The sequence below is a fragment of the Falco cherrug genome, chromosome 1 (genome assembly GCF_023634085.1).
Source record: "Falco cherrug isolate bFalChe1 chromosome 1, bFalChe1.pri, whole genome shotgun sequence".
NCBI lineage: Eukaryota > Metazoa > Chordata > Aves > Falconiformes > Falconidae > Falco > Falco cherrug.
In genome coordinates, this window is record NC_073697.1 from 116,422,598 (window position 1) to 116,547,257 (window position 124,660).

At 42.9% G+C, this 124,660-nt stretch overlaps 1 protein-coding gene across 1 annotated transcript; it reads left to right on the forward strand.

The window, feature by feature from the left end:
* The first annotated feature begins 9,115 nt into the window (after positions 1-9,115).
* On the forward strand, positions 9,116-115,480 carry LOC102050069 (protoheme IX farnesyltransferase, mitochondrial). Its single transcript, XM_055722882.1, has 7 exons — positions 9,116-9,237; positions 9,767-9,891; positions 11,520-11,844; positions 20,961-21,085; positions 80,964-81,034; positions 99,383-99,615; positions 112,308-115,480. Exons 1-7 carry the CDS (start codon positions 9,195-9,197, stop codon positions 112,748-112,750), a joined length of 1,365 nt encoding a protein of 454 aa, XP_055578857.1. The 5' UTR covers positions 9,116-9,194; the 3' UTR covers positions 112,751-115,480.
* The last annotated feature ends 9,180 nt before the right edge of the window (positions 115,481-124,660 follow it).

Sequence of the window (124,660 nt, forward strand, 5' to 3'; positions counted from 1 at the left end):
AATAAATATTGTTCCCAGCTCAGCTTCTGGCTCATGCCCAACATGCCACAAATTCATCAAAAAATAAATGGGTTAGTGTGTTAACAAGTGCCTGACAGGCTACGAAACTGCCCGGAGGGTGCACACGCTTTACTTGACCAACTACCCTTGCTTGCCAAAATTAACCCTTAGGAAATGGCAGCACTAAGCAGAGCCAGCCCACGGAAAATAAGGCTGAATTTGATGTGGGCTCAGGCTTGTCGCTTCGGCAGCGTACAGGAGATGGAAGGTGGGTGTGAGTTGCATACAGTTTTTTTCAATATCTATGTGATAGCTGCCAGAGTGAAATAAAGAGCCCTAGGTGGAAGAGAGCTCTCACCCTGATCAGAACAGCCTACCTTGTTATCTGCAGAGCAGCAGGGACAGATCTGTGATAGCTAAAACTTGACTTCTAAAAACAGTGATCTGAATTACTGAGGATCTCAAAATGGCTTATCTGTAGGCTGCCTCTTTCATCTCTTGCTATTTTTAATAGCCCATTATGAATCTTTTTGATATGTTCATAAATGTTATCCTTTCTGCAAGTTCTTTGCTATGGTTGTCAACTGCTGAGGCTAATATGAACACACTTAGTTGGTCTGGGATGTAAGAGCTTCAAAAAATGACTGCTTGGCTGCATGATTTATAACAACTAACTGCCCTAAACGTCCATAAATAAGAAGAATGTGTAGTCTGCTTTTCTATAATCAAGACATCCTCGGTCTCCTTTGTTTAAGTTGAGGAAGTTGCACTGGACCTGGTTTGTCTTTCAGGATAACGTTCACCACAGGCTAAACATCGCTCCAGCTGAAATCAACAGCACTGCGACACACATTTTGGAGGGACAAGGACCCACTGCAGCAGCCAGGAACCCAAACAGGCAGCCTCTGAGTAACAAAAGTTGTCTGGCACATAAGCCGCCTCCCTGGTCGAGGGGTTTCTTTCTGCACAGCCTGCCAACATCTCCATGAGGAGCTATTCCATGGAGGCTCAAAGCCGATGGTGAAGGTGTCCAGCATCACTCTGCTCCACAGAGCAGGGATGCTCAACCTGCACTCCTACAGCCTTCCCCCATGGGCCATTCTGACCACGGGCTCTTACCCTCCTGAGGTCCTAGTGGGAACAGTCTGCAGGCAGATGAATCATCCTGACCATGACAGCCTTCTCCTGGTATCAGCTTTCTTAGGGCCTTGGATCTGCAGCCTGCAGGCCACAGACAACTTGTGGAGTTTGCATTTAACAGGACACATACAGTATTTCTCTAAGAAAGAGACTTGCTGTGTCTTGGATATATTTTGTGATGTAAATATTGACTGGGAACACAAGCAAGGCATTCATTTATTTTGGCCATCTAGCATCCCAGGCTGCAAGATGCTGGGGAAGGACATAGATTACTGCTAAGAGTGGTAGGGTTGAGGGGTCTCTCCTGCACCTTCTGTTGCCAACTCTGGTGTGCTTCTCTTACGTGACATTTTTTCCTCAGAAGCTAAATTGATTCATGCACAAATTAGAAAAACATAAAACATTCCACCCTTCACATTGAGGGAGAAAACTGGAGTTTCTCACACTTCTCCCACAAGGAACTCATCTAGTTTAACACCCAGGAGAAGGAGGGAAACCAGACAGCCCTCCCATCTCCTGGCCGGGGCAGGCTGTGCTCACTGGTAAAGTAGGTGCAGAGCCTACTTTTTTTTGTCATTAATTCCATTAATTGCCATTAACTCCAGTGGGAGCATGGTTATTGCAAGGAAGTGCTGCGTCCCAGGGGATCCAGAGCTTAACGAGGCAGCACCTACCCAGCAAGGACGGGAAAGCATAAGGGGGATAAAATGACGAGTGGTTACAACCTTAATTATGTTCCACACCTGAAATTATGTTCCTGCCACACCGTGCCCCTGTACCATGCTCGGGCACCGGCTCAGGGCTGACTCAGAAGGAAAAGTGCCAGTGTGAGTCACCAGGACCACTTCTTGCCATGCTACGGGTTTTCCTTAGGTATCAATCCAAGTAATAATATGACTAAATTCCGCTTAAGTGGTGCAATGTGAGAAGATGGCAGCCCCAGGCGGTAGGACGAGCTTGGCCGCCTGCCATGTACTGCAGGTCAAGGCAGTAAGTGCCCAGGCGAAGCGGTGGGGTTAAAGCCCAAGCAACCCTTGCCCGCAGCATGCCCTGGCTTGCTGGTGCCACCATCCTCTCGTTTCCCGAGCTGTTCAGTCTCATGCTGTTGAGAAGTTGCCAAGGGGTACGTTATTTATACCAGGATGTGCTATCGTGGCACTTGTTCTTCTTTGAGGTGAGGATGAGGCAGGCAGAGGGGCAGGCAGAAGTCCCACCATTCAGCCAGCACGGCCATCAGGCAGCTGGGCACGCTGCTTCCAATGCCACCAGCTCACAGCACAAACCAATGTCCTTTCGGCAAGGAAAGTGGGCATTAAAGCTCTCCCTAATCTGACTTCGGGTGTTCTCAGAACTATAAAAAGAATAATTTATTAAATCCCCAGATCAATTATATAATAGCATCACTGTGCATAATTGCAAAGCTCAGAAGTGTTGTTACCCTTGCAAGTCAGTCATTTGCACTTACGTGTTTGGTGCTGCTATGACAGCAGAAGGCATTTTTTGCTGAACCCAAGATATTCTGTTGCAGAACAACTGTCCAAACAACCTAGCATTAAGGGGCTTGTGGTGCTTCTTACATAAAGGCTTGAAATAGTCCAGGGCAGGAGGAAGTAACAGGGAACGGGAAATTTGCTGGAAAGCTGTGAAGTCTGTGAGACAATTAACACAAGGTGCTGAGCAAGTTCTGCTGATGCTGCAGGCACCAGAGTTATGCTTGCCGTGGGAGAGGACACATCTTGCACAAACCCAGGTGTGAGCAAGCACAAGGTTGCCAGTGGGGCTTCAGTCACAGTTCTCACCGAGACAGTTGAGGAGCTACCTCCCCTCACCTCAGTGATGCAGCGGACAGTTAATTAGGGATGTGCAAGCATTAGCAGCAGATCTGATTCAACTTCCATTTAAGTCAATGGAAGGATTTATTGATTGATTCCAGTAAGAGCTGGTTCAGGCCTTAAGTTTCAAGATGTGCAGACGTGTAGAAATACAACCACTTCTCTGAAGTTCAGCTGAAATACCCACAATCCAGAATATCCAGAATCCACAAATGACATATAATTATAAAGCATAATCTGCAAATACCCAGCCATGGTTGTGCTGCTTTCTCACATTGGGTTGGGCAGTAATTCTGACAGTGCCAGTTGTCCTCTCCTGACTTGGGGCAGATGCCTGCAGGACCTACACTGGTGGGAAGGATTAGTGTGCTGGCAAAGGTGCCTTAGGACAACCACAGTCTTCCACCGCTGCGTGAGGAGGAGGAACAGGCCATGCAGGCTCCACTGAGCGTAGGGACAGGGTCCACAGCCACTGTCATGTTGCAGGTCATTTCTCAAAACCGTGCTCCTCTTGTGGTGGCTGTCTCCATTGCCAGCCCTTCAAGCCCACAACATCCCTGCATGCCTGGTTGGAGTGGCCACAAACATGGAGGAAAACTGCATCCAAGAAGCAGTACGGGATAGGGTCTGCACTGAGGTACAGGGGAAAAAAAAATCTATTTGCTCCCTCTTCATTTCATTGTGGGGAAAGAGTAGGAAAAATACCCAGAAGAAGCTATGAAGATTTGTGAGAGGTCTTCTATGACAGAAACCATTAAGAAATGGTAAGTAAAGTGTGGAAGCTATGTCAGTGGAAGCAGAAGTGAAAGAGCACTGCCATGCTTGGACTCAGCAAGGGAGAAGCAGGAAGATGCCTGGTGAAGGTTAATGGGGGCTGGTGGAGCTACTCAGTCCAAAATCTGCATTTGATGAACACAGACAAAGGCACCCAAATGAGGACAGTAAAGAGTGAGAATCGCTTCCAGGAGCTGGAGCCCACAGCGACTGGATTAGGACTGTTTGGGCACCGTTTGAAATGAGGAGGAAGCTGAAGCTGTTTCCTGGAGCTTGGCACAGGGGGCTTCATCACGCTCAGCCAGCCCCCGCAGAGGGATGGGAGACAGGGACTGAGCAGATGGGTGCTGCCTTGCCTGTCATGTCTCTCGAGTGCTGCTGGGGCTGAGCGCTGCCTACCTGGGCGAAAATGCTGCTGAGGGAGAAAAGCGAGTCAGAAGAGGAGTCCTGCCAACATGCGTGCTGCAGGGTGGGGTTTAAAGCTAACCAAAGCAGGGAGCAGGATGGGGTGATGGGCTGATAGGCATGGCAAATCATGGCCTTAGGGCAAGCAGAAGAGAGTGATGAGGCAGAGGGAGGAGAGGTAGAAACAGCCATCCTATAGGTCTCACAGCATGCACGCATCCCTCCCACGGAGAGCTGGAGGTGGGCAGAGGCAGAGATACTGGCTGTGGTGGGTGATACTGGGCTGCAGAGCTTGGAGACTCTTGGTGCCTCAGGTCCCTCTGAGCCTCTGCCCCCCACTGAGCAGTAGGCAAAGTGAGTTAACAGCGGGTTAGCCAAACACAGCTTCGCATCTGGCACTGAGGAGCAGCGACCATGAGCACTGGCGTGCTTTGTGCAACTAATGGCCATATCTGCGGAGAAGACACACTTTGCAGCCTGCCGCCTGCCTTCGCTGGCTGAGCAGCACTTCCACAAAACAGTTAACGTGTGTGTACCAAGCACTTCCTGAGCAGTTGCTGAGTACAGGAGATCAGTTATGCAAGCTGTTTCTTCAGTTTTAATCTGATTTCCTCCCTCTGCTCTTAATAAATCTTATTTTTATTAGATCTTTTGAGTCCTAGGCAGCTTGGGAATTTCACATAGATTTTCCAGGAAAAGAAAGACCTCTGAAAGGAGGTATGAAAAAAAAAGAGAAAAAAATAGAAAGGGGCTCTGGAGAAATTCAGGCAGCAATTCTCAGCTGAAAGAGCACAGGACACAGGTCCTTTTCTTGAGAATGTCATTTTCAGGGCAAAGGGCTGCTGGCAATAGCTATTGTTGACTCTGGCTGAGAACTTTAAGGTAGAAGAGGTATCACTGCTTGTCAGAAACAGCAAAGTCAGGGTGAGTTAAAAACAGATCGCTGATGTGATGGTGGGTTGCAGTGGCTATGCAGCTCCTTTGTGAATCTGCGTGGCTTGCTGCTGTTGCCTTAAGGCAGGTCTTGCCATTTGTTAGGGGTGATTCCCCTCATGCTGCCTTTGGTAGGGTTCGTCTCCAGTCATCTTGCTGTTTACTCCCCGTCACCTGCATGTCCGCACCAGATTTGACGTCAACTTCAAATCTGATTGCAGCTGAATTTACACCAGGCTCTCGGCAAAGATCTGCCTAAGGAAATGTTGGAAGATTTTGGCTCAAAGTAAGCTATTCTAGCTCGTAGTCCATCACAGGTGGTGAGTAAGCAACACAAGGCTTGCCAAAAAACGGCATACCACAGGGTCAGCACAAGGCCACCTTTGACAGCTGGGAAGAGGCAGCAGTTTCTAGCTTCTGCTGATTTCCTATGGTATATTTGAACTCTACTTTGGGAAGGAAATCAGTCTGGCATACCACTTCAAAAAGGCTACTGAGTCCTGATCTACCAGGACTACTATTTCACTCGTTCTTGGAAGCTTTCACTCCTCTGTAACACTGGAATCGACATGGTGGAAGAGTTTGGGGGTTTTCATGTTGTTTCTTTTTACCTGCTACTTTCCACTTGGAGCTATTTGCTAGAAGGCAAATCTTTAATAGCATAGAATTTCCATGTTTCAGGCTCTTGGTACGAGTAGATTTTGCTCCTGGTTGTGGGGTTTCTTTAAGACCAAAATATATCTATGCTTTGGTCTTGCACTGACATGAAGCTTGTGCATCACAAATGCCAATTTGTAGAAAATCACAGACACAGACACACACCCCCCCCTTCCAAGTGCCTCAAGGAACTACTTAACTGGTCATCAGGATCACCAGGAGTTTCTCAGCCACTGAAGCTGCAACAAGCCCTGACTCAGGGAGATCTCAGCAGGGATGTAAGTTGTTGTTGATGTAAGTAGTGTTGAGCAGAGATCTTTTGCTCAGTCTAGATGCCTTAAGCAGTTAATCAACTTTCTACCATTACGATCTGGCTTGGCCTTTAATACTTTCTTAGTTCTTCTTATCTGTTATTTCTGGTATGTCCCAGTGCCCTTCACTTTGGACACCATTCCTTCTGTTACATACTGGGCCCCCAAAAAGCAAATACAGTTGGGCTTCAGCTGACCAGGGTAGAATTGCACTAAGCTCAGGCTTCCCCCATGGTGTATTACTCAGCTACACAACAGTCACAGTTCTGAAATGATCTGTAAAGGTTACCACAATAACAGCAGGATGCCATCTTATTTATTTTGCACTTGGCTTTTAGAGTTCCCTATCTGAAAGTACATCAAGTCTCTGTGGAGCTCTAACATCAATGCCACATTCTACGAAGCAAGGAAAATACAGTATTTTTACAGTTGGTCTTTAAATCATTTTCTGACAACAAATCAATCTTACAAGAAGTCTTGTTGGTGTTATGAGTAAGAGAAGGAGAGATTTTGAGATTAAAGTATAATAATAGTTTGCTGTTTCCACAAATTTGCCCTTTTGTGTATCAAACTATTGCATTCTCCTGCCGAGATCTAATTAAGCCCCACCAATGAGATTTATGATAGTGCTAATAGGAAAAAGGATCGTATAATGCTGTTAATATGTGCTCTATAATTAACATTAATGGGAGTCGCGTGGTTAAATGCCCCTTGCATCACCCTGAAAACAGACCTGTAGGTGCAGTGTTTACTTTGTGACTGTGGGGAAGTAGCCAGAGGTACTGAGCAATTGCCCATCTCAGCAAGCAGCAAAAAAGTTAGGGATGCTTCAGGAATCACTCTGCCTGCCAACGGCACTTGACCTTGGAGCCCTGTGAGAGGCGAGTCTCCTCCTGCAGCCCTGTGGTCCTGTGACATTGGCACCTGGGTTTTATGAACTAGGATGTGGGTGCTGAGCGGGGAAGGTACTGAGAGCTCCCTGGCAGGGCCATAATCCCTTTTCTGTAATCCCCTGCCCAGGCGCATTCTGGAGCTTTTAGTATTTCATGGATCCAGCTTTTGCAGAACCAGCACTCTGCAGACCTGAACCTCTGCTTCCAAGATCCAAAGGCTGTGGAGCCATTCTAGGCTGAAAAACAATTCTGACATTTGGATGCTTGTGTCCACTAAAAATCCTGAGGGTTTGGGTTTTTTTTCTCTCTAGGAGTAGCTTTAGTGGTTAAACCCAAACGGGTATGTGACATTCTATGTGCCCTAAATCATCATTATTGTTTCACAAGGAGGTATTGCTCTGTCTTGAGGCCCGTGGATAACATTCTCCTTAATTAGAAAAGTAGTGTTTTACCCCCTCTCTCCAGGGGTGCAATTTATTGCCCAAGTGAAAGGCAATGAAAATCATTAAACCTTAAATCTCAGCCCTGACACAGAACACTCAGCTACCTCAACCTTTTCCTCTCTGACCCAAACTGCCCTAAAACCAACCACCCCTTCCAGCCCTCTATGTAACCATTGTGTGCGTGTGTGCTGCATGATGTTTATTTTATTTTTGCAGGTGTAAATTTAAGTTGAGGCCAAATCTGTGGAAGTTACAAAAGCTAGAGATGCAAACAGGAACTGCAAAGTGATATATGCTCAGTGGTGAGAACTCAGAGTAAAACAGGATATTAACTGTAAGAAATGTGAAGTCCTAATTTCTCCCCAGCTCCCCAAATAGAAAGAGAGTGGATATAAATGCTTCGAAGTAGGATATTCTTGGTGAATTAGAGTGAGTGTTTTCATTTTATCTTCCTAATAATGATTTAAGATGACTTTTGCATGAATTTAAGCACTATAAAGAAATGAAAGCCTGGGAGGAAGATGGTTCTGAGGAAGATTTCCATGTTAAAATATTGAGAATGATCTTCAAAAGCATTTAAGTGACTTATAGCCTACATCTCCTGAACTTAAACTCTTTAAAGAAAACATTTTAAAGATGCCTGGGGGTGCAATTACGCTTTACGGCTTGAGCAGTCCTAACCATTCCCTTCCCTTTTAGTTCAGACTCCAGTCCAAGGCCCCTTCCTCTGTGACTTACACCAGTTTTCAACCTTACAGACCCTGTGCAGGCTGAGTTCAAACACTTAAACCAGCAAAATGACCAGTTCCTTCCCTTCAGGTTAGCAAGTTCGGTCAGCCTAGCAAAGGATCCGGCCACCCCCAGAACTTGTACGAAGGGAGGATGAGATGGCAGCTGGGTCAGCCCTTCAGTCAGACCTCCTGCCGCACATAAACTTCACCCAAGGAGTATAGAAATCAAACCTTCATTTTCAAAAATTACTTCAGGAACCAAATACAGATATTTTTTTTTTTTACCAAGCCTTTGACTATTTAAAGCTCAGGTCCTTTGGGGAATGAGACTCCATGTCCTCAAGAATGAATCTATTTTTTAGTAGACCATCTCTGGTTGTTTCACAAGTATTAAGTGAACTCCCCTGAAAGTTCAGGGCACCCTCTTGACCCCTCCCACGGACCCGCTGTTAACTGGAAAGCTGCCCAGGGATGCAAGGTGGGAAACGCAGCCAGTGCCCGCAGCAAGCTGCTGGGAGGACACCCCGGGCAGGGCCTGGGCTGCCTCTTCATGGCAAAGGTGCCCGAAGCCTCCAGCCCGGCCCCAGCACCCACCTGGCGCCTTAGGCAGTTATGGTACCCCAAAACCTGGGGCCCACCGAGCGGTTCTCCCCCGCGGGGGGTATTTGTGGGTGACTGGGGACGCTTGGGGCCCCGACTGCCGCCCCACGCACCCCCCCACGGCCCTGAGGCGCTTTGAGGCGCTTCGCGCCGGGGCGCAGGAGGCGGCGGGCTCGGCCCGGGAGCGGCGGGGCCAAAGGCGCCCCCCGCCAGCCTGGCTGGGCCAGAGCCCCCGGGCTGCGGCCCGTGAGGGGGCATGCAGCTGTCGGCGGGACGGGCCCGGCCTCCGTTGGTGGGGTCCCGCTGCCGGTACGACCGCCGCGGCCCACCCCCCGCTGCCGCCTCCCCCAGAGCCCACGGCCCCTCCCGCCCGCCCCGGGAAGCGCCGACCCGGAAGGCGTTTAGCGGTCATGCCGGGCAAGATGGCGGCGCCCAGGCGGTGAGGGGAGAGGGCGGCGGGAGCAGCGCTGCGGCCATGAGCGCTGCCCGCCGCTGCAGCCCGCCCCGGGCGCTGGCAGGTACCGCCGCCCGCGGGGCAGCGAGGCCTCGGCGGGGGCTGGGGGCGGGGGGGTGGCCGCGATCGGCGCTGTGCGAGGCCGGGGGGGCAGGCAGGGCCTGGCAGCGGCGGGGGCCGGGCCGGCCCTGGGGCCGTGAATGGGCCCTGGGGCCGCGCTGTGTCCCTCAGTGTGTCCCTCTGTCTCGGGTCACAGGTGTCGTGTCGCGCAGGGGTGTCCTCTTGACGCGTTTGACTTTGGTGCTGAGAGATTTGCAAGAAAACCCCCAAATCATTAGGGCAAGCCTGCGCTTTCAGCCCTGACACTTAGAGCCTGCAAACGGGTTTTTCCCCACCTGAGCAGGCCTGGCCCCGGTTTGCTGGGGGCCTTGTGTCACAGCTGGCAGTGGGCAGTGGTCCTAGTTAGAATCAAACTCAGAAAAGGAATAGGAATCTAATGTTCTTTCTTTCTCTTTTTTTTTTTTTTTTTGGTTGGTTTGTTTGGGGGTTTTTGGGTTGTTGGTTTTTTTTTTTTTGTATTGTACTTTAAATAGGGCTATTTGTCTGGCATCTGAAGAACACTGGAATACAGCAGATACCGTGCCAGTGTGTGCATCTTTGCCATGTAGCCAATGACAGACTAATTACATTTCAGTACTTCAACTTCCTTAAACGAATGGTAAGTCAGGGAGTGTATTTATCCTATTTTTCTCATTCTTTCAATTCATTTTGTCACATGTGATGAGTCAAAATGGAGATTAGTTGATAAAACCAATATTTTTTTATCAGGCAAGCTCAGGCAGTTCCAAGCATCTCTTTTTCTGCACTGCATCGGGGCTGAGCATTTGGCGTCTAAAGCATTTGAGGCTGGAGGAAACCTGCTGTAGCAGGGGCAATGCCTCGTGCTGCGGTGTGCCCCCTGCTTGACAGGGGGCTTTAATGTGCCTCTAAAGCGGGGCACTCTCCTGCTGTTGAGAAACATGAAGAGATTTCTAAAGTTACTGTTGATAAAAATGCTAATAAGAAAATCAAATCTTGGCTAGCAGTCAGACAAGTGGTAGATGGAACTCATTTGTGGAGGTAGTGTGCTCTGACTGAAGAGTTAATCAGTTAATTTGAATCAAAACTCCTGAGCCTGTTAACTTAATGGATTACCTTCTATAGTGTGCTGCTAGTTTTAGGTATTAGAAGAGCTGTAATTATCATTCAAACCCTCAAAATTCTATCTTCTTCTTTGAACAGTTGTATCGCTTGTAAGAGGATGGCAGTAAGAGACATCTTACTTTTCCCTGAGTTGTGTCCTGTCATGAAATGTGGATAAGACTGAGTGTTATAGCTAATGACTGCTTTGATCACAAGGAGCATGTACATCTGTTGGTATTTTTTGAGCTTCAGTCCTGTATGAAGCAAGAGCTCGGGGTCTCTTCTATGCTTCTGGGGATCACCAGAACTCATCAAATCTTTTTTTTTGCTATGAAACTGATCTGTATTCACATGACTCATTCAGGGTTTCTTATCTCTCTTCCACGTTATAATTATTGTGTACTTTAAACCATGATTAGTTGAAAGCTCAATCTTTTTATACCTGTCTCTTGTGCTTGAAATATATAGAATATTTTGGGAAAGAAAATATATAGGAGAAGTTAAATGCTCTTTTTCTTATTCTGTAAGAGTTCTAAAAAAGGAAACAACTCTCTCCTAACTTTCTGTTCAATGTATGTTCATTTTACTCCTGTTGAAGATTGTTGCGTAGTTAATTAGCTGAAAGTTTGGTATAAGTAGTAATACCCTAGTGTGGGAGGTGATTTTTTTTATCATAGGAAGTAGGTTGTATTTTCTTGGTATTTTTCTGATCTTTTTCGTAGCTTAAAGATGCAAAAAGTTTAATGCTTATATTTGGAAAGTGGACTTGTTATGGGCATGCGTGTGTACCTCTTTGTTTAAAGGTCACTTGGTCGGTATTATATTGAATGATTTTATCTGGTGGTTTTGAATAGAGTTTGCTGTTGAAGCTGTGGAGGAGGAAGTAGGTTTTTTTATCCAGAATCAATTATTCAGGCTTAAGTAAACTATTGATGCAGTTGTGAGTTGAAAAGCTGCTTTTTGTGAAATCTCATCCAACTTCAGAAAGTTTCTTGCATGTGAAAGAAGTGTTTGATATTCAGGCTAACTCAGTCATGTCATCATAGGAAGTAATTCTCCTAACAGAAAGAAATAATATAGCAATAATACTGATGTTGTTAATTAACTGAAATGGGCAGAAATACCTTCTTAACTGTTCATCTTAACATTTCTTATTCTATTTAGTATGTAACTCAGTACAACAAAGACCTCAGCCAACGAGCCAAACCCAAGTCAGATTCGGTTGCATCTCCTTTTCGTGAGCTTCAGCAATTGGATCAAGAAAAAAAGGTTATACACAAGATTAGATCAATTTCACCTGTTCATCAACCTTCGTCTGAGACATCAAGTGGGAATGAGTTGAGAGAAATGAAGTCAGCTGCAGAAACTGAAGACTCAGTCACACCAGTAAGAGCAGAATCCAAAGAAGACAGACAGTGGAAAGAAATGAAACTACGGCTGGATGATTTGCCAGGAATTTTGGCACGGTTGTCCAAAATTAAACTTACAGGTACTACTGGTCATTTTTTCACTTCTGTGTATCATGTTTTGATATCAGAGTTCTTTAGCATGTTATGGGCACTGTGTGGGGTTTTGTGTAATAATTGCCATTTTACTGACACAAAGTTCCTGGATCAATTTCATCAAACGTGTGCAGGGAAGAATTGTTATATGAAACATTTCATAGTTTTCCCATTACATTTGTTTAAAAACAGTGAGGAGGAGCTTGCATGGTATTGTCAGCTAGCTTTTTGGGAATCGCAAGTATACATTATTACAAAATAAGGTGAACCTGCGTTAGGAAGTGATTTTAGAAGCATTGTGTTAACTATTTAAAGTTGTCTTGCTTAAGTTTACCAATATTCTGTCTTAGTTACTTACCTTTGACTTTAGTACTGCTTATTGTGAAATTAATATTAAAAGTACCAGCAAAAGGCAGTAAGAATAATTTGCTACCTTATAGGAAAATGAAATTTTCTAAAATAAGGTATAATTTACTTTCCTAGTTAATGATAGTGTTGTACCTTCAAACCAGCAGTCTGTTAAGCAGTTGCCTTGTAGCCTAACTACATTTTCCTTTGTTCTAATAGTAATACTTAACAACTATAAATCACTACTTTGCCAATAGGTAGTGCTATATATACTTTTATGTCTAAGGAAACTCTAATGATCTGACCAAAGCCTTACATCTTGTTTGTATTGGGGCCAAATACAATTTCCTAAGCCCCTGCTGTGGTGCTTTCTCCAGTGGGTGAATTAAATTCTTGATAGTACAACTATTGTTCTCTGCCATAAGAATTTGTTATAATAAAAATCCTGAATTCAATTTACTTTTGGAAACTTTTTGTCTTGCAGTGTGGAAGTTTTCATTGTTTGTTTCTCCACGGAAAAATTGTACTGACGACATCCAGTGCACAAGGGTTGTTTAAATTCTTCTCTAATAAAAAACCTTATAGTTCTTAGTGTTGAGGAGGCATCTCATGTTTTGGACTTGGCAAAACTGATCTTGTCTGTATGTCCAAACGCTCTTCCTTACTATTCTTGAAAAACCTCAAGGTCTTCATTTTGTGCTGGTAAAGGCTTGAGTTAGTGGACTTGAGGGATGTATGATGTGTCTTTCGATACTTCACCACATCATTTCTACGTATTAGCTTTGGTAATTTTAAATGTAGGTATCGAAAACTCTTACTAGCACATTCAGCGGTTACAAGGATTATTGTACTTCGGATTTGCAACAGCTTTGTGACACATACAACCTCAACTACTGCCTCTTCTTTATTTCTGCATAATACAGGTCTTGCCTCTTCTCCATGCTGTTTGGTTTTAGTAATAATTTGTTTCTGTTGGGCTCACCATGGATAACTTATAAGTGCTATTTGAACAATTAGCTCTTTTGGTATATTTTCAGTGGGGTCATTTTATTTAAGTGGCTCTTTTATGTGAACTTGAAATCTGTGCTAGTTATTGAAGTAGAATTAAATTTAAGAAGTCTCAATAGATCCAGAAATTAAAAGTTAAAATTCCATGGTAAAGTGACCAGAGAGAGAGGGAGAAAATGAACTGTTGGTTTAAGCACTTGAAATGTATTTTCTTATGTTTGCTGATACTCTGTCTGGGTAAGCTCTGTGTTAGTACCACATCTGAGTATTACTGGGACTTCTCAAAATGGGAGTTTCAAGAACTGCAGCAAGATGGAAGAGAATTGTTTTTCTGGAGAAAATAATTTTATGTGGTACTTTTTTGTGTGGCCTTGGTGTTTCTGCAAAGCTTTTCAACAGCTTCTAGTAGGCTCTTTTAAATGCAAAAGGCAGTGTTAACAGGCAAGCAAGTACCACTCTGGTTTTAAAATAGGATGTTACTTGAAAACTGTAGAAGGCTAAGGTTGCAGAAATTGGTTCCCTTCAGGACTTGTTTTGTATGAGCCTTTGTTTTGAGATGTGTTGTTCTTGATCCAAGGTAACTGTAGTAAACTTTGTACCTGTTGAGAAGGTAGAGAGAGAGAGAAAAAAAAAAAACCCTTAACCTCTCTTCTTGTTGTGATCCTTTATGTATTTGGTGGGGTAAATGACCTGGGTGGCGAGATTTTCTTGGAAGTAGAAGGTGTAACAGGGCAAGCTGGATGAAGAGGCCTTTGTAGGAGGGGAGTTCCGTTGCTGGTCTTTATTGGCCATGGGATAGCATAGGGGATGAACAGGAAAAGTACTGGGTGTAGCGTGTGGAGCAAGGAAGCAGAATTAGCTTTTTTCCCGAACTTGTGTAATCATTTAGACAAAATGTATATTCTGTAAAGATTATGGTGGTGTAGTTCTTTGATTTATTTTTTTTTTTTAAAGAAAAATAAATTCTCCTGAGGTCAGTTTTTAAGTTACAAATGACACACAGCTCAATTCCTTTCACCCATGAAGTTCTGATAGATCTTGTATCCCGTGTGCTTTTTTTGGCAGACTGTTTATTTATACTTTTTAAGAGTATGAAATAACAAAACCCCAAACTTTGCATTATGCTAAAATGGGACTTCCTTATGCCCTTTTCTTTTCCCTCCGCTGAAGTAAAGAGACTGTTTGTTTGTATTCTGAACTGTAATTCACCTTTGAAAGGAAATGAGTTTAGCTATTACCATACCCTCCTGCTTCATGTAAACTGCAGCTCTTGTGACTCTGCCATTAGAAGCTCTGCCTTACCAACAGGAAAGGATTTTTGTTTATATTCTTTTGCCATAGAAAACAATTAGGGAACTTCTAATTACTTGTCGCATAATCTACCTTTTTGGGTTCAGTTTCCATTCTTTCCTTTCTCTGTGGTGTTCTGTGTTGGCTGCTGTCTGAACAGCTGTATCTTACCAACCAGGCACTTGGAAAGCTAATGCATCCGTCTTAGAAGTTTTTTTCAGAATTATAAATGTCATTGTTTGCAATTTAAATCTAAAGTTTATGTGTAACTGAAAATAGGAGAGACATGTGAAGATACAGTAAAAGGAGGAAATTCTAATAATTTATAATGCAAACATTAAGAATTCCAGGTTGTCTCATCTTCTTAAATTTAATTTCAAGTTTACACAAACAGTGTTTTCCCTGGTGATCACAGTTGCAAACTAAGATGAGCTATGTGCAAAAAGACTGGAAAATTGAACTTCAGTTTTTAATTTGGAGGAAGCGTGGTGAAGGCACAATATAAAAAATGCTGAGTATTCTCATTAGATATTTCTCTATGGTTTGTGAGCATTTTCTCATTGTTGCTGCTGTGAAAGCTGTCTCACATGTTGGTCTTTTGGTGAGCACAACCAGCTAGATGTATAGCACCTTACCTAGCACCTTTCTGAGTAGATGTATAACATGGGTCAGATGTAAACTTAACTGCTCATTTCTAAACAGGTGTTGAATTTTTAGTCTAACTTTAAGGTCTGTTGAGAAAGGGGCTGTGTCTTTAGTATATCTCTCTGTCTACTGCACCTGGAAGAGTTGAGTCCTGACTCCAGGCTACTGTAACATGGATTTCTTTCAGAAAGTTATACAAGAGCCTCTGTTTCAAATATTTATCTACCTTTTCTTTATCCTGTATTTTAATGTACTACAGCTACCATTGTTATTTGTCTTTGCAAATGTAGTAATACATGTTTAAGGATTCTTTTTCATTCACAATTGTGTATTAACTGTTTGGTTTATCCAGAGATCATGTGCAAAGTCACAGTCTCTCCCCTGACGTCTGTCTATTCTTTTATGGCATCTCATTGCAAAGCGCTTTTACCTTCCAACTCTTCAAAGGTGTTTTAGAGTTTTGGCAGTATTTTTTTCAAAGTACATTTTAATAGTCAATCCATTAAGGCATGTTGAACACTGCTTTTCTGTACTGGTTCCTGAAGGCTTGGTTCAGACCTCACCAGAGTGGCTTCTGCTCTTGGTACCTTGCTTTGGTTTGGTGTGTTCGGTATCCTTGCAGAGTAACGGGGACTTCAAAGGGACACTTCAGGAAGGCACCTAATCTGTTTTCCCCCAAGGCAGGATCACCTTTAGGTGTGGCATTCCTGACTTGATGTTGCTTTGTCTGTTCTTGAAACCAGTGGGGGGAATACACAGCTTCCCTGGGCAGTTTGCTGCAGTGTGTTACTGCTCCTACTGCTGAAAGGCCTCTTTGTGTCTCTAACAGAAACCCTCCTTTGCTTCGCTTTTAGTATGTTACTATTTCTCTAAACACTAAGAAATCTGGAAACTTCCTCAAAGTAAGCTTCTGTTTTGCTGGGTTTCTCATTGAGGGTGTAAGATGTTTGGTTATATCTAGCTCTCGGAGAGTTCAACCCAGTATCCAATTAACGTTATGTGGGAAGAGTTGAGAGTAAGTTATCTGGTTTTGTCATTATGTATACCTTAGAGCTAAAATAGGCCAGCCTGAGGTGTTTACGCCTCTGTAAGAATCTAGAGTAATTAGTCACCTTTAATAGAGTCATTCCAAGTTTACCATACTCAGATCAGAACCAAACCTATTGTGTTTTTTTCCTCATCAAAGTGTAAGGTGCATTTTATGAACAGAATCACAAGACTGGTATAATCAGTCTTCTCTGAGGAGGCCCATGAATTTATTTGATGTTTGTTTTAAGGTAATGATTTACATGTAGTTTTGATGCCATTTGATCACTAGTAGCTCCTTCCGCAGGAAGAGGATGTGGACATCCTCCAGTCAGGTGCCAGTATTCTTTTAAAGATCAATTTGGAAGCATCTATGCTTTAGGTTCAAATCTTTTTTAAAATATGTGAATCTTGGCACAGAGAAAATGTATTTTTTTTTTGTAAATTTACACGGGAGAGTCTGGCTTGATATAAGGGGGAAAAAAAAGTTTTGCCATGAAGACAGTCAAACTTTGGAGCCCGTTGCCCAGAGATGATGTGAAATTTCCATCCTTGGGAGATGACAGCCCTAAGGGACCTGGCCCGAGTTCAGCATTGACCTTGCTCTGAGCAGGAGGCTGGACTTGATGATCGCCTGAGAACCCGCCCAAGCTGAATGACTTGGTGGTGTTGCTGGCAATGTTAGACAAAAACGTAGGAGCTAACACTACCATCTACAAAATGATGCATGGTTTCTATGTCATGGCCTTACTGACCTACCTGTAAGTTTTGCAAAGTGGCCACATACAATGATTTATGAGCATTTTTACTTTTGGAGACTACAAACTAGAGCATTTTTTCATCCATCTCATTTTAAGAAAATATCCTATCTTTTTTTTTGCTGGAAAACAGCTGGAATTTATTTGATGTGTTGCTTACATACGAATTTGTGCATTAGCAATCCTCTAAAAAATGTTGAACTAGAAATCAGAAGCTTGAGACATTTGCTACTGACTTAGGATATGATCATGAACATCCTGCTTCATCTGTCTCTGTTGTGTATTTATAAAATAAAGATGATGGATGTCAGCCTTTGCATAATGACTCGAGCATTACCAAACTGCTACGTAATGGAGCAACAATGATTAAATAAGGTGCTTAAGTCGTGTTCATAGGCTAAATATCTGGTAACAGCAGCTCTAGCAAAAATATCCATTTGCTTTAGTGGGGTTCCAGTACTTTTCATTCTGGAATAATGACATTTATTATGACATTTATTCTTTAAATGGTAGCTTTAATATAGCCAAAAACTTTGACAAAGATTTATCAGTGTATATTGTTTAGATTATTATTAGTCTATGTTTTTTTCTCAGTTCCAGATGTATTTCATATGTCTGTCAAAGTAGTTCTTATTTTGTGATTATTAAAACAGTAACTATTATCCTATCAAAGAAACAAAGCTTAATAGCGGTAGCTTCCTGGCAATTTGTTTTCTGTGCTAGAAGGAAAACAAATGAAATAAAAATAAACTATTATTACAGTTTATTTTTTGCAAGGCATTTTAAAATTGTTTGATGGTAAAAAGAGATTATCTGCTCTGTTTGTAATTTTGCACTTGGATTTTTTATGAGATAATGCAGAGACTTGTTTCAAATTATTGGCCCAAATTTAAGTTTGCTTTGGGAGTTTGGCCTTCTTTAGTGTGCAGGTCATAATCTGCAACAAAACTTCAGATACACCTACACCCAAACAAATCTAAGCTTATAAAGGAAATACCGGTCAGTTCTATAGCATCAATACTGATGCTGTGTTTAACTTCCCAGAAACCTATGTGTGAAAACTCTGGAAGGAAAATTCCATCAGCTTTTCGAAAGCTATTTCCTTTAAAGATTATGCAAACATTTGTAGTAAAACAGTGAAATTGTTTCTTAAATTAAAATAGAAATGCATTTGCTTTTGTCCTTCCACATGTACTGATCTATCATCAGTACAGGAGCAGAATGGAAATCTAAAGCTGAATTGGTTTGCTTTGGCTTTCTACACTTTTATTTTAGCTTGGCTACTTTTTAATACGAGGTAAAGAAAATATGGCATAGTGATTGGCATACTATAAATACAAATACAAGGATTTATAAAGGCAGATCACATTACAATGAAGCTGGAGAGGAATGTGAAGAATATACTGTAGACTTTTAAAATGTTTTTTTATGCTAGAAACATTATAATTCACTCTTTGTCACCAATTTATTAGCATTTTCTTTTTCATTTACATTCAAATGGGGGGCAAATATCCCCTGTTAATTTTTGTTAAAGCTAAAATTGTTTAAAAGACTGAAAATTAGGTTTAGGCTGAGATCATGAGTTTGAATCCTGGCTTCTTTTTGAAGAGCATATATAATGCCAACTCTCATCAACAAATCTTGAAAGGATCAATTCCATCTATTATGCAATAAGGTGAAGTTAATTTGTCCCCTAAAGCACTAAACTAACAGGGATTAAAAAACAAACAGAGTCAATGACCTCATTCCCTTGATGTGATCTCAATTAAATATACTTTTCCTCCATGAGGGAAGTAGAAGAGTAAATTATTTCTTCCACAGTAAAAATAAACTTCCTAATCCAAAGGGAACATTTTCTTATTTACCCTTAACGTGTTGCATTTGATTTGCAGGGCGATGAGATGAGTCACGAATGCCTTGTGTTCAGAACACTGCCCAAACAACCGAAAATACCTGTTTCAGTGGGATAAGTGAGAGGATGTACTACAACCTTTTTTTAATGAGATCCTGATAAGTCACACTGAAATGACTGGCTGAAATTAATCTGGAGAAATCAATGGGGACTTTAATTAGTGCTGTAGCATATTAGAATTTCTTTGAGGTCAATGTAACGGTAATGTTACACTGACTGTTTGCCAATCTGCTCCACCTTTCTTCTTCAGTAAATGAGTTGGTGTTTTCCCATAATAAATTGGTGTAAAGTGCTCTCTAAGATAAGTTTTAATTAAATTCTTGTCTGGAAGTGGAAGTGTGATTTATTATGCAAAAAAAATGAATGTAATCACTCTTAGAAATGCAAACGCCACTGTTTCGTGGTCATCTCTTCAGTGTATTTTTGAACTCTCTCGGTCGTCAACCATTGCGTTTCAAGTTGTCTTTTGCACTCTACTGAGAAGGATCCACGAGTTCTGAAACTTAAGATCTGTTGTGTTTCTCTAAGTGGGGTCCAGTCTCTCAGAAATGATCAGTGCCTTCATGTCCTTCAGTCTTGTCTGGTGGAGTTAGAGAATCTGGGGTTATTTCGCAGCTTCTTAGAGGGGTACAGCTCAATCGTAGATCCACTGTATTTCAGAGGCAGCTGAAGGGGCTGCAGTGAGGGCTGGGTGCTGCCCTTGATGATGCTGTCGGAGGGAATCAAAGCCAAGGACTTACCTCTGTATCAGGCTGGTACCCTGAGACAGCCCTCGCAGCCAGCCCGTGTGACAGCCATCCGCACAACATCCTGTGAATCCATACCAAGGCTAAATAATTAATGTTTATAATAATATTAGATGTATTATTGTAATAATATTCAGCTGACAATGGATTTTAGTACTTGAGCAAAGTTTTGGTGAGCAGCAGGTTTCCTTCACTGTCTTTTTAGGATTAAAACTTAATGAGGGCACAGTTCTTAAAATTAGCACTTCGCATGTGCATCCTTGGTGGCAGGTCTCTGCCATGATAGTTTTTCATCTGAATTAACACTGCCTAATAGATAAGCCATGCATTTTCAGTCAACAAAGGTTATTTATTTGTCATTTAACTTCAGACAAACAGGAGACTTTGTAGGAATCGGGAAGATAAGAACATTCTGATGCTTTGATTTGAGCTAGCTGAGGTCTGGAACGTGTAATTACATGCAGAATATAATTTAAATACTTTCTGTTTAATAACTATTAATTTCAGATTGTAAGGTTTGAGGTCATGAGCAATATATTCAGTAAGTGTGCTGAATTTTATGGTGTAAGAAATCTTTCATGTCATGGCAATTCTTGCCAAAAGTGAGTTTGTAAGACATATTATTTGGGTAATTATAATATTAGGATTGAGGCTTAGGTAACTTTCATTTTAAGAATGTGATTTGCAGTACTAAAGTTACAATTTTAGATGACAAAACTGAAGCAGATTTTTATTAATCCACTCAATTTCTGAGGCTTTTAAGAGCTGCTGTGTCCATGTGATGATGTGATTGTACCTTCTGCCTGAAGTGGGCATGTCAAATGGGAACAGTGTGGGCAGATACTTGTACAGTGAGGTTACTGGCTTCACCAGCTGTAGCCTACATGCCCTGAGTCTCTTTTTGACTCTCTGCATTGCTTAAGTTCCTGCTATAATTTCATATAATGTGTATCTCTTAATTTGAGATTTTTCTTACTGTTTTTCTTCCATGTTAGACTTTGCAATGGTTTATAAGTTATGGGAACAAATATGCCTCCTGTACATGTTGCGTGAGGCAGTTTGATCCTGTAGCAAATCCATGAATTAGTTAACACAGACACATACATTTTATTCTCGCCTCTTCTACTAATGTGCTGATGCTTCTGGGTTTCTCATTTCATCCCTGACAGTTCTCCTTCTCATCTTTGACTTCTTTATGTAGAGTATTAGTATTGTACGCAGTTCCTGGAGCTACTTTGATCCATAAAAGTAGCAAAAAATTAATCTGCAGAATGGTTCTTACAGGCTTTAAAAACCTTAACTCTAGTGGTATGTACAAAGGAGGCTGTTTCTTATTGATCCTTCAAACTGTGCTGTCGCTTGCGTTGCAGCCCTGGTTGTAAGCACTGCATCTGCTGGCTTTGCCATGGCCCCAGTCCCCTTTGACCTGACCTGTTTCCTGCTCGCCTCCCTCGGAACTGGACTGGCATCCTGTGCTGCCAACTCCATCAATCAGGTCAGTCCATCTCATCATCTGTACCGCAAACCGGTGTCGTCCTGGCTTCTGAAATGCTGCCAAGGGTTGTTGATGGCTGGCTGGGAGCGGTGTGGTGGTGTGCCTTCAGCTGCCGCCTGAGCTCGGAGCCAAAGGAATATGTGTCTGAGAATTAAAGCAGGGTTGCTAGGCATAGTGTGTTTATTCAGAATGGAGCTGATGAGGTTTTAAACCTCCCAGTAATCATGTTTATCTTGATAATACCGACCATGGGTCACGGAAAATGATATGGGAAGGACTGTGTAATTGGAGTGTAAGAACAGCCAGCAGGGCTCCAGCTTTATGTGCCCAGTTCTTTGCTTGTGTTATTGTATGACCTTGTCGGATCTGCCTAAAGAATGGCTCAAGGCACCTTTCTAGATGTCCACAGTGGGACTCTGGTGGGGTTTGTGTGCCTCTGTTCAGGCTGGAATCAGGGTATCTCCTGCACATCTACAAAACATACTGATAATCTCCGTCATGTGGTAGCTGTTTCATGCTGGAGATGTTCCAGGTGCCTGGACTTGAGGCCTCATGGTGTGTGTGAACAGGCTTGGGGAGCTTGATGCTGATCTCCCAGTTCTCCTGCAATCTAGCTGTGAAGCAAAGTTGCTGTTAGGCTCTTCCTGCATCCCAGAGGAGAGCCTAACTATTGAACAGGTAACAAACACTTGTAGTGTTGAATGGAGTTACAATCATTGTAGCCGTGGTCACGTTCAGTTGTATATATGACCTGGAAAAAGAAGTGGCAGTAGCAGTGCCACCTTTGATAGCACTTCAAGGTTTCAGCAGTCACTTGTGGGATGGGGGAGGCTGAGTCTTGGGACCCCAGTAATGGAACAGGGCATGGAGGTTTCCTGTGATCTACATCCTGGTGTCACCTTGACTGAGTTGGGCTCTTTGATGTTTACACCATGTAACACCTCGGTTGTAGGCACCCGATGTGCTTTTTGAGGTTACACCCATAAGCACACGTCTTACTTGGGCTGAAGGAAGTACAGGTTTTACTGTTCATTTTCACAGACTGTAAAATTGGGGTAGGCAGCTAACTTTGTGTCTGTTTTCCTTGCAAAATATGAAGGATGCTGCATGAGTTTTAGTTGCTTGGAAATATTTAGGTAGCCAGCCTAACTTGAAAACACTTAGCTAGCCTTGAAAAATAATTTTAAGTCAGTCACGCTATTTTCTAAAGTATACAATTGGTTGTCATATATCTATTTTTCAAAAAAGTCTTGTAGAAAAGCTGTCATGACTAAGGTGAAGCTTTCTTGGGTTTGATACAATTGTAGAGGTACACTTTTTTCTCCCCTTTTTTCCTTTACTACAGTTGTTTTAATATTAAAAAATTCCTTTTGTGACTTATCAATCCTTTGAAACTTTTACTGTCCTGTTTACTTTCACCTTTGATGTGGATACTAGGGGACTAAGAGGAGAATTAATTATTACTTGTTTAGAGACTCCTGTGCAGCTTGACTTTCTTGGAATTTTGATAGATCTTCTGGAGATGATATTCACACACAAATAACTGGTTTTCTTTGTCTTCAGCTTCCATGTATTAATAGCTCAGTGTTGTATTTTATCTCAAAACTAGCCACTTCTTAAACTCTTAGAAGTCACTTTTTAAAATCTTGAGGTACTTTAGAGTATCAAAAATCCTATGGCATAATGTGGAGTTTGATACTTCTGAGGCTAGGATGGGGAAGGAAAGTTAGGAGTGCAGTGACTTTGTGCTTGGGCTCATAATTCACTGTTTACTCGCTGCTATCTCACCATAGGAACAGCTGTTAATATGCCTTTAAATAAAGAAGATTACTCCAGCCTCATGAAGTATAAAATTGTCTTTCACTATTTCAGCTGAAGGCTTTAAGTTCACACACTCGCTCATATTGAGCCAGTTGCCTGTGTAGACAGACCTTCAAGGCAACTACTTTTATTAAGGAATATAAAGAAACAGAGTTGGTAACAAAGCAAAAGATAAGAGCTGTGGTCTCTGACCTTGTTTATCAATGGATCCTTTTAGTCAACGAGTCTCTGGTGTTGCAGTTGGTGCTGTGTCTGAATTGGCTGGGAATTTAGTTTTCCAGAAATACTTTAAGCTTGGGTTTACGTCACGACCTTTGGGAAGGAGCACATTTGACTTGGAACTTCCTTTATTGCTACTTTGCTCTGTCCATTGCTCCCCATACGCATCCTCTCCTCTGGCAGCTCGTGACTCATGTTTCCCTTGTTGCTCCTTGCTGTCCCTTAAGGACCTTTTTATACAATAACTGTCTTTCCGTTTCCCATATTGCTATAAATCTGTACATCTTTAAGGGCAACTCATCTTTCCCACTCCTCGTTTCCCTGATAGATCTGTATTCACGATTTACAATCCTCAAATATGTCGTGGGAAGGTAAAGTGTTGATTGTGTAAGATTCTTCCCCATGATTTAGGACAGGATGTGAGGAGCCTGGTCCTGTGAAAATCTAATAGAGATTCTGTAATAGTCGTGGTATTATTGATACAAACGTCTAACTGTTCAAATTCTGTGGTTTGGGATTTTTTTTCCTTCTCTCAAACACTTCATTTTAGCAATCTGGTAGTAGCTGGGGCCAGTTTGCCCCCATTGAATTAAGCTGAATTAGCTATTTAGGTTGAATTAACTACTGGGGAGGGAGCCAGGACTATTCCAAGTAACATACAGAGACCAAGAAGTCATGTTTTGTTTCTTTATGAAGTTGGTCTAAAATAATCTTTTAATTATCACTTCTTCTCTTGATTTCAGATGGTTGTGTGTCACAGCAAAAAAAAAAATAATAAAAAAAATTTTGATGTAACTGCAAGAGCTATAAAGTTACAAACATTTCTCAGTGGAGGTTCTTGTCACTTTCACTGTCATTAACAAGAAGGTGATAATAAACAAATGTGAGTTGGCAACATTGTAGTTTTCCATTGTTTATAGAAGCACTGGATGTTTATCAACAAAAGGTGTATATTTAAAAACAAGCTTCACTTGTTTGTAAATCCATCAATTATAGCTGTACTTTCTGATAGAAGTAGAAACAATGTGCTTTTATGACAGACCTGTGAAACTGAATAACTTTTTAAGAAGCTGATACATTGTTGTTTGAAGATGGTGTTTGAAAATACCCTGGAAAATACAGACAAAAAGTACTTGAGCATGGGCTGGCGTTAGGGGGAAATGCGGTGCCCGTTCTACAGCAAGGTCATTCTAGAAACGTTAGTGTAGAAAATGCCAAGAGAAGTATCTTGGAATAATTTATGTTAGACAGTAGTTTGAGAGAAACGGAATCTCTCAGGCTGGTGGAAAATGTTATAAATTCTGGGGATCTGGATAAATATCGGAGGGTCCTTGGGTTTTCCTGTAGCCTGTGTTGGGTCTGTGGGCTATAAGGGAGTGAACTCCTGCTGGAAGGTGCCAAAGAAAAGATAGTGTTTTATTTCTGTTGTCCTCTACCAGCAGTTCTGCCTCTGCCTCACTCCTTCGTATCACAATACTTCAGAGTTATACTTCACACCTAATCTAGCATTTTAGTGGCGTGCTAAGCCAGTGGTCCCTGGTTCTCTTCCACATCACGCAACACTGCGTTATATCCTTTAGCCCTTCAGTATTGTACTACAACATGTCACCACTTTTCAGTCCCACCTGCTAAAACTGCTTTCCTCTTTTTTTATCTTTTTTCTTTCTTTTTCTTTCTTTTTTTTTTTTTCCCCTAATGGCGCTCTTTCTTTTTTCCATCATTGAAGTAACTTAAAGTTATTTTGGACAGGTGTTCTTTATTGGTGTTCCATCTTTTCAAAATACTCAGTATTTTACAGTAGGTTTTAATTAAAAAAAAATAAAATCACTTAATGCATTTACCAAGGAATAGACTGAGACACATTTTTACTGTAACATTACTAAGCTAGCTGAAACCACTGGAAAATCTCATTATAAGACATCACTCTTGTTAATAGTAGTTATGGTAAGGAAATGGAAATTTGTTCTGGGGTTTCATCTTGTAAACACTGTGTGTTAATCTTGAATAAAACAAATAATTAATCTTTGTGTATCACTTTTTTTATACCGTCCACTTTCCTGACTCTTTCACTGTTGTATATTGGTATGGGTACACAAGAAGGTATTTTACCTTAGTTATTTCTTACAAGTGACAAAAAGGGATAATTAAAACATTGGTTTTCTGCTTGGTGACGACCAGTTTTGTAACTGTTTTCCTATACTGTACTCGCACTGTCATAGAAATGGAGTAGAAGAAAATGATATTAAGTTAGTTGATACATCTTTTGCTTTTTTGTAGCTCTGGTTTTTGATGATTTTTGAAAGCTGACTCAAGTTTCAAGGAGTAGAGTCCTACATTTATATTATGGAGAAAACATGTCATTTTTGAGACTTCTAAGGTACTAGCCTCTGATTTATGGAGAAGGAGATAAAACATGAAGAGATGTTTACAACACAATACACGGCATTAAAATGTTAAAGGAATCACATGCACATTTTATATGTCAAGTACATTCTTCTGTAACTGCAGCACAGTTAAAGAGTGGGAGAGAGCTATAAAGATGAAAGCAGGATGTTTAAAATGGTTTGAATTTAGTAACAGAGAGGTAAAATGATGTGGTTGGATTTGACTGATGGTACCTTGCAAAGGAAGCAGACTGGGCTGAATATCTTAGCTGAAGTTAGAGAGCAGAAAATAAGAAATATAGTAGATATGTTAACCAGAATGAGAGAACAAATGTAAGCCCAGTTGACATCCCTGTCCCTTCAGGGTCTGATCTGATGGCTGGGTTTTGCTCTTAATGTCATCCTCTCTTGACAGTGATGATCCCTTAGAAGTGTAGCTGTAATGGGTGGAAAGGAGGGGTTTAGTGTTAAAATAATGGAGTGAAATTCCGGATCTGAGCTCAGTTGCCAGCCTGTGAACCCTGTGTATGATCTTTTGTATTAAGACAAGCTGTGATGGTCATTTGGATACTGCAGGGCACCAGGCTAAATAAAGTCAGAATAGAGCAGCCTCTCCTCCGATTCTGAATCCACTTACTACCTCTGCGCTGCCAGAAGGATAGCCGTAGTCTTCACCTTTTATGGTATTTTACTGTTCTGTAATGACTTGATTGACCAGTACTCACAAAACACCTTAAAAGTTGCTAAAAAATTAATAAGCCTGCTTAGATAAGCAAATATTGCCCCATCTTCTGGAGAAAGGTTAAGTGGAGCTTACAAATACAGTCACATTTTGTAATCTTCATCGTGCTGCCATTGCCTGTACATGAAGCTGTGGCTCGCTGTACTGATGGTCCGAGGTCAGCGTTTTTACAGTGTTTTTTTTGCAAATATGGGTTAATTAGCAATACTTGGATCCCAGGGAATAAAATGGGTGTGTTGATTCAGTTCAGATACACAGTTCATGCCACAATGGCCAAGCAACAACGTCATCAGTTGGAGTGATGCAAATGTGCTTGTATTTCTGCGCGCAGTTATAAGGAGTCGGTGTTTGTTGTGTTGTGTTTTTTGTAGTTTTCTGAATTACTTATGTTTAAGGTCATGTAACAGGATGAAAGGAATAGGAAGAAGTAAGTTTGTGGGTTTTTTTTTAATTTCTAAGTAAATGTTATGAAAGAATGTGTGTTGATGATTTTCAGAAGTCCAACACCTTGTTCCTCTCTCAAGATATATTGGCTGTAACTGTTTAAGCTTCCTGGGCCATTAAAAATTGTAATTCATTTTTTCAAGGAGGGAGGGGGGAAAACCCCATGAGGAATTAATTATTGTGAACACCTGTGTTGTTGGGAGGAGGAGGGTAACTGGGAGATGTGCCACCAGCTTCCATGGCGGAGCAGACTCAGAGTTGTTTCAGAGTTGTCAAGCAGTGACAGTAATGAGATGCAGCATAAAAAAAAAGAAAGGTATTAACCCTGCTTTCCCCTGTTGCCCCCTGCCCCACCAAACAACTTTCGTGAGTGAGAAGGGACCTGAGAGGTTTGTATGTGGCTGGGTCCCACTGATCTTGTGAACACAGAGGTTTTTTTCACTTGTATCTTCTTTTGTTTCTGCAAGTTTTACAAATGTTCTGGTTTAACATTGATCAGAGGCCCTGCAGTGCTACTTGTTTCTCAGTTTCCCCACTGAGAGATGTTTAATGCAGGGGTTTTGATCATAGAAGTAAAAGTGGTTCACATTGGACTATTACACCCACGTAAACTGTTTACATTGCTTTCTGTGTCTGTGAAAAAATAAAGTGATGTGACAGTAGTGGTTGTGTTCCTTTCAGAGAGTGCTGCTGTAGCTTCTGAGCAAATATATAGACTCATAGGATCGTTTGGGTTGGAAGGGACCTTTAAAGACCATCTAGTCCAACCCCCTGCCATGAGCAGGGGCATCTTCCACTAGACTAGGTTGCTCCGTGCCCTGTCCAACCAGTCCTTGAATATTTGCAGGGACTGGGGCATCCACCACTCCCCAGGCAACCTGTGCCAGTGCTTCACCACCCTCATTGTAAAGAATTTGTTCCTAATATCTAATCTAAATCTACCTTCTTCTAGTTTAAAACAGTTACCCCTTGTTCTATCACAACAGGCCCTGATAAAAAGTCTTATAAGCCCACTATGTATTGAAAGGCTGCTATAAGGTCTCGCTGGAGCCTTCTGTTCTCCAGAACGACCCCAACTCACAGCCTGCCCTGACAGGAGAGGTGTCCCATCCCTCTGATCATTTCTGTGGCCTCCTTTGGACCTGCCCCAGTGGGTCCATGTCTGTCCTGTGCTGAGGACCCCAGAGCTGGAGGCAGTACCACAGGTGGGGTCTCACCAGAGCAGAGGAGATGGGTAGAATCTCCTCCCTTGACCTGCTGGCCACGAAAAAAACCTGTTATAAGGAATCTGTTATAAGGATTGAATCAATAGGGGGAAAAAAAAAGCCCAAGGGTTAAACTAATGCACAGAAAGTGGTGGTTAATGATAAATGCTTGGATTATTGAAGAAGTGGAAAAGAAAACTAACAGGAGTTTGGCAGTCTCTCAGACCCCTTTCTTTTTATTTCCCAGTGAAGGAATTCAACAACAAAAGAGAGAACAGCAACAGTTCTTTTTATATTCCCCCAAATCCAATGTTGGTTTGATGTTATCTCACCATGCTTAAACTCTTCCTACCAAATAGGTGTTTTATTGAATAGCTGAAGGGATGTAGAGGGAATTTTTATTCTGATGCTAATGTTAATATGCTTTCATTCAGACACAAGTTGGAGGAGATGACCTGTCAGATCACCAGCCCATTGCCACTTGATGCCAGAGGTTTTTCTCCTCTAAGTTCTGTCTTGTCCACTTTTGAAAGCACTGAAATTTTATATTTTTTTGCTTCTTCCCCTAGCAGATGACTGCACTGCCATGTTTGAATGAAAGAACTTGATTTAAATGCCAACAAGATTCGCTCCCTACAGCGTATTTGAAAAATCAGATAGTTGAGTGATTACTTTAAAGTGATTCAGAAAGAGCCTAAAATGACTTTCCAAGTTCTTGGGTTTCCAAATCAAAATATTTCATGCCTAGCTAATAGCACCTTTCCCTTCCTGCGTGCATCCTGAATGAGCCCACTGGCAGGCACTTACTCTTTTCGGCTGGAAATGGAGAGTGAGTCAATCAGCCTGCACTCCTGCTTGTTCATTTGAGATTAACACCTGATGCATCTCTGTCTCTCTCTGAAGTCCCCTTTGTTTTGACTGAGCAGATTGCCTGAAGCAGGCGGCCTTGCCTTTCATCTGCCTCCCCTCACCCCCCCCACCCTGGCGATCAAAAGATTGTCAGGAGTGGTTATTAAAACCTGGTGTTTGACTCTGGAGTACAGGACTGTCAGCATTGGAGGCAGCCTGTGGTGTAATTTACAGTATATAATAAATATAAGAGAAGCGCAACACTGGAAGTCTATCTTGTGCTCTAAAGTGTGCTGATATATCCTGCTTTGATATTTTAACTGCTAGGCAACCTTCATTAGTGGTCATTGAAGATCGTAACTTATGGCTCTGTCAGATGATTCATAATTGCAACAGTTAGATCAAGTTAGTGTGTAGGAATCCTTGATATCGAGTAGGAATGGGTCAGTTTGTGAAGATGTATTTCTTGAGTGGTGAAAATGACGAGCAGTAATGAGAACCAACCTCTGAAGGACCGATAAATTTTAAACGCAGAGATGGTCTTTGCAAAGCATAAATTATTTGACCTACAACTGAAACTTGATAAAGGATCTTGGAAAATATTATGAATTAATGCACATCATTGTTGGAAGAAATTCTCTTTCCTCATATGCGTATTGTGTGAATATGGTACATGAAGGGGCTTCAAAAGAAAGTGGATAGCATCCCAGAGCCCTAGAGGGAGGGGCACTTGGGCCCCAGTCACCAAAGTGTGGTGTTCAACGAAGACAATGACAATAAATAAAACAGCACCCTTTTTTGCTACTTTGCCTCCCTCTGTGACATTCATTATTAGCATAAAGCATCAGATGTTAGAGGAGTTAAAGTCAAAATGGTTTGATTTGATTCCTTCTCTCATGTTACATTTCATATATATTAAAATTCAATGGAAAAACAGAAAGACTGAATAAAAAGCTATATTTAATGTTGTGCCCCTTCTTTATGGATCATTATGCTTCCTGATTTCATAAAGACTTTTTTTTTTTTTCTTTTTTTGGTAGATGCACAAAATAAGCATGTCTCCTTGTTTGTTATTTAGTTACCAGCACAGTCAGTGTAAGTATTGGGTGCACGCTTTCTCTCCCTGGTTGTATTTGTTGATGAGCAGCTTATGCCCTAAATGACCACCAGAAAGTGGTAGGGTGGGAGAGGGGATTTTCTGGAACAGATGTGACTGCGGGGACTGCAGCTCCACCGCCGCCAGGACAGCGCGAGGGAAGCAGCCCTGCTGTCCTGCGCTTGCTTTCTTCCTCGGCTGAAACTGTCTTTTCATCCACGTAGGCTTTGGCGATAGGTACGGTCTGAGAGTCAATGCAGAGAAAATTCCTGTTGTTATTGTGAAGTATCATTCTGATGGACAGGAGCTTTTGGGTGGTCGCTGCAGAAACCTCTTAACTTCTATGCGTGCATGAATCCTCAAGACGATGCGTTTTGATGCTACAGGAAGTTTTGTGTTATTAGCACTGCACTGAAAGGTTCTCTGGAAGTACTGGGGCAAGTGTGGTATGAGGAAAAGAAAGAAATAATTTACCAAATGATTAATAGTCAGGAATACTTTGGTGGTGTGGGGTTCCCTTTAGATCCAATGCCAGATTTCCCCTGGAAAGCCTGATCACAGGCAGAACAAAGGAATTTCAAAGGACTGAAATGATGGAATGTGGAGAGAGCACTAGACAAAAGGGAAAACCTAGTACTTAATAAGATTTATCTGGCCTTTTGATCCATAGGGTATTGCCTTTCTAAGCTTAGAAAAGGAAAAGTGAAAATAACTAGTCAATATTTTTTTGGTGTCAGTCTTTAAATACATGTTTTGACACTTCCTAAACTGGGATTTTCTTTAACAATGCAACTATTAAATTCTAACCTTATTAGATAATTAGTGATCTGTCATTTTCTTTTTGAAATTTAAATGGTGTTATGTTCATCCTGTTTATTGCTTTGAGTTGGACTCCTGGCAGTTTCAAAAACAGCAATCCAGTACCTTGTATACTGCGCAGTACGAAAAATAACGAGTATGCGGTGAAGTATGACTCACAAGGGTTAAGGAAAATTATTTCCTGGTTCCCTGACACAGCCTACCAATACCATCTCTTTAGGGAATAGCTCATTGAAACACAAACCCAGAGCATTCTAACAGTCCCTTTCCTTTTGAATTATTTTAGGGTTTTCTCTTCAAATTTCCATTGTTAAAAAAACCCTAACCCTACATGAATGCCATGAGTTCACATTCTACTTTGTCTTCATAATGTTGGATGGGATTTATGTGCAGTAAAATGGAGTAAAATCCCTCTTTCCTTAATTTTGCATGACTGTCGTTGCTGTTAATACAAAGTTTTTCTCTGCTTCCTCTTTGTTCCATGCTGCGATTATCAACAACTGTGGCCGTGAAGAGTGGACCCAGCTAGCAGAGCACTGCTTGGGCTTTGCAACTAGGCTTGGCAAAGGCAAACAGGACTTGAACAAGGACTTGTAACGTTTGTATGGGCTGCAATACCTTAATTTACCTTACATGGCTTTTGACTTATTTTTCCCAAAGCTGCAACATTTTACACTAAAGCTTACTGCTGACCTGATCTGCCAGAACCCAGTAGCAGGTGTTGGGCAGGCAGGTGTCCCAAGGGAATTGTCTCTTTTCTCTGTTGTAGTTGGAGTAGGAAGAAGGAAGAAGAGATACCTCTAGGTTATAAGGAAGGGGATGAGGAGGGTCTTGGCACACCTTTTCCTGAGGGAAGGAGCAATTGCTGTTTCCCACTGAAAGGGGAAAATATTGTTCTCATGCAGTTGCTAGGACTGCTGCAACTGTGAGGTTGAAGAGATGCACTATTTTGTTAACAGCGAAACTTTTTTTTCCTAGGACTTTTCACGTGAGGAAGCTCAGAGTAGCTATTTCAGATTTCTATAGGGGTCTGATGTAAACAGATGCATATGTAGTGCGTATTTGGGTGAATGTCTCTATAGCTCATGCAGTAACTAATACTGGGAAGTCTGATGACAGTGTACTACGAAGTGCTTAATTATTTCAGGTCTTTCCTTGGTCACATTGATCCTTTTTTGTTATTTTTGTGTAGAATTTAACTGTCCTGGTAGTTTGGCACAGATGTCGCAGTGACATAATTCTTTTGATTTTTCCTTCAAACTCCATCAGTAGTTGTGGGAAAAGCACTTTTAGGATTGTCAGGGTAGCAGGTCACTGAGAGCATGATAAAGTGCTCTCTGATGAAGTGATGCACCAATAGGTGGGTTTGGTTCCCTTTTTAAAAACTCCCCATCATATGTAACAGCAGTCAGCTGCTCTTGTGTCAGCGTTATGGCATTTAAACATTAAATTTTTGAAGGCACCATAACAGGTCTTTGAAGTAGAGTCTGCAGATCACAGCAGATAGAAGTTACAGGGGATCCTTCTCTTCATGTCTATGGTGGTAGCTCAGAATTTTATTATTTAATGTCTGTATTGCAATAGTGTCTTGAGAGCCCAGTGATTTTCCAGAGTAAGAAGGTAATGATGTGTGTCCTGCCGAGTTTGCAATCTGGGAAGTTACAGAGTGTGAAAGTATGTGGGTCTGCCTTTAAAAACCAAAGCACTTCTCTGAGTTACATACTTAGGTTTTTAAAAGGAGGATTGAAAAGCGAGTTGATTAGTCTGTAGAAATCAAAGGAGGTAGTTATTGTCATGAGAGATGTAGTCTTGAATGGAAACAAGCTGCGTTAAGCATGTAAAAACTCAAGGACCATCCATCTTTTTTCTGGATATAACTTAAAACCTTGGAAGTGCTGGAGGAAATAGTAAGACTTGTCAAAGCCTGTGTTTGTTGGTAAGGCTACTTACTAGTGTCAGCCTCGAGTTTACTAAAGGTCAACACATGACACATCCTAGAAGAAACAATTGAGTCACTGAGAGTTGATTGATGCTGATTAAAATCCTTACAAGTAAATGCTTCTTAATTTTTTGCTATATTTCTGCTCATGGATTGGGTTGGATGTTGCTCTAGGCACTGGCAAGGTATGTTGCTTGATTCTTGGAAGTGTGCCTACGCTATGCAAGAGGTTTCCAGTACGTGATCTGCCTAATTTATGGTAGGATGAACACATGTGGCATGTGCAATATCCATGTTGCCAATCCATGGGGCATTTATCAGTTGTCCTAAAAAGATCTTTTCTACCCAGAGTTGATGACGGTTGGATTTTTTGTTTTAAAATTTGTCATACTTAGGTAAATAGGCATCTGATACATTCCTTGGGAAGGTGTAAAATATATATATGTATTGCTCCGCAATTCCTTGGATTCTGGTGGGAAATGGCTGTCCAAATTGCACCAAAACTCAGCAGTATCCCCAGTGGGATTATAACACTGGTATGAATAGAAAGCTGTAGTAAATTCTTCTAAAAAAAATTTATTTGTAGTGTCAAATAGCCATTTACCACTAAGTGACTTTTTAAGAGGATTCTAAGCATAAGCTGTTTAATGAACGAGTAAACCACAGCTCTGGGCAGTAATCCATTTCTTCTGGGTTTTATGAGATCTGTATGGAAACTGAAGGAAGAGGTTAGTTTTCAATACCAAAATCATTAGGTGCATCATCCAGATGAAAAAGCACAAGGCATGTTGGAAGTATCTTTAAACTAGGACAAGAAATAAAACGGGACACGTGGATGGAAATGTAAGGGTTGTAGCAGCTTAATAACATAAGCTTTGACTTTAAACCAAATGTGTTTGCAAATCTATGAGGTTTGGTATTCTCAGGTCACTAAAAGGCTAACTCTGTCTGGATCTGTATAGATTATGTAAATTTTTTAAGTAAACCAGACTTCTAGAAGATGAAAATCTGTCCTTATAATCCTCCTTTTAAGACTTCTTTCTTATTACAGTCAAGATTTATGTTGATGCTTCTAACAGAGATGTGACAATCCGTTTTAACTTCGGAGAGTATCGTAAAGGTGATGGCATTTGAAAGCAGGCTGAATAGTTCAGCTTCAAACTCATTTTTATGTTCTGAAATTAGATACTTTTAAAAATAATAATCTTTTACAAGATGCATTAGGACTTAGAATGCCGTGTATTTATTTAAGGGCAATAAAAGCAAAATATTATCTTTGAAGGGCATCCTTTATAAAAATGTTTATCTGAAATGGCCCGAGACAGCAAAGGAACTGAATTGGAAATAGAAAACAAAGTTGCAGTGAAGCGCAGAACTCTGCTGCATTTAACTTGCTGCTTGTCCTGGTTACAGCTCGATGCAGAAGCCTTTCCACCGTCGTTTTCAGCAGCTTCCTGACAGCGGGAGCGTGCGGGGCAGAGACAGCCCCTGGTTCATCCAGGCGCCCTCTGCTCAGTTAAGTTTTTCTCGCTCCAAGGAAAGTTCCCATCAACTTGTGGATTAGTAGCCAGGCAGTGTCTGGAGGGGACGAACACAGAATGTCACCTGGCAAAGTTTCAGCCGTAGCAGGGAAATGTTAAACTACAATCTGTGTGTTGGTTCCCATTCTTCATCCTTGATTAAAGCCTTCAGAGTGAGGACCACTCCTGGTGGAAATCATTCATGCCTCCCGTGTAAAATGACGGTTGACTTTAACTCCCTCCTGATCTAGATGTTTCTACAGTTTCTTTTGAAGTGGGGCCAAGAGGTGATGCAGAGACTTATGAGCAGGACAGGTTTTGTAGGGAGAGTTGAAGTATTTTATTAGAAGTACCGCTAGAGTCGGAGAAAACGGATAACCTATAAAGTACAAACTTTCTTCAAGTCATCATGCAGATGTGGTTCCATAGCTCTAGTCATACCTAGAGACTAGTCATCTTGGACTCTTAAGAGCTGTTTTTATGCCAGGATTCTGTAAGAATAAATCAGTGGTATTAATACAATGCCATAATTATTTTCCGAATAACATGAAGTAGGTGACAGTGAGGTGGAGTGTGATGACGGTCTGTAAAAGTGCAACTGGCAGGGACATGATGTTTAGGAAATGGTTATTTACTGTCTCTTGAAAACAAGAGTGAGAACTTTTAACAAAAGGCAAGTTAAAAAATGAGCAAATGGAGTCTGTTCTTCACGCAGTGTGCAGTTACAGTGTGACTGCTTGCTACAAGAGGTTTGGATAATAAGGGGCTTGGTGATGGTGCTCATGTCACCTTTTACGTCTTTGGGATTTGCTTTGTTGTTTATTTTCCACTTTCATTTTAGTTACTAACAAACTGAGTGACATTGACACATACAACTGAACGTGAGATTTAAAAACAACAATCAAAAAACCCAGCAAGCCTGCTTCAACAAACTGCTACTGAACATTAAAGGAGCTGCACAGCAGATTGCTTTTCTATCGAAAAATCTACCCTTCGGTTTCACTTGAGCCCCAAAAGCTGCTTTGCTTCTGTTGCTGCTAACCTTTTGTGCTTGGAGAGCTGTAACCTTTCTTTTTAAGTCTGGATTTCACTGCAAGTGCTTGAATGGTTTTTTTGCTCTTCTTCTGCAGGTTGTGCAACCTCTGTGGCGTTGTTTTTTTTTTTGTTGAGTACAAAGGTAGGAAAGGCTGATTTTAAATATTTGTTCCAAAGAGAGAAATAAAAGAAACAGCCAAGTGCTTAACTGCTTTGGAATGAAACATATTTATCACAAGTGGCTCTTTGCATTGCTGGAGGACGTGAAGAAGTAGTGCTTGGGGGATGCTCTTGGAAGATCTGCCTTTTCCAGTGTGATCTGGAGCAGAACTATGAGTAGGAATGGTTGGTTACGTCTGAAAGTAGGCTTTCTCCCTGTTTTCTGTTTAATTCTGTTACTGATGAGAGTATCGGATTTAAATCGTGCTTTGGGCAGTCATGGTAGAAGTTTCTCCCTTGCTGCCTTCCCACTCTTTCCAAGAAGGTCTCTCCATAGGGGCCAAAATTGCAGAATATTTCCTTAAGCCACCCTCTCCACAGACCAGTGTCTGTTCTGGTGCTGCTTTGGCGATGATACATGTTTCCATGTGTAATTGTGGCTACCCGTAGCTTCCAAAGACACCCCTCAAATAAGTTATCCCATGACCTAGTCGCTGTGTACTGTTGCTGGCTTCAGATTTGCAGCCCCAATGCAGAAGACGTTTTCTTCTGTGTCTCCAGAGCTGCTTCATCGGGTGTGTTTTTTTAAAATGCCTGTGAGTTATGTGCGAGTGTACTTCTGTAGGCGACAGTGGTTGTATTTCAGAAAGTGGCATTGATTGTGATAATGTAGCATACAGCTCCTCTTTGTGAAATTCAAGTCTTTTTAACACCACCACCTTCAAAGACAATAAAAATTCCAGTCTGCATTTATCTATTCCCATGTGAGGAGTTACTGCAGTGTATATTGTATCATTCCATGTGAAATTCTTCTGCTTAATAGTCTCATTTATACACAGTTGTCTGAGGTCAGTTTTCCGTTTTGCAGTTGTCAAACAGCTGTCAAATTAAGAGACCAGATCCCAAAGTTCATTTACATTTTATGCCATTCTTTGGGTGCCTGTTTCATATCTTAATATAACTAATGATTTATCTACATAACTTAGTCTTCTTTCTGCACTTGTTTTTCACAGATGTTCACATCCTCTCGCTTTTCAAGAGCAAGTCTTAAAATAAAACTTCTACCTTTTTTTTTTTGTTGTTGTTGAGGCTTTTCATTAGACAGCCAAAGGAAGATAGTATTGTATTTTCAGTTCAGGCAGTATAAATGAAAATGCCTCATCAACTGTAATTTGAATTTTGAATTGGAGAACAATAGTAAAAAAGTTTTGCAATGTGTTGCTAGAAATTACAAAAGAGAAAATCTCATTTTCATTCATTTATCATTGGTTTTGGTTAATAATCAGCCTAGCTATTGATTTCCCCCTTTAACTTTTGATTTCTTGTTCTTCAATAGGAAAAAAAAAACTATAAAGGGCTTTGTTCACAAATCATCTTTGTAGTAAAATGTATTCGTTTTTCATCCTCAGGAATATCAAAGGCTATCATGTGAGCGAGAACACAGAGACTAAATTGAATGCTATTTGTGGTTTTGTAGTATGATAATTCTTACGTCGCTGAGTTCCAAACGTAAATTTATATGGTGAAGATTTAGGGATTGGCTTTTTATTTTTTTCCCAATGGTGTAATGATCAAAGGAATATCTCTATACATGCCATTGATGTCTTACTACAAAGTACTTAAATAGCCTGAGGTAGCCATCTACTTTATATAAATTCCTTAAAGACAGGTAGGGACCCTTGGTTGTTAAATGTATACTTTTGAGTTGGGTGTATTTTCAAGGGAGGAAGGCAAGAGAGATACTATTACAGGCCTCAGCAGTCCTCTGTAGCGCTGAGCTGTAAAAGGCTCTTTAAAAAGTAGCCTTAAATTATGGTCACTGGGGAAGTTTGTCTAGGGTATGCTGCGCCAGAAAACGTTTCTGTGCCATTTCAACGTCATTAACTAACTGGTTCAAGAAGTGTAACTTAATTAACCCTTTCCAGGTTTGGGAGGAGGGGGAATTCTGGGTTTTCTGTACATATTTGTAGCCTCTTTACGTTCTGGGAAGAGGCAGTTTAAAGACTATCAATACTCCTTTTTACCAGTTGCTTAAAGACCCTATGCTTTCCTAAGTAAAGGGAAATAATATCCTTGCTATTTGCTGCATTTCATAGGCATTTCATAGGCAATTATTAGTCTTTTCGGTTGATGGGATCCGCATTGGGATTGTAATAAAACACAAGTCAATGTGAAATTGGATGCAGACTAGGAGAGCAGATAAAACCAAGTGAAAATTAATGACAGATGTAAAAGTTATTGGTAATAACGTAGTCATCTTTTTACAATCTTTTTCCAAACTATATTTTTATTTCAGCAGATGTCACTTGAAATCTTCAGAGTAAATCATCTCTTTGATTTTGATTATCATCTTGAATACTGAAAGTAGCTTAATTGTAATGGGTTCTGACTTATTTATGAATACATTTTTACATTTGAGGGCTGGCACACAGATCCCAGGCTGCTGAGTTGTTCAAAATGGTTGGATGTAGAGTGCTCCAGTCGATGCCTTTAAGTCTATTTTTATGGCTTGAGATGTCACTGGAATTAACTCCAGGGTCTGCAGAGCATCCCTGAAGCTGAGGCTCTGTTGTTGCAGGTGGGACATGGGGGAGCGGTGGGGCTGGTTTGCTCAACATCCCCTAAGAAAAATGTGGTAAAGCACCAGCTTTCAGTGCTTGTTCAGCGCTGAGCATAAACAGCACTTCTACAAGCAAATGCAAAAAGCTTTCCCCACTCATTTGAAATTGTAAGCAAGCTTTACTTTCTTTGTTTCTCACACAAGAAAGACCATCCCAGGTCAGCCCAAAGGGCTCTTCAGCAGGATTCGTTGATGCCCTTCCTGCCTCAGACCCATCGGGTTGTGGGACCTCCTCATTCATCTCTTCCTGGCCCTATTGGCTATCAGCAGCACTGGGAGAAGGATGCCTGATGTGGGAAGTCCCAGGAGCTGAGACCTTCTTCTTGTTGTCCATGGAGCGTGACTGGGCAGCAGCCAGCAGCTCCCTGGGTGCTTGCAGCGATGGTGGGCACTCCTGGAGAAGGCTGGTTAGTGCCTCCAGCGCTTCTCCACTGTGGCACTGCTGAGTTTCCCTCTTGTTATCCCTTGAGCTCTCCCCTCCACACTGGTTTGGAGTGGAGATGGAAAAGATTATTTTGTTTCAGTAGGTGAAAATGAATAGCAAAGGTATATGGTAGAAGATACTTAAGGTTTACATGAGCTCAGGCATGAGGGCGTATGTCTGCAGAGGAGTCTCCAGCAAGTTTTGTGTCAGGGACTCCTTGAAAACGTGATGGTGTCTTTCTATCTGTGAAAAAACTCCTCCATGAATTTGTCCAGTTTCCCTTTTTAGCATGGGGAGAGGCAATGACCGCTCATCTCCCTGTTGGTTTTCCATGCTATTTATGGTTTTATAGACATCTTTCATATTCTGCCTTGCTTGCCCTTTTCCAGGCTGAAGAAACCTACTCCGTCTTGGTTCTCCCATATGGAAGCTGTTCTGTACCTGTGGTTGCTTTTGTCTTGTCTTTGGTAGGTTTGAGAGCTTCTCTTTGAGAAAGGGGTGCCCAAACTTCACCCCCTGAGGGCAGAGACAGGGATACAGAAGGGATTTATACAGCGGCCATGTGTGCGCAGGGCAGCATCCCTCCCCCAACAGGCACATGTGTGTGTACACACAGGCACAGACTTTGTTAGGGAGTAGAACTGAGAACAGCAAATTAGATTAATCAAGTCCTTAACGTAATTAAAATTAAATGAGACCTCTTGGGACAGTAATCAACCACAGCAATCAACTGTCTCTGGTACGGTGCCTCTAGCTTTTCTTTTTAAAATAATTTCTGAATAGTGACCGACGTTTTCATAGACCTATCTATTCCTACTTCATGGTGCCCTTTCTAAGGGAAAGTAGCTCAGAACTGATTGGGGTTTTTTTCCATGAGTAACATGAAATTTACATGTATCCATACATACTGGCCTCTGCCTCTCATTTGACAGTACTTCTGCAATTCATCACTCTCAGCTTCAACCCTTAAAGGTCTGAACAGCTTGCTAGGAAAGCCAAGTGCTCTGTCCACCTGAGCACGTTCTGTTCTTGGCTGAAAGAAGATCTTGAGATCTTACTGTTGTGAAGTACGTTAACCATCTTTCCGAGGTAGAATTACCCTGTTTTGAAGTGTTGAGCTGTTGTTACAAAGGGAGGGTCACTGCAACCACCACTGTCTCCTGTTCATGCTAAGAAAAAGAAGTCACATCTTTTGAAAGGGATGCCATAGACCTGTCATCCAGGACAGGATTGCTGACAGTGCCCGTCAGCCTGATGCAGGTGCTTGTGGTCCGTTGGGACCTTTCAGTCCATGACAGAAAGCTGATCTCAGGAAGACCCCTGTGCTTTAGCCGTTCCTGTTGGTTTGCTCATGCGAGTCCCAGCTAAACAGGCTGGGAACCCCATTTGGAGGGCCCTGAATTTCTTCTGCATCGCAGAGACATTTAGGAACATTGTTCAAACCTGTAGTTTTTGGGTTAGGAACTGTGTATTTTAAAGTTAGGTGTGTTACAAACTTAGGTACCCTACCTTCTCAGTGTGGGGATGTCAGTAAGGGGTCTGATGTGCAGCTTGTGCTGAGCTTAAGCAGAGCGGAGCTGCAAGCCCCGGCTGCTGCAGAAGACACAGATCACTTTGAGCAGCGTTACCCTAATGAGGGTGCTCCATGCTTTTGCTACTGAAGTGTTGGGTTTGACACATGGGAATACTGGTTTTTCTTTTTTTTTTTTTTTTTTAAACCACTGTCATGAAGTCAGAAGACGTTCAACTGCAATCTGGACAGAGAGAGGCTCTGAAGACTACAGCGTGGCAATTTCAAGGTTAACCCATCATCTAAGGGATCCAAAATTTGCTCCGTGTGTCTTGCTAGAAGGATGGCTTCTGCTGCTGAAATCAGACTTTCTCTCAAGTTGCTGCAGTCTTTTTCTTTGTCATTAGTGCCCATTCTGGGATGTTTTTTTAATTTGGTAGAGGAAATGCATTTATGCTTTAGCTGCCTTCCAGACTGCCACTGCGCTCTCCCTGTCTTTCTCGCCAGCATGCCGACTTTTCTCATTAGGCTCAAAAGAGAAAGTGCCTCCTCCCCTGCCCCAGCCCAGTTGAGCAGCTGCATCTGTTTCAGATCTGGAGGATCACTGGACTGCTCAGAAACTTGTCCCTTCCCCCCCCCCCCCCCCCCCCAACTATATCACTTGCTATAATAAAATGGGGGTGGGGGTGGGGGTGTCTGCTACTCTGTAGTAACTTAAAGGCAAAGAGAATTTTAGAAATGTTATAGCTACCTGTCTTCTGTACTGCTGTTCCCCCAACACATTGTTTATTGTGTTCATGTTCGCAATATCCTTTTCTCTATTTGTCCAAAATGGGCCCAAAACTGAAGCTAAAGCAGCGTCAGGCTAGTGTGTGAACCAACAGACCAACCATTTTCTAGGCAGAAAAAAAGAATATACATTAGTGACCAGCTGTCAGAGCAAAAATAGTTAATGCGTCAAAAAAGTTTATGCATGTTAGATAGACTGGCTTTATTTGTTCTGGTTAATTACTGAAATAAAGCTGTTAGAAGGGCAGGAAGATTTTTCTCTCAGGATTTGAATGGTTTGGCCCTGGAAAACCTGGAAATGCATAGTACAAACTGGATGCTGATAAATTATTTTTGCACAGATCATAAAATTAATAGTACAATTTCTATAAAAAGGCATAAATTAGAGTATTTAAATGTTATTTTTATGGTATATTTAGGTGGAATTATTTTAATGTAAATGGTTTATTTCAAGGAAACTGTGAAATTGATAAATAAATCTACTCTGTTCCAGTGCTAAACATGTGAAATGTAATCTTCTTGAGTTTTACATCCGCAGGCCAGTGTCCTTGTGTTTGCAGTAGGATGTAGGTGCTACTAATGTGTGTAACAGGTGCATGTAATTTAACTGTAGAACTAGTCAAAATACCTTTAATCAGTTAATGTTAAGTCAAACCATATGGGTCCACAGCTACTTTTCTCCTGCTATCCAATCGGCCACGCATGGTGCTTTTGTGGATCAGCGTCCTGTAGGACCCAGCAGTGGGATGTAGAAAAGACCTGGTTGCTGAAATTGTAATCTTTCCGCTCCAAAGTAACAGCTGCAGGTAGTGTAAGTGCACGATGGTCCGTTTCAACTTTTCTCCATTTATATATAGGTCAGTTTGGGAGATTGCAGGGTTACGTGTGACGCCCCGAGGAGCACAGACATGGAATTGTGTGTTTATGGGATCGAAGAGCCATTAAAGATGCGTCAGCCTGTGTTAGAAACGTAACGGAGGCTTGAATGCGGAGAGAATAGGGTGTTCGTCTGGTCAATAGCTTTCAGCACTGACTTCTGTGATATTTTAAAACAGATGCAGTGAAAACAAAGCATAAATATCGTGGAGAGATGGAAATGTTCACTGTACCGGGCTGATAAAAAAATATTTGGAAATGCCTAACAACCAGAGAACAACTTCACTGCTATCCAAGGCATGAAAATGTTTTTATGCATATAAATGCAAGTTCCTTTCTTGTTCTGGAATATTAGTTTTACCGAAGACTACTTGAACTAGGACAGAAACGGATTTGCTGGTGGACTGGAGTAGCGTGAGCATCCAACAACACTGGTACCATCTACTGAGTAGTAAGTGTTTTCAGTTTGTCGTCTTGTAATGTGTGGATTTCTGCTTTAAATTGTTGGCAAGTATTTCATTTTTCAGACACTGTATTCTGCATATATACACCCTGTTAGCTGACGCTGCTGGAGGACAGTTATTTCATGGGGTTCTCTTTCTGGGTGGTCCTCCCAAGGCCGTAATCAACGTACACACGGTGTATCTTGTCAGCGCAGGGCTCAGCGCCACAGATTTATCTTGTCAGATAGCACCGGCCAGAGTGTGCTGGCTAAGGATCTGTTCAAGGATCTTGTCTACAATTAATAAAACTAACTTTTGAAGCTATCTTTTTCTTTCATTGTATTAAAACAATTCAGAATGTCAAGTATTCCCTTTGAAGTTGAATTTCAAGTTCGTCGACTCTGCTATGGCCTACATTTCTGCAGATCACAGCTTCAACAATCAGATGATAAATTTATTCTGAGACATTTGTAGGATTTGATTTCTTGAAAGCTAGCCTTAATTAACATTTAGCTTCATCTTAAGATTTGGCTTCATCTTTAGAGTCTTTTCAGCAATTGATTGCAAGCAAATGCACACAAAGTTCCTTTGACAGATATTGAAAATAGCCATGGTAAGCATACCATTAAATACCAGAATACTGTCAAAATTATTTTCAAGGCAGATTTTGTACATTTTTTTTTAACCTTGTACTTAAAGTAAATATCTCCAAGTCATTAATTTAATGACTTACTCTTTCTTCTGCTAATACAGTATAAAAAACAAATGCTGACTACTGATATTAAACTATTTTTAAGAGAACTAACTTGGGAAGCTAGAAAAAATACACTAACACACACTTAGGAGCTAGGCAGAGTCTTAAGATACCCATAACCACAGAATATTTTTGATGAAAAAAATTACAGGAAAATAGTTTTTGTTGTTGCTTGTGATAGTAAAGAGGGGGAAAAAACAAACCAAAAAAACCCCAACAAAACCCCCCACCAGAGAACAAGGCAGAGCTGTACTAGTAGGGGGTATGTGTAAGTGTATTGGCATCTCTTTTATGCCACTGGTGAAAAGATTTCATCTTTATTCTCTGCCCTCAGAGAAGACTTCAGATCTAATGTTCTGGGTAGCAGAAGACATCCGCTCTACTTTCAGCTTTTAAAATACACGTCAGCACTTAAGTTGGGTAGACAGCAGCACTAATCATATTAAGCACAGTCTCCAAACTCCCAGCGAATGCATAATTAATACATTGTTTTAGAGGTGCGGGGACAGGGGCGAAGGGCAGGGGCTGCGTGCACAGCCCGCGCGCTCACGGGAGCCTGGAGCTCAGCGGCCCCGGACACTGCCGCTCCCTCTGCTCCCTAAATCTTGTTCGTTACACCTCGAGCAGGAGCCAAGCCATCAAACAGCCTCCATTCAAACGTTTGCCACGTAGAGCTCTCGCTGGGATAGTAAATGCTAATTCAGTGTCAATTAGAAAAATGCCTGTAACGGGGTGCTGCAGTTAATAAGAGGCGCTTCTGTTGATTCATTGCTGGGGTGTGGTTTTTTTTTTTCCCCTGCTCCCTGTATTTTGTGCATCTCGCACCACTTTTTTTTTGATTTTTATTTTATTTTAAGCAACTTGAGTATTTCATCTCCATTTCAGACATTACTCTGAAGTTCACTTTATGCCAGTATACCTTTCAATCACATAGTGCAGTAAATTGTTGAATGCCTTCTGTTTAACCATTAAATGCCTGTACAACTCTTGTGTTTGAGCATTTATGGTTGTTTTTTGAAATTAGAATTTCATATTACAGGACTGAGTGTTAGAAATGTGTGACAAACTATGGTACGTAAACATATGCATACTGTACTGATAAATCTGCTCCAATCAAAAGTGAATCCTGATTTAAACTTGCATTGCCACCTTAATTTTGAAAACATGTAAAATGTATATTGCAGATACGTGGTGTGGTCTGGCTTTTTGTTGTTTTTATTACAATTTTTTTTTAACATTCTTGCGAAAACATTGTTTCTCCAAGTTAGCCATGTGTTAACCTCAAAAATGTTAGTTTTATGGGTAGTGTTGCCCTCATAAAACAAAAATGAATGGATAACACTTTAAAGAAGTCTGCATAGGAAAAGGAGTTTGAAATAACATTCTGCTCTGACTTTCTTGACTAATTTAAACTACTGTTATATTTTTGGTTAAAGGTTAATGTTCCTTTAATTGGCCTTTTAATCGTACATCTGTGTTTGGTTGTTGGGGGGGGTGTGTGTATCACACTGAACAATATGCCCTTAGCGTTCACATTTTTTTCTAGTAATCTCGGGGGATTCTTTGTCTTTTTCTGAAGCGTGCTATCTGAACTAATTGCCTCGTGGCTTGAACAGCTTTCAGCCAAAACTCTGGTAATATTTTAGGAACAACATTAGGTAAATTCTAGCACTGACTCCTAAGTATTTTGAATGGCAGCATGTCTGAGCTTTCGGATGCTCTTTGGAGTGCGTTGGAGTACGGGGGAGTAAGAAACTGTTTAGCAAAATAAGATCTTAACAAAAAAGTTAGACTATCTGTTTAATTACACAATGTACAAGTTCTAAGGAAATGATTGATTTCTTGATACTTGATGTTTATTTATGCCTTGTGCAATACTAGCTCCATTCCTTGCGTGGGCTAGTCAGTTCATTATATTTGTATTTTCTTTAGCTGAAGTCTGCTTGGACGGAAATCAATGGTAGATTTTATGCTGTCTTTAACAGGAGTAGGATTAATCCTTCAGAGCTAAATATGAATATTGTTATATACTACTAGAAAACAGGAGGGCAGTGATCCTCAAAAGGAGACATCTCATAGTGAAAGCACATTTAATTCATCCACCCACTGGCATCACTGCTAACATGGGAAAGTCTTTGATTTTATAATTGGAGTAATCAAAAGTGCTAGGAGAGACAGTCAACTTAATTCGATTTTTTTCCCTTTTTTTTTTTTTAAGATCTCTGAATACTGATGTGCTTGGTGCGTAGCCAATTTCGGTTTCCCGTTGAGAAGCATGTAGCTGCATTTTCCATTTGATTGTGTAGGTCTTTCTTACATTAGTAAGGGACAGAGAAATGCTGGAAAAGAAAGGAACCATATTAGCAGGGAGTCTCAGTAACTTTGTAGTGCCTGAAATAACTTCTAACTGACTTAATGCTATTTATTTGTTACGGAATAGTAATTTCTCTGTAACATAATTAAAACATGAATTAAATCATTGTGTGTCCGAGAAGATGGAAAACTTGAGAAAACTGCGTGGTAATTGCCAGAAATAGGACTTTTAATTACAGAAGGGTATTTTGTGGTGCATGTATTTTTATGCCTAGTAAACACCAATACTTTCTTGTTTTGAAAACCTGAAGGGTTCTGCTTTATCTCAGAAATTTCCAGTTTGCTTTATGCATATGCTCTGCATTTGTTATCTGAATAATGATACATTTATTTTAGTAAATACGGGGTCCTGTAAAATAAACAGTTTTCTTTAGTGCAGTAAATAATAACAATAAGAAAGATGCAGATGAAAGACCCACTCAAAAGCTCTTACCATGTTTCTTCCCAGTAATGTGGACATTACATCTGTGTGTTTGTGCATGTATTTTATGCTCACAGATATGAAAAATTCGCATTGCACTCCGGAATGACACGGGACTGTGATTTCATTCTACATATGTTTTCTGTCCACGTCACCAAGTGCCTGACAGTGGCTGTAAGTCCTGCTATAGGTTAGTTTATTACCAATCCACTACTGTGTAGTGTCTGATTTTTCTGCAGTGCCAAAACAGCCTCCAGGAAGCCACATGAAAGTTTGGTTCCCCTTCCCACGAGTGTTCTTAATTTATTCCAAAGTTGCATTTCTAATAGTGGTCTAAGACTCCAGCGCTGTGTGTGGTTTTTAAATTATAGCACCAAACCACAAAGACAAAAAGCCCATAGCCCAGATTTTGCAGTTCCTGGATGTAAAGCTGACTGGTTTCCCCCGTTTTCTGCTATGGAGAACTTTAAAAGGATTCTGTCAAAATAACTTAGGATCACAATCTAGGTTGTGGAGTGTGGTGAACTGAGCAATGATTTCCTGAATAGTTTGGAAATCTTGGTTAAATAAATGTTGTAAGACACTAGGGATTCTTTTTTATTATTATTATTCCCTATAATGTAGTTCTAGCAAACGTTTGCAGAAGTGCATGTGCACCCTGGGCTGGGGGCTTGAGCTGCTCCTGTCACTGAGTGGTTTTGCCTGTGCAATGGGCGTTTGCCCCTTTGGAGCTGGGAGGGTGTGCAGGTTGCACTTGCAAAAACTGGATCTGTGCTGGTGCTTGTTTTCAACCCAGAAAACTGCCCTGGATCCAAAATCCAAAATGGGAAAAGCCAGTTTTTACAGCAGCGGGATCCAAAAACCCAAACACCCCCTATGCACACCACCAGAAATGGTCTGCTCAATATTTTATAGCTTTTTTTCTTTTTTTTCAATACATTTTTAAAACTAAAGGTGCATTTCAAGATGGCTTTTTTTGAAATTAGCAGTTGCTGTTTCAGGGAAAGCCTACCTTTATTGCTTAAACTTTGTCTTGTGGTGCTGGAAACCCTCCAAATGCTGAAACAAGTAGTGTGGCTTTATTGTTGCAGCAAAGAGAACAGGAGTTGTTACCTGAACAGAATTTGGCACATGGGGCATAGCAGATATTCAGAAAACTCATCTGAAGAGATATATATATATATATATTTATTATTAAAGTTATTTTTATTAGTAAATTAATTTAAAAACTGCTTTTTCCATGTATACAGTGACTTGTTAGGGCTGCTACTGTGGAAGCCGTTGCAGAGCTGCACTGACCAGATGAACTTCCTTGTTCTCTTGCCGTTGTTGCTGACGCTGCGGCCGGCAGGGACAAGCAGCACCCTGCAGCCCCCGGCCGCACCGACGGGTCTGCCCAAGGTGCACCTTCATGTTTTACATCTCTGAGCAAGCACCAGAGGATGAGGATCGTGAGCTGGCTGGGCTGTAATCCCAAAGGCTGTTGACTTGCGGGGGGCGATGCCTGCGTCCCACCTCCCGCACGGGGCAGCGCAGACGGGTGCGTGGCTGCAGCCCAGCTCTGCCCTACCTGGGGGTGGGACATCAGCCAGGCACGCTTCTGTGGGTAATAATTATCTTTGCTGTTGATTGGTGTCAACTTTTATTTCAAGTTCACAATATTACCGCATGACACTTGCAAAGTTATATTTAGACCACACTGGCATATGTTGTTTGCAAGCCTTTATTTTTCTCTTTTTAATTTATAGAAGTGCTCATCTTCACATATGGCAACATTTTCTCATTTTCCACTAACATAACATTTTTGACTGTTGTATAATACAGGATATTATGGATTACGTATTAGTCTGTACTTTTCACAAGAGCCAGCTATTCAGATAGGATTTCTGCACAGACTGTTTCTTTAATAGTTAATTTGAACAACCTTGGCATGTGTTTTTGAGTCTGCTGGGAGGGACAGAATAACAGCAAAATCTTAAATAAGAGGTAGCTACATTGTGAATGAAGTACGTGGCTGCAAATTAACAACATTAATTATCAACCTCAAAAGAGAAGGTTCCTTCATCTGTGCACTGACTGATTTGTAAAGTTAATTTCTTTATGGGAGAGATAGTATTGTAATACATAAAAGATGCACCTAAATATTTATCTTGTAGGCTGCTGTGGCTTTGCTCCTGCTGGATGCTCACCGGAATAGTACTGAATTTTGGATGAGAGCTCGGTACTCCCTCAGATTTCTTTACACCAGCCATGGTGTAGCGTTAAAGAAAGAACACCTTGTTTATATCCTTACTAAGCTCTTTTCTCTTACCAGTTCAGTTTATTAAATCCTCACGAGTTTTAATTTACAAATATTTAGGAATTCAGTTGTTTAATCACTGATGAGGAGAGGAGGAATTCTGAAAATGGTTTAAAGGGGGTTTTAAGTTTGGGGCGGGGTGTGCATGTGTAAATGCTTGTGTCTGTATCGTCAGAGTCCGTACGTTTGCCGTGTGAGAGCAGGTTCCCACTGCGGGCGGTGGCTGAACACCTTCAGCTTCCCCCCTGCAGGACAGTTCATCCGTCTTCCTTCATACCAGCTCTTCTAAAGTCAGGGTCTGGACTGGGAAGAGAAATCCCGTTTAGAAAATAAGTCCGCTGGCAGGACTGTACAGCTCTGCAGGCAGAGTGGGTCAGGTTGGCCAGGGCAGCGGTGGGCATGGGGACCCCTCCCCAGCTTGCCGCCTGGCCCTGGCCCTGCTGGCTGGCTTTGGAGCCTCTCCCAACTTCTCACGTGTGGTGACAACATGAACTCTACCCACCTGTTTTACAAAGTGAGAATATTAAATAGTTTTATTTTTATTTCAGACTTTTCAAAACAACCTTGACGTTTCATGAGCGTGGTTCACAACTGAAATCCAGAATGGCCAAGGATGGTTTTGAGACAAATCCTTTAGAAAACTTGGCAGTTTTAGCTAGCTATTACTATACTTTTAGGTTTTCCCTTCCTTTTTGCTTGCTTCCGCACCTTGGCTTGATGTCTCTGGGCTGTGGACAGTGGAACCTCTTTGTCTACTTTGGTGTAATTTCTAGTGAGAAAATCAAGCTGTTTATTGGAAAACTCTGCAGAGAGGGTGTGTAGGGAATGGTGAAGTTAATATTCATTTAGTTCACATTTTAATAATGACTTTAAGAATGAATTTGCTTCAAATTTTAAAGAACTTTATAAACTAAGTTCACACAGTCCTGGCAAGGTGGCAGTTACCTAGACAGTGTTGTTCATCATAGGGTGTTTTTTTCCCTTGGTGATTTTTTTTTCTTCTTTGAGAAGGATTATTTGTTATGGATGAACTCTCACTTAGGCTGACAAATCATCCTAAGAATTAACTTTAAAAAAAGTGAGAATGTAAGTTACTTCTTTGGAGAGGATGGCATTTTTAAGTAATGTATAAGATGTGTCTTATAACTTAGAATGCTGTATGAAGACTTTAGGTTTCAACATCTTTAAAATAAACAGAGATCGCATTTAACCAGCCTCAGCTATATTCCATATATGCGTGTATTTTGAGAACAGACTTTGTTCTTCTGTAGACATTGACTGGGAAGTGGAGCTTTTTCTGAGGTCTCATGCTAAAGGCTTATAGGAATTAAGATTTTAGCACAAGGTGTCCTTCTGCTTTGAACAGTCCTCCCGTGATAAACAAGCACAGGTCTTGTTTTTCTCCTTGATCAAGCAGGCGTGTCGTGATCAGTTAAGCGGAACTGCTGCTGAGCTGAGCTTTTACCTTGCTGACTTAATGTTGGCTGTCCATCTTCCATACCCCCACCCGCCGGGAGCCTTTGGAATACTCCGTCCGTGGTCCATTGAAAATTGGGGATGAAAATCCTGCTGGGCTTCAGGTGCCTCGGAGAGCATCTCCTTTGCCCTGCCCCATCCCGGAGGCATTGCTGTGTGCAGGAAAGCGTGAGCTGAGGTTTTCTGAGAAGGGTATTGAAGAAGTGTTTCGTGGCTCTCCAGCGATGGAGATGGGAAGCCAGTGCCTCTCTCAGATGCCGTTTTGGGGCACTGTGGGGAGCCCAGTGCTGCTGTGCCTGCGGCACAGGTGCTCTCACCTCCAGAAGAGGGATGCTGCTGCACCTAGGAGGAACCAGGCCAGCTTTTGTGGAACACATTAGTGCTGTACATAGGGGTGGGTTTAAAAAAAAACGACAAATTTAATGCGCTGAAAAGCAGTACTGAAAATAATAGCCTGCAACTTAGGCAGTGCAAAGTCTGTTCTTGGTGGTGGTTCAGTGGCTGAAGCTGTTTTGCGTTCCCAGGGTGTAAACTGGGTAGTGCTGAGGGACCTGCTCTGCTCTGCAGATGAGAAGAGGGGCTTTTTTATCATTCCAGAGGAAAAGTTGTGTCTAAAATCCAGGGAAGCATGCTCACCAGCAGCTAGCATCTGATAATTTGAAAGTTTAACCCTATACGTGGATAAAAGAGAAGAATTTGAATGACAGAGCTGCAGTGGTTTGTCAGCAAAAACATGCTCTTCACGGCTAGAGTAACACACGGCCACGCTGGAACCTCTGTGCAGGTTTAGGTACGAGTATTTTAATCACAGCTAATCTGCTGTTGTGCTTCAATTACTCTCCTTGGAGCTCCTGTTAGTGGTCTAACAAGGGGTTTTTTGTTATCTCCATTTTCAGAGTAATACATTGATGACATTAAGTGGAGGCATTTTGAGTAATTCCGCTATTCAACAATATTTTTTTAATCACTGAAATCTCACTTTTTGCAATCAATCCTCTTATCCTCGCTTTCCATTGGATTGATGTAGCTGTTACTTTGGGGACTGGAATTGGAGGAGTTATCTTTTGAGTAGACAAGTGATTGATTTTAGGCATTAGACATTCGCTGAGACGTTATAAACATTTGCCTTTTCCAGCTTCTGCTTTGAAGTGACCTAAAGCCTTTGCCAAACAGGTTAGTTGCCTCAAAAAGTTACCAAAAACATCTTTGTATTTTCTTTGGCATAATATTTTTAAAGGAGGATGCCTGGGCAGTTTGCTGTACGGAGTAACCTTTCCTCTTCCCCATATGTGCACAACTCTCATTATACTTGTAGGAGAACTACATGTGCATCAAGGAGAAAAATAGGTCCCGTGTGTCAGAGCTGTCAGGAATTTTTTCTTCCACTACATTGCTTTGCTTTCTTTCTACCTACAGGAACTTTTCAGTTTTTGCACCTTGTTATCCACTGCCTGTCAAATGTCTCATTTTCTGATTCCTTATTCTCAGAGCTGCCGCGATGCTGCGAAGGTTTCGGGAAGATTTCTCAGCAGTGTTGTGTGTTGCTCTGAAAAACCTGCGCCACAACACAGAGTTTCAGCTTTGATGGTAGGGAGAAGTCAGTAACATAAGCAAATATGGTGTTATTTTTGTAATTTGGTGTCTCTGTTTCTGAAATTATGCACCTTTTTGATGCCTGCCTGATGTCTAATGTGCGCAGCAGAGCTTCTCTTCCCCTCTCCCTTTGTTTAAAAATGTGACACACAAAAATCTAAGCTATAAATAAAAATCATCACTCCTAGAATGTTTTAAAAGCTACTTAAAACATTAATATAAATAAAAACCAAGCTGGTGTTTATTCAGCATCTTTTTCCTCATATGAACATTAGGAGTCTTTTCAGATATAATGTATTTATGTAGGCAAGCTAGAGATAACTTCCAAAAAAATATTTGGCTTAGTCAGGATCTAGATTTAGTAGGAAAAATGAAGCTTGACAGCAGAGGAGAAATAGTCCCTGTGAGCGGACGTTCAGTAAGTGTGTTTGGTAGTGCACAATGTTTTAAATATTGTTTAAAGTAAATGTGGATTAGTTTATGGCAAAGCTTTTCCTTTATTGTCATTTTTCTCCATTTTGCATGAAACTTTTATTAATCTGTCTGACAACTTTTCATATTTTTCTCTCTTGCTTTCTTTGCTCTTCTTTCTTTTCTTTCTCTTTTCTTTGGGAAAGATAAAATAGGATTGGTTAAAAAAAAATACAGTATTTAAAATTGTTGGTGTTGATCTAGTTAGTTCAATAACTTTGGTTGCTGGTACTCTTCCCACTCAGGTGGCCTTGGTAGGCAAAAATGCAGTGGCTACTTTTAAAATTTCTTTGTCTATTTTTGCTGATTTGACTTCAGATTTTTGGGAACCAGGCGATGGCCATGGAAGCTCCTTCTGTCTTTCAGCCGTAGGTATGATTGCCTATGGAGAAGTGTAACCACCATATTTTCAGTTAAATCTGCTGGGTGACTAGTAGAAGAATTGATCTCGGTTGGGATGGGAGATTATAATAGAGAAAAATCTGCCCTTAACGGTGTTACCCAGTGTTTGGACTCTAGATATTGGGGGATGTGGCATAAGCTATTGTTGATTAAATGCCTACTGTGTGACTGCATTAGTGTGACTTAATGCTGCTTTTTATGTCTGTTTTAGTAATAACCTTTTACACTTACTACTGAGCTTCAAAATTCTTTCAAAATGTGGCTGTAATTTTATTGGGGAGGGTAGTGGAGGTCCTGCTGTTGGTGGCCAGCTTGTAGCTGTGGTACCTAGACCTGCACATCTGCATGCTGTTGGCAGCGATGGTGCCCATTTTTATTAATAATTTGTTGCTGGATTAATGGAATAAATTAACTTCTGAATTTCTGTGAGTAATCAATGGTGGCACAGTCAGTATTCCTGGACAAGGTGATGTTCTTTCAGCAGTAAGCAGGGTGAGTAGCTGAATTCTAGACGGTGAGGTGGCTGAAGGAAATCAAGCTAACAGAAAAATCAATAAAATTTCTGGCCCTTAATCATTGCCTGCAGAGGTGAGGGGTCACCCTCTCTGTAATAGTGCTAATTGATACAGAGAGAGGCTGCATTAACATTTTGCAAGTAAGCTTTATTTAAAGTGAAGTAAATTTAACAGGAGATTTTATGGAAACGCAGCAGTTCCATACATACAAAAATCTTTTTTTCTATGATACATAGTGTTTGAAGACTCTGTCTTTTACATGTTGGGTACTTGTCAGGCAGCTAACAGCGGAGGGCAATCCTGCTGCCTACAACTCTGCTAGCTCATGCATGAGTGCTTACAGGATTGAGCCTCCATATATTTAATGGCTTTAAGCCACTGTTAGATTCCATCCATCTTTGGTGTTTTTTATCTAGAGGTTAAATATGTGTGTTACACTCACACACACATGCTCTTGTATATGAGATTTCCTTTAGCAAATGCTCATTTGAAAAAAAAAGAATCCTCTAATAAGTGTCACATCGCTGTGACATGTAGAGGAAGGTGTATGTTGGGATGATGATGGCAGTCTATCATTTACATCGTTGGCTTTAATTCGGTGGCCACATATGAGCATAGTGATAACCAGGCTGATGGGCGCGGAGCGTGACTGCAGGAACAGTTGTACCAATGATGTGTAGCTAATGAAGCATCGTGGCTTTTACATCTTCTTAACACAGTGACTTTTTTTCCAAGTGAGTTTTTACTACCTGTAGTTCAGTCTGAGATTTTATGAACACCTAGAAAACCTGAAGTTATTTTCTCAGGTCTGGTACCCAAAACTTGTGTAAGAAATTATATGATGAAAAAAATGGCTTAAACTACCTTCTCAGTACAGCTAGTATGAAATTAGTTTCATTTAACTAACATAAAACTTTAAAATTATGGTTTGCATGTCTCACAGAAAAAAGCTAGTGTTAACTTCAGCAATGCTTTTCCCTTCATCTGTTTTTCTATTTCTCCCTTTTCTATTGAGGCACAGCTTAAGAAATTCCAGGAGGAAAGCATGGATGTGAGGGTGTGCAAACATGTTTGCCCACCTCAGGGATATTTTTAAAATTTGTAATTTGGACTTGTGTCAACGAATCTTGACAATCAGTGCAATTCAACCCAGAAAAATCATCAGATTACAAGTAAATTTCTTTTACTGGGGGAAGAATTACCACAGCTGTCTCTTCTAAACAGTGGTTAAAAATTGGGAGGAGAGTTTAATTTTAAGACTTGGGTCCTTACGATATATAAAGCCCCTTGAGATCAAGGCTAGGGTTTTTGTTGCCTGCAGTTGAATTGTTCATCATAGCTTTAGGTGAGTTAAATTAATATCTGAAATCCTATGTTGCAGTGTAATTTAATTAGAATTTTAAATAATTTGGTCAAAAGTATAATTCATTGCCAGTGCATTAATGTATATGCATTTATGAAAAAATTCTTTAACTGAAGGTTCTTTAACTAAACCAAACCCTTTCTGTTCAGAAAGAGCTCTGCAAATTCAATTAGCTAACAGGATAATTTTGTTCTGTATCTTCTCTGTCAGCAACTTGCAACATTTCTCAAAAATTTGTGCAAATCTACTCTTCCTGTTAATATCTGCCACTTAACGTTTCACATGATCTGTTATGTTATAAATAATTTATTATATCTGTGTATTTTTATTTCACTGTAACGATTATATGCAGGGATTATACTGGGAAGGTGCTATGTGGAGCAGAAGCGGAGGGAGTTTTGTTTTCTAGGTTTTGTAATAGTGTTGTAGGACATAAATCCCAATCCAAAAGGACTCAGTAGTAATCTATTAATTAACTTTTGAAGTAATGTTTTAATTGACGCTTGTTACTTTTGAATTCTTTTCTAAAAGATCATATATTATTGTTACCTTTTTGTTCACATAGTTTCATTGGTGGTCTGTAACTGTTTCCCGGTTGGCTTAAAAAAAATAAAATTAAAAAAAAAAAAGCGTCTTAATGTTGAGGCTGCTGTGGTTTTCAGATATTATTTATTGCAATGATCAGTTTTTTTCTTTGGGGTGTTCCATGTTTAAGCTAATTGCTTTTTAGTTTGAAACCAAGGTTTAAAATTATTATGGTTCCTACAAATGAAAAATTTCATTCATCCTTTTCCCTTGCCTCATAAAACTATTTAAGAAACCACAACGAGTTGGCCAAGAACTCTGAAATGATAAAATTCATTGCAAGATTAAAGAATTTATCCAAATCTACATGCTGATTTTTAATATTACTAAATTAGATCCACCTTTTTGTATTTACAAAGAGAACTCTCCTTGCCCACCAGAGCCATTGCTGTAAATCACTTTCCGTCCGTCTGGCCAACACCTGATTGCACATGCTATCACCAAGAAGGTTTCAGCACTGTTCTTTATTATTTAATGATTGAAATACTTTTTTTTACCTGCTCCCAAAGGCCAAAAGATTTATAATCCTTTGGGGGCCGGTGGAGCTGCAATATTTCCTTTCACAGTCGCTCCTACTCCAATGTGAATGGTACTTGCAGGGTAACTAATATTATTTCCTCCTCCTACACTTTCCTTTTCCTGAAGCCATCAGATAAACGTTTGTTTGTTCTTACGTGCTCTTACAATGTGCTGTGCAACTACGGTTTCTGACTAACCAGATTCTTTTTCAGTTTTCACATGCTTCTTGTTTGGGGGGGAATGCCGGGGGGGATTTGCTTTAGAGATCGTGCTCCCTCTTTATCCTAAAATCTTTGTTTCCTGTGCCTTGCTCTTTTGCAAAGGGCATGTAGGAGAAAGCTGGCTGCAGTATCCTTACAAAACTTCATGGAATAAAAAAAATCGCTAGGAAATTGTCCTTACATATGAATTTTTTTTAGTATATCACATGTGATACTGGAAATTTGTGAGGCTTTCTTCACTGCAGTTTAAAATTGGTGTTCTGATAAGCACAATAGTAGTTGTATTTTACTATTGTATTTAATGATATACCTACAGAGCTTTGCATTAAGTAATCTTCAGCGTTTGAATCAAATAATAGTGCTTTTTGCTCGATACAGTTTCTGCAGATAATATGCTGGAAGTATTTACAGCAGTGGAATCCCTTACATTACTTAGCTTCTGGACACAATCATCAAATATTTTAGCAATCCTCTGAAGATTCATGTTGCTTAAGATCATGTGCTCTTTGCATTTTCTAAAGTCTTTCAAAATGAGAAAGAGAAAGGAAGGAAAATGGAAAAAATATGAAGAAAAGTAATATAAACTTTGATGTTCAACTTTGAGATTACCTCTGGGAATGAAGTGTCATCTCTTGAAAAACCTTGTGAGATCAATAAAATTATGCAGACTTGAACATCGTAGGTGAAGCATTTTAGGAAAATAAGTGCAAAAGAAATCTTTGCTTAGGCTGAATAATTGATGAGACTTTCCTTAAAATATCTTTAAATATAACACAAATGGTTGAACACAAAAATATATTATCCTTAAACTCAGATCACTTTGCATGCACATGAGTGCATGTAAGACTGTGTGTAGCACTTCATTTCAGAATATAGGAAATCTTTTGTCTGTAATAAGGAAAAAAATTTGACATCATATTACATGTTTTCATAAAGGAATGAGCTTTCACAAAAAGTAATGGTGAATTCGATCAGTTTTTCCCTTCTGCATCATTAAGAAACATTGTTATCAGAATCCAGAATCTCATATATTTGTCTGATACTGTTTTACCATTCTTTTTAGTTTAATTTTCAAACTCGTGAGCGGTAGTGCATATAATCCTCATTTACTTTTATTATTTTAACACTCTCAAAATCTGTTCTATTCTCCTGCTGTTCCACAAGCAACTCTCCTTCCTTGCATGTCATGACGCCGATCCAACCAAAACCTCTGTCTTGCAGCCTTTTTTAATTGATTTGGATTGGAAAAACTGGAGTTCTAAATATTGGGTTTTGTAATTGGATGACATAAAAAGCATAACTTATTAAAGAATTCCCTTCCTTATTTTGTTACACTAATATATAGAATTTAATGTGTTTTTTCCTGTGGATTTTTTTCCACCGCTTATAAATTTAAGCGTTAGTATGTGGTACGGACTCAATTTCCTCATAGCTTTTATGGATTTAATTACATTTGGGGGCTTAATTTGGTTTAAAAAATCCTGGTTTCCACACTTTTGGAAACTGAAGAAAATCAATTTTTCGCAGTTTCTGCTCCTTGTCCAAACTACCGTGCTGTACAACAAGACTTTGTAAAATCCTACTGAACCTTTACCCTGCTGCTTTTTGCTGTCTTTATTGTACAAGAGTGTATAACCAGATATACAACAGTGTATAACCAGCCCAGGAGACACGCATGTGTGAAAGCAGCTTAGCCAATTGTAACTAGTTTTGAAATATTGTTTGAATCAAATATCTGGACTCTTGGATGTGAAAACTGGTGCTTGAATTTTTTAGATCTGGATTCACTTTAATTCTGGAGTGGCAGGGAAAGGGCTGCTGCAGCTCACTTGAGGCTGTGGGGTGGTGAAGTGTCAATGCAAGCTGCCCCCTTGAAAAGCTGAATTAAGTTTTGTTTGTTTGGTTTGTTTTTTTAAAATATTATTTATTTTCCAATCCACTACGAGTACCAGAAAAGGTTTATGTTGATGTACTGGCATTGCTAAGATCCTGAACGAGCGGTCAAGGAATTTTAAAGTTGTTTTGGATTTTGGTTTTCCAGTAGTAAATGGTTTTCTGCTGCTGGTAATTCTGTTGGTGGTTTTAGCCAGTCTTTGTATTTTAATTCTTATACGTGGTATTAAATAAAAAGTACATGCACCTTATTTTCAAGCACTAAAAAGCTCAGCCTGTGGCCCCGGTGCCTGGGTGGCAGCAGGACCGGCCGCATCCTGCATCCCACTGCTTCAGGCAGGTACTGCTGCCAGCGCCCCAGCCTTCCCCTGCCCTCCGCTGCTACTTTTGCATCATTCTGGAAGGTGGCGACGCACAAACAGCTCTTTCAAAACACAGAAGCTCTTCTGATACCATGTTGCAGAATTTCACAGGGATTTTTTTTTTCTTTTCCTTCCCCCCCCCCCCCCCCCCCCCCCTTCTTGAGAAGCAGGCAGCAAGTGGTACACAGGCCAACTGGGATACTGGGAAAATACACAGCATCCTATCCATTATGCATGGCAAGTGTCCTTCATGCTGTGGGACACATCAGCAATTTCAGACCTTTCAGCAGCTCCTCCTGTGGTCCCACTCCTGCCCGTCTATCACGCAGGCTGCCAAGGTTGCCCCATCTCTCTTTCATTTGATATGGGCTGAGAATGACAGGCAGGGGAGCGCGGGCGAGCGCAGCCGTCGGCGGAGCGGCAGGCGGGCGGTTGGGGCTCTGAGTACAGCTGCTGAAAGCTGTCAGGATCTTGCCAGGTCATCCCCTAAATGAAGATCTTCCATCATGGTCTTTCTCCATGGCTGGAGACTTTTCCAAATCCACCACTTGCTTTTCCAGAAGCCCTGAACAGAAGTCACTGTTCATAGGGATGAAAAGCATGGCAGAGATTTTCCCTTCTGTGCCTTCGGCATTCAAAGGCATCTCTGTTTAGTCTCCTCCCCTCGTGCCCTACTATTGTTCACAGCCGCCTTCGTGTGTCCTTTTACATCGTGCTCTCACGTTTTGCTTTTATATTATTTATTACCTGTTTTCTCAACATTCTGGAAAGTTTCCCTGGTCCCGTTGAACAGCCACGCTCCTCCTCTTTCCCCCCGTCTTGTCCCGATCCCCCCAAACTCCCTTTTCTCAAAGCACAACTCCAAGTGAGCTGTGAGGTTTCTCCCGCATCCTGGTCCCGTCTGTGTGCCGTTTGTTTCCCCGTTAGGGCAAAGCCGTCACCACCTCCCTTTTAATAACAAGGAGAGTGATGGCAATAGCAAACCTTTCCATGTTGCCAAGAGCCATGGCATTAGCTTATAAACCACTCTGTCAAAAAATAAAAATAATAAAAAAAGCAATTTGTGCTAATGTAGTGTTAGGGATAGATATGATATTTTATGTTGTGATCCAAGGCAGTAGTAGCTGGCTACCAGAGCGCCGTTTCCTTCTAAAGTTATGATATAGCCACAGGACTTTTAATTGCATTTGAAAAAAGCAAAACAAGAAAAGCCTCCCCAAAATCCCCCAGCTCCGTGGTGTGCTGGGCATGTGTGCCGGGGGTCTGTTACCAGCGCAGCCCAAGGGCACGGAGCAGAGCGCGGTGTTTTCAGTCTGGCGGGGTGAACCCCAACTCGCCGCACCCATAAAAAGAGATGTCTTGTCACAAGACGTTTATTCATTAAACTGCATTTATCCTGCCTCCCCTATTCACCCTGGAAAGTAAGCTACTGTGCAAGTAGTCCTATTTTTAATAGGAACATTCATAAATAAATTAGCCTCAGGGGAGGCCAGGGAAGAGGTTACATCTGCGGTTAAAGATGAAACAGAGTTTCATGAGGGCAGGATTATATTAGTTGCTGCTTGGTTATGTATTTCTGCACGTTGCTTTGAAAGGCACAAAAGTCCCGACTACTCCAGCATTGAGGGAGGTTTGTTTTGCAGCGGGAAATCCCAATTTTAAATACTCGCAGTACACAATCATGCACTTTTGCTGGAAAATGGGCACTTTATAGAGAATTTTCCTTCCCTCTGTGCCCCAAGGAGGTAATGCATTTGCTGATGATAAACCCAACAGGTGCCAGGGCTGGTGGGTACTGAAGCCAGTTGGCTTTCTGCCGGCAGGCTCACAGTGGCTATATTGTGTCTCTAGGTTTTTGTGTGCTTCCATGTCCTTATGAGGGATGGTATAACCCAGTTGAAATACATACTTAAACTCCTGAGGGATTAAGTGTGTTTCCTTTGCTTTACAGTTCAGAATTTTACAGTTTCTTTGTTTGGGGGTTCTCAGATTGCTTAATGATTTTTTTTTTCCCCGTTTTGCCCAGATGTGTATAATAGCAGTATTTGAACCTTACTAGGTTTGCCAATTTTATTACTCAACATATGGTATATCCTTTTATTTTTGTCTAGTATATCATTCTTCTGCTGAGAAATCCCTTGGTACATGCTTTTTCCTTATTATTCTTCAATTGTTAGGTTTGTAACTCTTCTGTATTCCGAAATTCAGCTTTTCACTAGTGATTCACGGAGACAAAATGTCAGATGTTTTGCTTCTGTCTGAAAAGTATTGTTAAGGCTGTCATTTATTGGAAGTATTATGATAGATTAAATTAAAATAACCCCTTCCCCCACCTCCCCAGGAACCTATTGCTTTCTGGCACAGGAGAAGGTAGTAGATGAGGCGGGTTTCTGCTGTACTGGATCAGGCCAGGCATAGGGGCGCATCCGTAGCCCATGAGTGGCTCCTCCAGGGCTCCAGCGCTGGTGATGCTGGAGACCCCAAACCCCCTGGCAAAGGGGATGAGCCCGCACTGGTCTGCTTGGCCGATGGTAGTGATGTTTTGGGGTGCACCTTCAACCCCAGCCTAGCTTCCCGCAGCGGTTTAGGGGAACACTGTTTTCTTCCACCTCTAAAGCATTCCCAAAGCCTGAACTCTCCTCTCTTGTCCTCTGATCTTGGCCACATGGTGAGGTTGGAAATGCGACTCACACGGGCAAGTTTGGTTTCCCATAATATAAAGATACATCCTTTGCTCCGAGCACTATATATGCATTTTAAAGTCATTTATGAGTACATAATATTCTACCCCAAACCCTGCATGTGTGTCACATCCTTGCATGTTTATTATGTATTTATAGTGACCAGCATTTGCAGAGGAGAGCAGAGATTGTTTTCCTGGTAGGCTCAGGAGCAGATTCTTTTGCGGTTTACATATATATAACTCAATTAAATGGCATTAGGATAGACTTACATCAGCTGAGTTCTCAGCCCGGAGTCAAAATATAATTCTTAATAATGATGGTTTTACAAGTGATTTTTCTTTATAAAATTTTATTAGTGTTTTCTTCTGAGTGGTTTCTTAAGCTTTTCTTGCTCTATAGTAAAGTCTGCCTGTAAGAGAGTTCAGACTAAAGAATATTTTGTTTGAGAGTGAGTCAGTCTCAGCATAATTTGTAGTCTACTGTTACTATCCCTGATGTACTATTCGCATGATAACTCTTGTATAAGCTTCCCAATTCAGTTGTAAAGACACAAATCACTTGAATTCTGTAATTTCTTTCCCACGCAATGGGAATAACGTACGGCTTTCTATTGGCAAATATTTTGCTAATGCTTGTATCTGGGTTTGGAAATTATAAATTACTGTCTGATGCTAATTGTGGTTAATAATAATAATAATAGCAACCTCTCAGGTAATCTTCCATATAATGAGGACTAAAAAAAATTTCCTTCAAACGCTGCTAATATTCACAGTGGAATGGTTGTCATGTTGTTATACACTTTGAGGAAAAGGATTAAGTTCTGCGTAGCAGCTAACATAAATGGTGGGTCATGTATCAGATGGGAAGACCCGGTTTAGAAAAATCCTTTTGTTTTCAATTGGCATAAAGAATAGCCAGAAGTAGTTACCCGCTGTGTTTTTTGCCATTAAAATATAGATTGTCCCAAGCACTTGCAATATTGATGCATTGTACCTGTGGGCAGGGAGCAGCCATGGGGTGATGGCAGTGAGCAGGGTGCAAGTCCTGGTGTATCCTCCGCCACCCGTTCTGTCACCTCACCCGAGGGACGGGGGCTCGTGTGCTGCACAGTGTAGTGTGTGTTTAGGGGAAATCGTTGCATGGTCCCGTAACGCTCAGACAAAAGGTTTAGGGGTTTAAATAAATGCCAAGAGGACCTGCAGGCAGTAACCCTCCTGGAGCCCAGCTTGTCTCCCTCACTGGGATGAACGGCTTAAACTGGCCCTGCTGGAATTCAACCGTTGACTTCCCAACAAGTCCAGTTATTTTGGAGCTGATGCTCAAACCACTGAACTATCATCCCAAACGTAATTAATTCTTAATCTTTCACCATAAATAGGTTGGCTAAGCTTCTGGTTGCTGTACTTGGGCTCTCTTATTGACGATACCTATTGGTGTGTCTGTTGACTTTGCTGCAGTTATTTCCACAGCAGACACTCCACGTTGTTTTCTTGCCAGGCTTTTCTTTCCTACAGGCATTTAAATTAATAGCTGTGAACGAGCGTGGCTGGTTTGCTTACAAATACTCGGAATAAGATAAGCCATAAAGACAAGTGGTGGATAGCTGGATAACTTTATTTTAGCAATAATTCAGGCATATGTGTTGTTGAGGCAGAGAACTTGAATTCAGAGTGTATTTTAAAATAAAAAAGGCCTTTCACAAAGGCACCATACTGGGGCATTGTAACAGCGTGACTGTGAAATGTGGGTTTTGTGGTAGTGGGAAGTGAGAAGGACCAATCGGCCATTTCCTTAGCTCCAGTAAAACTTTCCACATTGACATTTCTTCTTAAGCTTCTTTCTCAGCATTACTATTAGCCTGACAAGTTTGGCTTTGCCACTAGGAAGGCACCTTGCGTGTGTTCGGGTCAGCCTGAGCACGGGAGGTACCACATCGCGGTGCTGGAGCCCGCGCAGAGCTGCTCGCCCCTGTCTGGGGTCCCAGCTCCCCATTTCCCAGCTCCTCCGGTGCTGAGCGATTTCAGTGAACCTGCTGGCAGAGCTGAAGCAGTGTAACATTGCATGAGTATATTTTCACTCTGGTTTTAATGTGTCATTTGGATGTCCTCCTGCCTACCTCTGTGAACGGGGAGGGTTTTTTCCCAGCTTGGATCCTCGGGAGGATTCATTCTCAGGTGCTGGTGCAATTGCCAGCAAAAACTTGGATAACATCGCAGCTCCTTGCTGGCTATTACCACCCAGCATATTTTTTTAAATGACTTAAAAAAAAAATCAGCACTTAGAACTTCATAAATTCAGAAGTGTTTCTATTTAATATAATTACACACTTTATACTATTATATCTTTAATTAGAAATATTAGTGGCTGCATTTGGTGGAGACCTATTTTGGGTTGCAGTTGTCTGAATTCTGGGGGGTTTGTGAGTGTGTGTGCCTAAGTTGAAACATGTATGAGCAGCGGTAGCGATGCACTCTCCTAGGAGACATTAAATTCCTGTCTGGATATTGGTTGGTAGTGTATAGTTTGTCTCTGATAAGCTTGATGGTGTATTAATAATAATGCTTACATCTTATGAGCCCTGTGACAAGTCTGGACGGATTGGTTTCCTCTGCTGAGTATACCCTTAGATAAGAGTTTTTTTTCTAGTGCTGAGGGGTTTTTTTCGATTTTTATGTATTTCCTTGTGAGGATTGACTGACTGTCACTTTGTATAATTTATAAAAACTTCTGAAAAATATGCAGGAAGATTCATCTTCCGTTCACAATTTCATTTTTATGACTGGGGCAGCATGCTGGGAGCCTGGAGTAATTCTAAGCAGCGCTGTCCCCATCCGTGCTGCTTTTACAGCAGACATTGCAAATTGCCCAGTGAATTTATGTCTCCCTGAATCTAGCTTTTCTTCTAATTTTCAGTAAATTTCACACCCGCTGCAGTCTCCCCAAAGATTGCTCAGTAATGGACATTTATGGGAACATTCACAAAAATAATAGAAAAGTTGCAAGTTCCTGGAAATGCCATCAGATTTTGCTGTGATTCAGTGTGCCGTTAGCAGCTGTCCTTTTATTTACTAATGCCGCCCCATCTTACACATAACTTGTGTGTGTATGCATTTATATGTATGTCTTTCCAAATGGTGACAAACCAGTCAAATAATGGAGAGTTAGACTGTTTCATGAAACTTTCCATCCTAGGAGGCACAAAGATTTTTCCAGGCACAGGCAGGATCCTTGTGAGGCACCAGGTTAATTTAGATTAAGAGGTGATTCTTGTCCTCAGTGAGTTCTGGGTTTGAAAAGGCGAGTGTGAGAATGAAAAAAAGGAACATGAAGTGATTTCTTCAGGATCACTCTGTGGGCTATTAATACCTGACCTAGGTTAAGAGTCAGGTTTTTTGCTTTCTAGTTCAGAGCGCTATCTACTCTTGGATTAAGGCTGAAGGCTTCTCAGGCAGAAAGAACTGAAAAAGAAAAAAACAAAAAAGAAAAATCTACTTTTCTTCGAGCATGATTGTGCACTAGTGTGAAAAAGGCAAACACCGTCTTGAGGCTCTCAAGCAAGGCATTTCCATGGAGGCAGGGAACTATTAATGCCATAAGCAGATAGTCATCTGGAAAACTGTGCCCCATTCTGGTCTCCCATATGCAGGAAAAATTAATTCAAATGGGAACAGGTGCTGAAAAGGCCTTGCTGGGATGTGGGAGGGAGCGAGGAGCCAGACATGTACAAGAGGTGGCTGAAAGAGCTTGGCTTGCGTGGCCAGGCAGGACAAAAGCTGGCATGGATATGATTGCTCTATAAATACATCGCGGGGTAAGTACCGGGGAGGAAAAGGACCTGCTCAGGCTGTGGAGCAGTGTTGGCAAAAGAACAAATGGGCATAAGTGAGCTATGCGTAAATTTAAGCTGGAAATTAGATGAAGGTCTCCAGCTATCATAAACTTTTTAGCAATTTATGAAACGGTAATCCCTTTCATATGGCATGATTGCCTGTGTATCAGAGGCAGCGTGGCCCCATCAGCTTTATTTAGCAAGGGGGGACTTTGTTCAGCAGGAAGGTTGAGTAACTTGCTTAAGGTTTACACCCAGCTGTTTAAAACAATCCCTATACAGGCCTGGCCTGTTGTCTTGTTTTTTGATGAAATTACCAAGTAACTATGAATGCTGTTTAATAGATTCATTATCTGTCTGTTTGTTTTTCTAATAAATACTCATGCCATTTGGAAATCTTGTTCTGGGGGATTGTTTTCTATGAGTGACCCTGTCCGAATTTAAACTGTGATATATTTGGGTTATGCAGAACAGTAGTTATGTAAACCGGCTAAAATCTGTCACCTTTCCTCATCCCAAAGAGCTGATAGACCTGCCTGCACCAAGACAGCTAACCTAATAAAAAACCCTGCGAGTTTGTCGAAGCTGTCCCCTTGAGAGCCTTTCTTGTTGTGCTCAGGGTCATGTTGTGGGGTTTGCACTTTTTCCAGATCCACGCAAATACTGTGTTCAAGAACCTGGGACCCTGGCAAAGCTCGGAGTAGAAATCCGTCTCTGAAGGTAGCCCTGATGCCTTCTTAGCAGGCTGCTGCTTGGAGAGACCCAAGTGATTAATGGTGCCACCTAATTTTAAATTGCAATTAAAGCCTATTAGTCTGTGATCGCTAATCAGAGTGAAAGTTGTTTTTTGTTGGCTTTTATTACTCATTCCATTTTGTCCATATTAGTTACAGACATAATGTGATTGCTGTTCTGCTTTGCCAATACATGCATTCCCCAAGGGACCCTCTTCACTAAAATCTAGATCTCTCTTTACAGCTTGACAGGTTGCTGTTACAGCCATAGAATCATTTTTAATACTTTATAGTTCTCAATGCAAAAAAACCTTTTTTATTATTTTCATGGGTGAGGGTGACATAAATGTGAAAGTGCCTCCTGTTACTTGATATTTAATTATGAAAGCATCCACTGGAAAAATAGTATGAGCCTGGTGTAATCAGCGCTGGAGCAGACCTGCTAATCTTTTCATTTGGTCTAGACATCAAGGATGCTTTTGTACTAGTCTGGCTACAGTGTGATAATCTAAGACCTTCTGGACTAAAAGTTTCGGGACTCTTTATGAAGGGGAAAAACTCCTACATAAAACCCCTTAGGTTTGTGTATTGCTCTTTCAGCTGATAAATGCCTGTTTGATTAGTTCATGGAAAAGGTATTTGGATGAACCTGACTGTGGCAGCAGCTTGGCTGTTTGTTAGTGCCTTGATGTCTGGGAGCCACAGCCCGGTGTTCTCACAGTCAAAACAAGGTGCTGGTCCTGGCTTTGTTGGGTCTTTGAACTCTGATAATTCTGGTCAAACAGCATTTCCATTTGTCATGTTACTTTCGAAAAGATTTTTTTAATTAGTTGCGTTCCTAAAGAGATCCCCAGTCCCTGGCATTCGTTCAGAAGTGAAGAATGTGTTTCCTTGCACTTTTCTCCTTTATTGTTAAATTGCAATGATCCTCCTTGCCATCTACTTTAAAACAATTCAAAGATTCTAAACAAAACAGTGAAATAATTGCCAACGGTCTGTTTTCCCAAGCCTATCTTATTCCCAAACCACATACTTATTTTTAATGCATCACAGTCCAGTTTTAATCTGTTAATATGGTTTCTTTTCGACCTTAGCAACTTTAATTAAGGAGTGGGTGGGAGAGCAGCAGCAGGAGAGGGAGGGAATCCCCTTCACCTGTAAGATGCATTGGGAAAGTCATTTGGGGTCAAAACAAAGAAATTCTGTCTCTCAACAGTGGCCAAAACTGAATGCCTGAGGGGGAGTATAAGAATATAAATGAGGTCTTATATTTTTGATGAGTATTTTAGTTCTTTGCATGGAAAAATGCAGATTTTATCTACCCTGGAAGGATTCCAGTGCTGTCTGAATAAAACCACTGTCTGGTCTGGCACAGCACTAGTACGGCTCATCCTTCGGGAAGCTATGGTGACATTTCTGCTGGGACAGATCAAGCACGATGTTGCCTGAACTTGTCCTTGATGGGGCCAGCCTAGGACAAGCTCCCAGCGTGCCTGCGCCGGTTGCACTGACCTGCCCCAGCAAGTTGAGATAAAACTGAAACACCCCCCACCCCCCCTAATCTCTGGTGTTACCTTAGAAATAGATGACCATGAGATTAGGAAAATATGAGCTGGGGGCACACGGTGGGATTACTTTTTCCCCCTGGATATGAAGGCAAGCGCTGGCTGGGGCATCTCTGCAAATCGTTCACATGTGCTCTGCACGGTGGCTGAGAACCGAGGGGCTGGGGTGGAGACACCTTGCTAACTGGTTCGTGGTGGGTTTGACTCCTGTCCTGTAGTTTGATGTCCTGTAGTACCTTGGCGATAGCGGGAATACTGCTGTTCAAAGCGTTTCCGAGAATGCACATCTCCTGCACTCCCAGGTGCATCTGGTGGGGGATTTTTGCATCTTCTTTTGTAAAATGAAGATTATACTCCTTATTTGTGGGAGGGAAAGACAAGAGGATACAGCAAAATTAAATAACACTTTTTTTCCTTTGTCGTATTTTAAACAAGCAGGAGAAGCAACCCCTTTTAAATATAACTCTATTAAATGTTATCTGTAAATACAATTTCTTGTGGAGGGTCTGACTTCATGGAGCACCATTTTCTTTCGGTTTTCAGTAGAAGGCTTTGTCTGTTAAGAGCTGAGTGGTGCTGGGCCATGGGATGGTTGACTAAGGTTTTTCCTTGATTTGACTGCAGTACTCTGGAGTGAGATGAGAAGCATCCTAAGGACAGGCTTCTTGGTGTTTGCAGGCCACCGTGCCTCTTCTCTTCAAACTTATCAGATCTCGGTGCCAGATTATCTCTCTGCCAGCTTTTAGAAGCTCGGCTTAGTTGTCAGCAGCTTGTCTGCTAATAGGCACAACTGTTCTCCATCAAGGCTGTGTGAGCAAAGCATCTGGAAATGTGGAAATTCAGAGGAAATATCGCTGGTGAAACTCAACAGAGAAAACCCATGCAGATTGGGAGAGGGAACTGCCAAACTATAAATATTTATATAGTAAATGCATATGCTTGTGTGTAAATGAAGTGCTTATAAACCCTATGAGCAATCCTCAGAACCTGCTTTGTGTATGTTTCAGTGTAGAAAATACAGTTTAAACCTCTGTTTGGATGAGTGTGTGTTTAGAGAGAAATTGCCCAGGTGTGCAAAGGGGTCGGATGCCCAGCTGCACTGTGCTGCAGCAAGGCACTTGCGTTCTGAGTTTCTTTTGCTTGATTGCAGTTTAGTCTTTTTTTTTTTTTTTTCTTTCTTTCTTTTGTTCTCTGGGACCACAATTTGAGATATTTTGCATTTGTATAATTTCTGTAGCCATGAACAGATAATTGTTTTTCAGAACTGGAATTTTTTTTTATATAGTTTTTCACCATTCAGTTTAAACAAGGGCTAGAACGTAGAGCTACGCAGAAAATTATCTTTACTAAATAGCACAATTCCGTCAATTACTTTCATGATGTGTTCGTTCAGTGTTTAAAAGACTTGTAAAATGTAATTAGATTTCTTTCTAATTTTAATACTTCTATTATGTGGATTAAATAAGTAGGTGTGCTGAGCATTACCTTCTGCAGCAGGAGTTTTGGTAAGATGCCTGTGCCCAGCTATTCATAATTTTCAAAGGCTATTTTCATATCTGTCTGGGTTTTTTTACAGTACAACATGCAGACACGGTAACCATGTGCTTTTTTGAGTTTTACTTCATGCTTCCTCTATAAATCTTACTTCATAAGAAGCATTACTAAATGTTGCAATTCATTTCACCACTTCATATTTAATGATTATCATGTAAGAGCATCTTGGGACTTGTCCACACAGGAACTGCAGCATAATTAAATGGAGGTATACACTTAAGGACTTGCCTACCTAGGAAAATTAATTTGAATTTTACTGGTATGTGAATTTTAAAGCACAATTTTCTTTCTCAGGATGTCTTTTGTGGGTACTTTTGTTTTGGAATAAGATCTTTTTGTTGCAAGCTTGGTTTTGAAATTGAAATCTAGCATTTCTCGAGAATATATGCAGACACTTCCCTCACTGAAGAATCTGAAATGTGGCCCAAAAGTAGATGTCTAAACGAGATAGATGTATTTTGGTCATAGGAATACAACAGTGTTCATTTTAGTTCCAGTTTGTAATGATTTTTTTGTTTCAAGAGTTTCCATGGGAATAACTGATTTGATTTTACAGTCCTTTCTTGAGAGGACCCGATAGCTTTTTTTCTTTAATTTTTTATGCTTATACATGGATACATATATGAGGTCAGTGGCATCATACGCTGATCTGGGCTCTGGGACAAATTAAATTCTTTGTTTTATCCTATACCTGCCAGCAGTGAAAGCCTGCTTTGATCAGTGGTACCCTGATGATGGACTTCTGGACTTTTGCCTTCTTATGCATATATTCCTACTTTCCTGAATAAAGTTTTTATCAATGACTAGATACTGTAATATACTTTCATTATCACAGAAAGACTTATGATTCTGGGGTTAGTTCCATGGAAAACGAACACAATGTCAAAAACTCCCATGAGGCAGAATCTGGCTTTAACCCCTTGCACAAAGACCCTCAGTCAAATCTCCTGTTGATTCCAGATGATTTTTTTTTTTCTTTTTTCCTTGTCATGAATAAAGCACAAGTCCCAGCTCTCCAACTTTAGTGAGACCTATATAGTCAACGCTTTCAAATCTCTGTGGTGGTGAAACGAGCTGGAAACAGTCCCCCAGAAGCTCTCAGGTGGGTACTGGCACCCAGGGGAAATCAGGCCACTGAGGTACAGGGTTGGTTATTTTTCATCCCCATAGATACTCAGAAAACTTCATATTGGACTAGCACTTAGCAAACAAAGGTGACATTTGAGGCACCTGGAAGACAAATCTGACAAGAGTGGCATTTCCCTGTCAATATTAAAAAGCTCCTGCAAGTTCACTGCTAGGTAAAAGTAATATCCATTGCATGAGCTCCAGGAGTCAGGCAGCAGCGTTGCTTTAATTTGTTATTATTTGTCATGCTTTAATAACCTTTTTGTAGAAGGATTGTGCAGGTTTGCACACTCAATTACTGCTTTGGTGTAGGGAAGTTCTGCCGTGGCTGGTGGCACTCGAGAGCCAGAAGCCACAGTGGGGTCCAAGGGGACAAAGGCTGCCCCAGGTTTTGAGTGGAAAGCACAGCTTTATTCCAGCATATTGATGCTTATGCAGTGCTTAGGACAAGTTTTGCTTATATGTCATTATGTTTCTTATTATTGTTCTTTTATTTTAAGAATGGCCTTCTAAAATAGGGAGAACCATGCTGTCTTGTCCGTATCTGTGCCTCCTTTTGGCAAAAGAATTCCTGTTGCCAGAAGCCAGGATTGAATTTTTCATTATTTAAGCTTCTAAAGCATTTGAAAGGATCATTGTCACAAAATAAATAAATTTACACAAGGGAATAGGTCATTATATCTTAAAAAGCAGGGGGAGGTAATGCTGTTTTGGTCTCTTAATTGGTTTCCAAGCTAAAATTAATAGTGTGTAGAATCCCTCTTAGTAACATGACTCAGAACTATTTATTTTTCAACTCCTCTTTTAACTCTAGCTGAGATTGATGGGTGTGTTATCTTAGCATTTGGGAGATGCAAGCAGTATTGGAATGACAAACATTTCTTGACAGCTTTAGAAAGATGGATGATGTGATGCCCCTGCAACAGGTTTGGGTGTTTGTGCTTTCTAATGGGTTATCGTGAGACTTTTGCTTCACTTTCATTCTTAACGAAGGGGAAGGAAAGGTGAGACCTAATTACTGGTTTGAGATATCTGTATAACTTGAATTCTCAGTGTATAGGTTTGTCATCCAGCCCTTACCAGAATTGCTGTAATGATGGCTGTCCTCAATTAATGGTTAGTGAATTATGCATAAATAAAAGGAGAAAGTAGATGGTGGCTAAACTTTAGCTGCAAAGCTGGTGCTAAGTACTTTGGATATCTGTTGTTATATTGTATCTCGTTACTTTATTTAGCAGATCTACACATTCTGCATAAAACCATGTATTTATGAAGAGACATCCCTTACTGAAACTAATTCACTGTGGGTAAAATCCTTAGGCGTGACCAGAAACTTAATACAGTTTTGTGAGCATCTCGTGCATGTCTTTTGATCAGCTGTAGCTTTAAGAGGAGAGAATGCCTTGAAAATGTCACGTCGGTGGCCTGCCACATTGCATACAAACCTGTTCTGTGCAGCCTGAGGACCCTCGGTTAAAACCCGCTGCTCACAGAACTGCGGCTTTGGCTTTAGCTGTAGACTTTTGGGAGATCTTGTAACTATCACATTCCTCAGCAGAGATGTGGCTTTCCTTTGTGGCCTGTGAAATTAATAAGAAAAAAGATATTATTAATATATTGGTGGCTTTCTGTTAACTCCTGTTCAGATGGGAGAGAGGAGAGTGATTTCTCTGAACTTGCTTTATTGCCAAGATTAAAAAAAAATAAATAAAACCATTGTCATACAGATGAAGTTACAACATTGGACGCATCAAGTTGCCTTTGATATGTTTAAAGCTCTTCAGAATATTAGGACCTAGACTCCTTTTGGCACTGAGAGCGCATGGTGGAGTGAAGTGATGGCTGTTCTCTTGCCAGTGAAGTGTAAATGATTAAATCCCCCGCAGAGTTTTCTTGCTCTCTTTTCAGACATCTGAACAACAGGAAAAAGTTGTTTTTAAATTTTATTGTGAAGCGGATACTTGTAAACTCTGCTGTAGACCCGGTAGATTCCCTAAATGTGCCCCGTATGTAAAAAATGTGACTTGAAACTCTTCCTGATACCAACTCTTTAAATACTTTAAAGGAATAACTCTTGAGGAATGATTTTATTAGAAGGTTTGAGCTGCAGGTAAGTCCAGCCGGTCAGTTCTGCCACAGTTGGGCAGTGTTACCATGCTGGGTCTCTGAGGCATGTCAGTAAATGCTGATGCCACTTTACACCCTTGTTCACATTTAGGCTTTTTTATTTGCTATATTACAGTGTTCCCAGGTTTCGTTCATTGTGGGGTTTGGGTTTGGGTTGGGTTTTTTAAAATAGCTTGGCCAGAAGGAGCTGTAGATTTTTCTTTTGCCAAATACAGATGGACCAAAGCGAATGGTTTTTCACAGGTGCCAGTAACTCCAAGTAAGAGAGTTAATTTATTTCCAAAACTAAAAGGTGTTTTGAATAAGGAATATATGTGTGTATGACTACATAAATAACCTTTCCATAGCCAAAAGCAGGCAAGCCTGCTGCTTTATGTATGGTGCTGCTTTTGTCTGTCTTGTAAGAAAAAAAGTATTGCTAACAGGACGTGTCAGCCATAAGCAGTTAAAGACAACACGTCTATGTGTGATAAAAGAGAACACTTCATGGATTAATATTCGGGTGCCTGGCAAGAACCACACTGCAGTGGATTAGTATTCTTATCATTTGAGTGACAAATTATAAAAAGCTGATTAAAATGACCTGGATCCCAGACTCATGGGTTGGAGCCAGGAGATGTGTGGAAGTGATTTAAATCTCACCTTTCCACTTCCTTACTCGAATCTCCTGGGCAAGAAGCGAGAAGCAGCGAGGCTGCTGTATTTTATAGCTCTCTGGTTGTCACAGGGGACTGGAAAGCAGATACTGGAAAGCTGATACTGATAGTCTGGAGGGCTGTCTGGCTACCAGCCCCTTTTACCACTGTCCTAGCTAAAGCCAGGAGCTCAGGGTCCTTCTGTGGGCACTAGAGAGAAATAAAGGCTTTACATCTCTGTTAGGCAAGCTCCTGCCTCTGTTGGCTCTCACTTGCCGTCTGGAGGAGATGCGTGTCTCCTGGTTGACTCTTGATCCTGCTTGACTTAAGCACTTGCACTGGGCAGCAGAAATACTTCCCCAAGAGTTCCTGAGTAACAACTTTATTCCACCGCAGGAATTTGTCTAAGCCATCTTCAGTATCGGATTTTATCTGCAGTATTGCTCAAAGCAGCTGCACTATGTCCAGAGGACCTGGCCTTGTGTATTTTAGGACATATCGTAACTTAAACCAGATACTGACCTTGTGCAATTCCTATCTTCAGCGAAGAGATTGTTATTTGAAGTTTTGTTTGTTTTTTAAATCATACATTGCGCTCATGGCATGCTGGCATCGTGACAAATATGATTTAATGCAAAGGAATCTGAGAAAATGGCTTTGCGAAGTGATTCAGCATGTATTTTAGTAGGCATAAAGGTGGTATTTTTCTTCAACTCTAATAATTGTTCCTAAAATATATAGAAATGAAGTAGTTCCTGAAAAGCAAAAAGTATATACCTCTGCATCTGACATCTAAGTATAACCCATCATTAAAAACTTGCAGAAATCCTGCATGGATAGGTAACAGGTTTGGGGTGGTCAGAGGCCAGTTGTTGACGTGTGGGTGGGTAGGTTCAGTTGTCACTGATTATACCAGGGCAACACAAGGCACAGAGAGGTGACTGCTGCTTCATTGCCTTATCTCCATGAGCCTGGAGAGGGAGAACAGTTTAACCCATAAATGGCAGAGATGCCGCTGTGTTGCTGCTTCTGCCTTGGGGTGTGTGATGCACCAGCTCAGCAGTGGGAGCCAAGTCACAGCCTCACCCTTTCCCTCTCCTACTTTCATATCCAGGGTGTCCAGATCAAAAAATTAAAAGTTCCAAGGGGAAATCTGTTGCATTTTTGGTCAGAGCAGTTTGTTCTCTGGGTGCAGCTGGTTAGGCCAAAGCAAGGGAAGGACATGAGGTGTTTATCTAACTGGGGTTAGATGACCTGAAAAACATTTTTTAGCAATTTTCATTTTAAGATGAAAAGGAAGAGCACAATGGTGACAAAGTCCATGTCCAGAAGAAAAGGATGGGAAGGCATTCGGTGCAATATGTCCTGCACTTCGGAAATTCCTCCCTTTGGTTCAGGGAGCCCAAACACATTGATAGGCAAGTTCCCTGGTGGAAGTAGGGCTGGAGGAAGGCTTGGAGTAAGGAGCTTTGTTTGTGGTTGTATTAATTGTGCGCTAAATAAAAAGGACTTGTTGGTGGTAAATATTTAATATTATTAGAAGCCTTTGGCAGCTGGCCAGAAACCAGTGTTTCTTCCCATGAAAGCTGTTCTCCAAGGTGGATCACATCAGGTGAAAGCCTGTCTGCAGCATCCAGCTTGCGTTTCCCCTGAAGCTGTGGCTGACCTCCGTGACGCCTCAGGAATATGCTATTTAGGTGGCTCACAGTGTCAGCAGTTTTCAAGATTGCACAGCTTATAAAGGCCTGGTTTTATTTTTATTATTATTTGGGGGTTGTTACAGTATCTTCTTAGCAAAATGAGATTCTAGTGGGAAGAGCTGGGCTCATCGGTTGTCACCCAACCTGTTTCCTGTTTACTGAAACAGGAGATTCACGTCTTTTCTCCCATTTCAAGTCTCGCACATCAGATGCATTGAAGAAAATGAGATGAAATGAGTTTGGTTGGGGTTTTTTTTCATTTATTGGTGCTAGCAAATTTGATGCAAAGATGAAGAAAAATGTTGTACATAGGGGTAAAGTAGCTAATTTGGTGCAAATGCACCATTATTTCATTTGAAGTTATTCATACAATTGAAGGCCGCATGTAGTCCTTAATTATCTTTTCCTGCTTCATTAATTCCTTGCTTACTGCAGCATGCTCAGACACATGCATGCATACCCATGGTCTTTCCCTCCACCCTCGCTGCTTTTACCCAGGTGAATGCCCCAAGCACATCCACACCCACGGTGGTTCACCCAGCTGGGCTTCAGCACTTCCAGGCGGCATGTTTCGGGATGCATCCATCATCCTGCCCTCTGTCCCAGTCCCTCATCGTTGTGACGGGACCTGCGGATGGAGCAGCAGGGTGTTAGCACCGTGCTGCTTTGACACTCCTGAGTGTTAACAGGGTCCTGTGCTTTTCAGGCTCCTTGTAATGGTACTTCTGGTATCGCCAAAGGATATTGTTTGGCCAGTGCTGGTGGAGAGGCCGCTGAGCTGCAAGAGTTTAATGACCACTTGGTTTGTTGGTCAGACCCACTAGAAGGATTTGGATGAGCTGAAAACAAATACAGAGCAGTGTGCCAGCGGCTCTGGGCACTGCTGCCTGCTAAGTGCACTTAAATGCTAAGTGCAACGCAAAACCTTAAACAAAATCTCAGTGTTGGTGGCCGTGGGTGGCTCTGGGAATCCCTAGAAAGTCGCATGCTTGTAAAGTGGTCGAGAAAATAACGTGTCACCTCTTGAGCACTTAAAAGCAGAGCCCGCACGGCAGGTCGTGAGGGGACAAGTCAGCGCTAATTGAGATCTGTGAGCCTTTGCATTCTCCATCCTGCAAATATGTTTCTGAAGGGGCAGGTACCAACATTTTCTTTCAGTTACCTCCTGTTCTCTTTCCTGTACACAACAATGGGCTTCCAAACACTGGCTAATAAGAAGAATGTGTCTTTTGTGGAAGCTTTCTTAAAAAAATAATAAATTAAACTGTGACAGATGCTTTACCTAGCAGACCTTTCTTGGGTTCACTGGGACATGACAGTTTGGGGTTTAGCTGCCCTTCTCTATCTGTAAGTAACATTGTTCAGGCTTACATCAATCTCTTTTTTAATTAGAATCCTCTTTGAAATGGAAAATATTAAAGCAGATCTATAGCTAGACTGGGAACTGCAGAGCCAGAGGGTTTACAGATACTGCCTTTAAAAAAAAAAAAAAAAAAAAAGCAATTTCTAATCCTTAAAGTATTTGCCTTGCTTTATTTTCATATCTTGAAGACAAACAGGTGCTGTGTGCCCTTTATGATTCTCAAATATACAATCTCCAAGCCAGCAATCTCTAAAGCCTTCCCTTGTTTGTACAATTAGGGTGGGATTTTCAGAATCACTCAGTGTTGGTCTGTCTCTGCTCTCATTGAAGTCGAACTGCTGTTGACTTCAGTGAGAATAGTGTTAGATCAGTACATGAGTGCTTTTGAAAATCCTCCCCTTAGCTTTTTTTTTTAGTCACATCTGTGTACAATTGAATAAAAAGACCTTTGTAATATACTTTAATTATTCTTTGTTGTTTTCATATAAAAGTGATTGAAAGGAAACCAGCAGAAAACCTATAATAATAATCTTGACTTTGATCTTATTTACCATAAATCATATGTTATGTTTTTCTTCTCCTTTTATGTAATTATATATTACTTTATCACGTTGTGAGATAAATCACTGAGAACACGAGAAATAGAAATAATTCAGTAATACAGAGGGAAAGAGCACTCACAAAGGATGGAGCTCAACTCTTCGTGGTCTTGATGGGTTTCCAGTGCTGCTTACAGCGGCTTTCCTTTGAACGCATGGGAAAATGAGGAGACCTCGCGTGAAGGGCTAGTGCTAAAACCTGATGAATTTGGAGGCCACATGGCCAGCTGTGAGGAATGGCTTTCTGGACATCACCTTCCCAGGCGTCCTCAGGTTGTGGTGCGAGTACCCAGACTCCGCTCTGCCACTGTGTTCCCCACCTGGTTTTGGTCCACCTGCTCCTCCCTGGCTCATGCACCGTTTTGGTTTCCAGCATGTGTTTTCCGGTATGTTTCTGGTTTAACTATTTACTCTTTGGCAATGCCAAAGAAACCCAAAGAGGATCAGACCTTACTGTAGAGCAGAGGAGATCAGAGAACCTCAGAAGCATCTGATTCAACAAGGCCAGTACTTGCAACACTTGCCCTGTACAGCCCAGTTTCACCCCTGGCTGTAGACATGCAGTGAAGTGCTCAAGTGGGGAGTCCAGTTGTGCTGGTCATTATTTGCATTGTATTAAAAGTGTTTGCTTGGGTCTGTAGCAAGAGATTTTTAGCTGAGGAGAGGCTTTGGCCACCACCTGCACCCACCCCTGTAACTCGTCTCCACCTGCCCAGTGCGGTGCAGGGCACAGAGGATTTTGGAGACCAGCAGCACTTCAGTGCAGGAGGTGGTGACTGGTCTTTGGCAACAGCCTCGTCTTTTCATTCGCTCATTAGTGCCACAGATTCACCTGAACTGCCCTTCACAGAGGCTGCGGAGAGAAATACCTCCATGCAGAGGACAATTCTGCTGCCAAAGAGCACGTGGAAGCCTGCTCAGCTGCAGGGGTGGCTTTGCAATGGGAAGCCCACCGAGCTGCCTTGAATTAAATCATCTTTTAATAGCAGGGTTCCGCTCCATCTTTAGACGCATGGGATTATCGGTTCTGATGTAAATATGTGTTTAGCATTAGAGTAAAATGTTATGTCAATACATGGAAGACCGGTTGCCTATTTCAGCCGCTGCTGTTTCCACCATGTGTCACAGATTAGAGCTGGCCCTGGACAGGGGCCAGGCTGGTGCTTGATATGCTCTAAATCCAGAGCGGTACATGAGAGATGTTTACTAGCCCAAGTGTGGGTGATCTGTTTGATAAACTAGATGACATATTGTTCCTCTTAATGCACTCTATTTATGTTTTCATGTGAACAGGAGTAAAGGTATTGAACTGTCGTAATTCAGGAGTTAAAATCTCTCCCGCAGGAATGACCACGGATGGCAAGTGCAGCACGTGCTCAGGGCTTTCCATCCGCTCCACTGGCTTAATTAACTGCAAATAGGCAGGCCGCTGGTTTTGAAAACTTAATAAGTGGTGTTGGTGTTTAACTGGTGATACGGAAAGAGCGAGAGGGCATCCTGGAAAGGCACGGGACACCCTCTCACTCTTTCCATATCATGTTCGTCCTAAAAGTGCCAGCACAGTGTAATGCCGTCTGCATCTGCAAGGTGATGCTAAGGGAGTCTTGGCTTAGTCCAAATCAAATTATTAGTCGATGTGTCCCCCAGGAGGTCTGAATGATTAGCTACCCTCTGCAGTCGCTCCTGGTTCCAGCAGGTAGCTTGAAGAAATTAAATGTTCTTTAACATTTCACTTCATGCTGGTTTCCACTTTGTTTTTAAGAAGCTGAAAGAAAAAGAGAAGAAAAAAAAAACCAAACCATGAGTGTAAACAGCTATAAGCATTAATGTGACAGCTAATCTAAGAATTGTTAGATGTTTAAGATATAATTACTGTATATTAACTAGACGAGATCTACACAAAGAGTCTGATGAGCCTGCCAGAGAAATAAACCACAAAGTACTAGCTGGCCTGATTTATTTTTTTCCATCATCATGTTTTAAATGTTCATGCATACTGATTAAAATTTCGGTTAGGGTTTTGAAAGCTTTTGCCAAGTTTTGTCGCTCAGGGATTTTTAGATGCTGTGGATTTAACCCTCTGTCTGTCCCTTTGATGGCTAGCTTCCCAGATACCTAGGGCAGATAATATTCTGCCTTGTCCAGCTGAACTGATGCATTCAGACTTCCTGAGGAAAAAGCCTCTTGAGTGCTTCTAAAATATTTATTTATCCAGGTTTCATCTTACTGAATTTACTCTTTGCTAAAACAGGCGGTACTGTGTTGGCCTGGCATGAGATAGTATGTTTGAGTTTACTCTTTCATTCCTTTGGAATGATATTTGAGATGCACATTTTTTTCATTTTTTCTAGAATATCAGGGGAAAATAATTTCAAGTGGAGAGAGAATTTTACTGAACATCTGGGAGCAAAATGGGAAAAGTTTGATAAATGGCATCTTGCTGACATGTAATAGCAACTAGCTCAGTGAAAGAATCTAGGGCATTGCAAATAAAAGGATTTTTCGTAACTGTAGTTCAATTGGATATGTAGTTTCGTGCGTACAGTTGACAGTAACAGATTATTCAGATTGTCAGATTTTAAAAAGCAAAAAAAATTCAGATTTAAGTCATACAGCAGTCTTAATTTCAGGAGCAGCCGTGTCTGTGTACGACAGACACAGACATTTTTTGACTACTTAACTCTGCAGGCTGATAATTTTCTTGTTCAAGTTTTGTATTCTGTTCAGGGGTTAACTACTATATTAAATGTATGGAAATATTTCATACATTCATTATGGTATTGTCAGGTTATACCAATTACTGCATAAGTTTAAATTCTTTCAGGTGTTCTGTCAAACTGTTCTTCATTTTAGTCATTTTGTGTTTGAGACACACTGAGTTTAAAACTTGCACCTTATTTTGATTTTATCCGTCACACATGGAATACCTTTATCCATAACCTTAAATACTCTGAAATGAGCCAGAATCTCCTCACATGGACAAGTTTAAATTGGAAGTAAGTTCAAAGCAGTCAGACTTTGCAAATATAAATAAATACTGTGTCTATTAAAAAAAAAAAAAAAAAGACAAAACTGAGCACGGCCCAGCACATTTTCAGGAGAGAAGACTTTAGCTCTATAGAATTTTTCCTTGCATTGCTCTAGCAGTCTGATGTCAAATGACATTTTTTCTTCATTTAGCATAATTGTCTCTGAAATGTAACAGTGAAACAAACCATTAGCAAAATGCTGAGCTGTCAGAAGCAATCACTGGGTTTGGATCCAAACGAGGTGCTTTCCCTTCTCCGGAGGTACTCGCGGTTTCCTATAGAGGTTCTTTGTGAAGCATCCAACGCGTCAAGGGTGACATTGTGGCCACGAAGATCTGACCTGGCCCTCTGACGGGAGCTGCCGGGGTCCGTGCAGGGGGCTTGGAGCTGCCGCACAGGAGGCACCTCTGCACCCTGCTTCTGAACCAGGGTCTCCACCAACTCCGGTTGTAGCTGGCCGTGACTGTTGCTGCTGCAGGTCAGGCGGAGCAAGCAGAGGAGGAGGGGTAGCCCCTTAGCTGCTACCTAACGGCGAACAGATGAGCTGCCTCGCACCGTGCCAGCACGCTCTGGCTAATCAAAAGACACGTCAACTAACTCCTTTTCGTCCTGAAGTCCCTTCCTCTTCTGTGTGAGTAACTCTTGGCTGAGCAGCCTGAGTTTGCTTCAGGAATATTGATAATAAAATTGGAGGGCTTTGAGAGTTGGTGGGAGTGGGAAGGGGGTCAGGCGCTCCGTCCAGTCGCCCCAGATAGAGACTTAGGGCGAGCAAACCCCCTGCAGGCTGCACCGCCCCAGCAAGTGAGACTTCTGGGGAATTGGATGTGAACTAATAATGAAAAGCTATGCTGATGTTTTTGATCTCCATGCTTTCATATTTCTTAACTTTTGAGCATTTAATCTGCAGTCTTCAATGAAGGATTCCTCCTCTGTGGAACAGTGGTAGTTTTTTTGGATCCGTTGTGGATGAACATTAAAATGCAGCACAGGCTTCAGCCGAGTTGACAACTGTGAATATCCATTGATTTGTGTTGGCCAGCCGCTGGAGAGGGACAAGGTGGTCACTTTTCCGGGGGGGTTCACAGCTGCTGGCTGGGAGGGGGAGAGTGCAGGTTTGGGTCCTGCAGCCAGAGCCCCCTTTGCTGGCTCTGCTGCTGCTTCCTTGACCTTCTACCCTCTCTACCCTCACCGCCTGCCTGAGTCTCATTCGTTCCCCAGTTTGGGTGGTGTCACAAGCATGATGAAACATGAAGATGGTGCCTGCTGCCAGATTTCTTGGCTTTAGAGCACACTGATAGCAAGTTTTGTTTAAGCGGGGTAATTTCAGCACGTGGGCTTGAGCACGTGCATGCACTCAACTCTCATTTGTACGCATGCAGGACTCGCTTATAACCTTATTCCTGGGAATGGTTAAATCCATCAGGAAGATGACTCAACCTGAGGTTAAAAACGTCACCACACGTGGAGAATATCACGGACCGTGTTAGGCAGGATGATCCATGGGTGATCCCTGCTATGCTTGCAAATACGTAGGAGCAACAGCAAAGGTTCCCACATTGTTATATAGTCATTACTTCAAGGTAATGGATGGGAAAGGTGGTTCCTGTAATCTCTGTGCACCTGTAAATGAAGTGTCTCCCCCGATGTGCACCGTGGGGCTCCGCTGGAGTCCCTGCTGCTCCCCGTGTCCCTGTCTGCCACATTCCCCTGGGAACGCAGTCCCATTCAGTAGCAAGACCAGGAATGTGGCACTGCCAAAATGAAGATGTGCGTTAATTTTGTCATTCGTTGTGGGAAAGGTTACATCAGTTTGCTGGAATAACATAGATTTTATCATGTAGTCGTTTATCATATGGTCACCTTAAACCTGTCTGCAGTTGGACTGTGCTGAGCTTACCGTCAGTCTGATTCTTCAAAATTGTGATCTGTTGTGGTACTTTTCCTACTTATTCACCATAATTGGGTTCCCCAAAGCTTCAGACATAATGTCAGTAGAAAATATTCTTTCTATAAATACATCCTCCTCTTTCTATAAGTAAATATATGCTTACTATTTGTATTATTATTTTGCACACGTAAAGCTAAATGGCTTTACGTAGCAAAGTGCATTCAGCTTTTCCAGTAGCATTCTTTGTAAAATGGATCACGCAAAAGCCTGCAGGAATTCCTGCCGTGAAGACAGTGCCGCCTGAATTTTCCCATAGGCGGTATTTAAAGTCAAATTGGGTTGTGACATTAAATAATACCATATGGTGTGTTCGTTCCCTGCCGCTAGAAGTAGATGCTCAGTGCAGTCTCAGTAGTGTTTTACAAGAGTTGATTGATTTTGGGGTGGGTTATAGGTTCTCAGAAGTTAGATGATCTTGAAAAAAATGTAGTGTTTGTCTTTTAGATACCAGAAGCACATCATTTGCAAGGGCTGTTTGTATTAGTATAAAACTGGGGGCAGAGCTCTGTGTGTGTGTGTGTGTATATAATTGTGTACGTATTAAAGCTGTGTCAAGCCTGTTGAGAACAGAACTTGGAACCAAACTCTACTTCAAATGATTAATTTTTGGGGACTTGTGCAAACTCTTTTTGTCCTCCGGGTGATTTTCTTTCTAAGGGGATGCCAAAAGTGTTAATGCAGACTATCAAAGCTCCGTAAAAGGTGTTTGCCATTTTCGTTGTATTTCTGAATCTTCAAAAATAGAGATTAAAGCACCTGCAGATGCAGACACTACATTCCACGCATGGCATGCTTTCCGGCATCCTTTCATTTTGATTCTTCCTTTTTTTTTTTCATTGCAGTTCTTTGAGGTTCCATTTGACTCAAATATGAACAGGACAAAAAACAGACCACTGGTGCGAGGACAGATCAGGTAAGGCTATGCACACCTGCTCCAGCTAATGAGAAATGAGTCTTCACGTTGCTTTTATCTATCTCCAAGCTTCCCTCTCTCTCTTCAGATGGTGAAAAATAGCAATTTCAGACAAAAGACTTAAGAAAAAAATGCACCCCTCTGTTCTTCAATATTTCTGCATGTTTATAACTTTTATGTGAGGAGTTTGGGTAATCAGCTGTCCTTTACTGAATTTCTCAAGACAGCAGAATTTGCACTCGTGTTGTGTACTTCTTCATGTGTGACGGCTGCATGCACAGCGTGGTAGCACGCAGTTATGCTCCACTGAACTTTTGCATTAGTTTGTAACAACAAATTTCAAAATTTCACATCTAAGAATAAGCACAAAAGCGTTCCTTGTTTTTAGTAGTCACATCTATTTGTTAGATCACAAACATTCATTGAAATCTCCTGGCGGAGGTATCTGCAACTAATTTTTTTTTGGTGGTTTTGTAAGGCACCATGTTGTCTTCGCCTTTTCTACATGTTTAGCATAAAGCTGGGGTGAAGATTCACAATGGTGGCATCTTGTGAAAATACAGTAAAAATTAATCATCATTTAGGTTATCATCACCCAAGTAAATCCCTCCCTCCCACCCCAAAAAAGCGCCTTTTTTTAGTGTAGGGATTCCCATAAAAAGAAATAAATCCTTCATTCATTCTGTTTTTCTGGATTATATATCAGTTCAGTTTCTCAAAGACTGCTTTCCAGCTAAAAAAACAAAGTGAAAAAGAACATCAACATAAACGTCTAACTTATTTGCAAACTAAAACTGAAGGCCCAATTCATAAATGATTCAACAAACAATTTTAGTATTGCATTTCCATGATTTGTGCCAAGGATTATTTATAACAAAATTATGTTTTCCCTTAGGCTTCTGCGAACAGTTGGTCCTATTTATTTCTGTGTTTTATCCATCACCTTTGGAGGACTGAAAAAAATGTGATGGATGAAATTACAAGAAAATTGAGACAAAATAGTAAAGTGAACCTTGGGGGTAAATTCACTCTCACTGTAAATAGTTAGAGTGCTTCAATAAACTTGTTCCGATTTGTTCTTGAAGATGGTGCTAATTACAGATTCCTGAGTTGAGTTAATTTTATTTAAAAACATATTTTAGGGACGACTGCAGTGAGGGCATCTGTTGTACATACCGTGTCAGCATCAGTTGTGCAGTTCAGGGGAGCTGCACTTCTGCTCCACTTGCATGTGGTCCTTTAGCCCTGGAAGAAGGAACACTTGTTAGGAAGGAAGGTGATGGGGGGATCTTTTTTTACTACTATTTTTATCATGGTCTACAAGCATGGCTTGCCGTGTTTCTGGAGTCAAAAATATAGCTCGGAAACTTCCTGTCAACTTTTGGTTCAGAGAAAGCCATTTGTTTTGTAAGTTTCCAGTGTCCTTAGACGAACTTCACTGTCATCTGAATGCACCACAGATTGGCAAAACCGTATTTAACGGATTTTCTTACTTCTCTCTTCATATTTGCTTTCACCACAAAATGCTAATGTTGGGGACTTCGTGTAATCACTCATCAATCTATCTACCTGACTGTCAACAGCTAATTTAAAGTTCTTTAAAATGTCACTTACCTTGAATAATGCCAGTCTCGTTCCCTGTAGACCATTGAACATGCAGACCTTGACTGGGGTTATTTCTTCTGCGGTGTGCCGGAGGAGAATAATCCAGTGCAAGTGATCTAACCTTGTTATATTTTGCCACATATTCCCTGGTGTTCCTTGAACTCTTTCCTTCCTGACTGATTAAATAAACCCCTTAAATGGCTATGCTAAAACTAGTCAAAAACAGACGAGACAGAGACGGATAAATTGCATATGAGAGACTGGTGTCTTGACTCTGGGAAGGAATCCAGAGAGCTTGGGATATGTGCAGAGTTCTTGAGCCAGGATTTGTTTGATGTCTGAGTATTGACATTTTCTTCTCTTTAGCTGCTTCGTATCGTGAAACGTTTGCTGCTTTTTTAATTCTGCTGTGTTATCATCTGGGATACACAGAGCAAATGAGGCATCATTTTACGATCCATCTTCATTTGCACTGTTTGTAAATAGATTGTGATTTCCCTTCTTTCCTTTCTTGCCTTCCTTTTTATTTATGTTGCATAGTCCTTGTTACAGAACTGGTCAGCATGGGTAGCAGTTTTTGTGTGGTCCAGTCCTGAGCTTGAGATCCCTTTTGAAGAGTGAGAAGGTTGTTAACTCTCCATCGTGCTGGCTCACCGCACCTTCTTGGAAAGGCTATCGGTGGTGGTTTGATGGGAACTCCTGCCAGCTGAGAAACTGCACTGGGACCACTGACATTTTTTATAGAGGTGGTGGCATCATGAAGACAATTCTTAGATGCTTTGAGCTGGGGCCAGAATCAAACTGGTAAGCCCCAGTGAGCGGTGCTTGGTGCTACTGAGTCATCCAGTCCCTGGTGTCTCTATTTTAGAAAAGCTAATGCATGGAGCTGGCTCATTAGGAAATGTTACGCTGTTGTAGAGAAATTATTCCCGTGTGTTTCACTTAGTGGCCTCCATTTGCAGCTTCAGCCCCACGTTTATTTAGGTTTAAGATCAGCTGTCAGTTCTAACTGACCTTGCTTCCAGCATTTCTCCCCATCCTTTCTGCCTGAAGCCTTCACTTTGAGAAGAGAACACAACCCCCCCGTCCTGGCAACATTTATGCGTGTTCATTTCCCTCACATGTGTTGAGGTGGTTCCCAAGGCCCCACGTCTCAGCCTTTTCTACAAGCTGCCAAGGACTTGCAATTTCCTCTGGTATTGGTGAGGAACTTTCGGTAGCTTTCAAAGAAACACTCCGGGGCCGGGGCTGCCCTGTGGACGTCGTTGTGGCCCCTGAGGGCTGGCTGGGGACAGGGTGTTGTTATCTCACCAGTGACACTCCAGAAGTGTTTAAGTTAGGCAGCTTTGGCCTGACCATTGCTCCAGGCAGCACCCTGTCAGCCGGGAGCCAGTTGTGCAAAGATCTCTGGAAGGGTGAGATGTGGAGAAGCAGTTGTCCACCATCCTTTGTGAAGTCCTTTCCATATTGCATCACCTTTATGGCTGAAATAGTTATTTAGAGGCTTAGTGTCCCCCTGCTTTATATACTTCATGTCATTTGACCTGGACCAAACTACATAGGCAATGACACAGAAAGACTCTGAAGAGCTGGGGTCTGCTGTACGCAGGGACAAGAGCACATACACTTTATTTTCCAGCCCCAAACCCACCTCTGATGCCCCCAGGGAGTCTTCTGACACTGTTGCTAGATTCATGACAAACAGCACCTGATAGTTCATTGACTGCTTGCTTTACAATGTCCTATTTAATTTGTAAGGCTCTGAAAAAAATGCGCACTTTGAGCAATGAGATGTAACCATCCTTATTCTCTATTCAGAGAGTAATCAGAGACATCCTGTTGCAAAAATAACAAAGAGTAGACCCAAACGCAGCATGCCACTAAGCGCCATCCATCATTCCAGCCTGCCCACATGTCCTCCTCCCTCCTCTGACCCCTCAAGTCTTGTTTGGAAATACAAACAGCTTGAGATGTTCTTCATACTTTGGCTGCAGTGTTAAACTCATTGAGCTGCTTTGCATTTTGCATTATAACAACAGCTGATATTATTTTTCCTGCTATGAATTGTTTTTATGTCATCAACGAGGAAAAATTTCATGTGCTCACGCAGCCTTAGATTCGACTGAAATGGCAGCAGCTTTTCCTGGTTTCCTGTTGGGTGTGATTTATTCCCTTGCTTTTTAAGGTAATGGATTTAATTTTCCTGCGGATTAATTTAAATAAATCTCTAGTATTAGCTGCAGTAGCTGAGTGAGCTTAGCCTCCAGGATGACAAGTGTCCTGCTCCATTATATTGTACAAAGTGACAGCTTTGATTGCCCTTCTACACAGAACTGCACACACTCTTGTTAAAAAGCAGCTGGTTTTATGAACTTACAGTACTGCTGGATCTGCTGTGCTAAGCACTCATAAAAAACTTAATAGTTTTACAGGAATAGTTTTTCATCTTAAAAAAAATAAGTCATCAAACAGCATGATCTAAATAACTAATTCATGACCATGTAGACGCCTTTCGGTTCTGCTCCTGCAGTGTTTTGCAGCTTGCAACTGTTTTCTGTACCCAGCCCTTTGGTTTTGGTCTTAGCACTGGCTGCAGCGTCTGCCCGAGAGCGGGGCTGGGATTTCTCCCTCGCTTTACCTCCAGGTTTCATGTCACCCGGGCCACAATGTGTCATACTGGACGGGTCAGAGGATGGCTGGGGCTGCAGGGGACCTCAGGAGAGCTGTAGACCAATCTCCTGCTCACAGCGGGGTCAGGTCTAAGGTCAGACCTGGGTGCTCCTGGCTTTATTCAGTCAAAAACCTTCACTATAAGAATAATACGCTATGGCATTTAATTATATTCTCCTTATCAGACAGTTGCACTCTCAAGCTTGCTTTTCCTTGAGCATTCAAGAAGTTTAAGTCTATTAACATGGCAGAAGAAGGCACGACACATGTAATGCCTTGTATGCTTCAAAAGAAATAAATCGTCGTGTTGTGCGGTGAATATTTTTTCCTAGAATCCCATTAACCTCCTCATTTAGCAATGCACAAGGAGCTGTGTTCTGTATATGAGCTTCCTGCTTCTTATGGCCACAGCAGATGGTTATTGCAATTAACGGAGACAGTAAATGCTTCTCTACTTGTTGACATTTCTGGGTGGACTGTTGGCTTGGGTCAGTTCGAACTATAAGACAAACTCACGAAGAATCAGACCAAAAAGAGCTCCTAAGCTAGTAGTGTTTCTCACCGGGGGCTTATATTGCTTATATTTATGAATTGCAGTTGTAATTGCAAATAGATAATTTGGGCATTCATAAACTGATAGAAAATCGCAATACGTCAGACTTTCCCTATTTATTCAGAAACACATTGCGACTCAAGACCAATTCTGTGTAACGCTGAGTTTTCCACTCAGCTGCCTGTAGAGACCTGCTGTTACAAGTGTAACAAAACCAGTCCACGCTGGAAAAAAATGTGTCTTCATTTAAAAAAAAAAAAATCCTCCTGTAATCACTGTTGATAACTCAGTATAATTAGCTTGATCCTTTGCTTGCTAACACTAATGCAAATCAGGAGTATTTGTACTGCTGTTAGTGGAGCTACACTGATGGAAGTGAGAGGAAATCCGTTGTCCTCGGCTTAGGCTGAAACCTGCGTTAAGCACGAGCCAGCCCTGGTTTAAGCCAGCGGTTTAAAACCTCCCCAAGGGTTTCAGGACAACTTCGGTTCCCATTTGAAGATCAGCCTCTGCTTAGCTGGCTGGTCTGCTCCCTTGGGTGGTCATTTCAGACAGGTTTCATTCTACTTAAGTTAAAACAAATAAAACAAAAACTGCATAAATCTACAGTTCTTCAAGAATAATCATTTTTAAGAGATCAGATGCTTGTTCCCTGCAGGGAAACATTCCAATATTTTGTTTAGAAAATACCTCATTTTAAAAGGACTGCCCTGAGATCTTTTTGAATGATAAAAATGTTTCTTTTTTCAGTGGGAGGCTTTCCTCTTGTTTAAACAGGGCACAATTCAAAGCAGACACCACCACGGCAGCCTTTTCAAGCATTTTTTTTATCCTGCTTGTGTTCAGGCTTTATTATTTGCAAACAAGTAAATGCATTCCTTCCCCACCACCACCCTCCTGGCTTCCTTTTTTTTTTTTTTTTTTCTCCACCCTGTGTTTTCCAGAAGCTGTCATTGACTGTATTTGGTAAACAAGAAATTAAAAAGGCAGCTTTATATTTTTGACATGTACAATTGCTTGTAAAAATGTAGTTCTTGCCTTTTGAACAGCAGAGTATTTTTTTTTTTTCCCCAGCATGGCCATGTCACAGAGGGGTGGGGGGGGAAGAAACCTTGAGGCTAAAACATAGTTTAATGAGAATAAAACCCACATCAAAGGATGGACTAATGGAATGATATAATGCTTACTGTGTCACTTTCCCAAAGGGGATATGGATGACAGTACTTATATTTCAATTATCTATTCACTGCCTGCATAGGATGTTGATTAAATGGTTCTAAGGTATTAGAGTCCTTTTGTAGAATGCACGGAAAAATGGTGATACTGCACATTATCCTCAGATCAAAATGTGTATTAGCAGGAAATTATATAGCTCTAACTACGTATATATTTTGTTTCTTAGGGCAATAAAGAGGGTTGTTTCAATAACGCTTAACATTACATTGAAATTTGTTTCAGTTGAAACAAAAGAAATTGCTAGCTCTCCGGCTAGCACCTTCAGCTCACTCCTTCCCGGACCTAATCCTGCCGCAGCTCAACGGAGACATTCCTTTGCAGGCAGCTCTGATTGGTAAATATAAATCCTGCGGAAACACTTGACCCCTCACGCCTTGCTGCTTTTCAGTTCAGCCAAGGGGCCTTGGCTGCCAAATTATTTATCTGAATCTTTAATTGCGTGTGGGACAGTTGATAAATCGGAGTACATTGTACATCGCCCCACGTTAGGAAACATCCCAGATGCTCATGTATAAACCAGGAGTCACGGTGCATTTGGCTAAATAGCTGCTCCATCTGCTTGTGGGGAGCGCTGCGGAGAAGTGATACGGGCTCCTAATGGAGTTGTCTTATCCTCTCATGTCAGCTCCTCACCAGGGGGTAGAGCCCCGTGAGCTGGAGGGAACCAAGCTATTGTACACTAATCCTTCCATCTTTGTATCCGATATGAACGGGCCTCTTGGCCATCAGTTGTAACCGTTGACTCCTTTTTAACTGACTAGTCATGAGTCATTTTCTTCAAAGGTGATGTTAAAGCGAGTTTTCCCCCTTACACTGCACAAATAAGCAAAATTAAAGCTCGAGATCCTTTCCCGTCTTAGCGCAGTGTTCTCCTGATGGCTCTTCTTCCTGTGTCTGTCAAACATTTCAGGTTCATGTTTGTACATTTTGGCTTAATGCAGTCAAAAACCCAACACTTTGTTCCCTGTATTAGTATTGAACCTTATCTGGTTTAACCACAAGAGCATCATTATTTAACGTGTGCCAAGTGTTGTAGGAAATGTCACCGCTCAACAAGTCCATTACGGAGCTGCCTCTGATTAGAAGCTGCTATACCCTGAGATCTGTTTACAGTAAGTCACGTTAGAAGTGCATTTCTTTCTGTGAAGGACAGAGTTTATCATGTCTTATACAAGTTATAACTTACATGTTATCAACTTCACAAGTCAGATATAAAAGAGGTTTTTCTTACATTTTAATTAGCTGTGCTAACACAGATGCTTGCTCTCTAGTCTTTATGACTAGAAAAGCTGCATTCCTGAGGTTGAGATATGTGGAGAACCTCTTTGATATGTTTTATTTAATTTTTTTTTCTAGGGCTGTAGAATCACAAGGAATATTATATTATAAATCAAGCTGTAAAGCGTGGGCCACAGTGACTGATTCTGCTGCCTGTGTGTGACAATAGTTATGGTGTATTCATGCACTTTGATGGTATACAAAGAGGGGTTTTGCTTTTTTTCCACCGAATATTTTTAAACTATAGCTCCAGATGCTAACTGTGGATAAACTACCAAAATAATACTGCAGAAATCCCAAATTACAACCATCCTCATCCTCTTCACGTCTCAGGTGAAACTTAAGAGCATGCTATAGAGTCTTAAGATGATATGAATATCAGATGCGTGCTTGCAGTGTTGCAGAGGAATCTGCAGATAGGCAGGAAGGGTCTGACTTAAATTGCAATTTGACAGGCTCATCTGCTTGATTACTCTTCCACTTAATGGTGTCTACAGCCTGATGCTCCTTCTACTGCAGACCATTGCTTCTTGTCCAGCTGTCTGTGGCTGTGGGGGATAACTTATTTCTTTCATTTTTGTGGCTCCTGGGAATGTATTTGGAGTCAGTGATCCTATACCAAGAATGGCTGGACTATCTTTTCTCTCTTTTATTATTTTTTTTTTTTAAGAACTGGTTGATAAATACTTTAGAACTTAGTTTTCTCCATCTTAATGAGGTGGACAACTGGCCTGAGACTTCTTTAACTGCTGCTTACTAGACGTTGGCTGAGTGCTCTGCAGAAGCACATGCTAGATTTAATCATAATCACTACAGCACAGGAAAATGTTTCTGGAGAGACCGTATTATCCATCCTGTTTGTCAGCTGGTCTCTGGTTCTTAAACAAAAAGAGAACTGAGATTTTGAAATAAAATTAATGGATCACTTAACTGCCGTGTTATAAGGTTAGGTTTGTTAGGTTAAAGAGGAGGATTTAGTTTAAATATTACGGGGACATTTTTCAAATTTACTGTAGGTTTGTCTTGTTAGTACTTTAAAAAAATATTTACATTTTCTCAACTGCAGGGAAGCTGTGAATATTATTATTCACCCTTTCACTCCTACCCAACAAAGCCATGGAACAAGGAGTGTGCTGACGCTCCGCAGGGTTGCTGAGGGTTGTTATGATTAGCATTCTGGTGTGTATAGCAAGTGTAATAAGAGCATAAACATTTTACAAGTGTAGGTCCTTTTCATTTTCAATTTTTTACTTCAAGTGAAGTGACGAGGCCCAATTGGAGCCGCAGTGTAATAACAAAGGGCAGCATAAAAAGTTTTATTTCCATCTGAACATGGTATTTGTGAACAGTAAGTCGCCCCAGGGTTTCCTGAGCTATCTCATCCCAAACCTGTGGGTGTTTTGGTCTCAGTCCCCTGGGCAGACTCCTGGACCCATGAACAGTGAATGACCGGCTCCTGGCATCGTTTGCGTGGCGTTAGACTGATAAAAATGAGAGCAGGGTATGTGCAGGAGAAAGCGCCGTGCTGAGGGTGTGCAGAGTTCTCTGTTTTTCAGTTGAGTTGAAATTCCTCTTACCTCAGCTTAGCATACACAGTGCGTCTTTGTGGAAACTTTCAGCAAAATCGATCAAGCCAATTTTGATTTACGCAAGCATAAATAAGAGAGATGTGTCCCTTTCAAGATGAAATGATTCTTTTAAATTAGCCGTGTTTGTTTATGATAGTTTTAAAGTCCCTCGCTCTGGCAGAGGAGACAGAACATCTGCAGCTCAGATTCTTGAGGAGCGAGGGGAATTAATTGCCTCCAATTTGGTTAAAACACAGCGTTGATTATGCTTTTATACAATAGCAATACACAATCATGACAGGGTAGCTTGGGCTCCGTGCATGGGTTGTTTCTTCATTGGGAGAGAAATGAATTGACACAGATATGGGATATTTTATCCTAGTCTGTATTTATTTACACTGAGTACCCTTCTGAACAAGTATATTAGATAGCAAAGCTTGGCAGTTTTGTGCCAGAACTCAAGAAGGCAACTCCATGGCGAGACCTATATGTGTTTATCCAGCGCTGAGCTTCTCGTATGCTGAGTTCTTACCGTATGACATTCCTTGGGAGATTGAGACACCGCTCATTGAATCCTTCACCGTTTCCCTGCTGATGGCCCAGATGTCATTCAAAACCACATCCAGGTGGGCGCTGATGGATCTGGCTGAGCCCTGTGGACAAAGGAAAGATATTAAAGGTAATTCCTTTTGCAGAGATTTGCATTTTAAAGAGGTTTATTTGAGATTTAGGTCGGTAAACTCTTGTCTGGAGACACAATGCTGTGGTGTTGAACTCCTGATTTAAGTGTGCTTAATGCTACCCATTAACCCAGCTCGTTAGGCTTGTGGGAGCACCTACAAGTTTCATACCTCCTCTTAACACAGAGTTCCTCCTCAGCTCAGACTTCGTGTTACGAGTTGGTTTTAGAACTTTTCCTCTGTTTTCTACACTATTTTTTTACATTTGGGGAAAAGTACTGTCCAATCTGAGACTGTCAACATCTTTGTCGTAGTTATTACCAGAAACCAATTCACAAAAAAGGCAGTTATAAAAACATAACCAGGCAGAATTGCAACCAGTGTGTTCTGGCAGTCTTAAAGATTGTGGTAGTGTTATACCCAGTTAAAGGGGATTCAATATAAAATTAAATAAGTGTAGTGCACGTAGAGCCTGATGTGCCACAGCAACACATTTTGGGGGATGAGACACCAGACACAGAATATAGATACTGCTTCTTAACCTGTGAAGACAAAGCTAAATAATTCATTAAAGGAAAAAAAAAAAAAAAAACAAAAACCAACTTGACAAAGCTCCCCATTTGTTTGCACCTCCTAAATGACATCTAAGACGTCTTGTCAGTCTTCAGTGGTAAATGATAGACAAGCATGTATTCTGATATTTGGAGTTGATTGGGAAAAATTGAATTCCCAATTAAAAGTGTAATTTAGTTTCAAAATACATCATCCTTCATCCCTTGTTGTGAGTCATGAACTTTCTTGCATGACTGAGAGAGAATAAATTAGTATCTGTTAAGATCTTTCTCTACATTTTTTCCCTTAAAATAGTACCATTTTAGCTTATTGATAGATATCGTTCAGTTTAATATTATTCTGGTACTTCGGAAGATTAAGGCTCAATCAGCAGGTTCTTGGGCTTTTCATAATGTTCAGTCACAATGTACCTGTGGAAGATGATATCAAAAGTGGGAGCATGGACTGCCTGTGTTTACTAAAGCTTGCCTGATGCTGAATCGGATCTACAGGAAAGAAATAAAGGAGTCTGGCAGTATGACCATTCTGCCAATGTTAAAGCTATTTTTTCCTTTGAATTGGAAAGAAATATCTCTCCTTGAGACTAATGCAATCTGTAAATGGAAGTTGTAGTTGAATATAAAAATATTTTGTCAGTCATGCCTTGAGTCTTTAGAAAAAACATATGCTGCCTCAAAATTCTGCTAATTAGGAGTCATAATGTATCGCGGTGTAACCACTTTGATTTAGTATGTCAGATCTGAGTGTGGATGTTTTTTCTATCAGGTGCATCCCCAGTCTGTCTGTAGGACTCTTCTGGAGTTTAATGTCTTCTGCAAAAAAATTAGAATAATTTTAGAAAAGTCATCAACGATGAAGCTACTGATCCAGGCAATGTTGTTCCAGTTTCAGTTTCCATTAGTGTTGTTGTTATTACTGTAGAACTTTTACAGCTGACAATGGTCATGAATATGGTTTTTATTACTAAGTATATAAATATGCAGGCTGAAAGGATTTGTGTGGAAAGTTAAAATTTAATTTCACTGTTGGTAGATTGCCATCATTCAGTTTTCTGCCGTGATTACTGATTGGTTTTGAATGCTCTGTGCCTTGCTTTGAGCTTAGAAGCTGTATGAGTGGGTTTTTTTAACCTCCCATCAAAAATAATCTCAGGGAAGCTACCGTTACTATTCGAGGCAAAATGTGCTTTTTACAGCCTTCTGGCTCATTTTTTGCAGTCAGCTGACTCTGCGGCACTTGCGCCAGCAGACAACCCCACTGCTGGTTTCAGGCATCTGTCCATCTGGGGAAGCAGAGCTGGAAATGACACAAATGCAATCCAGATGTGGGCTTGAAGGAGATGGGTCCTTCTGCCCCTTACCTAAGCCACGGGAGCAGGAAGGCTTCGCGGCAGTCATGCGTTGCTGCAGTGTGCAACGTCTTCAGCGCCCTGCATCTTCCCAGTGGGATGGGATTACCTAGTGTCACTCCTGGGGTTGATGTCCTTCCCTGATTTTCTTGCTAGACCTCTAAAAGCTGTGGAGGAGGGTTCAGCAGTTCTTGGATGCTGCTCTTTAAAAAAATAAATAAATAAAATGAAAAAAATCCCTTGGCTGATACTTCTGCAGCTGAGGGAGGTGACCAAGTTGTAGCTCAGCACCACATGACAGTCATGGTGACCACAGGCTCAGCTCCTACCCTGGGACTTGTTTTTGGCAGTTGCCTGGCCGCAGGAATTGAGAAGATGCCAGGAGATGAGCAAAAGTGTAAATCAGCAGCTGGGGAGAATGATGGTTTTCTGCACGGCATTAGGTGCATTTATGCTGGGGTTGTCCATGGACATCCTCACTCCTGAAATAACATGGGCTTTCGCGGCCACAGAAACCTTCAGAGGGCTGTGACTTGCACTTCAGCTGGTGTAACCTCTCATTGCTGGTGGAAAAATGCAAAAACTCCAGGCTGATGCTTTTTTCTGAGTTTGTAAGTGGCTTCAGAAGCCTTAATAACTTACTGCTGACCTGGAAAAAATTAGGAAGAGGAGGGGGCTTCCTCCAGCAGTCTTGTACTGGCTAGTAGTCCGGGGACATTTTTAGTACCTACAGATTCCAGAAATAATAAGCAACTTACGATGCTTCCTCCTGAAATCTGATTTTAATTATGGCTTTGGAACAGCGTTCATGCACTGGCCTCGTATCTCAGCCTGTGATGGCGAAATGAAATTGCAGAGATGAGAATCACACTTGTGTTCTGTCTGCCAAATACCTTCTTCCAAGCTCCCACTATTTTCAGCCTGTATGTGCGTGAGGCTGGTTCAGGCTGTTCCTTTTCTTATTACGACAAATTGTTTTGACACTATATGCAGATGGAATTTGCACCCAGAGTAGCAATACTGAGATTAATCTGAGCCGTCAATCTCATCTTTATTGTCTCGGTCCTGTTTACCTGCCACCGTGGAAGATGCTGAAGTCAGGGATAATTTAGGATCATTTCTGGGGGCAACAGCAGCAAATGAGTGAGGGGAGGAAGCGTGGTGGTCTTGCTGAACCTGTGTTTTGAACAGAACGGGAAACTCACCAAAAACCCAAAGCAGTTTTTGTGTCATCATAAAAAAGAAGCAGAATTGCAGTTTAATTAAAGGGTGTAGTCTGCACAGAGCATTTGGCATTACTAAAATCCTAGTCAGAGGAAAGTGAGGATGCATGTCTTGGCTTCGCTGGGACGTGGAAATGGTTCTAAATAAGTTCCTTCCCTTCCCACCTTCCTCCTCCCGCCCAGCCCGTGGCTGGATGCAGTGGGTGCGTTGTGGGGATGCGCAGCCTGGCCGGTGCTGGGGGAGCGAGTGGTGCTGTGCCTCTGCCTGGCCTCCTGCCCTTCGGCACAGTGCTTGCCCTCTGCGCTTCATTCTTCACCATCCTTCTCCTGCCTGTGTTCGACCATCACCCTGCCTTTGGCAGGACAGATCCCTGGCCCTGTGGCTCGAGGGAGAGTTGTCAATAATAATAAGATCTAATGCAAAGTAACCAGCTGGGGATTTGAATGGTTCAATCCATTAAGGTGTTCTGTGCGTGCTGCAGCAAAACAAAAGAGCATTGTTGGTTGGTTGGGTTTTTTTTTTTTTAGTTTGCCCTTTTAGAAGTGGGTGATGTTTCCATAAAAGGTTTTTGACAGACAGGGAGAAGACGGGATTTGTTTTATTACCTTTTCTATTAGGCTTTGAATCCAATTTTCAAATATCAGCGCTTGTGCTTCACCTGAAAAATATGCAGGCAGCTTTAAATGGACACTTACGTTCAGGCTTACACTTTTATGTAAATATGTTTTGTGTGCCCTGTTTCTCATTAACACAAGGTCAAAAATTAAGTTTCTTACATATTTACATAACATCTGAACATGAATTGCATACAAGTGCTGGTTGCATGAATGTGCCTATTCAGAATTCATATGGGCTTTGTGTCTGTGTTTGTATATGAGTGTCAATATATTCACAGAGACAGGTCAAAGCATTAGATGCTGATGCAGGAATTTTCCATATTTCGAAATATCAATAGGTTTTTAAGAGGGAATTTTCTCTAATTTCTTGATTGTTTTTTCTTAAAAAAATTTTCTTTGAACTTTGCCCCCCTTTTTCATACTGTTTTTTAAATTGCAGATCAAACTGTACTTTGACAGTCATCTTCACAAAATGTTTTGCCAAAGAGCCAAAGACAGCATAGAAAAGCATGTGTAGTAGTGATGCTATTGATCTTTATAGATATTAAGCTTGCTAATGCTGCTGTGAAATAGGTAAAATAGTACATTAATTTTATAGATGGGCAAATGCTTTAATTTGTTTTCCCCTCTCCATTTTTCCAAGTAACGCTGTGAGTCAATAAGTGCTAGTATCCATGACACTGGAGCCTATTAAATCAATATATTTCATGCACATGTGTGTAAGATCATTACATAGGTATAACCAGATCATATGTAAGTGGCAACTAGGTTCGGAGAATTTGCTGTTGCACATGAATTAAAACAGGCAGCTGCGTTGTCCAAAGTCTCCGTTAACAATACGATGAGTGGGGTCCACATGGATGCCCGGTGGTTGTGTGTGCAGGGGATGCCTGAATATCGGCCGCATGGGATTCCTCCTGCCTGCTCCCCCTTCCCTGCCCCAGACAGCTCTGGGTGTTCTCGAGCAATCCTCCCTGCCTGACCGACAGCATCTCTCCGGACACCTCTGTGTCAACAAAAGCTTTGAGTTGAATGAGGAGAAACGTGGGTCTCTGCTCCTCGTCCTGCGCCTCCTCCTCCTCTTGGATGCTGTCAGTGGAGTGTGGCTGGGGAGAGTCCATCTTGGGTAAATGCTGTGGGAGAGAAATGTCACCGCATTTTCTTTCGGTCAGGAAGGGTTTGATTATTCAATGTTCAAGCTGAAGTTCTCTCAAAAGCTTTTAGTTGAATGTGAGTGTCTTTTAGCAGTGTTAGTAGGCAGACTTTGGCAGATGCATGCTCAGTAAAGGAGAAGGAGGAACGAGGCAGAACTACCAGTTTTTGGTTTTCCTTTAGGAGGTGTCCTATGTGGTGACAAACTGGGTATTTTAGAGCTGAAATTTGAAGAGAGCTCATTTGGCACTTGTAGTATTTTTCCAAAGTCTGATTTTAATCAGTCAAATAACTGAAACCAACTCCTCCCAAGAATCCATCATAAAACCTAGTTTCTTACTCAATATGTTTGCTTTCTGAGCTAGCTCCTTGGCCAATTTTCCAATGGAAGATTGCCTTTTTTTCCCATGGGAGCGATTCCCTTAGCATAAGTGAACGCCCAAGTGAAATGAGGCTTATGTACCAGCATCTGTCATCAGCCTGCACTTACTGCCTGAGATGGTTTAAGGATGAAGGAAGCCAGCAGAGACCCCGCAGCCACTTTTGACCACCGCATGAGGATTCTCTGGTGCTGGGTTACCCAGGACTGATGCTCCTGTGATGCACGCTGGACTGCGCGGTGTCACGAGGCTGTAGCGGGAGGAGCTGCATGGTCATTAGGTGATGGGGCTAATTCAGTGACAGCTCAGCATCACAGCCTATCTCCTGCTCCAGAATGAGATCCTGCTGTCCTGTGTTCCCTGGGTGAGATACAGGCAGTCTGGCAAAGGAACGTGCACCAAATCAACGAGCCTCACGCTGCATGCCTGACTTATGACAGACCTAGTGTGAACACGGAGATGCGTAACAGTCCCTAGAAGACTACGAGCTAGTAGAGGTTGGAATACCCTGAAACTGCACTGATTTAAACAAGAGTCAGTCTTGTCTTATTAAAATACTGCAAGTCACTGAAGCAGAAAGAACTGCACCAGTGACTGAAATCTCCCAATGTTTTCCTCAAACATTCTCTCTTTCCCAATGAGGAGCTGCTTAGACTTCTCCTAGACCTTATAAACATGACATATTTATGTGAGAGTGAGTTGAATTCTCCTCTGCCTCATGTCTCACCAAGCAGGCAAGGTCCTAATTCCCGATTGCAGTGTCTTTGTGATGCCAAACAGTATTCTGAGGGGCAGAAACAACAAAGCTGAATCATCAGACCGCAGTTTGAGTTTCTGATCTCAGTTGGAGTTGTATTTGTAAGTTGGACAGTTACTCTTCTAGAAGAATTTTTACAGTTCCTTGATTGTTAAGGAAACACTGGAGAGAAGTAGAAAATGCAATACTTTCAGGATGTCCAAAAGTATTATAGTTCAACTGCTGATGAAGAACAACCGCCACTGACTTGATTCCCTCCCCTGAGATTGTTAGGACTATTACAGACCCTAATCAAACAGCCTCCAGGAACTTCCTTTTAAAGAGGCAAAAAGGAAGAAACCGAGAAAGAAAAGTGTGTTTTCATGCCTCAGGAACAGCACAGCTTTTCTGGAGGCCTCAGCCATATAACTTCACCCTTCCCTTTTGATAAAGCCTCTTTTTTAAAGGTACTTTGCCAACCCATCGGTGAGGGCAGCGCACGGGTGGTGTCGGGGCTGGCACCGGTGGGGGGACACAGTGCTGGCTTCAGCGGCGCAGGGGTCTTTGCACTCCCAGCCTTTGCCTTCCCTGCCCGTAGGAGTCGTGAGGGGCTGGTTTCTGCTGCTGGGTGACCAGCTGGTGGTGTGTAGCGTTCCTTTGGATCGGGAGTCTTCACTCTTGATTAGTGAGGAAAGCGCTCGTTGCATTAGGTCAAACTGTGTCTTCATTTATGTCTGTGAGCCCGGCGGGAGCCGACGTGGGCAGCCTGGCCTCAGAGGGTCACGCTGGTCTTTTGTCGCCTTGAGAGTGTGTATTGTGTAAATCTGGTGTTTACTGTCTGACTGTATTTTATTCAGGAATCAGTCAAGATAGATTTGTTTAACCAAACCCAGTCAGGCTTTCATTGCAGAGGGGCAACATCTACGAAATTCGGCATTTGTAGTCGGCGTTGAGGCAGTTTACGGTACAGATTGTGTTTTGCTGCCTTGCTGCAAAAGAGCACTGCTAGCTGCAAAACCAGAGAGCACAGCACCGTATGGCTCCTTTCACAGTATGGTTCCTGAAAACAGTCTTAAATTTTATACATCTCATTGTCAGTGGATGGCAATGATGTACCCTGCCTCTACTCCTGATATATTAGTAACACCAAGACTGGTAATGCTGCAGCGTAAATGTGCTCTGTGCACGCTCCGTAACCTAAAATCTGTTGATGGTATTGAAAAGCTGGATAAAATGACTTAGTCGATTTAATTTAAATTGAAGGCAGATCTTTAGTGTGAGATTTGCTCATTTTAGTTCTTCTAGTTATTTAGGATGCCCATGCCATACTGGCTCAACAAAGGCCTTAAAAATCAAAACTTGAAGGGTAGGATTTTTTGCTGATAAAACTCCCATAAAATTCATCCCCACCAGCAAATTTTTCTTATGAGGGTTGGAGTAGTGCTTGCAACACGTATTTTAGGGTTAAGGATTTGACCAGAGGGCAAAGTGATTGTAGAATACAAAGGCTGCATAGTTTTCAATTAGACAAAACATGTAAAGCTAAACTTCATGCAGAGACATTTGTGGCAAGCACACATATTTTCTTGTCTTATATGGATGACTAGAAGTGTGTGTTTAGCCACATGGGTTATTAAATGCAACTCAGTTAATGGCATTTTCCTCCCTTCCAGAGGTCTCCCACACCACGTTATTTCTTAGTGGCATTTAATTCTCTCTTCCCATTATACCAAACACCCTCGAACGAGCACATGTGAAGAGATCTCCGCCAGCAGCAAACGTGTTGATCTGTGCAAGGGATCACAAATAAAACTTGCTTAGGGTTGCATCATGGCGTGGTTTTGGTAGCCAAACAAAAAATCCTTGTTCGTCGTATTTGGGTGTTTATTGTGGAACTTATTAGCAGAAGTTTACGTAGCTTCAGCCACTTCCTTACAGATTTTAACAAGATTTTCCAACCTTCCCTGAGCTCTTAGCTGATGTGGAGTAGAAATCAACGGAAATCATTTGCATCTCTGATGTTTGCTGCTTTCAGCCAAACCTAGAATATCTTCAGTTAATTCCAGTCGTACTTAGAAGATAATAAGTTTTAATTTTGATTCTGCTGCCAGAATTGCTTTGGTGTGCTACCCCTGCTTAGCACAGTGTGTAAGCTAAATGGGAATGCAGAAAAATCAGCCCTTTTTTTCAGTAAAGCAAAAAAGTACTTTATTCCTGTTGATGTAATTTCAAAATGATTGAATGTACTCTTTTTTCTTGTAAATGCTTCCTAATTTTGTGTCTAACCCTGTTGCATCTCAGTCAAAGGATCCCTTCAATGATTGCAATCAGTTAAAAATCTGACAGGCTACAACCATCCTCGTTTACTCTAAACCCTAAGTGCTTTTTCCAGAGGTCAGAATTTACTAAGATTGAAATGAAAGAGAAAGATCTGCTGGAAGCACCAGCTCTCCGTAAGGGCTGTTTAGCTGCAGAGGCTGAATTTCTGTGGTGAACACGGTGCTCACAACAAGGATTGCCTGTCACTGCAAACCAGTAGCAAGATTGTCTTAACTTTTTTAGAAAGGCTTTTCTTGGGGTGGGGGGTTCAAATGGGAAAATTTGGGCTGGGCAAGTGAAAAAGTAGTAAAAATCCAATCTTAATTTTTGGGAGGAGGCAAAAGGAGCGGGACTGGTTGTTCTTTAAGACAGACTTGCGCTCAGTGTGTGTCTCCGGCTCTCTCCGCAGCCCTCTACTCGCTGTCTCTTTTGCTGCCTCCTGCGGCATCCCGGGAATTGCGCTGCTGACACTGGGAGTAAACCCTCTCACTGGTGCCCTGGGAGCCTTCAACATTTTCTTGTACACGTGTTGTTACACGCCCATGAAGAGGATGAGCATTGCCAACACATGGGTGGGAGCTGTCGTCGGTGCCATTCCCCCTGTCATGGGCTGGACCGCGGCGACAGGGAGTCTCGATGCCGGTGAGTATAAAAGCCTTGCATCGGGGTGAGCCGTTGTCAGCATTGCCTTTAGGGTATCTAAAAAGACCTGCTTAGAAGGAAATAAAGCTTGCTTTTTAGGCTTTTTGGTCTGATACTGCTTCAAAAGCAGGTACATTCTGCTGCTTGCGATGCCAAAGTCTGTTACAGCACGATGCCGTGGGGACTGAATGAGTAGACATGATGGTATCGCACTCCTTACGGGGCGTTTCAGGGGCAAACGTGAGCTGATAAAAGCCTGTGACCTACTGAATATGTGTTTAGGCCATCTTAAAAATAAATGTAGAAGGAAATTAGCGTCTTTGGGGAAGAAAATGTTACGTAATTTCAGGATTAAAACCATACCCAGTAAGATCCAGCTTAGATGGCAGGAGCTTTCAGCTGGAAAATTCTCAGATGTGTTTATTACTGTCTTCCCACAAGCCAGAAAATATCCTAGGAAGATTAATTTATTGATGTATTTCTTAATTGCCCATTTCTAAACTCTTAGTTTATGAATGTTCCTGTCCCCCCTCCTTGAAAAGCAAACGAAGATTTCTATTTTAATAACTGTGAACCATTTTTACATCCCTCATAAACCACTGATCTCTTCAGCAGCTAAACTCTGACACAGTTAGGGCTTGTTTTTTCCTGCCAGCTAGAAACTTAAGAATCAAAGTAGCTCCACATACTTGTATTCTGAAGAAACTAATGATTTCAATTAACAGGTCTGTTAAGAATTGTTTTAGTGCACACTCATCCCACAGTGTGGCATATTTAAAGCTTGAATAATACTTTCAACAGGAAGATTTTTAAACAGAAATTATTAGAATCAGTGCAAAATCTGTCCTTCATTTATGCTATGCACTTCTTAATTTCTATGCACTTCCTATGAAAGTCCGTCTGAATTGGCTTTGTTGATGTATGTTCTGATACAGATCTAATCCAAAGTTAGGATGAAAGGTTTTGTGGGTGTGTTTTTTTTTTTTAAATGTATGCACTACTTCTATACAAACATTTACTTCTTTCAAAGTTTTTTTTTTTACATACATTTAGCCCTGTAAATGGTATGTATGTGTATGTATAGTGTCTTGTGTTCAGGAGCATGTAACAGACACCATTAGAAGCTCTGTATTTCTGAAGAGAAGACAATGATTTAAAACCACAACATGTATCATTTTAAGAATCTCATCATTTGGCTGCAGATGCTTACACCTTGGATCTTAGGTTGTTTAGGGATTTCTGTTTTGGTTTTGGCACCTCACTGCAGAGTTGACGTTAGAAGATGACTCTCACGTGCCAATGCTTCATCTGCAAAGTCCAGCCTGGAGGAGCGGGAATGAAGAGCTCCATCTCACCAAAAGCCCTTGCTGTAGTGCCTGTCACGGTTCAAATTTTCCCCCGTGGTTTTAAGATGGCAGCTAAACTGCTGCAGTTAAAGCCCAGCACATTAAGGTAAACTGGCACTGATTTTCCTTGCCTTTAATTTGTCAGGTTACAGCTTGGTCTTTGAGACCCGTTTTGCAGAGAGCTAAGCTGTCCCTGTATGGCGGGCAGCAGGGAGCACCGCCGGTGTCCCAAGCGAGCTCTTCCTCTCTAATTTACAACAGAAATGGGGTTACGTGTCCCTCTGCCAGCTCTGCTGTGGAGGGGATAATCTCTGGCAATGATGACAGCAGTGGAAGATGGTAACTTTAAACCAGCAGAGCAGACCTTGCCAGAACATGATGGTCTGCGCTGGTACATAACCCAATCTTGTATTGTTTGTTCTGAGTAGCTAAAACTTCCTACAGCCACCTCCCGGTCTGTGTCGGCGCAGGCAGGTGGCTTGTTTAATAGAGAGAGAAGTGTTACTGAGGTGATGCTGGTCTTTGCAATGAAGCATACCTGGGGAGAGTCTGGAAAACGGTCATCTGAATGTAGTATTTTACTGTATTTTCAGCATTAAAAAAAACCACTTCCCCCTCCAAAAAACCCCACAAACACCTTGTAAAAAAAAGGGGAGAAACAGAAGAAAAGGATTGCCTTGTAGACTATGATTTTCAATGTTAAACATTTTACTATTGCAAATGAGAAGAGAGTTCAGCACCTGGCAGCATCAGCCCTGTGCAGAGTATAAGCGTGCATCTGCGTGCATACATACGTGACGTGCAGACCTGCATCCTTCTCTGACCAGCCTACCCACAGTTGTTGAACTCATTAATAATGTGTAATTAGCTTGGAGACTTAACCTAGTTTTAGGTAGAGGTGTGAAAATGCATTTGCACCTCATTTAAAGGAAAAAAAACCCCAAAAAACAACGACCATTCCACTCAATAACAAAGAGGAATGTGAAGGAAGGGAGTTGGAAAACTAATGAGAAGAAAGGTTCTCACCACTTTAACTGGTGATTTTTTGAGTTTACATTTTCCTGTGGATTTTCTCTCCTTGTAATCTTCTCACAGCAGCCACACTGGTATACGTGTTGCTGGTTTTAAGAAAAACAATATTGAATTGTAGACCTTTCATTACCATTTGAGGGGGGTAACCAGGTGTTACACTGTACTGTGGGGTACTGGGACAACCGTGGCCGCGCTCTTCTGTAGTGCCAGGGGTTCAGTAACATCACTGGCATGGCTCGTGGATACTGCAGCGAGATGCTGGAAATGCCTAGTTTCCAATTCCAGAGATAACAGTGTCTCAGATTGGAGCAGCCTTTGTTTTAATTTGTCCTCATTTTGTTTATAACTTCCTTATTTCAAAGACTAATACCTTATTTCTTGCACAGGCAACAAATACGGCATATTTGCAGATAAAAATCTGGGATCCTTGTATATCCAGTGATGCAAACGCTTGCTGGTATTCCTTACGCTACACATCTTTTTCAGATCTTATGCTGGCTCCTAGTGATGCTTGCTTCCATTTCTGCCCCGATAGGTAACTTTAATTATATACTTTTAAGCCTGATTGACCATCCTGTCCCCAACCCTGGATTTTGTGCTAACATAATTTAGAGAAAACCTCACATTTCAAATGCGAAAGATAAGGTTATCTCTGGGAAGATGTGGAATTCTTTGTTGTGGGTTTGGGGGGGGGTTGTGGCTTTTTGTTGGTTGGTGGCTGGTTTTTTTTTAATGGCAGCTGTTTGAAACTGATGAAAGATCAGGAATGTTAACATTTCCTCACTGGGGGAGCTGAGTGCAGGTGAGATGGTCAAAGGTGCATGATAAGTGTAATTTATCACATACCTATCACTACCACGTATCTGGTGTATTTATGCAGAACTTAACTGCCAGCCTGTGATTTGCAGTAACACGTTTGCTTCCTTGAAAGCAGATTTCATTGCTCCTTTGTGGCACTATTTATTTCTAAAGAGATTTGTTTTTCTAGTAAATCTAGACACCCTCAAATTATTTCTCCTGATTTTACAAAGGAAGAACTAGCAGGAAAATAATGAAATTCACTTAAAGCGTTAAGTGATAGCGTAAAGACAGGAAAAAGAGGCAGACTTGGCAGCATGTTCTGCTCTGTGCTGGATCCTCCTCCTGCACAGGATCCGTGTGCAGGATTGCTCCTGCCTGTGCCACGCCGCTGTAGAGCCGGTGCACAGCCCTCTTTAGGAAGGAACGGAGCTATTTATTTTGGCACGTGAGAGGCACAACCTAGATGTGCTTTAAATTACTCTTGCATTGCCGGTCTTTCTCCCCAAGCTAATGCCCCAGCTTGCTTGTATGAAATGTTTGTTGTCCATTTGAACTTTTTATTTCTAGTTAGCAGAAAAACTGAAGCTGGGGTAAATGTTTCCAAGTGCCATAGCCTGTATTCCGCCTTAGACATTTTCATTTTGTGCTTCTTCCCTTAACCTTCTTGTGCTTACGTGCTGAAGGCTTGATCCCAGCCCGCAAGCGGTATCGGTGACTTAAAGCCGAGCAATTCAGTGCCACCGTGTTCATATAAACCACCCAGTTAGATGGAAGTGACAAGCAGGGGTCCTCAACATAATGTGCTTATCAGTTAAGGGGATTTATTCTGAGTAGGTGGCAGCGGCATAGCAGATAGCAGCCCTGACAGCAGAGCAGACCTTACAGACCCGTGGTGGCCTAGGAGCCGTAGGTATTACTGCGCCAAAGAATGTTTATCTCAAGAGACTATTTAGTTTATCTCAGATGCTCCACTTCTGGTCTTGCTTTCCTGAAAGACATCTTGTACTGATTTTCATTCATTTTCAGAAATTTAAGTAATTCCTGGGGCTATGGAATTTATAGGCTGAGTATCAATTGTAATCATGTGGAGGCTGATTTTTAAATTGCCTTTACTTTGTAATTCAAATTGTGTTGTATGGTAGACATTAATTATGTCAGCCAACATCTATTTACAAATGGGGATTTAAAAACCGGCAGTTCTTATCAGCTAGTGACATTTGGCAGATGGATGGTTTCAGTAACAAAACAAAATGAAATGGGGGCGGGGGGAGGGCTGCACCAAACGTGTCAGTGGCTGGAGCCTTGCATACCTTCCCTGGTTTAGCACTTGTCTGCCAGGAGGAGGGAGAGCAAAGCAACAGCTTAATTGCCTGCCAGGTAAGCTCAGAGATGTTTGTGTCCCGTCCCGTGGCGCTTTCTGAGCTTTCAGAGCCCCTGGAGGTGCACACAGCTCTGGGGGGGCAGCCCCCCGGCGCAGGGCAGCTCCACCGTCCCGCTGCAGGAGCAGGGCAGGCTCCAGCTATACGCTCCCTTCAGTAGACTCAGCTTTTTGGGGTTTCACTTCTCAGATGAAAGGCAGCAGAATTTGCGGTCTGTTCCAGAGGAGACAGAGATATTCATGTCACTGACATACGAGAATTGGAAGCTGGGGGCCCAGGAGTGTGCTTTGTGGGGGTAAAAAGTGAGGCAGAGGGACAATACTAGTAAGCAGCTGGTCTGAATTTAGGACAAAAGCCAGTGGGCTGATTTTTTTTCCCCTTTCCATCCTCACAAGAGACAAAAGAAATGGCAGTTCCACCGTGGGGCACCTGGGGGGCTGGCCCCAGGAATTCACAGGCACCGTGCCCCACGCATGGCTGTTGGGGCACAGGGAGGAGATGGGGCACTGTGACAGCCCCTGCGCCCCCGGGCGTGAGGCACAGCACCCGCAGGAGAAGCACCGATGTTCTGGGTGAGTGACGGAACATCTGCAGGAGGAGCAGGACGGGGGTCTGTGGGAGGGACTGCCACCCTTGGGTAGGTGGGAGCCCCAGAGGGAGCCTGGAAGAGGCGGCTGATGAGGAGCCCCTGCGTGGCTCTGCAGGGCTGCAGTCCTCTGCCGAGACAGGTCCTTTGGCAAACCCTTCCTAAACAGATCTGCACGTAACGAATGGCCAGGGCAAAGACCGTATGTTCATCTCACCCAGCAGGCTCGCTTTTTTAGTGGCATCTGTTGCTGGGGTTAGCTAAGACAAGTTATGTACCGCATGGCTTTTTTTTCTCAGCCTTGCCTGTATAATGAAAGGTCTTTCCCTGTGAGGCTTTTGGCCGTAATAGCCTGTTGTGTGTCACACAAAAAGTGTGCGTGCCTCTGTGTGACTATATGCAGACAGCGTTTCTCCACATGGGAAGCGTACCTGAGGACATCTGGTTTCCTCCTGTTAAAGGCGGTGGCCGGGAACGCTCCCTCGAGGTGAAAAACCCCATTGCCAACTTCATTTCCCATTCCTGGTGGACACCAAGGATCATCCTTTTGTTTTGCAGACAAGCCGTACGCAAGGCCAACATCCCCTTCCCTTTATGTGCTGCAGCAGAGAAGTCTATCGCCGCTCCGAGACGCTCCTGTCCCACAAGTCTTTTGTGCCATCCTTCAAAAGAAACGGCTATTGAAACCCATGACCATGAAGCTTTTGAGTTTTCCAGCGTTTTTCTCCGTGCCCTTGGTTTACATGACCGTGTAACCTTGAAGGCGCACAATCAGGGCCGCGCGCGGGGCGGTGCGTGCCCGCACTGACAGCCGGCACCATTGTCTGCAGCCCCGAGACCTTGTGCAAAGCTTTACAAGCGAGACTTTCCCTTTTTGCCTTCTCAAGGCTGCTTAGCAGCTCACGCGGCATCTGACACAAGCAGTAGCATCTGCTTTGTTTTCCAGTGGAAGCAGAAGTGCCGGGTGCTGCCTTGCTGCGCTGCTAACGGAGGAAATGCTGCGGTGGGGAAATAGGGGGGAATTGCATCCGTTTGGTTAAGGTTTGCAGCTAGATAATTCCCAAATGTCTTTGTGTTTGAGAAGGCTTCATAATCGCAAATGAAGATGTAAATTTTGTAGCGCTAATCCCTTTTCTACTTCCAAAGACAATGGGAAAATGAAATAGTAGATAACATTTTTCCTCAGGAGTAATTGTACAAAGGCAGTATCTTGAACACTTGTAATCGGAGGCTAATTGATTTACCCTAATAGTCATGTTCCATCACCAAAACAAGCTGAAGGAAAGGCAGTAATCGTCGCACCTTCCAGCTCTCCTTCATAAACAGAAAATGCCATCGCCAGCTCAATAAGCCAGTCCTTACGTGTCAGGACACTACGGCTGCGTTATGAACGTGACTTTTCAAACCCCTCTGAATATTTGTCCAAATTCCTCCAAAAAACCCTTTGGGTGTTTAATATTACATGGAATCTGTGATGGGCAGCAAGGCTTTGATGAGACTTCAGAATCTTCCTTTACCCCCATAATTGCTGCGTATTAGAAATCTCCAGGGCAGACTACTGTGTTAAACTTGTTGTGAACAAGCACAAAAGAAAAGATAGAAAATAAATGCATTGGGAATGTTTCCAGTACGTTTCCTGCAAGTATACCATCCTGTAAAACTCCTGCAGGACCACAGTGAAGAGTTCTGGACCGGTTGTGTTAAATTTCCTCTAGAAGAGGTGAAAAATGCAGTCTGAGACAGCACGGTTGCTTGCAAGCAGGTGGATACAGCTGGACCAAGTCAAGTCTCTGAGCTCTAATCTACCTTGTCTGGATTAAAGAGGAGTAATTTGTTCAACATCTTTTAAGGGAGGAGAGCCAGTTGTGTGCTATCAAGTAAAGCAGTGTGTGGTTGTTTCCTGACTACGATCCATTAAAAGGCTGAGTTTAGGCTACCAAAGCCTTCCCCCTCCTGACAGCAGCCAAACTCGTACCAGTTTCCTAAAGACAAAAGGCCGGTGCTTTCCTCTAATAAGTCAGGGAGCTACCAAGGTCTGGAAATAATTTTAAAATTCCTTCACATTATTCAAGGCAGAAGAATTACTAAAATTGTGCTTTAAGCAAAACAGCATTCTTAGGTTGCCAAGGCAGTAAACACCAGCTTTGGGAAATGCAGTAAGATTTCAACATCTGTTTTGGAGCTGATATTTTAACCATTCCATGTTTATTTTAATGCCTGGTTGGCCACTTCCCAGTCATACATGTGCAGCACCAAAGCAAAGACAGGAGGAGTGAGTCCGTTCTTGAATGGATGCTGCAGATCAGCTCCCCCTTCCTTATTTTTTTTATTTTATTGATTAAGTAAATAAGAGTTTGTCCTGTCTAGAGCTTGAAAGGGATATAAGAGGTTTGCAGAACACAATGCGGAGGGATGGCACTGTGTGTTGTCTAAAGAACAGTGAGGAGGATAAGGACAAATAAGTTGCTCCCCCTCAGCATGTTTTCAGGAGCCCGGTGTCGATCCAGCAGCCTCTGCAGATAACCTGGGACGTGGTGGCCTTGACTTGTGCCAACCAGCCCATGTTCAGCCGCCTGCCCGGGCTGGGTGGGCTCCAGCTGACCCTGCTCTGGAGGCTGCTGCTTCCACCAACACACGCTGTGCTCCAGCCCTTGCCCGCTCGGAGCTCAGCTCCTTTTCTGCCCTGGAAGAGCTTGCCTTCAGAAATGTTTCGGAGAGTTTCAACCTGATCATCCCAAACTATCGTGCCTTGTTTAAGAAACAATTCAGCGGCACGTGAAATCATCGCTACTGCTCCACATGCCAACTGCACAACGTATAAAGCTCCTTGATGATGAAACGTATTGTCAGCATGTAAGAGGCGTATTTCAAATCGCTGCTTAAGAGAGTGACATCCTCAGCACGAGATGGTCAAGCAGCATCCAAACACTACTTCTGCCCTTTAGGGGATGAGAAAATAGGTTTGTGGTCCTGAGGTTGCTTTGCATGAATGAAACTGTTCGCTCAGAGTGATGCTACCAGCATGATTTCTGTTGGCACTGATAGCTTGGCAGCTGAATGTGCCCACTCTTTCTTGAGTAGATGCCGTATAGAATCGCACCTCTTACATCCTTTACAGGACTGAGAAGTCTGGGGACTCGCACTGGGATCTGGAGCTTCCCGTCCGTGGGTCACTGATCCCAGCATAAGCCCAGGATGGGCAGGACAAGAAGCTGTGGCCACCTGATTGCTATGCTCTCCTCTGCCTTGTGTTAACCACTGGCCAGAGTTCACACCCTGCAAGGGCTTACACCCTAAAAACCATCTCCCAGTTTCCTGCTCATAGGTGCTCTGCTTAGCAGAGAGGCCAAAAACTCGGTGGGCTCAGGTGCTGACATTGCTCCCTTGCCTGAGACTTGGAACATCCAGCAAATGAGGTCATCAGATAATTGTTTTAAAAGGAGTAAAATGTAAAATTTTAATCAAAGAGGTACCACAGTGCCTTCTTTACACCGTGAAGAGTGTAATTTCAGAGGTGGATGCTTCTTGCTCTTGCAATTTTGAAAATTTGACTGTCAGCTGCTGTGGTTTGCAAGCCTGCTGTCACTAGTTGCTTTTGGAAGTCTCATCTCACAATTATTTCCAAGTTTTACCCAAATTTATTGAACCTTAAAACGTCTTGTCAAGCAGTTTCCAAGTCACTGTAGAATTTAGTGTCGTGTTTGTTTTAGGAAAAGTGCAATTTATAAAGCTTCAGTATTTCACTAGATAAAAATATATTTACAGAAAGTACGAACCATTTTATACCATCTTCGATGCCAGCTGACATTTTTGCTTTTTCTTAGATATTGAAATAAAACCCTCAGCTTGTTCTTGTTTATTAAAAAGAAAATCTGTTACTATTTAAATACTAGTAAGAGTATTTAGGACAAGAAAAACAGCTTAACCTTAACATTCATGATGAACAGTAAAACCTATTGTTTACCTTTAACTCTGTGGGTGCTGTCGGACCTACCTGCTCCTCTGCAGTCCTGCAACTTTTGAGATGGTTTAAGCTAGCACAAAGTGGTTAAATAGTAGGAACTCCGCAAGAAAACATTTTAGACGTGTTTTGCACAAAGAGGGGAAGAATACTGGAAACCTGGGTCCTAAATAGGCTTCATTTTTTTTTCCAAAATTGAACAGGGCTTGTTCACCAAGTTACCAGGATTTGCAAGTGTCTGCTCACAGCTGCCCTGGGTTCTCACACCGGGAGGGTGAGCAGTTTTGAGGTGGTTGCAATTGGGCTAAACCTGCAGTTATTAAAAATCAGGCCAAAAAAGCCAAGGAGTTGGGGATACGCACAAGGCAGGTATTTGCAATCTTGCCGTTTATAAACAGTTGTGGGAAAGCTGCAGGATCTGGTGCTAGCTCCTGCTGTCCTGCCTGCCCTCGGGTGTCCTGGTGCTGCGGAGGGGCCGGGGGAGCCGCCGGGCTGTGGTGCCCGGGGTGCCGGCTGCCTCCCGCTGCCCGAACAAGCGCCGTGGCTCGGCTTGGATGCCGGCTCTGCTTTGCAAACTCTATGCCAGCTCCATATCTTACGGCTGTGAACAACCTCATCTGGTCTTCACTTAATTATAAACTCCACAGAGAACAAGGAGATTTGTGTTGATTAAACTGATTTCCCAAACTGTTGGGAGCTGCGCAGTGGCAGCAGAGTAGGCTCTGCGCTATTTTGAACCAGGTTAGTCTCCAGAGTTAGTCTCGCTGTAATATTGCTTAAAAACACTGCTGACCTAATTATGACATAGTTAACATTCGTCTAGTAATTAATGAGTATTACAGTGTCTGCTCTGGGCTTGACAGGATTCCTACTGTGGGCTCATTTGATGCTGAATTGTGCTCTACCATGTGCTGTGCTTTGCAAGTCATCAGTCTTACGTGACACTTAAAAATCTCTGACAACCTGACAATCTCAGCCTGGGCAGAGGAAATTACAGGATGTCCAAGGCACATGGGAAACTAACCAAAAGATCGGGTCACTTAAAATCCTCATAATGGGCTATTAAATTGTTTTACTGTTCAGCTTCTCTGTAAAATATCAATTATCTCAATGGTTGTAATGTAATCAAAGTAATTAAATTCCAAAGGCTTGCATGTAAAAACCAGAGCTTTGTAAATGGGAATCCAGCCTCAAGTAGTTTAGTCGGTCTGTTTGTGTTTAAAAGTTTCTCCAGATTACTTTTTTTTTTTTTTTTTTTAATGGTGTTACAGTTAGAGAACTGTTAAAGGTTTTTGTGTGTTTGAGGTTTAGGGTGTGTGTTGAGCTTGGCTGCACACAACATTTGAACAATCGAGTAAGCAAAGCCCGTGTTACAGCCGAAACACAAGGATGCAGCCCGTGGCAGATGAGGAGCGGGCTGCTCCATCACCGTGGGAAGCAGGGACAGCCTCTGCCTTGGCCCGGGCTCCATCCCCTTAACCTCCCTCAGCTGACGGGGAATTGTCGCTCACCTTTCACTGAGTTCTGAAAAATGGCAAGCTAATGGCTCTAAAGCGCTTCAGATGTGAAACTTGAAAAATATTCCTATCTTAGGTTTATCACATTCAGGATCTTGCCTCCGGTGATATGTTTTACAAGAATAGGAAAAAGCTAAAGAATGACATATTACAAGAACATTTTCCCAATTGTTTCTCCTGGTATAGGGATTACTACCCCTTGACTAAGTTTTATTTCAGTTTTTTACAGTAAAGCTACTCCCTTAGGTTTCAGCAGAACTGAATCAAATCCTGGTTTGTTAGGGCTAAAACTACTTTTGTTGCCATGATTTTCTGAAATTAGTGGTAGTTTTGGGGCGCACTATTTCCAACCATCTTCGAAAAGAGATGGTTTATAGAAGGTGCTAAGCATCCACACCCTGAAAGCTGACTTTAGTAGGATCGATTGGAGGATTTGCAAGTGTTTTGGGCTGTAGTCCAGAAAATCACGTGTAATTAGTGACAGGCAATGTTGTTCCGAATGCTGCATGCCCAGTATATGAGCGTCTGTCTCCATGCTTCATATAATCAGCTTTCAGAGCCCTGTGCTCACCTAATGGAGTATTTGTTGCTCAGTTTAAAAAGCAATGAGACAAGTCTTTTATACCACTCCTGGATCTTATAAGCAACTGGAAACCCCCATTAAGGCTAATGAACCGTTCCTTCACTGGCTGATGAGGTAGGGCCAAAAAAGCGCCTTTTTTGCAAACTTAGATTATTATTTGCATGACAACAGCAGTGCAAGGTGCACTGTTTAAGACGTGAACTAGACATGCACAGCTCCAGGGAACACACAGCCAGAACAGCCGGGGAGAAGCTGTGAACCGTGAAGCAGTTCTAAAGGAGACAGTCACTTGGTCTTTGTTCGAGCCCCAGCAGTGGCTGGGGAAGAAGTAGCGTTTGGGGAAGAATTTAAATACATTAACCTGTGTGCAGATAAGTGTTGCTGTTTCTGTTTCTGTCAAGTCATTAAGAAAGTGATAGACTCACGGCTCCAGCTGAGAAGTAGTTTCCATAGAGAATGAGCTCATGGAGGCAGGGAGATGTAAAGAAAGTGTTAATGCCAGAGCAGAGAGTTTGAGAGCTGGGGAAACAAAAGGAAAATCCAGGAATGCTCATAATGTGCAACAGCCTTGGGGGATTTTTTGTGTCTTCAGACAAAATTAGTGAAGGGAGTTTAGTCTGAAGGCCTCCTTGAAGCTCACTGAAATCAGCCTAGAAGCTGCTTCTGCCTTGATAAGCCCCATCCTGAGAACAGCTCTGAAGAATGTGGTGCCTCCAGAGCTGCTTTTTGAATGTAAAAGTAGCTACCTAGTGGTAATAAGAGTTACTTGATCAAACTACATAGAAGTTCCTGCAGTTGGTTGGGAGGAGTAAGAAGTTTTCCATCTTCTGTCACCTCCTCAGCAGCTTCTGCCAGTTCTGCCTCCTGCCCAAGGTCCGTAGTGGAGGCGCTCCCTGCTGTGAGCAATCCCCTCTCTTCGTGCACCGGGCAAACGGAAAGCTTGGCCGTGCTCCCCGCTGCCAGGGTGCTGGCGTTTTCCCAGTGCTCGGGAGGAAGCGCTTACGCTCCTGTTCTGCTGTCACTGAGCAGGGCTCCGTGGTTCTGGGCGGTGTGACACTGCTCTGCCCAGGGGCTTTGTTCTTCTGTAGACACACCAACTCGGGAAGCCGGGAGTAGGAGCTAGAGGCTCCCAGGAAAACAGCCTCCTGCCCAACTTCGCTTCATTTCCATCAGTCTTCCCTCAGGTTGAGACTGAATTGGTGCAGAAGCCAATTAGTGATGGTTCGTTAGGAGGAAGTGACTTGTTGAAATGCTTTGCAAATTAAACGCTCCAGAAACAGAAGAACCACCATGCGCAACCCTGTGTAAGTGCCGTTAACAACAGAACGTGTTGTCTCCCAGCACGTGCCTTGTCTGCGGCACAGGGCGCCGTGATGGGGCCGCAGCGCTGCTCGGTTGCAAACGCAGCCTTCACCTGCTCGGGCCTTTATGCAGCGCTTCTTGCGTGGCCCTCTGATGCGTGTTTCCTTCTCTCTCCCCCACTGCAGGTGCGTTACTGTTAGGAGGAATCCTCTACTCCTGGCAGTTCCCTCACTTCAACGCCCTGAGCTGGGGTCTGCGGGAAGATTACTCCCGAGGAGGGTACTGCATGATGTCTGTCACCCACCCGGAGCTGTGCAGGCGCGTGGCTCTGCGTCACTGCCTGGCCTTAATAGGACTCTCAACGGTGGCTCCGGTTCTCGACATCACCACGTGGACTTTCCCCATCATTTCGCTCCCCATCAACCTCTACATCTCCTACCTCGCCTTTCGGTTCTACAGGGATGCAGACCGCAGCAGCTCCAGGAAGCTCTTCTTCTGCAGCTTGTGGCATCTGCCGATGCTGCTGCTTGTCATGTTCACGTGCAAGAAATCTTTCCTGGAGAAGGAAGACAAAGGCGATCTGCTCGGTGAAAGTCATGGGAGGGCTATGGAAATTAGATTGCCTTAAATGTCAATTACTTGTCGTCCTCGTGACACATCAGGTAGTATATTTTAGTAATTACAAGGGGGAAGCCTGTGGGGATCTGTTTGAAGAAGAATCATTTGTGCCTGGTGACCACTTCATGTGATAATTTTCTATTTTCTTCTGAAGGGGAATGAGAGCTTAAAGCATTTGTGAGCCTCAAGCCCTGTTCACTCATCACAAATTTCAATTTAGCCTACGTCAGAAGCACATCACTTTGGGATGGCTTTCCGAAGTGTCCATGGGTTGTGGTCTCTTGTCTCGTCGATAGGTTTTTACTTAGTCACATGCGCACACTTACTAACCGCCTGCACTGGCAGCCTTGGCGAAGCCGTCGGGAAGCGACAGATGAATGATTTATCACCCCTCCTCCCCGAGCATCCTTTCCAAATTAAGCTTTGAGGCACATGGTGGGTTGGGTGAACTCTTTCTCATCTCTATCTGTGCCATCCCCGCTCTGGTGTCACACAGAAGCCTTCAGTTTCTGAGGCTTTTTTCAATCAGTTACTTTTCCCAAGGTTCCCATTCACCCCCGTAGATTTTTAGCTTTCATACAGCTGGCACAATGCTAAAGGCATAAAGAAAACTGGCTTTCAGCACACTACACATCAGCATTTAAACAAACTCCAGATGAACAGCGCTTTTATAGCATATACCTTGAACACACTCTTGAGCTGTTCTACTGTACATCCATCACGGGGAATTTCGGACTCCCATGTGGTTTTACGTCATTAGGATTTGAGTCCCATGTGTCAGATCTTCAGCTGGTAGAAACTGCCATTGCTGTTTATGTCAGTGAAGTTTTGAAAAGGTGTAGGAGGTGAGAACCAGATCTCAGAGTCTGGTAGTTTTAAGGCTTTTCTATGCTAATGTGTCTTGTGCCAGCCTGTTCGGTCTTGGTGTCCTCGGACAAGCTCTGGACTTGCATCAAGAGCTTGAACTGTATTTAGTATCACACTGCGGTGGCTCAGAGAGAAGGCTTCACTTATGGGGTTTGTAATTGATGAGGAAAGACATTTTACAGAAAAAAAAAAAAACACACGGGAATTTTTATCTAATACTGCAATGTTCAAATTACTGATGCGACCAGCATGTCTCAAAAGCAATTATTGTGGATGGTCTCATTAGGAAAATGCATTATCTTTGTTAACTGATACACTGAAGAACATTTCTAGCCATGGTCAAATGTGCTTGCGATCCCACTCTGGGGCTGTGGCTCACCCTCAGCCTACCTGGGGCTGGCTGTGACCTGCTGGGATGCTTCTAAAGGCAGCAGCATCCAGGGCAGACAAAGGCTGTGTTATAGTTTATTGTGGTAGTTAGTGCCTGTTACGACTTGATTTGTTTTCACGCCAAGATTTCTTTCCCATGTGGAGAGGGACTGGGCAGCACAGTTGTGCATAGATCCAAAGATACAGTAACAACTGAAATAGGAGACACTGTCTCTAATCTGATCCCGAATAAAGCCCTTTGGGAAACGTCACAAATCTGCCACCACGTGCGTATCACGCTGACATAAAATCTTCACTGGCTACTTTCATGATCCAGGCCTAACTTCTGGTCTCGGTTATGCTGGTATAAATCAGGAGTGACACGGTTAACCTCTGTTCTGCTGGCGGAGGTGCTCGCAGGAGCAGAGCCACCTGTTTTACATGGCTCTGCAATAATCAATTGTAAGATTTTCTGACTCTCTCAAGTGACTGCAGATGACAGGACTGAGTTCCCTCTTACTGTTCGACTGATGGACTCCGTTGTACTCGAGTTACTGTGGGCAACACTTCGTAGAAATGTCTGGAAGCTGTGCAGCTCCTGAATTTGTTTTAAAAACGCATCCAGTCTTCTCTGCAATAAAGTGCATACTGTTAAAAAAAGGAGATGAATGCTCAAAATCTGTTTTAAATAATTCATTTATGATTGAAACCCTGGTACGGTTCAGTTAATCACAAAGGTATTGGATAAAGTTTTGTGGCATTTCTCGCAGCAACGGTATTCTGGCTCACTGCAAGGGCAAGGACAGCATGTGAAATACTGGTTTATTGTGCAAAAAGCACATTGAAACTAAGTTGCATGGGAGTGGAATGGGTTTGTGCAAAACCAAAGGATTTGGTCAACCTTTAGCTGGGAGAGGAACCTGAAAGGAACAGATGGCTCACAAAACCCACAGATTTTGCTCCCAGAGGCAGAAAGTGGTGCTGAAACAGGAGGGTTGTGGTTTTCTCCTAAGTCATTATAGAGCCAGGCTTCAGGATAGCCTGCAAGTACCAGGTGCTGTCCTGACAAACTCCGTTTTGATTAAAGGTCCCAAAGACATACCTGTGGTTCCATTTTGAAGAGCAGTCATCTTCATGTCTTGGGCCAAAATGTGTAACATTCACGGGTTTTAGGGCTAGACAGGAGCTTAGTAATCATCACTGAGTGTCTGCAAAATGCAGGTCACTGAGTTGCACCAGCGTCTCCACACCCAGTTGCTGTGGCCTGGAGAGAAAGCTTGGGTTTAGAATGAGTGGATCTGGGATTTGAAAATAAGAAAGACCCTTTTTTTTTTTTTTTTTTTTTTCTTAGAAAAGAGCTTTTTGCATCTAGAAGGTGTTCTCTGCTTTGCCACAGAATGGCTATGTGTCAGGTACGGATGAAGCCATCTGCTGTCATTTTACTGCCTTTAGGACGTTTTGCTGTTGCATGTGCTTTGAAAATAAAAACATTACCAAACTGGAATCTTGGTTGCAGACGGGTAGCACAGTAGGTGCACTCGGGTGTCCTTTTTGGTGGACAGTGCACAGTGGCTGGTACCACTATGGAAATGGAACAAATACTGAAGCATCTGCTCTCATCCAGGGGTGTTTGTGGTCCCTGTGACCGTACGTGGAGGATTAATGTCAGCCATCCCTACCCCAGCACTGCTGATTGCTGCCCACATTCCACAGGGGGAGAGGCAGGTGAGGTGTGTCAGTGTGTCCAGCTGGGATCGCTTTGTGCAGCCGGGGCAATGCTGGGAGTTAAACCTGGGCATCCTGCATCTCCATGCTGGGCCATATAAGCATCAGGCTTTGCACAGCTCCTTGAATCCGAAACAGCAGCTCCAATGTAGAATTGCAATGTAGTTTTGTTTTTTTTTTCCCTTGTCCCACTGAGAGAACTTGAATGTAAGTTGTTTATCATCCTGTTATCCCGGTTACTCAGGATCTTGCCGTGAATTGGTCCTCCTGCAGAATACCTGCTATGTATGTGGTAGTGAAAAAAATGGCAGCAATGCGCCATGTCCCTCCTGCCACTGGGTCTGCTGGTAGCCGGGAGGGTCCCATCTAGGTGTTGCTGTTGCCGTTGCAGTGGGCACCACGAGAAGCCTGTAGCGAAGCTCACAGAGAAATCTGAGCCAGTGACTCAAGGATGAAGCTGGTTTTAGTCTATTTGGATTTTAAACCTTTTGCGTGGTTTTGTGGATAAAACAGTAGCCCTGAGGCTCAGGGGATCTTCATTCTTTCCAGATCTCTGTTGGAGAAATGTGCTCCAGCTATAAAACAGGCACGGTGACATTTCACCTCGTTGGGCAAATAAATAGCTTATGTTTTTGTCAGTCCTGTACCCATTTTTCCATACACCCTGTAAAAAGGCTGATGGTTTGGGGAGCTTTGCAGAGAGCTGGCACTGGGTTCCCCCCTGCTCCTCTTCTTTGCTCTGACCTTCAGCAAGTCGCCTGATCCCAGCAGGCCAGCGTGGGGAGCTGAGCTACGTGCCTGTGAATCGCCCCAAGCTCTTGGGTTTGCAAGGAGACCCCAGGTCCTGCGTGAAGCCGCTCGCGGTACCGCAGCATGGCAGGCATTCCGGCAGGCCAGGCAGTCCGCTGGGCTCTGCGCTTTGTTCCAGCTTGAATGAGGAAACCCAACCCCTGCGCACACAGCTCTTTCCCTTCTCGTTTCCCCCACTGGGTTGTGGGTTTTTTTTCTCGCTTCCTGTATCAATCTCCGATATAATCTGCCCCAGCAGAGTAACACATTCACACTCTCCTGGCTCCAGCAGCGTTTCCCACTCAGCCAGGCCACGGCGTTTCAAGGCTTACACAAAACACACACGTCCTTTTCAGTTCTGACAATCCCAGGAGAGCAGGAATGGAAACAGAGTGATACTATTAGAAATCATTATCATTACAGATAGAAAGCGTGTTGTTCTGGTTGCTCTCCAGAGGCGATTAGATATTCCCCCTTCCTTGGAAACACAGGCTGTCTACAGAACACTTTGCTGTTAAAACAGAAATATCAGCACTGTTTGCCTACCAAGGAGCTCTGCTGGAGGTGGTAATGCTAGAAGCTCCGTTGCAGGCTGTTCCCGATGGTGTTTCTTAACCAGGCAGAGAGCCAGCCCCGGCGAGGGCTCGTGGGACGCAGGATGCCACTCGCGCTGGTGGCGTGTCCTTCGGCCGGTCCCTTGATTCTTGGTGCTGCTATTTCTTCTTCCAGTCATGGAGAAGGTCAGTCCTGCAGGGCAGGGCATGTCCCCTGTGGGTGCGTGTCCAGCACTTGACCCTGCCAAAGACAAGTCAGAGTCTGGTTCCAATGTTCGTCACCTCCCAAACAGCGTGTTGTTGATTTGGAGTCAACGATGACAAGTGAGTTGTGAATTCAGAAGTGCTGTTGCGGAGGACCCTCCTCCGTGAGGGTCCCTCAGACTGTGACTTGCTGGGTGGCTCCATTGATGTTTTTCAGCTCCCTCCGAAGTAAACGTACTGCAGACTTGCAGGGCTTTGACGCAAAGGTTAGCAAGGTTTGGAGCTGCTTTCCAAACCCTTCTGTCGACTGAGCTTTCAGTATTTCTTGAACGTGAGATAGTCACTGTGCCCTGCGGTGGTCTGGGTTGCCACGTCGCAGGGGTCCCTGCCCCTCCGAAAGGTTGCTCAGGCCCAGAGCGGTCAGAGGCTCCCTGGCCCAAAGAAGAGGGGGTCTTTCAAGCACAGCATGTGTGCAGTGTCCCAAAGCCATTTAGACCACCATCAGAAGTGCATGTGTTTAAAAGAGCTGGCAGGAATAACTCTCATCAGCTCTGCCTCGTACACTTTCCGTCACCTCTGCTTTTCTGCTTCCAGACTTTTAACTGTTTGCACTGAAGATTTTCCAGCCTGGGTCAGCGCCTCGGGCTGGGGTTTAGTTTCCAGTGTTTCAAAAAGGCACGGTTCAACTGTTTCACAGAACAAGGTTGGCAAAACGAGCTGTTTTCCCACAATGTGGAGACATTTTTCCTACCGCTCCTAACCAGTTCTGGCACCTCCAGGCCTTGGACCGAGAACTGACGATTTGGCAGCGGGCTCATGCGAGTTCAGGTTGGTGCATTTATCCATTCTGGGAAGGTACCTTGTGTTTCCTGGAGTCCCTGAGAGGTTACTGCTCCCAAATGCTTGTTTGAGCGTTGCTGCTGATACCTCTGAAGTGATGCTCTGAGTGGAGTAGGCAGATACCAGACTGGGGAGCTGGCAGGGAGCTGCTGCACTGGTCCTTGTGCTGCTGCCACGGTCCTTGTGCTGTCGCTATGGTCCTTGTGCTGCTGCCATGGTCCTTGTGCTGCCGCTGTGGTCCTTGTGCTGCTGCCATGGTCCTTGTGCTGCCGCTGTGGTCCTTGTGCTGCCGCTGTGGTCCTTGTGCTGCTGCCATGGTCCTTGTGCTTTAGCGACAGCAAGGACTAAAAAGACGTGCCTAGAAGGGAGGGTGCCTGGCCATCCCCATTAGAGCTGGGAAAGTTGCCCTAAATTCACACCTGTATTCCCACTTTTCTACGAGTCCTGCTGCAGCCGTGCCTGTCGAGCGAGGCAGTGTGATACCTGAGTTGAGGTTTTCACACCTCAGAGGTGTGTGCAGCCCCAGAGGCCAGGGCAGTTTGGTGCTTGAGGTTTTTTTCCCCCGGTTTTGCTGTACAAGACACATGTTCTGTCCTCTGCTCCCCTCTCTAACACTTCCTATTGTAACCACAGCTTCCCTTCCATACATTTTTTTCACAAAACATTCTATAAAGAGCATTGCTTGTACCCATCTAAACTGCAGCTGTAGCCAGACTTAAACAGAAACACAGACTTCGGGGAACTGCCCTGAGTGACTGGAAGCAGAAGGGCTCTGGTCTCCCAGACTGACTGAACTGTCCCTAACTGGGACCAGTTGGGACATTTTGCCCATCTTCCTCCGCTGAAAAGCAAGAAAGGGGGAAAGGGAGAGCAGCATCCCTGCAGGTGGGGTAGAGACCAGCCCATGGTGCTGGGGAGGACAGAGCTTCCAGGTGGGCAGGAGGGCTCCACCGGCGCCCCTAGAGAGCTGAGAAAGGCTGGGAGATGTTTGGGATTTTTTTTTTTTTTTTTTTTTTTGGCCAGGGAGAGAAGGCACTGTATCAAATTAAACTTGAAACAGAGATGCAAACGAGGTGATTAAGGCATTTCTGCCGTGCTTCCAGGGGAGCTGCTGGACAGTATCCAAACAGGGAAGGGAACAGCCCGAGTTTATCAGCTGAACCCGGAGGTTGGTACGGATACTGGGATACTCGCACCGCGGAGCAGCCAAAGGGCTGGGTGATGGACGTGCTGCACCTTGGCCGTCCCTGCACCAACCGCTGCCAGCCAGCGTGGAAGGGGAAGCAAAGCGCGGCATGCCGAGGGAAGCGGGATGCGCGGGGCCGCACAGTCACCCAGCAGCAGAGAGAGGAACATTATTTAGATCTCTCCTCCCCTGTCTGATGTCCCTGGCCTGCTGCTTAGGGCCACTGTTTGCTTGTTACATGCACTTGGCTTTCGGTGGGATCAGGGACTGGCAGGAGCGGGTGATGCATCGGGCGTGAGGCTCATTAACCCCCCTCTCGTCAGAAATGAGCGGTGGGAAGAGCCTGGTGGCAGCACCTGGAGGAGATGCTCCCGCAGCGGCTCTGCCCTGTGCTCCTCACAGTGCTGTGTGGCGGTGGCGGGTCTGTCCCACCCTGTCGGAGCCCTGGGGACCTCGGCCAGCCCTGGCACTGCCTCCGGGACCTGCCAGTAGCTGGCAAATGCTTCCATTCGGGGACGGGAAGGGGTCTGTCTGCTGCACTGCCGCGCTGCTCCTGGCAGGTCTGGCCCCCAAGAGCCCCCCAGCATCCCCATCAGCATTGGCACCGCATCCCGTGGGAGCAGCCTCCCTGCCGGTGTGCTGGTGAGCTGAGGAGCCACCGCGCTGGTGGGGCACAGCTGTACGGACCACCTGCCGGGCTCGGCCTTGCCGGGCTCAGCCCTGGTGGGCTCAGCCCTGGTGGGCTCAGCCCCGGTGGGCTCTGCCATCGGAGCCGTGGCCCGTGTCTCTGGCAGCTCGGAGCCAAGGCGCCTGCTCCAGCGCTGCCGGCCCTTCGTGCGCTTTGCTCGTCGCAGGGGCTGCGGGGGGGCCGTGCTGGCCAGCCGGGCCGGTGGCCGCGGACCTGCAGCGGGACGGACGGGCTCCGTCTCGCCCGGCCGCGATGGCAGGGAACTCCCTCTGTTGACTTATCCTGAAGTTGCACCCCTTAATCCAGCGGTGTCCCTGTCTCTGGTAATAAATAGCACCTTCCCCGAGTGTCTTCAGCCCTTACTAAACCACAGCCTGGACTGATTACTGCTGCTTTTGTAGCCTTTACAGAGCTGTTTTTATTTATAATTGCACGCCACTGGTGTGTTCATAATGATTTTCCCTGCTGCCTCCCATGCGGTCCCGTGCTACAAAGCCACATTTTGGTAGTAGCTGTTGTTCGGTTTGATCACTTGTTATTCAGATGACATATTAATAGCAGCATCTCTGTGAGGCTTTAGAGCGTTTTCTTCTTCAAACCATCTACAACAAAAGCCGAGGGTTAGCCTTAATACCACATGTGATTCGTTTGCCCCCCCTCCAGCGATGAGTCCAATTAAAGGAGCGCGGTGCGAGAGCCCGTCTCACCCATCCCGTCCTGCCTCAGCCCCAGGACCTGCTCCCGGACCCCTGACCCAGAGGTGTGTGAGACTCCAGCGGGAACAGGGGTGCTGGGACAGCCCCGCGTGGCTGAAGGGGGATGAGTGTGTAGTTGCCTGTGTGTAGCCTGTAAGAAGCCTTTACAAAATATACTTCGCAGATGTTCATTCACGCCTTGTGATTCCCCTAAAACCCAATTTTACGTTATTTGACAGAGAGAAAGGGCAGTGAGGCTGGGTGCTTGGATGCTCTGGGGATGAGGAGCCGCTGGTGAGGACAGAAACCAACCCAGAGGTGCCTGATGCCTCCGGAGCAGGACGCTGCCTCCAGGCTTGGCGAGTGGGTGGGCAGGAGTGGGGCGATGCTTTTTATTTTAGCCATTTACGGGGGGGGGGGGGGGGGGGGGGGGGGAAGAACACCCAGCAAAACTTATCTTTGCTGGAAGCGGTTTAAATGAAACATTCAACCAGCTGAGGCTGCTGCCTCGGCTTTCATTCAGAAGGGGACTGTGAATGGACTCCTCACCCACTTCAAAAGGCCGTGGCAGCGTGTCCGCTGTGGCGCGGGTCATTCATGGGCACTACAGGAGATGTGAAAACATCTGCTAGGTCCATGCCTGCCCCTTTCAGTACAGTTACTCCCCTTGCTAATAATTGTCTGTGTTCTGTCATCTAGAAAGGGACTTTGTGTGCCTCCCAGGTATTCTAATGCTAATTTGTTTAGTTAAAAAGGAGAAGAGGCTAAACAGATGTGAACCATTTGGTTAGGTTGTAGTTCATTTGTTAGGAAGTGCAAAGGATTCTTGGCAGGATATTAAATATTACCTTGGCTGCTCACAAACACTTCATATTTCAAGAGAGGAAGGGAGGTAGGGACTGCACTCCATAAATCAGCCTTTTCAAAGAGACAGAAAAAGGCAAACATTTGATAAATCTGTGTCATTATACTTAAGAGATCAAAGGGGTTTTTACATATGTATTTATGCAACTGGCAACCTAGGAGACAATAATAACAAACATAGATCTCTGACAGCTTTACAAAAATAAAAATTAGCTGGTTCTAATCTGTAATTATCTGGGAACTGTACGAGGTAGGAGGTTGCTAGCAGTCAAGCTTTAAGTTGCTAATGTTGAGACGATGAGCGAATGTTAAGTCATTCATAAATACATTAGGAAGTTCCGCGGGCAAGAGATTGTGAAAGCCACCGGCTGGTAGGCAGGGATGCCCACTGCGTGCACAGAGCTGGTGTTACACACCGAGCCCAAAACAGCCAGGCAGTAATCACAACCAAAAGTCACCAGGGAAAGCACTGTTTCACTGTGTGCTAATTGCCTTTGTGATTTTCCAGCAGATGATCTAGCAGGAATCTACCTGAAGGATCCCTGAAGGTAGGAAGATTTCCACCCCTGGTCTCTCTCCTGCTTGTAGATCAGTGTCTGATAGCTTCTGTAGCCTGGGTGAGCCCTGCCACCGTTCCCAGATTAGCCTGACTCGTGCTGTACAGCCACCTAAAGTACAGAACTGGAGCCAGCGACTCAGGTAAGTCAGGGAAGGAGCTTGGGAAGAACCCAGAAGAGGATTGCAAGCAGCAGGAATAACGGGAGGATTAACAGGGGCTGCAGTGGGTATTGCTTTAATCCAGGACAGAATTTAGCAGAGGAGTTGAAATCTCTCCAGAAGGAGCAAGGGCTGTCGCATCTCTCAAAAAACAAGGAGAAATCCAGTTGCGTGAAAATAATTCCATGGACAAAGCAATGCAGCCGCAGAAATTAGAGAAGGAGAAGTAGCATTATGTCATCTCGCTTTTCCTTTTGGCCAGTCACTGAGCTGATTTCCTATTCTCTTGTGCTGTTTTAAAATGACTTCAGCAACTTGGTTTCTGCTTGTTCCCATGGGAAACTTCCACAGTCTATAGATTTCGCTGGTAGGAAACTCTTCCTGACAGTCAGACTGTATTTTCCTTTACTCAATTCCATCACATCACTCCTACTTACGCCTCCTTGGAGCACCCTAAATGCTCTTCTCCATTGAAGTCGGTGGAGTTATGTGAGCAGTAAATTTGGCCCGTGGCACTTGGAGAAATAGATATTAAAACCCCAGGGACAAATTAGGGGCGAGGGGAGGGAGGGCAGTGGGGGAAAGGAAATGGTTTCAGGTTGAGAGAAACAAGATCTCCTCTTACATCTGTACAGCGGTGCTGCCCACTGCCCCGGTGGGAGCACGCCTGGGACTCTGCAGCAAAACGTTGCAAGAGGCAGCGATGTCCCTGGGCTGTCCCCAAGCGCTGGCGTGGCTGTAGAGCCGCATCCGAGGGCTCGAGGGCAGTGCCTGGCACTTGGGCTTACATGCAGAGGGATGGCACAAAGCCCTGGGCACTTCCCTGGGTAGTGGCTGACTTGTTTTGAGTGCCGGTGATGCCACCCACAGTCACCCCGCTGCCTTTCACCCCGGGGTGGCCCAACCCCACCGTCTGGCTGTGCGCAGCTGGGATGGTCACCAGCCCTGACCAACACAACGCTCACTGCAAGCTGTGACTCCGCTGGTTGGTGTTAGCACCTGCGTTTTTCAGGACAAAATCCCAGATGCCCTGGGCACTTTCCCCCAGCTCTTCCCTCGCTATCGTGACATTAATATGAGTCCAGCAGATGTGCGCAGTGATGGAGGTGCTGCGGTACAGAAGGAGAGGCGGCTGCTGACAGGCACACGAGATAAGTACATCAGCATCCCTCAGCTCCCCTCTGCTCCCAGACCGCTGCAGGCCACCAGCCCACAGGCTGCGCGACAGACGTGGCAGAGAGGAATAGAGGGGACAGCACCGAGGACTCCTTTGGGTGGAAGAAGTGGAATAAACATATGTGTGATCTCTCCTCCTGGGACCCTGCAAGGGGACAAGGGCTGGGGACATGGACCCATGACTGAGGAACATCTCAGTGTACTGCAAAAGACCAGTAAGGGCAACAAATCCATTATAGATATATATGTGGAAGAGGACACACAATAGCACAATAGCATGCAGAAGCCCCACACCAAAGCCCTTCCTCCCAGTGTGCTAGGTGCTCTGTGTTCCTAAAACAGAGGTGGTGGTGGCTGGTCACCTCCTCTCTGGCCGTCACTCTATGCCAGGACACTCCAGGGTTACATACTCCAGAATGCCTTATTGTCCCATGAAAGTGCACTCGGCTGACATCATGAAATGGTGAATTACTTTCCTCCAAACAGGACTGGGAGTGTGTCAGGAAAACAGCATCCTCTCTGGACTGGGACCAAGAGCACCCTGGCTTGATTTTGGGTACCTGCTCCTTCCCCCCACCACCCCCACCACCCCAGCAGGACTGGCTCCAGCAGATCTCTAAAGAGCTGTGTGTGCCCTTCACTGACAGACAGCTCTTTGTACTTCAGAAGAAAGAAAGAAGGTGCTGAGCATTTCAGCACTGCCTTGCTCAGTGGCAGGAAAATAATGTTTGCTGAAAAGACATACGGATTTTCTAGTTGGGAAAAGACAAAGCAACAAGGTGAAACTCAGCATCAGGCCAGGAGGATAGGGTCAGCACTGGGAGATGCTGCCTCGTGTCAGACTCCAAGAAGCTGCTGGAAAGCACATGCCTGCAGCTGCAGGGACGTGGCCTGGGAAGAGCCCTCCAGGGTGGATGCCGGCGGGGTAAGCCCGCAGACTTGACCCTTCCTTCCTCTGTCCTCGCCGGGGACTTTGATCATCTCAGCGTGAAGGTGTGCTGCACTCTCTGCTTTCCGTCCTGTTTTAACAAGTGTGTCTTGCAGAGCTGGGCACCCTCCAGGCCCATCTCAGCGCTGCTCCACTGAGCGCTACCGTGACCCCCTGCCCGGAGCCGCACCTTCCCAGTGCCAGCTGTCATCAATCAATCGCCAAGAAATGGGATCCCAAGACTGTACTGATGCAGCTCAATTAACTTATTGATTAACCAGCTAGCAAGACAGCCACAATTATGATTCAAGGGCTCTG

What these genes read in the sequence shown, in the direction of transcription:
- LOC102050069 (XM_055722882.1), top strand. Translation starts at nt 9,195, where the DNA reads ATGAGCGCTGCCCGCCGCTGCAGCCCGCCCCGGGCGCTGGCAG. An exon ending in TCAACTTCCTTAAACGAATG is followed by an intron (nt 9,892 to 11,519) that starts GTAAGTCAGGGA and finishes TATTCTATTTAG; the next exon opens with TATGTAACTCAGTACAACAA. An exon ending in CTGCCAACTCCATCAATCAG is followed by an intron (nt 21,086 to 80,963) that starts GTCAGTCCATCT and finishes TTTTCATTGCAG; the next exon opens with TTCTTTGAGGTTCCATTTGA.